Source organism: Ascaphus truei, chromosome 2, assembly GCF_040206685.1.
Source record: "Ascaphus truei isolate aAscTru1 chromosome 2, aAscTru1.hap1, whole genome shotgun sequence".
Lineage (NCBI taxonomy): Eukaryota > Metazoa > Chordata > Amphibia > Anura > Ascaphidae > Ascaphus > Ascaphus truei.
In genome coordinates, this window is record NC_134484.1 from 400,112,731 (window position 1) to 400,256,909 (window position 144,179).

Genomic DNA, 144,179 nt, shown 5'->3' on the forward strand with positions numbered 1-144,179 from the left:
TAGGAGTGTGCTGCTAAGGAGGGTGAACCAGCTGCGTGAATTCATGGCCGAACCAGCGCCATACCCCACAGTCACAAGTGATCTGAAGTTCATCAAGTCATTAGGCCACGATTTTAGTGGCTACGCGTGCTGTGAACAAAAGGCTGTACCTCTATAGGCAGGCCATAGAACGCGAGACCACGTTCTTGATTATGAAAATACAATTGAATTTTTTTTCCGCACGACGGCCGTATCAATTTACCTGTAGAAGTGTAGATTGTAGAACCAACAAACAAGTCAGAAAAGAGATTAAGTAAAAATTACATTTGGTTAACGTGTGTGAACGTGAATTGTTTTAACAACTTTAAAAATAAATATAATATCATGTTTTGAAGGCACTTACATGTAATCTATTAAATGTGCCACTGACATTAATTCACTTGGCCAATAGGAAGCCACACCGGATGACGTCACTACTTCATATTAGCCCCAGAGCGCGGGAGTTTTCAAAAGCAGCCATTATGTGATGCCAGCTACCTGACTAGATTGGTTACCGGTGCATATTATAGAGGTAAATATCTCCGGAAGCAGGGGGTCCCTGGAGCTGATTTTTTTTGGAACCCCTAATTAAACATACTCATATGCAGACACATAAATACACTGTCATGGCTCCTCTGCACAAATGTGTGTGCTGCTTAGCTACCTTCACTTTGGCTGCGAACATAGTGCAGGCGACGGCGTGCGGCATGAACAAATGCTTGTAAGTGCACCAGTCTGGCCATGCTGTGTGTTATACGACGCACGCGGCAAGATTTTGAGCAGACAAAAAAATTGATTTTTCGCACGTCACGGCCGCATCATGTGAGAGTTTCCAACAATGAAGGCGAACCAGCCTGGTGATGTCATGACCACTCCTCCCCGTCACCTGAGTGAACTGAGTCAACAAATCGTCAGGCCCGCTCGCCTACTTGCGCTCTGTCGCACACGCACTATGGCTGCAGCCTTAGTGTCCCATTTACAATCTTGTCACAACCCTCTTTGGGGCACATAGGGACAGATTATATGAAGTCCCTAAGTTCTCCCCCATGTGATCTGCCCACAATAAGAGCTACGCCGAGACAACTGCACAGAGAGAGCTGTATCTCCCTGCACAGCTAATACAGGCGATCGCACTGTTTTTACAGAGTATTGTAACTGGGGTTCTCTGGAGAAGAACCGCACTAATTTGAGGTCCGAGGACCCCCTGTTTCCTGAGATACAGGCCCTGGCATGAGGTTAAACCTGAGTAAGTGTTTTTTTTGGGGGTACAGGAGGTGGTTGAAGGGGGTAGTTGCCCCAGGATGGGTGGTTAGGCCTGTCGGGAAGGTTGCGGGCAGAGATAACCCCTTCACAACCATAGACGTGGTAACCGCTATAGTAATGAAGGGGTTAACGACTCCCGCTACCCACCTGAGAGACCTAACAACCCACCCTGGGGCAACCATGGTTTGCCACTATAGCAATGAATGGGCACTAACAATGAAAAAAAAGCACAGAATAAAATACATTACATTTCATGCAAAATAAATAATGGCAATACACCAATTTATTTGCACAGTGGTACATGCCCATATAATATAGCCATATTTGCCACTATGGCAATGAATGGGCAAGCTTAAAAAAAAAAGGCACAAAATAAAACACGACATTAAATAAAACAAGCATTTCACAATAAAGCCATCGATTGTGACTGTGGTAAACAAAACAAGGACAATGACCTATGGTGGCTGGAGGTGGGATACGGCAAACATGAGGGGTCAGATGGGGACTAGAGGATCTACACTGATCTCCTGAGTATGTTTTTTTGTGTGTTGTACTGTACTAAGTGTTGTTTGCAGATGCAGAATGTGTATGGAATTACTTTTGCTTTCTTTTAAAATCGCAGCCAGAATTTAGTATGCTATTCCAGCGTCAGGAGGAGGAGACCCCATTCATGACGGCCGCAACCTCCAGCCAAGAAGAGGGTCTTTAGAGGACATTAGGGGTGGGAAAGGGGGCAGTACTGGATATTAAGTTGGAAATAAGGGTGTTTTTATAAAACAATGTTTTTAATAAATATTTATTTTTCTGACAGACTGTTTGAAGAACTTATGACTCTAAACAAATAATTTGAAGCAAACAAAAGTATTCACAGATACTGTATTAACAAAAGTCAACATTCAACAACAAACAGTAAAAAGTACAGTGTAACAATTAAACAAATAAACAAATTTTGCAATTCAACGGGGAGGGAGGGTGAGTGAAGAGCTTCCCACATCAGCATTTTTTCCAGACAGTGATCGTTGCCTTTTCCTGTAAAGAGAAAAAACAAAACATCACTGTGACAGGCTGCCTTTTACCTAGGTCAGTAAGTACTCTCACACCACTTCTTTGAAACACAAAATGTCCTTTTATTTCCTGGACTGGGAATACTGGATACAATATATAGTCACACGGTAATGTAAATGTTACGTTGCCAGCATAGGGCTGTACAGCAGGTGTAAGATCTGGGGTTGAAAAGTACATTTCTGTGTCATCAGTATAGAGGTGATATTTGAAACCAAGAGATGTGATTAGGTCACCTAGAGAAAGTGTGTACAGAGAAAAGGTACCAGGACAGAGCCCTGGGATACCCACACAGAGAGATCGAAACAAAGACACATGCTGTTAGGGCGGTGGAAAAACCTGGAATTTCTACATTATTGCTTAACAATGGCAAAAAACAGTGTTTGCAAACATGATGTTGTGAATTCAAACATTACAGTAAATGCATTGATAATTTAGATGCCCCAATTTGCAATCAATGCATTTGTACACGATACTGACTACCGTGTTTTTTCCACTCTTGATGGTACTCCAAATAATGGCAATCAGATTCCTCCCTTAATCAACATCCTTCCCATGTTTACTGATGTAGCCAGGTCACCCCTTGTTGCCATGCGACCCCCATCACCTCCGTGGCCGTGATCAATGGCGGGTGCTGCTGGAGCCAAGCGGCAGACCCGACGGCCATTTTGGAGGGTGGGGGCGAGCAGGGAGCGCTCCGGTGCTCCGGAGGTCCCCTGCGGCTCCCGTGCAGGGCGCCGCCATGTTGTGCAAGTTTGCGCATGCGCAGTGAGTGCCGGCGGCCCAATGAGTTGTGCATGCGCAGTATAAGCGTGCGAACGCTAGCCTACCAGGGAAGGCTTTTGGAAAGGACTACAGGTCCCATGAGCCTCGGCAGCACCCCATGTGACGCCAGGGAGCCAATAGGGCGACAGGAGTTCCCTGCTTGCAGGGAATTGATACATTTCGCGCGCTTGAGAAGCGAGGCAGTCAGGACCAGGAAGAGTTAGGGATAGGAGGTGCGTGCAGGGGTCTGTGACCCGCTGCATTAGGCCAGCAGCCCCCTAGGCCCCAGATAGGTCCTGAGCCCCTGATAGCTTGTGGTGCTATACGGACAGGCCCTAGGTTAGGGACCCTGCCCCATTAGCTGTTTGCTAGTTATTGACACAGCGGATGCTGCGCTTCCCCCAAGAGGCTTGGGCTCAAGCCTGCACAAGTAAGAGAACTGGACTATCTTCAGGGTGGGATCGCCCCTGACAGATCACCATGCTGGTGGATCCTGGATGTCGTGCAGGAACTCGTCCGATCCTTTGAGAAGATCCTTTAAAGCCAGGTGCCGCCGCACCAGGCAGGTATCGTTATAAGTGCACCAACAAAGTACTCACACAAAGTGGCAGCGCTGACCACGGGACAAGGGGGTTATACTGTGGACACGGTGTGGGGGTACACGGTGGTGGGCACGGGGTATACACTCCTAAGTGGGAGTGACTGACACTTGAGACTTTGGTACAGTTATTGAGTTAATACTGCACCGACACACTTTATTCGAGCAAATACCCAGTATGTACCTGGCAGATACCTGGAATGCGCCGCTCCTCACCTCTGACAAGCCCCGTTGCGTTTGCCTTCCCAGCCTGGGTTCATGCCTGGCTGACGGGCGGCTGATCTGTTAAATGATAATGATTAGGATTTAATAGGCTGCAATGCTTCGCGTGTCTACCAGATGGCATAAATTCATGAATTGTAATGCAGTATATATATATATATACTGTGCAGTATTGCAGCTAGCGGGAATAAAATGCTTCAATCCCTGCTTGGAAAATACCTCAATGCACTCGGGCAGAAAACAGTCACAAACCTCAATACACCCGGGTATACCCGAATTCGTGGGACTAGCCAAGCTCGAATAAAGTGTGTCGCCAGTGTACATATGGTTAATGTGTTGTGTTATGTTGATGCTGCATATAGTAAATGGTTATACCTATACTCCAGTGTATGTGATTACTATAAGCGGGTCCTGTGTAGGGGACATTCTATACTCCTAGAATCCTGCACAGGTGGAGGCGCAGATCAAGAAACGTTTCAGAGAGCCCCCCAGGTTATCAGCAAGCGGAGGCTCAGGCCTCTTGTGAACCTGCAGGTATACGCACCAAACCCGTAACACATAGGGTCCCCCTCACATACTGCTGCGGCAGACTTTATTCTAACAAATCACCGGTTTGTCCCTGGCTTGTTCCTGGAATGCGACGCTGTTCACCTGGAGCATGCCACGTACCTTTTGCGTTCCCAGCCACGGGTCATGCCCGGCTGACGCGCGGTTGATGTGTTAATTGATAATGGTTCAGGATTTAATAGGCTGCAATGCTTCGCGTGTCCGCCAGATGGCATAAATTCATGAATTGTAATGCAGTATATATATAAATATATATACTGTATAACAACAAGCCCTATAACCCCTAACATACGTACTGTACACATACAGTACTGTATATGCACATCAATGATACTATGGGCCGGCGGGGGCGAGATGTGTTTGCAGCAGAGAGAGATCCACTGCTCTCTCTGCGCAAACATCGGCACATTTAAAATTATTTAAAATGCATTTTTATTCATAGTGTAGATGTGCAGGGGGTCTCCGGAGCTGAACCGCTTTGGTTTCAGGTCCCGGGACCCCCTGCTTCCCGAGATGCAGCCCCCTTTATGAGGTGCCGGTATCCCTCTGCATTTAAGGTCCCGATCACGTGACCGTGGCATGTAAACCAAGCAGAGGGATTCCGGCACCCCATAAAGGGGCCTGTATCTCGGGGAGCAGGGGTTCCCCGGACCTAAAACCACAGCGGTTCAGCTTCGGAGACCCTCTGCACATCTACAGTATGAATAAAACACATATATAAATAAAAACTTGTTCCTTACCTTTGCGGCTATGTGCTATGGTAACGAAGCAGCATTTCTGTATTTTTAATAATATTGTACAGTGAGCAGGGGGTTCCCTGAGCCAGAAATCAAAGCTCAGGGGACCCCCTGCACCTGCACAATATTATTAAAAATACAGAAATGCTGCTTCATTACCATAGCTGATAGCAGCTAAGGCAATGAAGGGGTTAACCCACCGTGCCCGCTTTATTGTGGGTAGCGGGGGTGGGTGAAGGGGGTATTTGGCCCTTGGTGTGAGTTTAGAACTTGCGGGGGGGTTGCGGGTGCACTTAACCCCTTCACGACCGTAGCAGTTAATACTGCTACGGTCATGAAGGGGTTAACCCCTCCCGCTACCACCCCGCAAGCCCTAAACAACCACCGTTGGGGCTAATACCCCCTTCACCCACCCCTGCTACCAACAATAAAAAAATTCACACACAGCAGCCGCCCAAAAAATAAATAAATAAATCTAAATAAATAAATGAATATAAATAAATACATTTAAAATACATTTTTATTCATAGTGTAGATGTGCAGGGGGTCTCCGGAGCTGAACCGCGTTGGTTTCAGGTCCGGGGACCCCCTGCTTCCCGAGATACAGCCCCCTTTATGAGGTGCCGGTATCCCTCTGCATTTAAAGGTGCCGATCACGTGACCGCGGCATGTAAACCAAGCAGAGGGATACCGGCACCCCCTAAAGGGGCCTGTATCTCGGGGAGCATGGGTCCCCGGACCTAAAACCACAGCGGTTCAGCTCCGGAGACCCTCTGCACATCTACAGTATGAATAAAACACATATATAAATAAACACTAGTTCCTTACCTTTGCGGCTATGTGCTATGGTAACGAAGCAGAATTTCTGTATTTTTAATAATATTGTACAGTGAGCAGGGGGTTCCCTGAGCCAGAAATTGAAGCTCAGGGGACCCCCTGCTCCTGCACAATATTATTCAAATACAGAAATGCTGCTTCATTACCATAGCTGATTGCCGCTAAGGCAATGAAGGGTTAAGGCAGAATAGCATGTTTATTGGGGACATTTGCCCCCAATAAACATTGCAATAAACAACATACTGTACAGTACACTACACCCCCTGTGTATTTAAAATAAATAAATAACAATAAATACATTAAATACATATTTTTAATGTGTCTGTTAAACCTCCCTGCCTTGACTGTAATCTATGTGAGGCCCCCTCCCCCTATTGTGTCTGTTACACAGATTACAGTCAAGGCAGGAACGTTTAAGCCTACCTCCCCCTAATGTGTCTATTGAATCTCCCTGGCCTGTGTTTCTGAGAGTGCAGTGTATGTAAATGTGGGGAGGGGGAGTGGGATCCCGTGTAAATATAATGCAGCGCCTCACTGCCAATGGCCCACCCCGTGAGGCCTAACCACACCCACACCCATTACCCACTACCCACCTGCCCATGACCCCTCCGCTGCTGCAAAACAGAGACAAAAATTAAAACATCCAAAGTAATGTCCGCTAACCCCTCAATCACCATAGCGGTTATTAACCGTTACAGTCATTAAGGGGTTAACCCACCCTCACCCACCACTCGGGACGCCTACATACCCTCTCACACTAAGCCCCCATCCCGTCAGGCCTAACTACCCTCACCCACTACCCACAAGGGAGGTCTACCCACATACCGTTGGGGAAACACCCCCCACCCCCAGTACCCACAATAAAAACAATACACAGGCCCACAATAAACATCATTATATGTATTAAATACATTACCCACTCCCTGTGCCCCCCCATAAATACAAGATTTATCCTTTTACAAACAGGGTTCATAACGCAGCCCACGCGAGTCACCGGTGGGCTGGCGGGGCACCTGACAGACCTACAGGGTACCAGCAGCCCTTTTCAAACAGGTTCTGGAGGCCTGCTGGTGGGTCCCGCCAGCACCATGGCCCCCAGGTGGTCTCCTTGGGTCACCATGGGCCATAATTGGGTCCCCATGGTAGGCCCGCGGATGTCTGGGAGCCCCGGGTCAGACCCACAGGTGTCTGCGGGGCCTCGGGTGGTTCCCACGGGGGTCTGGGGAACTCATGAGTACTCACTACGGGTCCGCGGTGCCCCCACAGAAGTGGGACCACACATCATCATCCCCGCACCTATGGGTTGGCGGTGCCCCCACAGATGTGAGGCCACCGCTTCATCCCCGCATGTGTCACCCGTGGAACCACCAGCCTGATACCCGTGGGATACCCGAGGAGACCCACAGGTGGTCTCCAGAGGTCCCACGCAGAACCCCAGAACAAACCCTGAATGTAAAAAAAATAAACCTGGCCTATACATTCAATACATACACCTCCCCCCTCCCCCCAACACCTACAGTACAATAATGTGCAAAATAACTATTATCCAGATATGGATAATAGCTTAATTGCCCATTATTAAAAACATTAACTAGCATATTCAAATAAATAAAGTTCTACTGACCTCATCAATAAGAAGTCTCCGTCGCCAGCGACATCCTTATCTTGCCCACAAAATACATAGCAAATACAAAGCCAATACATTGCAAGTACATTCAGATATCAATTAACCCCTTAAACACCTTATCAGATAATAACCGCAAAGGTATTAAGGGGTTAAGCCACACTGGCCCGATACCCACCCTTCACCCATGAATTTGTACAGTGGCTTCATCATGCAACTATATATACAGTATATATATATATATATACACAGAGAGATAGAGAGAGATATACAGTATATACACACACATGATGAACCAATATACAAATAAATGTAGAAGGGTTATCAAAACCATACTGTACTTCAAATAACACTTCTCCATACAGACACACTACAATAAAATCAATTTCCTTTAATAATCCTAACTAATCTTACAATCTAAATCATCAAATGCCAATGAAAAACCTCACATTCCAATCAATACATTGCATTTACATTGTATAAATGATGCATAAAATCTATGCACCATATACATTCTGCAAATGAATGTTAACAATATCATTGCAAGCAAAATACAAATACTTCCAAACAAGTAAACTATTTTAACCAATCAAGTAAACAAAAATCAATTAGCAATCATTATTTACATCCCTAAACAATTGACAGTCCATCCCGAACAATGAAACAATTAACTAATTCACGCTTGGAGCAGAACAATTTAGCATGTGAAAAAATATAAGTACCAACCAGAATACAAACTTTAAAACCAAGGCTAACCCTGAACACAAGCACACAATACAATATCAACAATTACATCTATCTAATTTTAAAATACTTTAAACAGACAATAAAGCATAACAGCATAGACAAATTAATTTAAAACACATCAAATCAAGCTTTTAAAACAACATCATTTCTTACCCTGTATGTATATATCTCTCTAGACATATATACATACATACAGAGAGTGGCAAGAAATGATATACCACAAAAATAAAAATACACATGTTAAAAAAGCTTTAAAAAAAATTAAGTTAAATAAAATAAATTTCTTTAGTTCACTTACCATTACTTGGCCCCACCGACTCCCGTTGCGCACCTTACTCACGAACCAATCCACCAGGCACAGGAACCCATAAAATAAAAAACTATAAAAAAATAAACATAAACACATGGTACGGTAGCCAATCAGAGCGTGGGAACTCCATCCCTACTCTGATTGGCTCTAGTATACCATGTGACAGAGGTTTGGGGGAGAAAGGATGTGACGTCAATGAAAACCTGTCACATGGTACGGTAGCCAATCAGAGCGTGGGAACTCCATCCCTACTCTGATTGGCTCTAGTACCATGTGACAGGTTTTCATTGACGTCACATCCTTTCTCCCCCAAGCCTCTGTCACATGGTATACTAGAGCCAGAGTAGGGATGGAGTTCCCACGCTCTGATTGGCTACTGTACCATGTGTGGACGGCCATGTTTCTTTTAATGACGTCATCTTAAAGGCAATTGAAGCAAAGCCATTCTGATTGGCTGTGCTTTCATTGCCTTTAAGTGACGTCATCATTTTTATTTTTATCGGCCAAAACACATGGTTTTCACGGCCCAATCAGGACCGTGGAAACCATGAGGAAAATGTGACGTCATAGGCCTTTAAAAGCCTATGTCGTCTCATTTTGAAGCCAGACGCCGCGGAGAAAGGACCTCCGGAGAAGAATAAAGACAAGGGCGTGGCCGAAGACGGGAAGAAGACCCCGCCCGGAAGAAGATAGAAGAAAGAAGAATACAGATGAAGATGGATTACAAATAGAAGACCGTGGATTGATTTGGATTTTTAGTTTAATGTTTATTTTTTTATGATTTTTTATTTTATGGGATCCTGTGCCTGGTGGATTGGTTCGTGAGTAAGGTGCCCAACGGGAGTCGGTGGGGCCAAGTAATGGTAAGTGAACTAAAGAAATGTATATTATTTAACTTGTTAATTTTTTTAAAAGCTTTTTTAACATGTGTATTTTTATTTTTGTGGTATATTATTTCTTGTCACTGTATGTATGTATGTATATATGTCTAGAGAGATATATACATACAGGGTAAGAAATTATGTTTTTTTAAAAGCTTGATTTGATGTGTTTTAAATTAATTTGTCTATGCTGCTATGCTTTATTGTGTGTTTAAAGTATTTTAAAATTAGATAGATGTAATTGTTGATATTGTATTGTGTGCTTGTGTTCAGGGTTAGCCTTGGTTTTAAAGTTTGTATTCTGGTTGGTACTTATATTTTTTCACATGCTAAATTGTTCTGCTCCAAGCGTGAATTAGTTAATTGTTTCATTGTTCGGGATGGACTGTCAATTGTTTAAGGATGTAAATAATGATTGCTAATTGATTTTTGTTTACTTGATTGGTTAAAATAGTTTACTTGTTTGGAAGTATTTGTATTTTGCTTGCAATGATATTGTTAACATTCATTTGCAGAATGTATATGGTGCATAGATTTTATGCATCATTTATACAATGTTAATGCAATGTATTGATTGGAATGTGAGGTTTTTCATTGGCATTTGATGATTTAGATTGTAAGATCAGTTAGGATTATTAAAGGAAATTCATTGTAATGTAGTGTGTCTGTATGGAGAAGTGTTATTTGTAGTACAGTATGGTTTTGATAATCCTTCTACATTTATTTGTATATTGGTTCATCATGTGTGTGTATATACTGTATATATATATATATATATATATATATATATATATATATATCTCTGTGTATATATATATATATATATATATATATATATATATATATATATACATACTGTATATATAGTTGCATGATGAAGCCACTGTACAAATTCATGGGTGAAGGGTGGGTATCGGGCCAGTGTGGCTTAACCCCTTAATTACCTTTACGGTTATTATCTGATAAGGTGTTTAAGGGGTTAATTGATATCTGAATGTACTTGCAATGTATTGGCTTTGTATTTGCTATGTATTTTGTGGGCAAGACAAGGATGTCGCTGGCGATGGAGACTTCAAATTGATGAGGTCAGTAGAACTTTATTTATTTGAATATGCTAGTTAATGTTTTTACTAATGGGCAATTAATCTATTATCCATATCTGGATAATAGTTATTTTGCACATTATTGTACTGTAGGTGTTGGGGGGGAGGGTGGAGGTGTATGTATTGAATGTATAGGCCAGGTTTATTTTTTTTACGTTCAGGGTTTGTTCCGTGGTTCTGCGTGGGACCTCTGGAGACCACCTGTGGGTCTCCTTGGGTATCCCACGGGTATCAGGCTGGTGGTTCCACGGGTGACACATGCGGGGATGAAGCGGTGGCCTCACATCTGTGGGGGCACCGCGGACCCGTAGTCTGCGGGGATGAAGCTGTGTGGTCCCACTTCTGTGAGGGCACCACCGACCCATAGGTGCGGGGATGATGATGTGTGGTCCCACTTCTGTGGGGGCACCGCAGACCCGTAGTGAGCACTCGTGAGTTCCCCAGACCCCCGTGAGAACCACCCGAGGCCCCGCAGACACCTGTGGGTCTGACCCGGGGCTCCCAGACATCCGCGGGCCTACCGTGGGGACCCAATTGTGGCCCACGGTGGCCCAAAGAGACAGCCTGGGGGCCATGGTGCTGGCGGGACCCACCAGCAGGCCTCCAGAACCTGTTTGAGAAGGGCTGCTGGTACCCTGTAGGTCTGTCAGGTGTCCCGCCAGCCCACCGGGGACTCGCGTGGGGCTGCGTTATGAACCCTGTTTGTAAAAGGATAAATCTTGTATTTATGGGGGGGCACAGTGGGGGGGTAATGTATTTAATAATATAATGATGTTTATTATGGTCCTGTGTATTGTTTTTATTGTGGGTACTGGGGGTGGGGGGGTTTCCCCAACGGTATGTTGGTAGGCCTCCCTTGTGGGTAGTGGGTGAGGGTAGTTAGGCCTGACGGGGTGGGGGGTTAGTGTGAGAGGGTATGTAGGCATCCCGAGTGGTGGGTGAGGGTGGGTTAACCCCTCAATGACTGTAGCGGTCACGTGATCGGGACCTTTAAATGCAGAGGGATACCGGCACCTCATAAAGGGGGCTGTATCTCGGGAAGCAGGGGGTCCCCGGACCTGAAACCAATGCGGTTCAGCTCCGGAGACCCCTTGCACATCTACACTATGAATAAAAATACATTTTAAATAATTTTAAAAGTGCCGATGTTTGCGCAGAGAGAGCAGCGGATCTCTCTCTGCTGCAAACACATCTCGCCCCCGCCGGCCCATAGTATCATTAATGTGCATATACAGTACTGTATGTGTACAGTACTGTATGTTAGGTGTTATAGGGGACGGGTTCAAAGACAACAGCTCGCAAACGCCGCCATGCGTTTTTACACGGCATTGCAGTATTGCAGACAGCGGGAATAAAATGCTTAAATCACAGCCGGGAAAATAACGCAATACACTCCAGGCGAAAACGATACAAAACCGCACATCAAAGGGATATTCTGAAATTCGCGGAACTAGCCGAGTTAGAATAAAGTTGGTCGCCACTGTACACTCTCTATGCGGTTGGGTGGGGAAATATCTGTTACACTTATTTGGTATATCCCTGTATATCAGGCCTGCCCAACGCGTAAAGTGAGAAGGGCCGAACTGCTCCAAGGAAAAAAAATTTGGGCCGCACGGGTTAAATCATCATTATTATCTCTCCTCCAGCACCTCTCATCATCATCCTCATATCTCCCCCAGAACCCCTCACTATCAACCTTTACGATACTCCCCATCTATCTCTCATACCCCCATCTCTCTCCCTCACCCACACAGTACCCCCCTCTACATCAAACACACAATACCACCTCCACATCCCCCCAGCCCATTCCATGTCAACAGCCCCCCCCCCCACAAGTCAGCATCCCCCCCATGTCTCTCTTCCCTCAATATAAGTCTCTCCCCCTCCCCTAAATCACACCCTCTCCCCCTCCTCTCAATATGACTCTCTCCCCCTCCCCTCAATATGACACTCTCCCCCTGCCCTCAATATGACACTCTCCCCCTCCCCTCAATATGACACTCTCCCCCTCCCCTCAATATGACACTCTCCCCCTCCCCTCAATATGACACTCTCTCCCCCTCCCCTCAATATGACACTCTCTCTCCCTCCCCTCAATATGACACTTCTCCCCCTCCCCTAAATCACACCCTCTCCCCCTCCACTCAATAGGACTCTCTCCCCCTCCCCTCAATATGACACTCTCCCCCTCCCCTCAATATGACACTCTCCCCTTCCCCTCAATATGACACTCTCCCCCTCCCCTCAATATGACACTCTCCCCCTCCCCTCAATATGACACTCTCCCCCTCCCCTCAATATGACACTCTCTCTCCCTCCCCTCAATATGACACTCTCTCTCCCTCCCCTCAATATGACACCCTCTCCCTCCCCTCAATATGACACTCTCTCCCTCCCCTCAATATGACACTCTCTCCCTCCCCTCAATATGACACTCTCCCCCTCCCCTAAATGACACGCTCTCCCCCTCCCCTCAATATGACACTCCCTCCCCCTCCTCTCAATATGACGCTCTTTCCCAATTCCCTCAATATGACACACTCTCCCCCTCCCCTCAATGACACACTCTCCCCCTCCCCTCAATATGACACACTCTCCCCTCCCCTCAATATGACACACTCTCCCCCTGCCCTCAATATGACACACTCTCCCCTCCCCTCAATATGACACAATCTCCCCTCAATATGACACACTCTCCCCCTCCCCTCAATATGACACACTCTCCCCCTCCCCTCAATATGACACTCTCCCCCTCCCCTCAATATGACCCACTGTCCCCCTCCCCTAAATCACACACTGTCCCCCTCCCCTAAATCACACCCTCTCCCCCTCTTCTCAATATGACTCTCTCGCCCTCCCCTCAATATGACACACTCTCCCCCTCCCCTCAATATGACACACTCCCCCTCTCCTCAATATGACACTCTCTCCCCCTCTCCTCAAAATGACACTCTCCCCTCCCCTCAATATGACACTCTCCCCCCCCCCTCAATATGACACACTCTCCGCCTCCCCTCAATATGACACACTCTCCCCCTCCCCTCAATATGACACACTCTCCCCCTCCCCTCAATATGACACACTCTCTGCCTCCCCTCAATATGACACACTCTCCCCCTCCCCTCAATATGACACACTCTCCCCCTTCCCTCAATATGACACACTCTCCCCCTCCCCTCATTATGACACACTCTCCCCCTCCCCTCAATATGACACACTCTCCCCCTCCCCTCAATATGACACACTCTCCCCCTCCCCTCAATATGACACTATCTCTTTCCTCAATATGACACACTCTCTCTCCCTCTCTTCAATATGACACTCTCCCCCTCCCCTAAATGACACTCTCCCCCTCCCCTCAATATGACACTCTCTCCCCCTCCTTTCAATATGACACTCTCCACCTCCTCTCAATATGACACTCTTTCCCCCTCTCCTCAATATGACACTCTCTCCCCCCCCTGCAACTCACATCATACCCTCCCCCTGCAACTCACATCACTCTCTCCCCCCCTGCACCTCACATTTCAGCAGCCCCCCCAATCACATGTCAGCAGCCCCCCCTCACATGCCAGCAGCCCCCCCCTCACATGTCAGCCGCCCACCCCCCCTCACATGTCAGCAGCCCACCCCCCCCTCACATGTCAGCAGCCCACCCCCCCTCACATGTCAGCAGCCCACCCCCCCCTCACATGTCAGCAGCCCACCCCCCTCACATGTCAGCAGCTCACCCCCCCTCACATGTCAGCAGCCCCCCCCCCCCCACCTCTGCACAAGCCCATTTTCAACACCCACCCCCCACCAGCCCGTTTTTCACACACACACACACACACACCATCCTCTCTCCCCGGTACTAAGCCCCGCCCCCGGCATGCTCTGACCTCCCCGGTATCCTGCTGTTGAAAAAAAAAATACTCACTGCATCCTCCTCATGCTGCTGCTGCCCCCGCGCACCCCAAAACCCGGGGGCGGGGAGGGGTGGAGGAGGAGGGGGGAGGATGAATCGCCGCCATTTTTTAAAACTTTTTTTTAAAATTTATTTAATTAATTAACTAAGTCATCGCGGGCCGCACAGAGAGGCCAGGCGGGCCGCATGTTGTGCAGGCCTGCTGTATACCTTTCCTTTCTAACAAGGAAGAGAGTGGAACCCAACAAAACCTAGACACCCCTGTTGAAAGACATGGTGTTAGACAACTATAAATCAGGCCCTGTGACATAGTCCCAGAATATTAGGCAGCTGTCTGTCCGATTTTAAGACAGAAAGTGGAAAAAAGAGAAAAAATTATCCGTTCCACAGTTCCACATTTGCTGAGACTGTGGGATAGAAACTCCAGGCCAGAGTTTAATGGTAAAAACACAAATGGCGAACAGAATCACCCAGGTCCCTACTGGCACGCACTCATGATGCACAAGTATAATTAACAAGGATGCATATCCATTAATTTCAACCAAAATTCCCACTACCCCAATGAGGGTATATCAACAGTAGCAGACAGACAGTCTGTATAAAAACAGAAAATAACAAAACTTTAATGTGACAAATAGTCACGCCGAAACTAGTGTAAGTATGTACAGGTGAGTTATAAAAGGAATAAAAATGATCCCCTGAGGGGAGGTGTATCAGGTGGAAAGTTAGTAGTGAAATCAATCAGCTTAGTAGCTGTATTGTAATAATCTGAGCCTCACTACAAATCATTCCATATATATAAGGTGGTGCGGTAATTACTAGTATAACCCTGCTAAGGTATATACCCTACAACTGAATACGCGTGATATATCGTAAGCTGCAGCCGCAGCAGATGTAAGTATTATAAAGAGTGTGGTGTGTAACAACATACATGCTGTATGTGCAGGCAATAGATAGTGGTGCAGTGATAAGCACCTATACGCCTAAGAATGCCTCTGTCAGATAATGCCCCAACACTCAACCCCAAAACTGATAATATCAGAAGGCTGCAGCTGCAACACCACAATGTCAGCAGTGTCTGGTATACGACCGTATCTTCAAGCAGAGTGAGGAAATCTCCCCCCACCACTGTCCTGAACACCGCCCCGCTCGCAGGCGCCACAACCGTGACGTCACTGCACCCCGACGCCGTTTCGTGTCCGTAGACACTTCTTCAGGGAGAGTAGCTGTCTGTACAGCAGGTGTAAGATCAGGGGTTGAAAAGTACATTTCTGTGTCATCAGCATAGAGGTGATATTTGAACCCAAGAGATGTGATTAGGTCACCTAGAGAGAGTGTGTACAGAGAAAAGGTCCCAGGACAGAGCCCTGGGATACCCCCACAGAGAGAACGAAACAAAGACACGTGGTTAGTGCGGAGGAAAAACCTGTAATTTCTACATTATTGCTTGCAACAAAGGCAAAAAACAGTATTTGCAAACATTATGTTGTGAATTCAAACATTACAGTAAATGCATTGATAATTTAGATGCCCCAATTTGCAATCTATGCATTTGTACACGATACTGACCACAGTGTTTTTTCCACTCTTGATGGTACTCCAAATAATGGGAATCAGATTCCTCCCTGAAACAACATCCTTCCCATGTTTACTTATTTGGTATATCCCTGTATACCTTTCCTTTCTAACAAGGAAGAGAGTGGAACCCAACAAAACCTAGAAACCCCTGTTGAAAGACATGGTGTTAGACAACTATAAATCAGGCCCTGTGACATAGTCCCATAATATTAGGCAGCTGTCTGTCCGATTTTATGACAGAAAGTGGAAAAAAGGGAAAAAATTATCCATTCCACAGTTTCACATTTGCTGAGACAGTGGGATAGAGTTAAATGGTGCTGGTTTCCCTCACTTGCTCTCCTAATTACTAGAACAGGTATTTAAAGCAGAGAGGGTTGCTATTTCAGTCTCTCTCCTAGAGCCTGGAGGCTGGGAGGAAAACTGCTGCTCCCTGGTATCCAGTTCAGGGTAGACGGCCCCCCCACATATCGCAGCATCTGAGGATTTAATGGGACGCTGTCCCCATCTCAAAGTTAAGGACTCAATGTTATCTCTGTGTGCTATTTTATGTTGGTAACTGGCTTAGCCAGCCAATATTGCAGATAGGGATATGCATGTGAGTTAGACTTCTGACTGGAGTAGATGTTATTTTTATGAGTTTGTTTTAACTTAAAGTGACAGTGTTTAAAAATGTGTAGTGTCACTAATAGAGAAATAAACTGTTGAGGGTTGAGTGCCCCTTGTGTGTGTACACGTGTTTGTCCCCCTTTTATACAAAACAAACCCTAGAAGACTGTGTCAGGAAGAGCCTGGGCAAGCGGTGGTGCTACATAAAGGGAGCAGTTTGCTACAGCCCATGAAGCACAATTTATAGTATATCTTGATGAATTAGTATAGCGGTGCGCAAACTGGGGGACGCAAGTGGCTGCAGAGGTCCTGGGCTTTTCCCTGAGGCATTTCAATGAAATGTCGGGGGACTGCGCGAAGCCTCTGCAACTTCTACTTACCGAGTTTCAGCCGGATTCGGGACGTGTGACCATGGCAATGCTGCATCAAATGAAGCCGCCGGTCACGTGACGCACACTACCCACGGCGTCATTTGATGCCATGCGAGGTAAGGGGAGCGCAGGAACGGAGGGAGCACGGCAGGGGGGCAGCAAAATAAATTTGTGCGCCCCTGAATTAGTACACTTTACAAATCCTCCACTCCTGTTAATTGTACAGGCAGTCCTCGTTTTACAACGCTTCGCTTTACAACGAATGGCTTATCCAACGCTATGCAATGCATACCTATATTCAGTTTTACATTGCCAAAACGGCTTATCCAACGCTCTTACGGCGCTTTGCAACGTTGTGTATGTGTGTATATATATGTACCCATTCACATAAACAACGTTGCAAAGCGTCGTAAGAGCGTATATATAATATTATACTATATAATATTATATTATACTATATAATATATTATTTATTATGTTATATTATATATATAATACAGTATATACACTATATAATTTATGTGTGTGCTGCATATCTTATTGACTGCATAAAATATTTGGTGTATTTTAGTGTTAAAAATGCCTTCAGGAACGGAACCTTTCATTTAAACAGTGTTCCCATGGGAAAATGTGTTTCGCTTTACAACGTTTCGCTTTACAACGTTTCGCTTTACAACGCCATTTTGAGTAACACATTGTGTCGGATAACGAGGACTGCCTGTATGTGTAACTTGAAAGTGAGTGGGTTTCACATTTACATTCGGATTGATCACGTCTTTCTGTAAAACACCTTAAGGCCGAAGCGCATGGCCCTGCGCCTGTCAGCCAAGCGATCTGTGGACTACAGATCCTCGTGATGGGGAGGCGTGTCAGAGGCATGGCCGATGATGTCATAGAGCGGGTTCGTCCTCATTGGGCGAACCGCTCACATGACCAGGCCGTCGCGAGACAAAGAAAAAAGCAACTGCGTTGATGCTCACGTGCGTGCACTGTGGACATGGCGCAAAGTTCACCTTTCCTGTCTTGCCTTTAAATTCTTTATGGGCAAGCTACCCAGCTACCTCAACAAGCTCCTCACCTCTACCACATGCAGCACCTATCACCTGAGATCTGACTCCAAAAGACTGTTCATGGTCCCAAGGCTCAACAAAGTATCCGTCCGCTCCTCCTTCTCTTACCCCAAAACTGGAACAACCTACCAGAGACCCTCACATCCACCCCCAGTTTAAGTTCTTTCAAATCTAAGGCGGTCTCACATTTTAATCTGGTCTGTAACTGTTTCATACGCTCATAATATGCCCATGCAACTTCACACGTGAAACATGCACTATGGCTGGAGGTGATTGGCAGCCGACAGGTTGGCGTGGTGGAGGCGTGGCATCACGTGAGCGGTTCCCCCTGATTGGCTGAACCACTCAAGTGATGTGGCTGTTGTGCTGCAAAAACAAATTAAATTGTGTTTAAAACAATTGTGCGCTTAGGTCGCACACTCTATGGCTTGCCTCATAGAGGGATGGCCTTTTGTTTGCGGGGTGCACAATGTCACGCAAGGTGGGCATTATAATTGCGGCCTAAATGAGAGGGGGGGGAGAGTGTGGACCTTCCAAGGACCTCCTAAGGACACAGTGACAACAAAATACCAGATAACAAAAATATAACATAAACCGGAATCAAGTGCAACAGTAAATTAAAATAATGTGCACTAAAATAGGAGAGTTAGTGTAAAAAAATCCAAATGGGGGGATACTGAGCAGAGCACCCCGCCTGCCACCCACTGGGAGGCAAACTCTGAAACCATCTGAGTGGACTCAGTGTACGTGTACTCTCCCCGGATACAGGAGTGCACCAGCGCCCGGAACATGGCCACCATGTTTGTTGGGACCTTCCTCTCCAAACAGTGCTTCCTGGTCTTATAAATGGCTAGCATAGCCAATGCCAGGCGCAGGTTGATGAGGAGATCCCTAGGCTCATTGTCCCGGAACATTGGGCACCCAAAAATAAAAAAGGTGAGAGGAAAAGTGCAGCCAGAACTGCAGGAGAAGGCCCCTCAAGGTGCATAAGAGTGGCTGCAGTCTGGCGCAGCTAAAATAAATATGGTACACGGACTCCCATTCACAGAGAAGGGGCAGGTGGTGGGGGAGTCCGTGAAGTGTGCCAAGTACTCTCCTGTGCTTAGTGTACCGTAGAGAACTCTCCAACTCAAATCCCTGGCAGGATGGGGAACCAACTCTGAAAAGAGTTCCCTCCACCGGGGCCTCTCGCCTTTGTTTGCAGGAAGTACCTGCCTTTAGATGGTATCAGAGTGGGCAACAAGGGCGAGGTAGTGCACTGCATGGAGCCCGAGAGAGTACAGGCCTTTCCTCTGCATGCCACATACACATGCCAGGGACATGTCCCCCAACCTGCTGAGGTAGGGGGCGAGAGAAGCCTGAGGGGGTTGCTGTGGCTTTGGTCCCACGCAAATATCCGGAGAGCTGGGGGTGATAGGTGGGCAGGGCTCTCCAGTCTGCAATAACCCCTCAATGAAGGTGCGTGAGTCGGGGTGGATGGCATCTTTAATCTCCTGGATCAGACGACGGGGGACGCGGGCAGAAGACAGACCGATACGGTGTTCGAGCACCTCTGCCCCTACCCAGTCCCGTCGTTCGTAGTCCAGGAGATCCCCGACTCTGGTCACCCGCTCCAGGATTAGTTGGCAGCAGATATAGGGTGAATCCAACATCTGAGCCCTCACTGCTGGGTTAAACAGCAGGGGTTTGGTGAGGAAACCAACCCCCACCGCTGCCTGTCCTTCCTGTTCCACGAACATGGTCAAGGGTCCTGGAGTTTTGGGCCCTGTGGTTGGCCCTTATATATTCCATGAGAGAGTGGAGAATGAGTGAGGCATCGTTCCACCTCTCGAGGGCCAACTGCACCTTCATGCTTCTCTGCCCATAGAGGGTACTTTCCAGGAACTAAGCTAGTTCCTGGGCAGTGATAACGGGGATCAAGGAGTCCACAACTCCACGGTGTCAGAGGACTCCTTCTCATTGAGCCCCAACTCCCTGGGCTCCTCTTGGCCTCCCCATCAGGAGTTTCCTCGTGCTCCCCTGCACCCTGTACAGTGCTTACACTGGGGGTAGGGTGTACACGGGGGGAGACAGCAACAACAACAACAGAGGGTGGCTGTATCAGGGTAGCCTTTTTCCTCTCTCTTTGCTCTTTAGGGAGAGGTCCAGAAGTCACTGCCTGAGCAGGGGCAGCAACCTCTCCTGTGGCCCCAGGGGGGACCTGAGCCCTCGAGGTCCCCACTGTGGTGGGCACAGCGGTACATGGTGTTTTGGCAGAGGGAGGAGCGGGTGCAGGAGCTGGGGTAGATCTTTTGTTCACATTGGGGCAGCTCCTGCAAGCGTGCCCCAGCTCCTTGCGCAAATAGCAGCTAACCCCCTCCGTGCCATAGTAGACGTGTACATGATGTCCTCGTAGGGCACCTCAAGACCCCTCCACAGACTGTGCTCCCTGGCAACAGCAGTTGCACCTGCCATCTGAAGGAGAGCACATGCCTCAGTGCCCTATCCCTGCAGCCCAATGGTACTTTTGTAATGTCTCCCAGGGCTTGCAGGTGGGGGCACATGAGGCAGTCTGGGAGGAAGGGGGGCACATTAGAAAGAATTATTCTAGTGTCCAACCCTTCCAGGGGTTCAATGGGGATGTAGGTCCCCACTACTGCCAATCCCCTGCACCAGGGTGTGAGTGATAGCCAGCCCTTCCCGTACATCTTGCTGGCTGCCACCACTGCAGAGAGACGCACTACATCTGCCATTGCTCTCACATAAGCCTCAATGCCCTGGCTAGTTGATATTGGGCACCTCACCCCATGTTTCCTGCTTAGGCATGGTGTGGCCCCAGCGTTGTTGCTGGGTTAATGCCTGCAGCTGCCACCTGCACCCACGATGTAACTGGGGCTGCCGGGATTAAGCCCTCAGCAGGAGCTGGTGGTGGTGCAGCCAGGGCACTGGCTGTACCAGGCTGAGGGCTGTGGCCATGGTTTGTGCTCCTAGGGACCTTAGGTCTTGGGGACCAGTGCCCGGGTGCAGCCCCGTTGACCTACTATCTCTCCTCCCTTTAGGCATGATATTAAAAAAGCCTCTTTGTCGGGGAGGATGTAGTTCCTAGGGAGAGAGGTGGAGAGAGGTGGAGAGAGGTGGAGAGAGGTGGAGAGAGGTGGAGAGAGGTGGAGAGAGGTGCTGTCCCTTTAAGAACAAATTAACTACCTCTCTGCTATGGGAGGAAAAAAGGCAGCTTTTAAATCACTGCAGTTTTTCTATTTCCTCTCTTATTAATTCCTCTCTCCCTAGCAAGGAGCGGCATCACAGTATTCTTTTCTTTAACAGAGCTCCCAAATCCAACTGAAAAAAACAAATCACCTTAAAATAAAAGTGAATAAGAAAACCAAGCAACCAGAGGTGAGGGAGGGAGAGAGGTTGAAGCTGCAGTTACCAGCCCAGCCAAAGTATAGCTGTGCTGGGTTGAATCACTGCAGCCTCTGGTTGAAAACAAAAAATAGTTTTTAAATACCAAAATAAACCCCAAACTCCCTACAAAACACACAGTGTATTCCCCTACATTTCCCAGACCGAAATATATAAAGAGAAATAATTTATAAAACAATAAACCCCATTTCCGATTTCAAACCCAATCTTTGGGAGCTCTTTTCACACTCTTCCTTAGGGGAGGGTTGGGGTTCCCCAGAATTTCCCAATCGAATTCTGGGGTTCCCTAATAAAAAAAAAAGTTGTAAAATAGTGCACTAAGCTATTGCTATCTAGGACATGCTCCTGCATATTTTGTGGACCCGTCTATAAATCTTTACTACTTGCTCAAAGGGATTGTATTCCTCTGCATTGGAGGTGCAATCCATGATAGCCAACTTGAAAACAACCATTTGTAAATAATGTATCAAACTAATTTACTTTGATAAGCAAATGTCACTAAGCTTAAATCAAAGATGTTGCTGCTTTTGCTTATATTTAATTATTAAAATGTTTTACCGGGAAGTAATACATTGAGAGTTACCTTCTCGTTTTCAAGTGTGTCCTGGGCACCGAGTTATAAAAATACATGGTAACATTAAAAGAACAGAGGTTATACAGTCAATTTACAGACATTTCATGGGCAGATAGTTGGAAAATTGGGTACAAGGGATAACGGGCTTGTGATTTTCCGATTGAAATAGAGCAGCTTTAACATCACCAAACTGCTCACTTAAAAGAAGTTTCACTTAAATTGTGCATGATCAACACACACACACACACAACTTTTTTTTATTTCACAAATGTGTCAGTCCCCCCCAGTCGTTTTAACCCCTTAAAACACGTCACTGCCCAGTTTGCTCCTTGGAGGGATTTCTCCTTTAACTGCCTTGTGTTTGTTTTTTTCTCCCTGGCAAGTTGGTCACTCTGCTAAATAATATGGAGCCACACGTGATAAACTTGTGATACACTGTTGCATCTGACAACTATGTCTCTCTTTCATGAAATATTCAAATCCAGCTCTTTAAAGTTACAAAGTGTGGACGATGGCAAATGCAGCCAGTCCTGTACTGAGTTGCTGCACACACAGACAGCCTGTTACTGGCGCAGCTCGGGACCCGCCCAGGGGCTGCTGCTGCTGCTGCTGCTGCTGTAACATTGCTCACTGCTCACTCTCACAGCTTGGAAGCGTGCACCAGCACGTTAACTTTGCAAGTATGGGCAAACTGCTGAAAATAACGCTGGTCGGGATCATTGTTGCCTTTATAGCAGACAGGGTAGTGCAGTTAAGGTACGTTTCGTTCTATTTAATGCTCACACACAAAAATGTTTATCCATAGCAAATATCATGTACTTTGGCAAGTGTGGGTTGATTAATTAGCGCTGTGTAGATGTGATGAGAGCTTCTTGCATGACATTGTACACAATCACACCTGGTTCGGATTATGGTTGCGTTGGCACTTTTTGTAAAGCTGTGTGTGCATTTCCCCCTGTTCCCTTCGTGCATGTGAACCTCTGTAGAAACGCCCCGGTCACCCCTCTCCTGCCAGACCCCGGACTGCACTGTGAGAAGTGAGGACATCTCTCGAGATCCCTAATTGCTGAGTACATTAAAGCTTGATTAAAAATGGCAGGCATGGAAAACCATTGCAAGTTAATAGTTTGTTTTTAATCCAGTTAAAGGAGAAGAGAGAGGATAGAGAGAGATATATTAATAGCTGCAGCTCCTATATCTCTCTTATAATGTGGCATGAAACGTTAACTAACTGCTTCTTTCTTAATACACTTAAAGTAAATGCTGCGGCTTTTTGCTCCTGTGAAATGTACTGAAAATAAATGTATATTAATTACACAATCAAATACAAAAAAAATGAGGTATCAATTGCCTTTGGCATAGAAGGGGTTATTGTTTCATAACTGAGATGTGTTCCTACGGAAAACATTTCGGCCCCAAGAGTAATAAAATCACACTGAAGAATGCAGCAAACTTTTTTTTAAGCACATTTGTTTTATGGAAAATCAATAATGTCATGGTGCAATATGGGTTATTACACTGTGATGTCCCATTACTTGCTGTTGATTTGAAAATGTTACTTCTTGAATGTTCATGGTCTCTAGTCCGGTCATTGCAGGAAATCAAATTTATACATATGTTTCTTTGGTGCTGAAACATAGATTATCTTTGTGTTGTTTTTAGTCTTGAGGGCTTTCAACATTAACGCACAATGCTGGGGGTTTTGGTTATATTGCCAAACCATTTTTAAGAGGAATTTATTTTTTTATGCTGTATATTGAACTTTTTTTTGTAAAGATGCAGCTTTATCAGCACACTTCAAATGGAAAGAAGCATTGTGTTGTGAGCTCAGTCGCACAAAATTATAGTATTGCAACACTGTTTTTCTACTTGTATCTTTCCCGGACTCTACCATTTTCGTAGCCACGTACCTTCCCCAAACCCCCCACCTCCCTGTGAACAAATGACCACCGGCGTTTAGATGCCGCTTACTTCGCCGCAGTGACACTCGCCGCTCAGGCTATACCCCAATACTAATGTTACCCCCTACTTTAAAAACCTTAACCCCTAACCACTAAAACCCCTAAAGTTAACCCCTTACCCATTAAAACCCCTACATTTAACCACAAACCCTAACCACTAAACCCCCTAAAGTTAACCCCTTACCCATTAAAACCCCTAAAGTGAGCCCTCTACCCTAACCACTAAACCCCCTAAAGTTAACCCCCTACAATAATGTAAGTTTTATCGGAAATACAGCCAGTGGAACAGGATACAGCAACGCTGTGGCTGCGGGAGGGGGTTCTTCTCTGGCTAAACGCCGGCGGAGACATGGTCACGGCAGGCGGCCGCGTCCAAATGTCCCATTCTGTTTCTGAGATACTAGTGAAGTTGCAGTGTTGCTGGCCCTCGAGGGAAAACAAAACGGGCATTACAATCTTGCGGGTTCTGCAAGCCAACATCATTCATCGCTGCTGCCTATTGGACAGATATTTAAATCCCAGTGCAAAACCAGGAAGTAATGGTAGTAACTTCACGGCTAAAAGACTGTTCATGGTCCCAAGGCTCACAAAGTATCCGGCTGCTTCTCCTCATACCGCGCACCCCAAAACTGGAACAATCTACCGGAGACTCTCTCAGCCACCACCAGTTTAATGTCTTTAAAAACCAAAGCTGTCTCACACTTTAATCTGGTCTGTAACTGTTACATAAGCCTATAATATATATTATCTCTAACTGTGCACGCAATGTCTTGTATATAATGTATTCCCTGTTCACTTATGTAACTGTATTTGTAACCATGTATTATTTGTCATTTAACTCTGTGCCAAGGACATACTTGAAAACGAGAGGTAACTCTCAATGTATTATTTCCTGGTAAAATATTTTATAAATAAATAAATATCTCCGGAACGGAGGAGTGCCAGGAGCTGAGAATAGCACGGTTCCCTGCATGTAAAACAAAAACGGGCCAAAACCGTGGGATTGCTTCTAAAACAAATCGTATAAACCATGGTTATCCCCATGGCACCTGCTGATGAGTGTTTTTTTCTTATTCATTGTTTTGTGAATTTTATCTTAAACCCTTTTTATATTGTTTGTTTATTAATTACTACAACAACGTTGAGGTTCCTCTATTTCTGTTGTGTATGTATATATTACGTGCATGCATGCATGAAATGCCCAGGGGGCTGCTACTACATAGGTGAGACAGCACAGGGCTAAACAAGAGAAGGAATCTGCCTCACACGCGGAACAAGAGACAGTCCTGTCGGCAAACATTTCTCTGGCTGGCCATAAGATGAACGATCTGGAGGTGGTCATACTCAAAGATAATCTTAGAACACCGAAAGAGGATGGTTCATGAATACAAATGTATGCAACTGTTCGGGACACTTTGCGGTGGGCTAAACCGAGACCGCAGTTTCATTAGTCGCTACCCTGACACGAGAACTCTTCCCATGAGGCCATGTCTATACATACTGCACTATATGTATGCACACACAGCTGTCTCTTACACATACTACAGTAATGTACAATGTAATTGTATCCCTATATACACCAATAGGGACCACATAGTGTCTACACACACTAATAGTAATGCAACACCTCTTACATTTCTACACCTACCGACACCATTGGTATACACTCACACTCCACAAACACAACTTTTGTAAAGTGCTACATACACTGTGGGCGCTTTATAAATTTATATTTACACATACATACACACACACACACACACACACACACACACTTACATCACTAGCATTCAGGGACCATTTAACACCTTGAGTCATAAATTGCATTCTGCACAGGGGGAGGGATAGGCTTCAGTCACAGATACATTCCAAGATGCACTGTTTTTAAGCAAAAACCTCTTTTGCTTTATCCATTGTAACACCGCCGGAAGAAGAGATCAGTGTATCTCGAAAGCTCGAACAAATAAAAGCATTTAAAAAAAAAAAATATATATATATATATATAATCATTTGATGGTGTTGTGAACATGTGGATGCCAGTCGAACTGTTCATGTGGAAACTAAGCTTTCTCATAAGGTTTTTGATGTTTGTAGACTTGATGTCCCTGTCTTTGTTTGTTTGCTGTTTCTGTTTTGCATTGCAGATTGCCGTGCCTCTTAAAGCTGCAGACCAAGCAATATTCTACATGTGTGTTTTTCTTTTAATAATTCAGTTCTGTGCTATGAGAATACTTGTAGCATTTTTTTTTCTTTTAAAAACTACTCTGAAATACGTTTTTAATGTATTATAATGTACAAGCATTTTTAGTTTCTATAGCAACCATTTACAAAGTCAAATCCCTTTCCTCTTCTGAAACAGGCTCTGCCACACACCTTTTTCAGTCTGCCCTCTCTCTAGCAATGAACCAATTGTATCTAGTGACTGCCTGGTCACATGATCTTACACACAGAATTTTGGTCCTCTTCTGCTGCACATTTAGTGAACTCCCAAGCTGAATTTTTGCTGATCGATCCCAGGAGAACGAATCGATCGGCAACTTAGCTAATTACTTATCATTTTGTGGATTGAATTGATACACATATTAAAGAGAAAAAAATAAAATAAAAAAAATGGCAACTAAGGCTACGCTTGTAGTGCCGGCGGCGTGACATTGACGTCAGGCTGCGGTCGCTGGAAAAATCAAATTGAGATTACTTCCAGCGATCGCGACCAAGCCGTCGTGACGCGGCAGCGTCAATGCATTTGTTTTGACGCGACGTCGCTGTCGCCAGCACTATAAGCGCAGCCTTAGGCCTTGGCCAGGCTTACCGCTGGCGTGCTGAGGCTCAGGGAAAGCGGGTGCTTTCCCTGGCTTTGCGGTTGCTTGCCCGGCGCGCCATCAGGGGCGGGCCAACTGCGTAACGGAGCTGGTTCGCCCTCATTGGGCGAACCGCTCACGTGACCGGCCTGTCGCGCCGGCAAGCGGGGGAATATTAAATTGCCCTAAGACCTACGCTTCCGTGCGCTTGCGTAGGCGAGCCCCTACTAAAGCCGCTCTAATTGCGACTGTAGTGGCTCAGTGCTGAGTGGGAGCGCGCGTCAGCACGCTTCAGCAAGCATGCGCTAAACATGGCCGAGGCCTTAGACTGCTGCTTTAATATACCAACAATAGGCATTCCATGAATGTGAAAGGGATTAATAGAGCTGATAACCTCACATCGTAGTCATGTTTACACAATATATCAACACTGGTTAACAAAAGGTTCTTATCCACATTTTGTTTGTATTTTATTTTTTGGTCAACATACTAATGGGCCTGTTTCCACTTGCTGTACCATAATTGGCACATTACAGCTGAGACTTCTGCTTGTATTACTTTTTTTTGTGCTGAAAAAAAAGTAAATTATGTAACTGCTGCAAATTGTGAGAGGAAAGTTGAAATTTGAGTTTGTTGGAGATTAAAAACAGCTGGTGGGAAACAAGTGGTGAGCCCTGATTCGTTGACCTTTTGGGGGGAAAAAAACAAAACAAAAAGTCCAGCTTTGCAGCACAATTACTTTTGCTATCATTATTCGCTGCCAGTGCAAGAAAATACATCATTCCTGGAGCGGTCACCTGACCAGAAATGCCTGAGGTCCCCGTGACACTGCTGCTGCTGCCAGACCTCGGCAGAGAAACTGTTAAACTACAGTATTTGTAAGTAAAGGTCTATAATATCTGGATACTCTCCCATACAACATATCCCCTGTCACGGTAGTGTCTTCTTGAATTATATATACTATACACCTCCATACATTGACCTTGGCCCCTTGCAGATGCACTTACAGAACACTCTCCTTCTGTCTCTGTACGTTCTTCCTACCAACCACTCAGATTGTAAACTCTTCAAGGAGCAGTGGCTCCTTTTTCCTAGTGTTACTTTTATGTGTCAAGCGCTTATTCCCATCATGTGTTTTTCTGCTGTGCAGCGCTATATAAATAAAACCACACATACATACTGTACGCATCTCACTTATTTCTGCGTGGTCATTAATATCAGGAATATCCTCGGGTGCGACTCCCCTTTCAAGGGTTACCAGTGTCTAAATGTTTAGTTCCACTGAATGTTTTTTTGATTACTGTACAGGTGTCTCTCTTTAACCCCGCTAGTTTTTCCCCTTGTTTATTAAAAAAATTTAAACTGTATCTTATTCCGATACAAAACAAAAATGAACCCAAAATCCCAGTGATGGCTGTGTATTCCACTTTAATTTAGTGATATTGGTACCTCAAATAACAACATCTGTGGAGATTTAAGTGTAACGGATTTTCTGGCCTAGCCTGACCCACCCAATCTCACATTGGCCCTTGTGGTCTAACCAGTCCCCATTACAGTGTGATGTCTGGTGGTGCACCTGTTGGCAACAGGACTCCTGAGTCTCCCGCATGATGTTGTGTGGGGATTGTCAACCCAGACAGGCAGCTGAGGTAGTGTGTGCGAGTCCTACCTATATCCAGTGCAGCGCCTCCACCTCATCAGGATCCCTGCGTCCGCATGGGGATGGTTCTGATGAGAAACTCCTCTGTGGTGCCATCATATGTAGAGTAAGTTCAGACTCACACATGAAGATGTCTTGAATCAAGGTTTCTTTATTGTGGCTTACGGTGCGGGCCAACTGCCCCATACAGTGAGTTATCTAGCCACACATCTTGCTGTGTTATCCTTTCAAAGGTACGCCCTCCCAATAGAGTGGGATCCCCTCTCCCCTCAGGGAGATCACCCCTGTGCCAGGTCCCTGGACACAGTATGGCGTTGGCAGCTTGATGCTGATTAATATAGCATGGGGCCACTAGTTACAGCACTAGTGGGCCTCTTTCTCCCAGGTCTCAACGCAGACCTGCTCCTTACTCCAACAACACTAACTTTGAGCAGTGCTGTGCCTTATATATCTCAGGAGGCAGGCACATCTCTGATGTCACTAACGGTGGACTCCGAGTATGTAGCCACTCCCATCCATACATAGGGCACCTCACCAGGGTGTGAGGGTAAACCTCCATGATTACTGCTGGCATCCCTGTAACTTACCAGGCTTACTGCCAGCAGGAGAGGAAACTGTAGACCATTTTACAGCATGGCTACATAAGATTACATTTTTTATTTTATTTTTTTATAAGACCCCTTGTAGTCTGCATGGAAAAACGGTTTGTCACTGCCTTGTTGAGTGGAGAACTTGGAATGCACAGGAGTTGCTGTGCAAATACTCTACTGCAGGCTTTTGGCCTTCTGACATCAAAATTAAAGCAGCTAAGAAAATAAATGTAGTAATCTGCTCTGAATGGCATCACATGGAGCAAATCATAATGGAGGAATTACACATGCCACTCTGTTAATTTATTTTTCTTTTGTGGTTGCCCTATGTGAAAGTGTAAGTTGTGTGGCGTTAACTTGATTCTCACATGCAGGGCTGCAGAAATACCCCTGCTGTGTCCTAGCCAATCAGCATTTCTGTTAGCCAAGCAAGTCTGTTTTGGCACAAATTGGTAAAATACACCTGTTTTGTTACTGATTCTGCACGTTTGTATATGTTTCTTTTTCTCCCTATATATTTTCTTCTCACCATCTTCCTTACCTCCAACACATGTCTTAATGCCAGCCCAGCATATAAGTATTATCTTTCCCACCCAATGCCTGGTGACCACCCCTCCATTACTAACACCTCCGACTATACTTCCCTCTCCCCTCCCCCTTTGGGTGGTACAATCTTGCACTCCGCGTTGGCCATTGTACATCTGGAGCGTCACTGAGGTCTCTTTCATCTACCTGCATCTGCTCTGTAGCAAGAGGACCCGGCCAGAATGGAGGAAGGAGGAAGGTTGCGTCTGTGCCACTCTAGAAATGCGATGGCAGTGCCGAGTTCTGCTAGGAGTGAGAGGATCTATGGACTCATCAGGGAGAAAATAGTACTCCCCCGTGGCTTCTTTCAATCCTGCTCCTATGCTTCCTCAGAATAGGCACAAGAAGAACCTACATGTATGCCAGGCCTGGGAGAAGTGTATATTGTTATTTAAGAAAATATGGCTGCTTTTAGCCTATTATATCTGTGGATCTGGTTGACAAATCTAGCAGAAGATGTGTGCAAACCTGTAGTCCTAGAGGTTTATATAAAGAGGGTTAGAAGTTTGCTTAAAGCTGCAGTTCAGTCAATATCCTGCATGTGTTTTTTTTAATAAATCAGTTCTGTAGTAAGAAAAAATACTTTTAGCATTTTCTGTTTTAAAAAAAACAACTTTTGAAAGACCAATTTTCTTGTATTCTATTTTAACAGCCATTTGCTAAGGCACTGCCCCTTCATGTCCTGTCACAAGCCCTGGCACACCCCTTTGTCAGCCCTGCCCTACCTCTTGCACATATCAGTGCAGGAGTGCTCATGAATATTCATGAGCTTCCACTGACTGACAGAAGCAGATGAAAAACATATCCCATATCTAAAGATGTCACCAAATTTCGCCGATCAATACATGGAGAACGAATTGACTGGCAGCTATAAAGTTCTTTAGGTAATTAGAGATTGCACACATGAAACTATTGAATTAAAAAAATAAATAAATAAAAGACTGAACTGCAACTTTAATGGGAACTTCTCCAACATTGTGCTTCCAAAGGTTAAAAAAAATAACAAAAATCTCTGTTGTAAGCCAGCGGTCCCCAACCTGTTTTACATTGTGCACCACCTACTGGAAAATATTTGTTCTGCAAACCCTTCATCTTATTGTCTCCTCATCAATCTATTGCTGACAAAACAGTTTGACCCCAGACTGTATAGAGTCCAGAACTGTACCTCGGTGTGTGTGCACAGCATGGGTGGGCTAGCGGTCATTGAATGTCGGAGCTTCCAATGTCGCGCCCACAATACCTTCCAAAGCATTGTGGGAAGCAACTTTGGAAGCTCCTGTTATTGACAGGTTGCACAGCTATGTTGTGTGTTCACACTGAAGTACAGCTACCACGGTATGGGCTGGGACCCGGGCGGACGGCTACACGGGCTTTCCCCACCAGCAGGGGAATCCTCCCGAGCCGGTCCCGGTCCCCCCTAGCTGCACAGCTCACTACACGCTGTGACGCGTCAGCCGCTAGGGGATACAAGAAAATTGTAATCCCTAGCTTCGAAGCGTCACGTGGTGTGGCTGTGAGCCAATGAGGAGGGGAGGCTTTGGGAGGAGGAGAGGCTTCGGGGAGCGGGGAGGAGTGTGGAGTGCCTGCCTCTGTCTGTGTGTGTGTATGAGTGCCTGCGTGTGTGTATGAGTGCCTGCGTGTGTATGAGTGTGTGTGTGTTGCTTGTGATTACTTCAATCAGCAGCTCCAGCCCGAGCCCATGGAGGGAGGGGGTGAGAGTAGCGGGTCCCTCCGCTCAAGCCACGCCCCCCCTCCCGCTCAAGCCTCCCACTCCCGCCCACCTCCCGCTCCGGCTCCCGCTCTCTACAGATCGCATATCGCGGTCTGTGTATGTCAGCGCACCGCCTGTCTGCAGTGCGGGAGCGCTGACGGAGGGAGCGGGGCCTTAGCCTAAGGTGCAGTTTCGGGCCTTGCTACAGTAAGTGTGCAGTCACTCCACAGGTTCAGGAACCCGGGTGTCTGTCATTACATTGTCCTCTCCTCCCCCCCTATCCACCCCCTCCCTGTTAAGAATCTGAGAATCAGATGGTTTATTTAGATATGTTTAGGTACATTTATTCAATAATACTTTTTGTTCTATTTTTATTTCAATGACCATTTTTTTTGTAGCAACTAATGCTATAGACATTGTTATTTAAAGACAGATCCAGCTCTGTAAGTGAGGGATAATTTCCCAGACAGCGTTTAACACCTTTCAGGAGAACAATAAAAAACAAACACAACATTCACGTCTCTCATTTCTTTAAGTGTGAAATGAGTGCTCCAAGCTTGCACTCGCAAGCAAAAGTAACATTCTTACCTCCATATAGTCTAACATTGTCCAAGAGCAGAAGAAAAATGAGACCATAACATGACCAAACATACATTAAGAGGGAAATTCATAACGCCTAGATGCGGGTTATCTGACATCTCACATTGAAGTCAACAGCAGTTAACGTTGGATAACGGTGCAATAATCCGTATGGGCGAGTAGTGACTCCCCCTCCATTTGAGTGAAGGTCATGAAGGAGAAACAAATAGCAATTAAATAAACGTAGTACAAGGGATGGAAAAATTCTGGGCGGGCGCCTAAAATGTCCCCCTCGGCGCCTGTGTTGTACGCAGCGATGACCGACTTGTCAATCACAGATGCCATCGGCAACAGCGCTCCCCAGACATATCAAAGCCGGATCTGGCGCGCTGAGCTTGTCGGAGCCGCCCTGCTCTTCATGCATAGTGGCAGGAAGAGGTGTGTGTGTGTGTGTGTGTGTGTGTGTCTGTCGGACATACGCACACTGACACAGTCACTGATGTGGGGTGGGGAGAGCATTTGTTATTAGAAAGCAGCTATAAGGTGCAAAAGATTAAGAGAAAAGTAGCAATAAAAAATGACCGATGTTCTTGGAAAAAAATAAATCTGACAGATCATCAGAAACAAGTTATGCGACATAGAGAACTACACATTTACATATTCTATTTTGTACAATCCAATATTTAGCTAACCCTTTCAGTGCCAGCTAACTGTCACATGGTTGCTTACTGGCTCCGGTTGAGTGGAAGGGGTGGGTCCTCCCCTTCGGGCAATTACCTCCTAGAAAACAAGCAAAAGGCCATGACATACAATGTATCATCTCCGCTTAGAACTTTACTTGTGTTTACAAGGAATTCACTTTTTCAGGTCAAACCGTCGACACTCCAAAAAATAGTACAGTAGATTTGCTAAGGAAGTATATTATAATTATAAATCCCTGGGGGTGTTTTGGCTGAGGGCTCATAACACCTACTATTTGCACACTGTGATGTTGCAAGAACATAAAGTTAGTTTACTTTTCAGACTGTTGGAATCCTTTAGTGCTTTCTTTGGTAAAAGAAGGGACACTTTGGAAATGTGAACAAATGCCTACAAATCATAATGGACAAGGTCAGCAAGCCCTAGTTTTAGGTTTGCTGTAGCATATCAATTGATTTGTCATTTGCTAAGAATCTGCTCCCTTGTCGTTTTTTACAGTTCTCTATGTATTTTCTAAAAACTGTAGGCGTTCCTTACATTTTACCTTACAAATTCAAAAGCAATGGTATTTTATTTGAAATGGTATTACACAAATGCAGTGTGCAAGATCATAAACCTGACCAGAAAAAGAAGGAATGAAATCCCTGCTTATAAAAGCATAAGATGCAAGTTGGGCATGAGTGTGCATCCTGTAAATAAGGGATCGATACAGGAAGGCTAATCATTGGTAATACCAAGGTTGTTCTGGTTTAAAAGAGGAGACTTGAGAGGTATTTGTGGAACAGTGAAAGTCAAGTGTGTGTTTGCTACAGTGTTTTTATTTTTTTAATCTGGGGATTATAATACTGTACTGTACAGTTTAGCCACAATGAAATTGTCATCCGTGCTAAAAATGCAGGTGTAACGGCTACAATTGATTAATGCACAAGTAAATTACAATTGATGATGCACAAGTAAATCACAGCACAAATTCATTTCTGCTTGAGTTGTACATTTGATTGATTTAAGTGACTTGCTGTACTAACAAATTCTTTACTTTTGCAGACATCGGCTCAACATTTCCAGAGAGATTGAGCCTCTAGAGCTTCCTCATTGTCAACTCATAAAAGGAATTGGTATGTATTTGGGAACACGTTTAATGGCAAAAACTTGAAATTCTGCAACTTTAAACAGAATTTAGTAGCAATAGAAATACCAAACTGTATATAATATTAAACACTTGCATACACCTAAGTAAGATTTTCAGCTCCTTATGGACATGGGAAGGAGTTAATGATGATGTGGGGTCTGTGAAGACCATGAAGTTGGATATGATTGTTGGGGAGGAGACACTGACTGTGAGCATAGTCAAGTTTGCCGAATTTAATATAAATTCTGTCTGTTCCTGGGGATCTACGCTACTGTACAAAGCTTTATCTCGGTGTAATGGAGTATACACGTTTTTATAATAAACTGAACCTTGGTATTTGTAAAACTGGCGTTCTCAACCTGTGATCCATAAACCACAATTGGCTCACAAGACGTGAGTGGTTATTTTGAAACATTTTCAAAAATTCACTTGAAGCTACTCTGCATTATATATCACTGCAGAAGGCTGATGTTTACTTTTCGATCAGGTATATTTGAGATGTATGTTTATGTACACACAAATATATAGATGGAGAGAGCTAAATGAGAAGTATGGTGGTCGTCCAAACAACAATTAACATTGAAGTGGGCCTTGATGTGGAAAAATGTGAGTAATCTTGTCGTAGAGCATTTTCTTTAATGGTTTTGCTATGCACTACAGTACGTTTTGATGATAGTGACAATGATAGCTTGGCAAGTCCTACTAGAGGATGTAGAAAACTGCATACCTCACCCGCGCATATTATATAACACTGTTATGAAATGCATTCAAACAGGACACTGAGGTCTGTAAATACGACTGCTCCTTGGCAGCAACAGCGTTCTAATCTTCTGCCACACCTGCAGGATGGGAGGGTAAAACCCGCAACATGAGGAGTAAATCTGTCCAGTGAAAATATGCTAAAAAAATAAATATAAAAGTACATGTGTCTGCTCTCTTTGGGCATTGGAAATGCATTTTCACTTGAGTCCAAAAATGTTCCTTTTGCATTGATGACCTTTTGTCATCCTGACATCGCACTGTACCAGATTTCATTTGCTGCGGTTTCCTTTCCCTGAAGGATATTGATATAAAAATGTAAAAAACATTTGGGAGACTCCTAAATATTTTAGATTGTAAGCTCTTTGGAGCAGAGACCTTTCTTCCTATTGTCTGTCTGTCCTAACTTACAAATATATGTACCTTTTTTTTTTTTTTGTCATATAGAATGTTTATTGTACTCCGCTACAGAATTTGTTGGTGCCATACAAATAAATGAATGTCTGTATTTGTAATATTCTAAAAGAGAGACTTTGGTATTGTACCAAACATAATATGATCCCTTAATTAAGCTCAAACTGAGAACCGACATGTATTATATGATCTGCTGTGTCTGTTGTTTTGGCTTATCTCAATTAGTCTTTTGTAGCTACATTTGATAATCCAATAAATATATCTTAAATTATTAAAATAAAACCTAGTGGTAATGCTAATCGTAACTACTAAGCATCAAAGTCCAAATGTGGGGCATACTGTATGTGTGGTATTGATGCTGTCTTGTGCTAATACACAGTGTTGTGTTTGTGTATAATGCCGTCTGTTGGAGAGGTGAGGGGAATCTGCCGTCAAGTTCAGTGATTGAGACTCAGAGGTATGTTGTGTAAGCCTTACCTCTGTTGCAAGTCCTCCAATCCTGTTGCGGTTCTCGACAGAGAAGTCCCAAGTAGCTGTATCAGTCCCGCGGTCCGTATGATAGTATGCGGGCGGCTTAGCACTTTCCAAAGCTCCCCGGTAACCCCCTCTCCTGGCGAGCATCCTGGATCATGAAGATGGCAACAAAATTGGAGAAAAAGTATCCGAAGCCAATGCAAATGAACCGGAAATCAGCAAAGACGAATCCAAGGAGAAAAATGCTTTTTATTGATTGCACAAATGTGAACAGGTTATACCATGTCCCCCCTCACTTGAGGCGTTTGCTTCACTAACCTCTTTAGTATGAGATGGTGGACCTAAGTGGTCAGCTAGACAAGGGGTGTGCAAACTGTTTTGCCTCTGCCTGCTCTTCCCCCCTCCCCCCTTCTGATTTAATTTAAATGCTTTAGGGAAGAACGCAGGGCGTCTGTAACCACTGCCCCCCCACCCACAAATAAAAAAAGTAACCGCCCTCCCTGAAGCACCCACCCTCACCATCCCCACTGCAACCAAACACACCTATAGTTGCAACCCCCACATGCCATGCAATGCCTTACTAGGTATTTGAGGGGTTAGTGGTTTAACTTTTTTTTTGTTTTGTTTAAGGAACCATATAATTACATTGTGAAATTCTGCAGAACCCCAAACCTCTCTAATAGCGCTTCTGAGATCAGATGTAGTGTAAGGAATCCCAAACCTCTCTAATAGCGTCTGAGATAAGATGCATTGTAAATTCTTTGGTATTTGGAACAATTTTCAAATGACCTAAACAATGGCAAGGAACCCTTTAGAGGTGCCCCTAGGCTAGGAGCCCCTGTTAAAAACACTGGGTTAGCTAGTCTAGTTTGTAAGAAGTGGTGGTTAAGGAGTTGCCGATGGCTAGCTTGTCACTTGGGTTATGAAAGGGTTATTAATATTATGTATGTTTTCAGTTATTTATTTTATAGGTTCTTGATGATGTTCCAACTCCAAGCATCAAATGAGATCATTTATTTTCGGTTTTGTTTTATAACAGGACCCTATGGTACAAAAAAGCGATGTTTGCATGTGTTTTTATTTTTATTGAATATGCAAATGTAACTATACTGGTTCTCCTGAATTTCCACCAAAAGGCATTTTAAAATGCAATAATTACCACATGGTTATCTGGGTGAATGTGGCATTAAGTCAGAAAAAAATATCCTGTGTTCCCATAATATCAGAATTTTAGTGAATCTGGCCGACAGCTTTATTTTGTGCTTTCCAAGAGGGCCACCATAAAACAAGATGGTTGTTGTACATGCGCAGTACTGCTTTATTGGGAAAGCTCCTGTTTTGTTGGTGTTTTAATAATTTGGTGCAATTTGCAACAACAAAAAAATCCAATGCCTAATTCCAGCATTGTGCATTTACAGATAAAAACTGGGGTTTGAACAAAATCTTTCATAGCAAGGCAAATCTACCTTTAACAAAAAAAAAAGTTGGAATAATCTAGCATACGGACATTTTGCATCAGCATTAAACAGTTGATTCTTAAATAAAGGTCATCAGGAGGTTATGAAATGAACCCACTAAATAGTTTTTCAATAATAACCTGACCTTGGTTCTCTACGTGTGTCAATGTTTGTTTTTTCAATTTTGCAATCATTCAGTAAGCTGTTTCAACATTACTTTAGAGATATACAATTGCAATTTTTTTTGTGTGTGTGTGTAATAAATTAGTTCTTCAGTATTAAGTGATACATTTTTTTATTTGGACTAACAATTTATGTCATAGGACAAGCTTTTGAGAGTTTTCCTCTCTTCCTCAGGTTAGCGATACTGATATACAAAGGTTTCTGTGACTTAGACAGGGATTGAGGGGGGGGGGGGTGGAAAGGAAGAATGAAGAACAGAGGGCACTGGAGGGGTGTTAAAACAGAGATTTATGAAGGTGAAAATTGGTGATGGGGGACTGTACACCACAGCAGCACAGAGGGGGAAGAGGATGCTGGGTGTGGGGGGAGGGAAGGTATAGGTTGGCACAATGGCAGGGAGGACCATTACAATAAATTCTGATAGTGTGTCAGAAACCCCATGTCTGCATTAAGTCCACTTATTTTGGTGTCAAAGAGTCTTATCATTCTGAGCTCAAATGTTTCCCGTTCTTGGGTGCGTTTGAACATTGTCCTGGAACTAGATTCCATATTCCTCTGTCTTCCCCTTTAGTTATGGGATTCATTTCTCCCTTCTTTAGTTGCCTGTCAGTTTCCCCTGTCCCAGCAGCAACGCTGTATGTAAAATGCAACATTATTGCAACATGTCGTTTACACAGCCTGTGTTGGTTGCCTGCAGCTCATATTCTCCTAGCTGAGAGTGGGCTATTCCTACCCCCCTGTCCTTGCTGACAGTTAGTATAGTCCCACTTCCTATCTAGTGTGACCCTTACTCCTCATTTCCTTTTGACCCTGGACTCTGAGTGAGTAACTGCCTGCTATCACCCCAGCAAGGCCTTTTTGTTTTACACTGTCTCATTATTGATACACTGCACAGCAGACAGAGAAGCCCTCTCTCCCCACACTCCATCTACAAGCACCTATCTCCCTGTGTTTTCCCTCAATAAAACCAAGAAAGAGAAAAGGACTTGTCTGTGCTTTGGAAGAGGTGAGACACGAGTTAAGCTACCTGGAGTCATTCATACACCATTCGTGACCCTGGCTTCAGGATAGTAAAACAAAGACCTGTGTTGGGGAATCACACAGCAGCTACTACTCAAAGACTTTGTGCTATACAGAATAGTCCCTGCACACAAGGCAGCAGCTTTGCAAACAGACTGTACACACAAACCTAACTGCCTTTTTCTCTGTCTGAGTCCACCCGCTGCTCAGCCCCACAGTGAGGAGCCAACGGACATCTGTAAGTACAGCTACCCCAACGCTGCACGCTGCAGGACACCGCTCGGCATCATCTGAGACAGACGCCCATCGCTGACAAGGTAAAAGACCGCACGCCACATGCACTGGCAAAGGCCTACACACACCTACAGCATGGCAGAACTCAGAGCCTCACCAGACATCATGCAGGAAAGCGATCTCTCAGACACAGAGACCGCTGCGCATCTGCAACAGGCGCAGGCAGGCGCAAGGCCTAAACGGGCAGTCACACTGACACAAAAGGCCCGCGAGAAATATGAGAATGACATTGAAGCGCACCGCGCTAAATTAGAGTTGGCCTGGGAAACCATCACACTTGGGATAGGCAATGTCGCCGGCACCGGTAACTATGTTCAACAGCTCGAGCAGGCAATAACCCAATTGAAGATAGACCACTCACGCTACCAAGCACTGTCACAGGCATATTTCACCTATCTAACAAGAGCTAACACGGAAGATAGCATACGAGAGCGCGACCTTCAAAAGGCGATTGACCTAGAACGTAATGGCATCGCGCAAACCGCCATCACGGAAGCCGAGAGTAGGAGAAAAGACCTTTTGCTGGAAACTGCATCGCAGCGCTCAAGCATATCCAGACACTCATCAAGGTCAGCAAGATCAGTGCAATCTAACGCGTCCAGCGCAAGCACAAACGCTACCAAGGCGCGAGCCGCCGCAGAGGCCGCACGTGCCAGGGCCGAATATAGTCGCAGAGAGGCAGCAGTAAGGGCAGAAAAAGCGCGCATAGAAGAGGAGGAGCAGAATGCCACTGCTACCGCTGCCGCTGCAAATAACGCCGCCGCTGCTACCGCTGCCGCCGCTGCCAATGCCGCCACTGCGCGTAGGAAAGCCGAATTTGATGCGGAACTAGAGGCGCTTAATCAAGAGAAGGAAGCCGCCGCCGCCATAGCCCAAGCTGAAGTCCTAGAAGCAGCCGCGCAACAGGATGGCGGGGAGCTACCGTACAGACGGATAGCCTCAGAGGATCCAGCCCAACGCACTGAAGACTACGTAAGGAGCCTCTTCAGTGTAAACACCAGCGCACCATCTCAACACGGAGGGAGCGACACCACAGACAACGAAGACTCGCTAGGACCACGAGGAGAAGACGCTGCTCTGTCAATGGCATACGCTGCCTGGGATAGCCACAGCCGCAACAGTGATCCACACGCCAGAGCGCACACGGATGCACCACAACAGGCTCGTAATCCAGGTACACCCACGCAGGAGAAAACAGCCCCTCACACTGGCCAGCAGCCATCACGCGTCCACGCCAAGGAAGAGGCGACCGCACAGACCGTCCCAGCAACTACCTCAGAACGGGGCAAACGCGCCGACGTCTCAGGTCTGACAGACATAGCCAAGTACATGATCCGGCGCGACTTGGTGCACGCAGGACTCATCAGCTTCGACGACCGCCCTGAGAACTACCGGACGTGGAAGTTCACGTTCAAAGACGCAATCGACAGCTTGGACTTCTCAGCAAGGGAAGAGCTCAACCTGTTAGTTAAGTTCTTGGGGAACGTATCCAGGGAGCAAGCGCAGAGACTTCGGACGGCAAACGCACATCAACCCCAAGTAGGTCTGGACCTAGTGTGGGAAAGGCTAGAAGAGACCTATGGCAGCCCTGAAGCAGTCGAGGATTCACTCTTCAAAAGAATCGAGAGCTTCCCCAAGATCACGAGTAAAGACTACTCGAAGTTACGAGATCTTGGAGACCTGCTGCAAGAACTGGAGTTCGCAAGGAAAGACCATTCCTTAATAGGTCTCAACGCCCTAGATTCAGCTCGTGGAGTGAGACCCATCCTGGAGAAGCTACCCTTCAACCTCCAAGAAAGGTGGCTTTCACAAGGTTCCAAATACAAAAGGGAGAAGCAGGTTGTCTTCCCCCCATTCTCATTCTTCGTGAGCTTCATCTGCGAAGCGGCAAAGACAAGAAACGACCCCAGCTTCGTCTTAGGGGCGCAAACCACATCCAGCGTTAGCCACCCGAGGAACGAAAGGTCAACAGCAAGGTGCAAGGACTCCAGAACACCCATCTCGGTCCACAGGACGGACGTGCCCCCTACGACCCACGCGAGTCCCAGCCAGACGGCCGACAGGGACAAAAAACCAAGGGACCTTAACAAAGAATGCCCTATCCACAAAAAGCCGCATCCACTTAACAAGTGCTTCGGATTCAGGATGAAACCCATAGAGGAGCGAAAGAACCTACTCAGGGAATGGGGAGCCTGTTTCAAATGTTGTGCTTCCACAACTCATTTATTCAAGGACTGCAAAGAAGCTATGAAATGCACAGAGTGCGATAGCGACAGGCACATAGCCGCTCTACACCCGGAAGCTATGAAGCCCAAAGCAAGCAAAGCCCCTAACCCTCCGACAAAGCAGGGCGGGGAGGAAGAAGTGGGAGACACCCCCCCCCCCGACGTCAGTAGCATCCAAATGCACAGAAGTATGCGGAGAAGGAGACGACGGTAGATCTTGCTCTAAAATATGTCTGGTAGCAGTGCACCCAGAGGGACAACCCCAAAGAGCCAAACGGATGTATGCAATCATCGACGACCAGAGCAACCGATCACTGGTCAGGTCAGAATTCTTTGATATGTTCGGCATACAAGACAGTACTTCTCCTTACACTCTCAGAACGTGCGCAGGGCGAATGGAAACTACAGGGAGAAGAGTGAATGGCTACACCATATGCTCAATAGACGGCAAAGTGAGCATGCCCCTTCCCACACTCATCGAGTGCAATCACATGGCGGAAGATAGGACTGAGATCCCCACGCCAGACGTGGCGCGACACCATCCCCATCTAAAAACCATTGCCGATCATATCCCACCACTAGACGAAGATGCCCAGATCCTGCTGCTACTTGGCAGAGACATCATGAGAGCACACAAGATCCGCGAACAGCGAAATGGGGACCACAACGGCCCAAGCGCCCAAAGGCTCGATCTAGGATGGGTGGTAGTTGGAGAAGTATGCATAGACAGGATACGAGGACCCGACAACGTAGGCGCCCTACAGACGAACTTGTTGGAGAACGGTCGTATATCCCACTTCAAACCTTGTCCGAACCACTTTCAGGTCCACGAGAAGCTCGAGACCAAAAGGAACTATGGAGACGCGCCTGTGGTAAGAAAATACCCCAATGACCTAGGGAGTACAGTGTTCCAGACAACAAAGGACGACGACAAACAGGCGCCATCAATGGAAGACAAAGAATTCTTGAGGTTAATGGATAAGGAGCTCTTCAAGGACGAATTGGGCAGTTGGGTGGCCCCACTACCTTTCCGCTCGCCAAGAAGACGCCTCCCAAACAACAGAGACCATGCTATGTCTAGGCTCGCTTCGCTCCGCCGTAACCTACAAAGGAAACCAGAGACCAAGGAACACTTTGTGGCCTTCATGCAAAAAATCTTCCACAGTGGCCATGCAGAGTCGGCGCCCCCACTGAAAGAAGGCGAAGAATGCTGGTACCTCCCGTCGTTTGGCGTCTACCACCCCCAGAAACCTGGCCAAATCCGAGTGGTATTCGACTCCAGCGCTCAGCATCAGGGAGTCTCCCTAAACGATGTTCTCCTCACCGGGCCGGATCTGACGAACAGTCTTCTGGGAGTGCTGATCCGCTTCCGCAAGGAACCTATCGCCGTAACCGCAGACATTCAACAGATGTTCCACTGCTTCCTTGTGCGAGAAGACAACCGTAACTACCTAAGATTCCTGTGGTACCAAGATGACGACATAGAAAAAGAAATCACGGAGTACCGCATGAAAGTACATGTCTTCGGGAACAGCCCATCACCTGCAGTGGCAGCCTACGGCCTCAGAAGAACGGCCCAAGACGGAGAAGTCGAGTTCTGGAAAGACGCCAGGAGCTTCGTCGAAAGAGACTTCTATGTGGACGACGGATTAAAATCAGTTCCCACCGAAGAAGAAGCCGTAGATCTACTCAAGAGGACACAAAAGATGTTAGCGAAGGCCAACCTAAGGTTGCACAAAATAGCTTCCAACAGTGCCACAGTGATGAAGGCGTTCCACGCAGATTATCAAGCACCAGATCTCAAGAATTTGGATCTGGGGACCGACACGCCTCCCATACAGCGGAGCCTGGGGATAAGCTGGAATCTTAAAACAGACACCTTTACGTTCCAGGTAGCCATCGAAGAAAAACCCTTCACACGTCGCGGAGTCCTGTCCACCGTTAACAGTCTCTACGACCCGCTAGGATTCGTGGCTCCTGTCACTATACAAGGGAAGTCTCTCCTCAGAGAAATGTCCTTCGAAAAACAGGAATGGGATACCCCACTACCTCCAGAAAAACGGAAAGAGTGGGAAACGTGGAAACACTCCTTGAAGGCCCTCGAGCAACTTCAAATCCCACGCCCCTATTCACCTATATCTCTCACCGCCGCACACAGCAAAGAGCTTTGCGTGTTCTCAGATGCCTCCACCAAAGCTATAGCAGCGGTGGCCTACCTAAAAACCACGGACGTGGATGGAAGTTGCCACATCAGGTTCATCCTTGGCAAAGCTAAGCTGGCGCCACAACCTGACCATACTATACCCAGACTCGAGCTGTGTGGTGCAGTGCTAGCAGTAGAACTGGCGGAGCTCATCGAGAATGAGATGGACAGCAAACCAGATGCCGTCAAACTCTACACAGATAGCAAGGTGGTACTGGGATACATCTACAATAAGAAAAGGAGATTCTACGTATACGTAGCTAACCGTGTAGAAAGAATCAGGAAGTCAACCCAACCAGAACAATGGCACCACGTGCCCACAGAGCAAAATCCCGCAGATCACGCCACCATATCAGTACCCGCATCTCAACTGCAGAATACGTCGTGGCTCACAGGACCAACGTTTCTTGTGCAGCCTGCGAAAACGCCACCAACCCCAGTTGGCGACTTTGAACTCGTGGATCCCGAGAAGGAAGCGAAGATGAAAGGGTCCGCAAAGTGGAAGTTCGGGTGACCCAGAACGGGGTCGTTAAGACTTTTTTGAGACCTATCACAGAGACTATCCTCCTAATGCCTAAATCGGACTATAACAAAGAAGAACTGGCTACCAGTTCTATGGACTCTGAGAGACATTGTGGTGCATCAAGCTAACCTAGAGCTGTGCATTCACCTACCTTACCGAGATGGCAAGGACTTCAGCTGGTGGTACCGGACGGTATCCCATCGTTATGTGGACATGAGTTTTGCATGTTACGTTGTATTGCACATATGTTCCACACATACCTAAAATAGTGGTATCTCCAGATACCAGACGGGGAGTGTCCTGGAACTAGATTCCATATTCCTCTGTCTTCCCCTTTAGTTATGGGATTCATTTCTCCCTTCTTTAGTTGCCTGTCAGTTTCCCCTGTCCCAGCAGCAACGCTGTATGTAAAATGCAACATTATTGCAACATGTCGTTTACACAGCCTGTGTTGGTTGCCTGCAGCTCATATTCTCCTAGCTGAGAGTGGGCTATTCCTACCCCCCTGTCCTTGCTGACAGTTAGTATAGTCCCACTTCCTATCTAGTGTGACCCTTACTCCTCATTTCCTTTTGACCCTGGACTCTGAGTGAGTAACTGCCTGCTATCACCCCAGCAAGGCCTTTTTGTTTTACACTGTCTCATTATTGATACACTGCACAGCAGACAGAGAAGCCCTTTCTCCCCACACTCCATCTACAAGCACCTATCTCCCTGTGTTTTCCCTCAATAAAACCAAGAAAGAGAAAAGGACTTGTCTGTGCTTTGGAAGAGGTGAGACACGAGTTAAGCTACCTGGAGTCATTCATACACCATTCGTGACCCTGGCTTCAGGATAAACATTCCATTGAGAATTTTGATTTTTAAATCATTTATGGAATGATCTGGCAGTGAGAAATTTCTCACTACCAGGTCCTTCCATAAATGATTTCAAAATCAAATTTCTCTATGGAATGTTCAAACGCACCGAAGAACGGGAAACATTTGAGCTCAGAATGATAAGACTCTTTGACACCAAAACAAGTGGACTTAATGCAGACATGGGGTTTCTCACACACTATCATAATTTGTTGTAATGGTCCTCCCTGCCATTGTGCCAACCTATACCTTCCCTCCCCCCACCCCCCAGCATCCTTTTCCCCCCTCTGTGCTGCTGTGGATGTATAGCCCCCCATCACCAATTCTCACCTTCCTAAATCTCTGTTTTAATACCCTTCCAGTGCCTTCCCCACCCCACCTCGTCTACATCTCTCAGTTCTACATTCTTCTTTTTTTTTTCCCTCTCCTTTTCCAATCCCTGTCTAAGTCACAGAAACCTTTGTATATCAGTATTGTTGACATGAGGAAAAGAGGAAAACTCTCGAAAGCTTGTCCTATGACATATAAATTATTAGTCCAAATAAAAAAGGTAATCGCAACTGGACTAACACGGCTATTTCTGTTTATGTATGTATGTATATATGTAAAAAAACAAGGTGGGAGCTGTGTGCACACCAAAATGTAAATACATGTATAAGTATACTTAACAGATCAGGTGCTTGCAGACGGACAGGAAACACCAACCGGTCCAAGGATAAATACAAAAAAGATCAAAACTGCAGCACGTGTGTGTGTGTGTGTGTGTGTGTGTGTGTATATACTATACACACACACCCACACCTTTCTCGAGCATGTTTATTAGCACTCCTTTTGATGAATATTCTCCCTTAAACAGAAGTAAAAGAGAAGTTTCAACAGTTAGTTTTAGGACCTGCAACATTTGGTTATTTCTTGACACAGCTGCAGGCTTATAACACTTTGGCCAAAGGGTTTAACTAAATGACCCGTATTCATGAGAATATTATTATTGAAGTATTTCATTATATGCTATTTACTATACTATATTGTCACATTGGATGTAGCATTAGGCTTTTCTGTCTGTTTTATTGTAATTATATATACCATCATAATTCACATTTATTTTTAATCACACACACTATTTAATATACATGTAAATTCACAAGCGCAGGTTCTATCAATTTAATAAACACTCATTCAGTCTATATAACCTGTCTGGTGTCCACCCTATTAAATCATTGTGTATAGCATCCATAAATGTATAGATTGCATATATATATATATATATGTATTTTGTATGATTGTTTTGATAATCTGGATCAGATAAAGTTTCATTGTATGAAGGGTTAATTATACTGACCCTATTATACACAATTATTGTTTTTTATAGTAATACATTTAACTAATACAGTATACCTCCCCTTGTTAATTGTAAATATGAGAAAATATAATAAATGTTCATATAACTATATGTATCATGCTATTATTTTAAGGTATGAATTAAAATAGTTCACTGTTTTTATGTAATTATACACCCTTTAAAGCTTTAATTGATTAGGAACCTTCACCTGTGATAGTTATGGAATACAGACAGGTGCCTGAGGTGTGTGTGTGTGTGTGTATATATGTGGATTCTGATTAGATTGTTCCCATATGGCCCTGAGGAAGTCGCTTTCTATGCGACAAAACGCATATGGCTGTTTTCATTGGTGCTCCAGCAGGCTTGTTATCTGATGCTGTGTGCCTAGCCATGCCCCTCTATTGCGGACTCAACCTGGGACTTTCAAATCAGCTGTTTGATGGCATTGTTTTTATACATCCGACGCTGGGTGAGGATCCCCGCGGAGTCTCCGGGGCTTCCTCCCCCGCCTCCTGTCTGCTAGACATCCGGATTGGACCCGATGGTCGTCCTCGCCCAGGGCAAGTGGACGTGAGGTGTTCCACCTGTTCCACAGCCCAGCAGCCAGTCCAACTTGTTGACAGGTTTTCAATACTGTGATGTTACTAAGAAACGGTTGTGTGTGCATTTTTAAGGTTACTCAAACCTAACTATTGTATTAAAACTGTAATACACTATGGGGCATGCACTTCTGTTTTTTTTGTCTTTTAGCTTTGGTTTTAAACTGGTTAACTCCACAGAAGCTGCTCAGACTCCAAATCCCACCTGGGCCATCCACCCTATCCTTTCCCAGATTACTGGGACTTTAGCAATGTTGATATGGGTGGCAGAAAGTTTGCAGGAGATGGAGACTGTGATCATTTGGAAAATTCTAATACCCCCTCCTCATCCCCTTTTATCTTCCATATACTGTATTTCGTTTTTCTTATTTATAATACCTGGGCTGTTGATTGCATAGTTACTTCATTATTAAATATTATTATTATTACATTTTTATGTCTGTCTTCCAGAGGTTGGATCTGAAGATATTGATATTCTTCCAAATGGACTGGCTTTTATTAGCTCTGTAAGTATTCACCAGGGTGTTATTTGATCAATGTTGTTCTATGACCCAACTGTGCTTCTGACTTGTCACTTGACAAACACATTTCACAAAGAAATGGTTGCATCACCAATGCATGCAGGGCCTATGAATATTCAGCCCTCCAGATAAGAAGCAGCCTTTGACATCTGATGAGTGAATTGCAGTGAGTTACCAAGTATGACCTATTGGACTTTTCATACAACATTCATCTTCTTATACTTTCTATGCCACTTATATGCAGCATGTTTATCAAATCCATATAATAATAAAGATTTGATTCAGTTAAGCTGTTGTGGCTTTGATAATCAAATAACATGAGTAAAAAATGTTTTTACAGTCACATTGGAAGGGAGGACATTTGATCCAAGTAAACATTTGTAATCTATTTTATTTTTTTACACGTTCTCTAACGTTTGCTTTTTCTTATTGATGTGGGTGTTGCCTCCGAAAGGTTCAAATGAAGATTAGTGCTTCGCACTAGGTCCCCCTTTCAAAATGAATAGGTGAAACACCGTGCAAAGTCTGATTTGTAACTTGCCTGCTTGACTAGGACCTTTCTCAAAATCAACCCTTACAGATTTTCTTAAATGTAATTATAACAGAAATGCGTTTTAAGTCATGCAAGGCGCCCAGGAGGTAAACAATGGCTGGCATGCTTATGAATTAATTCAATAAGGTGTGATTTACCATTATCAACCGACCAAATTAAATAATAATAGTAATTATTATTTCAACCCTATAGCCCCAGTTTCTAGACAGAGGCATAAAAGAGCAGCTAATCCTGTTCAGTTTACAATATGCCCTTTTTAACCAGGCTTTTCATTCTTTCTGCTTTTATTCTGGACTGTTGCCAAGAGCCATTCGCAATCGGTGGCGTCTACGGGTTGAATGGAAATCTTGGCCCCAACCCTACAGCTCACCTGTGCTAAATAAGAAGCTACTGTATAAACCTTTCGCGTTTTTGGAACAGAGATACTGTTGGCTGGGGCGGAGAAGATTGTGATCTATATTGTGCTTTTTAAAGGATCAATTCCCCTTGCTGAAATGTTTTCTTACCCCCTACTTTTTACAGGGAGCAGGGGGTACCCTAGAACGACATTAATTGCTGGGGATGATGTCGCTGGGTCCTTTCTTTCAGGGGGGGAAAATGGAGATTTAAATCTGTCACATGGCCCAATAGGAACACAAGGCATTATTCATCATGGCGTCCGATTGGCCGGCATGGTGCAGGGAATATATACCTCCATTAATTACTGGCGGCACAGCCCCCTGTAAGCATCTTCTGGGAGAGGGTTGCTGAAGCTGAAATTAACATGATTCAGCTCTGGAGACCCGATGCTGGAAACCAAGGGTTCATTTAACTTGAAATGGTCTTTAAAACTTGTCGCTAATACATGGAGAGAGCCTGCCAACCTATGGCCAACTGGATGGTCCTGCTCTGAAGCTTTAACATTGCCTTGCCCCATCCTTCATGTGTTTGTCAGATACTGCACAAGGATCCTAGAACTCTGCATGTTTTGACAGGGTGCTTTATAATGTACCGACTGTTCCAGGCAACACCAAATCGTCACTGCTCTATGATGAGCTTGACTTTCATTCCTCTGAAGTTTTATAATCCATATATAACACCCCTATCCCCTCCTAAGGGAGATCTGTGGTTACATGTGATGTTTTGGTGCTGTGGTGCTCACCTGCTGGTTCTCAAGAAGACTGAGTCCACGATAGTGTGGGGAGTAGGAAAACAGGACAGGTTTTCAGGATGGTGCAACGCCTCCATCCCGCATGGCTCTGCCAGGGGCAGGGATTCTTCCCCACAGGAACAACTTAGAATAAAGGTAGTCCCAGGCCAGGAACAGAGTAACCTTTTTATTGATGGACCAGCTCATACAATCAGCCTTCTCTTGCAAGAGAGGAGCATTCTCATAGTTCTTCAAATGTAATACCCCTCGCAGCTTGATTCTCTTTCCATGGTCAGAGCTCTGCTCGCAGGACCATTTTCCTGGACTAGGCCCCCAGGAGCTTTACCCCCTCACCCCCTGATGGGGTGAGGTAGAACATGCCTACTCCCTAAGGAGCAGTCTACACTGGGGAACTCCGGAACCACACTAAATTTTGGAGGGAGTCATCTTTTATACCAGGGATGTACCCACTGCTAAGCTCCAGTAACTGGGCAGCACCACTGAAGTGAGCGCCCCTCCCCCCCCCCCCCCCCCCCGGCACATGCTCCAACGGTTTCCAGACTAGCACCTGGAAGCTGCAACAAAATGACTTCCCAGTGGGGAGACTCTCATGCTCATGCTGCCCATGTGAGAGGAATTTAACCCTAACACTGCCTGCTCCTTGCCAGGACTTATAATGTTAGGGCCAAGAATATATAGCATGGGGCACATGGCTACACATACACAAGTTATTATTGCTGTACACAAGAATTACAAGGTGCAGCAGTGCCCCGTGAACAGCCTGTACCCCCACAGATATATGTAGCAAAATGCTGCAGCACAAGAGCTCTGACAGATCTAAAGTCTGCACACCATCCATATCCATGCAAGCAGGGAAATACAATAGGAACTTTTTTCCTCGTGTATTTACTGGTTGGGTGGGATATAAAGACTGTACCAGCTCTTTTATACTAGCAAACTGTGTCTTCCACGTGTGTGAAAGCTGATACAGACTGTGCACGCACATGACATGGGAAGTGTAAAAATGATCAGCAAATCTGCTACAATGTATGACAGGCAAAACTGTAATCATATTTTTGTGCCAATTGCTCTTTATTCAGCTTTTTTTACATTTATATAAACATTTTGTAGTTGCTATTACTTTCCTAGTTTAGCAATGCATTGCTGTACAATTACACATACAATTCAACACATTGCTATACATCTTAGATGTAGTAGTTACATTGTATTCCTTCTTTTTTTTTTTTTTCTCAGGGTTTGAAATATCCTGGTTTGATGAGCTTTGCACCTGGAAAACCTGGAGAAATATTTCTGTTGGACCTTAATGATGAAAACCTACATCCAATTTCATTGCGTTTCAGTAGGGGATTTCATCTGGCTTCGTTTAACCCTCATGGAATCAGCACATACATAGATGAAAAGGGTAGGTAAACCTTTACTACAGAAAGTATTAAGACTTACCGGTGACGTATGTAAAGGTGGATTCGTCCTTACTATTTGTTTGACTTAATATTGTGCTTCTTATCGTTAAAACAGATATTTCAACATAACTCGTTTGACAGCTGTGTGTAAATAAACTCATGAACAATGAAAAGAAAAATATAATATTGACACTTTCTGAATTGATCACTTCAAAGCTGCAGTTCAAGCTGCCGTTTAAAAAAAAATATATATATATATATATATAATAAATATATAATTATTCCCCCAATCAATACTGTATGTGCATCAATACAATCTGCACACTGACAAGTGATAAGCTAAGCTGCAGATCGATCTATTCTCCTGTAATCGCCTGTAATAGATTCCTTGCTCAGGGCTATTTAATTCAGTTCTTGCACAGCATGTTGGGCAATGTAGTTCCTAGGCAGGGCAGTAACTAGATACAATTGGTTCACTGCTAGAGAGAGGGTGGGCTCAAGAGCCAGAGCCTATCAGAAGGGGCTGTCACTTTGGAAATGCTTCCTACATTAGAAACATTAAAAATGTCTTTAAAATATATATTTTTTAATGCTACAAGTATTTTCTCATAGTACAGAACTGATTTATTTAAAAAAACACACATGTAGGATATTGCTTGAACTGCTGCTTTAACAGCCTGGTCCGTTACCCACTTTTATAGTGTTAAATTACAACACACACATACACACATACACACATACATACATACACAGGAATGAGTTATATAATTATTTATCATTTATAGTTCAATAAATTACATATGTACTGTACATCTTTAATGAGGGGGGGGGGGGGTAATTATCTGAACCGGTGGGTCTCCAGAAGTCGATCCATGGACCCCTGATGTCTGGAGACCCCCTAGTTCCAGATATATTATTCCTTTTTTCTGTGGGGGATATTATCGGTCTTATTTGATTGGGGGGGAGGGGGGAGGGCGGGGCAATAGAAAGCTTCGACATTGCAGATTTCTAACACAAATTCAAATATCTTGTACTGGGGAACCCTTGGACATCACATGGGACCGAGGTTCAGTCCTGGGAACCTCTCAGTTAAGATAAACTTTGGGAGTTGGTGGGATTCTGATTGCAGGTAATGTAGGCCTGGTTTATTATAGTACAATTATTCAAAAAATTATATATTTTTTTAAAGTATTCCCTATTCATAGTACTTTGCAATTTACTAGTGCATTTAAATGTGCAGCTCAACACACAACATACAACTGCACACACGTACCATTTGAGAATGGCAGATTATAATAACATTTCTTTGAATAGTAAAACAGAATGAATGAATATTTTGGGGGGCCTTGGGTGTATCCTCCTCTTCCTGTTCTTCTTCTGTGCTGTTATCTTCACTGTCAATTCCCTTATTACTTGTCTGCCTAATGAACCGCAGGAGTGACATTTTATGCACGTGAGTGTGCTAAATAATATGAGTACTGAATGTAAAAAGACAGGGAGGTCTTCTGGTTGCTATCGGAGATATTTAATGAGCTGGATAAGAGTAGCGATCTTGTTTCTCACAATGACTCACACATGACCCTTGAGGCTGGTGAAACTTCTTTAGTGGCACCTAGTAAAACAAATTTGGGACAAAATTCCTTCATGGAGACGAAAATGTGTAACGGAAGTGACATAAGGTGTGTAGACGAGCACGCGCGACCCTGCTGGCTAATCTCACAGCCGCATAACGCGGCCAGCGTCGCATGCGCTGAAGCGGCCAGCACCGTAAAACAGATAAGAATTAATACTGCAGCTCCATTTATATATTACGAACTCAAGGGAGGGGATAGGGGCTGGGGAAGGGAAGGGGACCCCTCGCTACTGCTAAATAATTGTGTGAGTGGCGGTGCTACAATCAGGGGTACACATAGGTAGGCAACAACAAGAAACAGATCCCCAAGGAGAGCACTCATACACTCTAGATCACAAGTACACAGGTAGATAAATGTGTGTGTGGATGAGGAGTGAATGATTTAAAACCCTTTATTAGGAGTAATAACTCAAATAGAATAAAATAGAACGCTGTAGAATCAAGGTATAATGATTCTATGTGAGCCAATATAACAGCGAATTGTTAAAAACCAGATCGGATGCAACCTTGCAGGTTGCTAATGTCTAGTCCTCACTGAGAAGAGGGTAGTACTGGTACAAGGCTGACAAAACACGCCCAGCGAAAACGTACGTCGGCATGTGACATCATCACGTCAGAGGGGCGGGACTAGTGCTCTGATCCTACCTTTCTGCGTTCATCTACCTGTGTTTATGTTTAGCACTTGACTTCTTCTGTGCAGGATATGTATCCTAATTAAACTGGCAGGTAGACTAACCATCTATACATGCCACAGGGAGTACATCTGGCGCAACATACATACTGTACTGTGCTTTTGTAAACTGTACCCCCAGTGCATACCCAGAGACAAAGTACATCTGGCGCAGCATACACACTGTATTGTGCTATTGTAACTGTACCCTCAGTGCATACCCAGAGACAAAGTACCTTGTCTATCTAGTGTCTCACTACTGTGGCAGGGTTCCACCTATATTGATAGTGGTGTTACTTATACACACCCAGTGGATATCCCTACTGACCTCAGTTATAAGTTAGGATCTACGTCTATCTAATACTGCCTTGGTCACTGTACCAGTACTACACTCTTCTCAGTGAGGACTAGACATTGGCAACCTGCAAGGTTGGATCCGATCTGGTTTTTAACAATTCGCTGTTATATTGGCTCACATAGAATCATTATACCTTGATTCTACAGCGTTCTATTTTATTCCATTTGAGTTATTACTCCTAATAAAGGGTTTGACATCATTGTCTCCTCATGCACACACACATTTATCTACCTGTGTACCTGTGATCTAGAGTGTATGAGTGCTCTCCTTGGGGATCTGTTTCTTGTTGTTGCCCATTTATATATTACACAAAAACAATTACATTGTATAACCAATGAAATAAATATGAACATATCTAAGAAAAAAAAAGCTACTAAATTAGACAAATATACTTCTCATGCAAACATTAGAAGCACTACATTCAATGCATTGTCCTCCCAAAAAAAATTCATCTAATTTTTTTGTTTTTCTTTTAAGGACTCTCCTTTTATTCTCTCAGCATTTGAGCTTGAAAGGTATTAAAAAAAACGGTATGTCTGCCCAGCACGCACGTTCTAAGTGAAACTTCTTTGTGTTTTGTCACTGATATTGTATTTTGATTTTGTTGTTTTTGATTGAATGAAAGACTTTGGAGAGTATAATTTGTCAGTGACAAAGCACATAGAAGTTAAACTTACAACGCGCGTGCACAACCCGTCTTTTTTATTTTTTATTGGTGGCACGCCTTACTAACCTCTCAAACTAATATTGGTGTTTTATAGTACTTTTCCATCTATTTTTATTGTTAACGTATTCTTAGCAATAACACCTGTTATCCTACCTACCCTTCTAATGATCGCCCTTGTTCCCTAATGCATCTAAACTTCTGGAACAAATTTCTTCTTTACGTATACTTTGCATTCTGAACTCCAGTAAGAATCAGGCTTCTGCACAGTATACTCTACAGAAACCGCACTTGCCAAGGTAGCTAATGACCTCTATATTGCAAAACCTCAAGCAAACCGCTCTGTTTTTATACTGATTTAATTCTCCGCCTTTGATAAATGTTACCACCCTCTTCTCCTTCACATTCTTCACACTCTTTGCATCCATGACATGGGCCTCTTCTGGTTCTTCTCCTACCTGTCACTGTTCCTTCAGTGTCTCTTATGCCAACTCTTATCAACCTCCCTGGAACTCTGTAGGTGTACCTCAAGGCTCAGTTTTAGGCCCCTTGCCCTTCTCTATATACCCTCTCACTTGGTGACCTCAACTCCGTTGGAATCATCTATCATCGCTGCACTGATCATACACAACTATCTTTTTCTACACCTACATGGTTAAGACAGAAATTTCTCTCATTCCATCCCAAACCAGGTCCCATTGTTCCCTACTCCATTACAGTCAATACCACTACTAGCTACTTACTCACTCAAGCACACTGCCTAGGGGTTACGTCATTTACCTGTTGCGCTTATTCCTATTGTTTGTAATTTATTTACCTTCTATTGTAATGTTGTAAAGCGCTGTGTATATTGTTGGAGCTCTCTAACTATAAAATTATACATACATTGTACTGCACCATTGCTTAAAATCCTGACATTTCTGATACTATTACAGGTGCTGTAGCTCAGGGGTGAGCAAACGTTCTACGCCGAAAGCCCCTTTTCAGCCATAATATTAGTCGGGGCCCCCCCACTACATAATGTCATCCAAATCACCTGAATTTTTTTTTTTATTGGTCGGTTTGCAATATGAATGTGAATACATATACGTAAAAAATACTTGCATATGTCAACATTTTGAACACAGTAAAATATGTTTCCCCCCCCCTAAAATAGTGTAGTAGCATAAGATAATACAGGCATACCCCGGTTTAAGGACACTCATTTTAAGTACACTCGTGAGTAAGGACATATCGCCCAATAGGCAAACGGCAGCTCGCGCATGCGCCTGTCAGCACGTCCTGAACAGCAATACCGGCTCCCCACCTGTACCGAAGCTGTGCACAAGCGGGGAGACTATAGAGCCTGTTACACATGTGTTATTTACATCAGTTATGCCCATATATGAAGATTGCAGTACAGTACATGCATCGATAAGTGGAAAAGGGTAGTGCTTCACTTTAATTACATTTTCGCTTTACATACATGCTCCGGTCCCATTGCGTACGTTAATGCGGGGTATGCCTATATTAACTGCAATTTTTTTTTCTCCGCTCCCTCCTTCCCTCCCTTCTGCTGGGGCACGCCCCTCTCTCGCCATCCTCCCCTGCCGCCATCCTGCTCTGCGCCACTCGGGTGGGCTGTCGTCATCTCCCACCACCCTGCTCCACTCCCGAGGTCCATCGCGACCCCCCCTAAAAAATCTTGCACCCTCCCATTTGCACACCCCTGCTGTAGCGTACAGATATCTGACTTAACTCCAGACATATATTAGCTAGTCATTTCTACCATTTGAGAATTTGTGCATTTTAGTATTGTGTTAATGCCAGATTTTTAGGATTTAATTGACCATTGTAGCTTTCATTCATTTAGGATGTTTAATACTACAGTTCTCATACAGTTCGAGAGGCCCCTCTTTGGAAATCTATAAAAACAGGCTCAAGACCAACCTGTTTAATTAGGCATTTAATTAATGAACCACAACCTGTTCGGCATTTAATAGTTACAGTACCGTCCCATCCTGTATTTTATCTTTCCTTGTGTTTGGTCTTGTTTATAACCTTAAAAGTTGTATTCTTATTCCCTTTTCCTGTTATTAGTATTATAAATTAGACCGATTTTATATTTACTGTTATATTGCATGGAATAACCCTCTTTCTTTTGGAAGTGGTTAAATCATTATCATATATCTGTATTAGGTTGTACTAAGGAAAACGAGGGTATACTGTAAAAAAAAATATATATATATATAGATTGGGTGCAAATTTACCTATGGTGAGTGAAATGCAGTCATGGTAAATGACTATGCACAGTTATATATAGTTGTGACCTCATTTCCTGCTCTTCCTTTGTAGATGACACTGTATACCTTTTTGTGGTAAATCATCCTAATTTCAAAAGCACTGTGGAGATATTTAAATTTGAAGATGAGGAAAATGTTCTTCTGCACCTGAAAACGATTAAACATGAGCTGCTACAAAGGTACAAAGAGGACTGTGTTTGTTCTTCAGACATAGAAACAGGCGTGATAAAAAATAGCCTCTTCGAGAACTGTTATGGTCTCCAAAATATCACTAGTTAATAATTCTTAGGAAGTTGTTGGCATAAGGGGCAATTATGGGAGCAGGTGTATTTTTATGTAATCCAACGTTTCAAGACAATTTGTCCTCTTTAAAATAAATAATATAATAATTGGTTACTAGGTTGGTGCTGCTCTGGCGCTCCATGAACAAAAAGCAATTTTGCCTCAATGTATCGAAATCAAAAGAGAACAGTTCCGTGCAACACATTGTGAAAAATATATATTAATATTTACATAAGATGGGTATATCTCAATTATAAAAAACACTTGTATCAAATCAAGATGTTGTTAACCCATAAACCGTGAGTGATAACAATATATCTTAGTCTGCTATATAATTAAATAGGTGATACACTTGATAACGTGTGATGTACAACCAGAGAGTCTGCTGCCAGTCAAGAAAGATGGCTCAACATCTTGTGGAACTGATAGAAAGAAACAAAAAACAGTGCACAACTCTCATGGTGTAGTAAATTATATTATATGAACAATGTGAAAAGGGAAAGTATTGCACGTACATCCAATAAAGTTACTTTATGCATTACATGTCGGGTACATGTTACCATACGGCACACAGCTGATCTCATCAAATGGCCAGCACAAAAACCCGCACCTAGATGTGTGGAGATGGACGTCCTGCACGTAAGGGAAGGCTCCATCCAGGATCTCGGTTTCTGGCCTCCGACAGTGCCGGTTGCTCCGTAGTGGATCAGCGTTTGTTATATGGCCATATATTAGTAGGGGAACTCCCACTCACCCGGCGTATAGCCAAATCTACCTCCTGTGTCTCCAAATGGCAGTCACTGACGTCACTGGTTTCGTCACTTGCAGAGCGACCAATCAGTGTAGTCAAGCAGGCTTGGATGTCGCTGACACGGATAGTAGAACAGTGGTAAACTGAGTCACTTAAAGTCAGATATAGACAGAAAAGGAATCCTACGCGTTTCGTAGAGGGACTCTATTTTCCTTGATGAAGTAGAGCGACGTCAGTGACTGCCGCATGGAGACACGGGAGGTAGATTCGGCTATATGCCGGATGAGTGGGAGTTCCCCAACTACTATACGGGCCATATAACAACGCTGATCCTCTACGGAGCAACTGGCACTATCGGAGTCCAGAAACCGAGATCCAGGAGGGAGCCTTCCCTTACGTGCTGGACGTCCATCTCCACAAATCTAGAAGCGGATTGTCGTGCTGGTCGTTTGATGAGTAGATCAGCTGTGTGCCATATGGTAACATGTACCTGACATGTAATGCTTAAAGTAACTTTATTGGATGTACGTGCAATACTTTTTGCACTTTTTGTTCACAGCTGCATTGAAAATCAACCACCCCAGTGTTCATCTGCGTTGCCCCAAAGGGCGGACAGCCTTTTGCACAGCCGAAGGGCAGCCCAAAGGGTGTGAGCCGTTTGCTGCCGTTCTGCTGCTGTTTGGTGGTGTTAAAGTGATGTTAAAGCTGCTCTATATCAGTCAGAAAATCACAAGCCCTTTATCCCTTGTACCCAATTTTCCAACTATCTGTCCATGAAATATTTGTGAATTGACTGTTAACCCTGTTCTTTTAATGTAACCATGTACAGTATTTGTAACCATGTATTTTTATAACTCTATGCCCAGCACATACTTGAAAACGAGAGGTAACTCTCAATGTATTACTTCCCGGTAAAACATTTTTATAAATAAATACTTGCCCTTTTCACATTGTTCATATAATATAATTTACTACACCATAAGAGTTGTGCGCGTTTTTTGGTTCTTTGCCTCAGTATGTTTTTTTTTATTATTATTATTGGATCCAGTGATCCTCTTGTATTCTTTCCTTGCTGTTTTATTTTTGATACAAAAATAAGACATGTAGAAAACTTGCAGTTAATTATTAGTGTTTTGATGCTCACACTCTCTGCAATTTTACAATCATGATCTCAAAAACACTGTGGGCGATTCTTACTAAGAGATGTTATTCCATAAGACACCTCTCACCCCCGGAAGACACTTGCCATCCATTCTCTTGAAATGCTTAATAAGTTGTCCATCGGTGGCTGAAGTTGACTTTATGGCGCAGTACATATGAGCCTGTATATGATCATCACTTTACCGCCAGCACTCAACTGGTGTAAAATGCTGTGCTGGTTTAATAGCATAAAACTATACCAAGTGCAACACATTTTGTGTTGGCTTTCTAATGAGGACTGCGGCAGCTTGTTAGGGAGACATTTGTTATAACTTAATTGAAGTTCTTGTGACTTCTGCTTATTTGCCTGTACCCTACTGTAGGTAGATTTCCACAAATGCAATAGCACCCTCTAGAAGTAAGAAGGTATCATGTCATTTTGCACTTAGCAGGCTATGACCTAATGAAAACCAGATCTAAGTTGGACCTGATTTTTATTGCAGTGTGAATGATGTTTTAGCGGTTGGACCTGAAAGCTTTTATGCCACCAATGATAATTACTTCACCGATTTCACCATGAGATTTGTGGAGATGTTCCTTGGACTAGGATGGTCAAATGTGGTTTATTACAGTCCAAATGAAGTGAAACAAGTAGCATCCGGATTTTATTTTGCAAATGGAATCAACATTTCACCTGACAACAAGTACAGTACTGCATATCTTGTTCATGCTTCTATAAGGTTCCTCATGTCAGTCACCACATTCTGTGTAAGGCCGTGATTATACCCAAAGCAGCGGAGCGTGCAACGCCGAAACAAATACCCGTTTTCCAATGAGCACGCACTAAGTGCGCGCGAACGAGGCGGCCAAGCGCGCAAATTTAGAGCCGATCTGTGAAATAGATTTTCAGGAGCAGCGGCCGCGTGACGGCCACGTCATGTGAGTGGTTCAGCCAATGAGGGCGAAGCACTCCCGTGACGTCATGGCCACGCCGCCGCATGCCATGCAGGTTTCATGCGTGTGCATCGCCCTGAGGAAGCTCGCCCGCCCGGCTGCCGCGGTATAATTAAAGCTTAAGACAAGACAGTCAGGAGACATTCATAAATAAGCAGGGCAGTAGTTTGTGGTGGGGTATCTTGTTATCTCCTATATTAAGATGGAGGAATGACTGGTATCAGTGACTTTAATGCCAAACTCTTTTTAACCCCTTTTGCTACATTGTACTGTGTTGCCCTATCTGGACATAAATTAATTAATGATTGATTAATCCACCAGTTAAACATGTATTTACTTAATTGACAGTACTCGTTCCTGGAATTGGCAATGCCCCTTTGATGTACTGTACTATATGTAATTAAATTACATTTGCACGGCATATCACACATTTTCTCTGTGTTTTACTCTCCCTCCTGCTCTATAACAACCTCCGTACTCCTCTTTAAACTTCTTCCTTGTCTGCTTTCATTACTTTCCTCGCTCTGTAATGTGCATTTGTGCTCTTTTACTTGTGCCCTCCAATGACCTGTCTTCATTAATTAGCTGTAGATAGCAGAGGAGGAAGCAGGGTCCAGAGTAGCAGCATTATGAAAAGCGTGCTCTTAATTATTTCTTGTGGCACTGACCCAGTGATCTTTCTTGACATGTAGATCAGGTGCATACAACCTCCTGGTCTCTATGAAAGAAAGTGAAATATTATCAAACTTTCTACACAACAGTGCGAGTCGTACCACAAACTGGTGGCAGTGAGGAACAGTAATACAAATCATAGGTAACTGGGATTATTCATTAAACTACACTTGGACTGATCAGGGCACTATCACATCGAAACAATAGCCATTTCTGTGCAATTGTACCCTGACTGGCACTAATGTAGTTTAATCAATAACCACCCCTGCCCCCCAATGTATCCATTATATAAAAGGCTTGGCTCTTATTAAAAAAGCTTTCAAGTTTCTTCCCTATGCGGGAAAGATTTGAGCCCCATGCATTTGAATGGAGCTGCTCTCTTCTCCAGCACTGGAAAGCCGCTTCCTGGCACTCTGAATGAGTAAATGACACAGGCCAAACTAAGTTTTTTGTTCAGCAGCTAGCTGTTCCAACCAGCAGAAATGTAATGTCATGATCAGGTCTGTATTCGAAGTCAAGTCTTCATAAACTGATGAAAAACATAGTTTTCAGTTGCCCATTTTTCGCCAAAATATTTTTTTAATTGATATGCTGCAAAAGGTGTGTTTTATTTTAAACATATGGGGTGTTTTGAAGACATGTGTTGATTGTTTTGATAAATAGTACATGTGTTTATGTACCTTTTTTTTAAAGGTATGTCTATATTGCTGATTTCTTAGCTCATACTATCCATGTCCTGGAAAAACAAGCAAACATGTCTCTATCTCCAGTAAAGGTAAGAAAAGTTTAATGTTCTGCACCAGGGGTGCGGAAACTGGGGGGCGCGGGCGGTTGCAGAGATTTTCTGTGGGGCGCGGGCGGTTGTAGAGGCATTAAAATTAAATGCCGGGGGATCGCGTGAGGACTCTGGAACCTCAACGTAACCTTGCTTCAGCTGGCGCCTGGAAGCGTCTCCATGGCAACACGGCATCAAATTACACCGCGGCGTGACATGACCACGTGTGTGAAGGGGTGGGGGGGGCGCGAGCACCAGGGACAAGAGGCAGAGGGGGCGCGAGAGCAAATGTTTGCGCACCCCTGTTGTAGACATCTGTAAAATGTGAAGTTCAGCGTTGTATTTATTTTTAATTCATACATATTGGTTAAGAAATAATTAATTTACTGTTTTAATACTATTAACATACTTATTACATACCTCAAAATATAACAACATATTGTACAAGTGAATTTCAGTATGTTCTTGGAGGGCACGCAAGCATTTTCTTTGTCTATTCACTAAAGTTCAATAATTGTTGCAATTTTTTTTCAGCCATCCGCTTCAATGCATGTTCATGATTACTAATGACTATTGCAATTATTGCATACTCTTAAGCTTCTATTAAATATACCTTGAAACCATCTTCTCCTCATTCAGGAACATTTAATCTCCAGTCATTTATCATTATAACCTTTTTTTTCCCGGTCATTGATGATGAGGTTTAATTTTTTTTTAAATGTTATGTAGTTGTGCATGTATTTTTGTATATCTTTATTTATATAGCGCCATCCCGGTATATAAAGCTTTACAATACACATGACACAATATCCTAACAATGGGAATATGCGCTTCAGACATAAAACAATAGGGAAAGGAGTCCCTGCCCCAAAGAGCTTACAATCTAAGTAATTCCATTTAAAAAAAAAGAATTGTTGGGCTTCCCCAAATGATTCAGTGGTAATGCTGTCCCTGTATTTCACACAATATCATAGTATATTTGCCTATGGCTTTCTGCACATATACATACCAGTAAAGGCCCAGAATCACAAAGTTGAGTGTTCTTGACAAAAAAAGTAGAATAATTCTGACTTCAAAGCGTTTACATTACATTGAATGTTACTGTACTGGATGTGGCAGCTGAATTTGGGAAAGTGAGTCTCCATGCGAGTTGCCCGTAAGAGGCCTGCGTGTGCTTTAGCCCAGATCCTGGGCTATTTGGTTTCTACTTTGGTGGGTGTTTAATTCTAGCTATTTGCATATTAATTTCATAGATCTTCAAAAATGCCGTTTTATACTATCCTTCCTTTCCACCAAGGTGCTGCAATTAGAGACACTTTTGGACAACCTGTTTGTTGACCAAAATACAGGGGATATTTGGACAGGATGCCATCCAAATGGTTGGAAAGTATTTGCTTACAGTTCTGAAGATCTTCCTGGATCAGAGGTTAGTGTGTAAAACAGCGATTTTGCCCAACAGAGATAACTGGACATAATGGAAGCAGCTGGAATGCTGATCTCAATAAAAACAGCTCGCAGATCTCCCCAATATACATGATAAAATAAGCTGACATTTCGGTCCACTGGGACCTGCATGAAAAGATACTCTGATTGAAGGTCCTGATAGACCCACTCATTGGCTTAATGTGTCATGTACTCTTTTCTGAATCTCCAGTGTGCTTGGCTATCTTTTTTTATTTTTTGGACTAGTAGTCACCGACCTAAATGGATACAATATGAGATGCTGCAATTGCAAAATGCTAATTAATCAGTTACCTACTGACCCTGGAAAAAGAGACAGACTGTACTTCATCATGATGCATTTGTCTTCTCTGAGAAATCCAGATACTGTAACAAGATGGTTATATGAGTCTGCAACAGGAACCCTACCAATGATATATGTAGTCAAAAGTTACCGTTGGCACTCCGGTAGGTGCTGCTAAGCTGGAGGTGCGTGTCCCATATGAATAATATAGCAATACGATACCGTTCCGCAGTCTGGTAATCAGGAGACAGCACTCAGTGGGTAGTTCATCAAAATAAGTGTATTCGTAATGAAGATAATACATCAAGAAACCCCCTTGCATCTCCCTGAGGAAGGTCCCATTTTGGAGGACCGAAACGTTGGGTTTCTTGATGTATTATTTTTATTATTAATACTCAGTCCTCAATAGCCTTTGACAAAGTCTCACGAGGAGACGAAACGCGTAAGGACGACGACGCAAGTGACTGTGGCGGTAGGGAGGGTTTGGCCCGGGGTTAACGGGGTTACCCCCCAAGGGCCCCCCTCTAACGTCGCCAGGGAGACAAGGGGTTAACTGGGCTGAGGCCCAGAAATGTGATTTTACCCTTGTTATAACCTGTGAATGTATTCTTCCCTGTTCCATTGTAATGTCTGGGTTAATCAGTACCTGCATAACACACACACTGGGTCATCAGGGGTTAATTGTGTAAGCCCAGTGGGCTAGTTAATGCGTTATCTGTGTATTCCCTTTGCCTCATGGGCCTGCAACTGTCTGTGTCAGCGTGTAAGTGGATTGCCTTGTATGGGTGGCCTCTTATGAGGAATAGCTGCAGGACAGGGATGTCTGGAACATGAGGGGAATATTTTAACCTGTCTTGCCTGCCAGCAAGGTATTCTGAGCCTTGGGGTACAGCCTCCGGGTCACCCCCCAAGTACACACATATTAAAAATATAACTTTGTCATAAGAGGGACATATATTTTGGATAAAGTGACTTTTTGCAGTTTTTGAAATACACAGGCAGAATGCTAATGGTGTGCTAATGTACAGGCAGAATGCCTGTCTTTGTAATGCGTAAGGAACCAAATGGTGCCTCATATGAGTATTCACGTGAGTATTCACTGGAAGTGTATATCAACAGAGAGGTGTGATACATCGCCCTGATCAATAGGTAACTGACCTAATTGGTTATGCGAAAAGCAAAAGCCCACTTCAAAAGGTTTTATTGATGGGGCCAGGGGGGGGCTACCCCCAACAGGATATCAAAAGTGAGTAACTTTATTAAATATAAGAATACTATGAGATGTCCTTGGCTGAACCGGCTAAGAATTACATAAGTGTATTGGCGAGAGTAAGCCGATCTTGGGAAGTCTAAACATTGAATATGTAACTGCTGCTAAATGCCAGATATTAATATCTCTATTAATGTTCATATTACAATGTAATGATGGGTCTCTCTACGAGCGTCAGGTGTCCCAGAATGCAGTAATATATCTCACCTGACTGTGTGTATTACGGAACGGAAGTTATGCAATGATTTGCAGTAAATATGAACTTTTGGTTGAGTCTGAGGAACCCCTGTGGTGATGAGCAGGAAAGGCTAGAATTTACAAACCTGATCATCAAAGACTATTGGGCTAATTGCTTATGCTTGGCCCAACGGACAAAAGGAATTAACCAGAGGAAGTGGAACTTTTCACACTGTCCACCCTGCTTCAAAGGGTTTGTTGATGGGGGGGCTACCCCAAGCTGGAAGTCCCAAAATGAGCTTCAAAAGCTTCCAAGGGACATTTGGTAGCCGTCTCGGCACCTAAGGTTACAGATAGAGGGACAAACGGTTTATAAACTGCTGTCCACCCATATATCCTTTGTCTTCGTTTGCTGAATGATTTCCTGATTGCTGGATGAAACTGCCAGTTCAGATGGGACTGTTTTCATTATTTTCATCTTTTACGTAAGTGTCTATATTTTGCCTGTTATTGTATAATCTATTGTGTTCACCTTTATCAAGGAATAAAATCACTTTATTATATCTTAAGTCTCGTCCCAGTTCAAACCCAGGTATATATATTTATATATATAGTTTTGGTGTACAATTACAGCCTGTCGCAAGCTCTCGTGACAGTGACATTACGTCACTACTGGTGGACCGGAAGCCGGTCGGTCTGATCCTCAGCTGTTCCTGTTTGCTGACGCACGGAGCGCATGCTGCTCTGACAGCACTTGGAATACGATCGCACAGGAAGCCTTTCCACCGGCGCAGCTTGAGGAGGACTGACTGGGTACCTACACCGGCGAGGGTACTTGTAATCTACTGGGATTTCCATAATACAGTGTGATATGTCATCACTACATGCCTGATTTTATACTACTTTTGTGAGTGAGCCTGATTCCCCCTATTTTTACCAATTAAAGTGAAACAGTATCACGCTATGGGCCGTGCGCTGTCTATTCTTTTTAAAAAAAATATATATATAAAAGCTCGGCTAACACGGTACCGGTACCACTATATATTATATATATATCATCTATTCATTTTTGATTATTAAAGCTCGGCTGACACAGTGATCTGTATTTGTGTGTGTGTGTGTGTGTGTGTGTGTGTGTGTGTGTGTGTGTGTATGTGTATGTGTATATATATATATATATATATATATATATATATATATATATATATATAATCAAAAAATAAATAGATGATACCGTTCTGTGGCTAACGAAATGCTTTTATTTGTGCGAGCTTTCGAGATACACTGATCTCTTCTTCCGGCGATGTTACAATGAATGAAGCAAGGATAACTTAAAAACAGTGTCTCTTGGAATGTTATCTGTGCTTCTCCTTCCCCCGGTGTGGATGTGTTTTATGGCTAGAGGTGTCAAAGGGTAACTGAAAGCAAGTGAAGAAAGAGTGTGTATGTGTATCAGTGTGAATAAAAATGAATGGAGAGCCCACAGTATAAACAGTGCTCTACACAAGGTGTGTGTGGAGTGAGAGGGATATAAATGGTGTGGGTGGGTGTGGAAATGTGAGAGTATGTAGCACAACTACAGTAGCGACATATCTTATTGCACTAAATACCGGCGGCATGCCGGGATCTGCCCCAGCTGCCGCCAGTAATGCACGCGCGCCGCCGCGTTTCCCCACTCACCCCCCCTCCTCCATCGCGCGCAATTTACACACACTTCCGGACCCCTGTACCCCATCTGCTCTGACACTCTGCTTCCCCGAACCCCCGCTTACCTTAATTTCATCTCCAGGGGTGTCGGGGAAGCCTGGGGAAGACGGGGAAGCCGGGCGCGCCTGTGACTGTGACGTCACAGTGCGCCGCCACGCGCCGCGGCTACCCGCTTCCCAGCCACATACAGCCAGCGGCTTTTGCTCGAATAAGAGCTGCCGCTGCTGTAAAAGTGTGTGTGGATACTATGTGGTCCCTATTGGTGTATATGGATGGAAAAATAAGGAGTATTAGTATGTGTGAGAGACAGCTGTGTGTGCATACATATAGCACAGTATGTACAGACATGGCCTTTAGCGCTCACGGGAAGAGAGTTCGCTAGTGTCAGTAATGACTCATAAAATTTCGATCTCTGTTTAGGCCACTGCTAAGTGTCCCGAACAGTTGCATAAATTTGTATTCATGCAACCGTCTCTCTTTCGGGGTTTTAAGATTACCTTTGAGTATGGCAACCCTCAGATCGTTCATCTTATGGCCAGAGTCAGAGAAATGTTCGCCAACAGGACTGTCTCTTGTTCCGCGTGTGATGCTGTGGCGATGCAGGTTCATTCTCTTGTTTAGCCCCTGTCCTGTCTCACCTATGTAGTAGCAGCCCCCTGGGCATTTCATGCACATGATGAGGTACACGACATTGCTGGAGGAACAGGTGAACCCTCCTCTGATTTTGTATTCCCGATTCTTGTGTGGTATTTGTATTGTGTCCGCTGTGTAGAGCATTGCGCAGGTTTTGCATCTTGGGTCCTGGCATGGTTTTGTCCCGCATTCAGTTGTACTGCTGAATACTTTACTCCTCACCATAATATTCTTGAGATTATGGGGTTGTCTGTATGATAATAAGGGTGCTTCAGGGAAGACCTGTTGCAGTCTTGTATCTTCCTGGAGGATGGGTTGTAGTTTCCTGGCGATCTTGCGTAGGTCTCCTAGGTGTGGGTTATATGTGACCACCAAAGGAACCCTGTCGCTTGTCTCCTTCTGTTTGTATTCAAGGAGATCACTTCTTGGTATTCTGGTGGCTTTGTGAATTTGCTGGTCTACAATTCTGTGGTTATATCCACGGTTTATAAAGTCTGATCTCAAGGCTTTAATCCGCTGGTCTCTGTCTGCTGTGTCGGAGCATATCCGGTTGTATCGTATGGCTTGACTGTAGATGGTTGCATGTTTGGTGTGTGTCGGGTGGAAGCTGTTGTCCCTCAAATAGCTGGCTCTGTCTGTAGGTTTGCGGTATACAGAAGTCTGTAGTTGGTTGTTCTTTATAGTAATGGTGGTGTCTAGAAAATGTACTTCATCCGGGGAATGGGTGAGTTTGAGGTTGATGGTGGGTGGAAAGTATTGAAGTTGTCATAGAACTGTAGGAGGTCCTGTTCGCCAGAGGTCCAAATCAGGAGGATGTCATCGATGTAGCGAAGGTATGTAAGGGGTTTCAAGTGACAGGTGGACAGAAAGTCACTTTCCAGTTTTGCGCAGAACAGATTGGCATACTGTGGCGCCATCCGAGTACCCATAGCGGTCCCGGTTGTCTGGAGGTATGTGTCATTTCCAAATGTGAAGTAGTTATGGGTCAGAATAAATTCAATGCATTTAGTCACTGTCTGCTAAACAAACGGAATGCCATTGGCCCCCTCCCTACAGGAACACTACTAGCAACTATGGATGTAGAGTCACTTTATACAAACATCCCCCACGAGGATGGGATTTCAGCCTGCAGATACTTTCTGGGATCGCAGGAGCCACTCACAGAGACAGTGACTAAATGCATTGAATTTATTCTGACCCATAACTACTTCACATTTGGAAATGACACATACCTCCAGACAACTGGGACCGCTATGGGTACTCGGATGGCGCCACAGTATGCCAATCTGTTCTGCGCAAAACTGGAAAGTGACTTTCTGTCCACCTGTCACTTGAAACCCCTTACATACCTTCGCTACATCGATGACATCCTCCTGATTTGGACCTCTGGCGAACAGGACCTCCTACAGTTCTATGACAACTTCAATACTTTCCACCCGACCATCAACCTCAAACTCACCCATTCCCCGGATGAAGTACATTTTCTAGACACCACCATTACTATAAAGAACAACCAACTACAGACTTCTGTATACCGCAAACCTACAGACAGAGCCAGCTATTTGAGGGACAACAGCTTCCACCCGACACACACCAAACATGCAACCATCTACAGTCAAGCCATACGATACAACCGGATATGCTCCGACACAGCAGACAGAGACCAGCGGATTAAAGCCTTGAGATCAGACTTTATAAACCGTGGATATAACCACAGAATTGTAGACCAGCAAATTCACAAAGCCACCAGAATACCAAGAAGTGATCTCCTTGAATACAAACAGAAGGAGACAAGCGACAGGGTTCCTTTGGTGGTCACATATAACCCACACCTAGGAGACCTACGCAAGATCGCCAGGAAACTACAACCCATCCTCCAGGAAGATACAAGACTGCAACAGGTCTTCCCTGAAGCACCCTTATTATCATACAGACAACCCCATAATCTCAAGAATATTATGGTGAGGAGTAAAGTATTCAGCAGTACAACTGAATGCGGGACAAAACCATGCCAGGACCCAAGATGCAAAACCTGCGCAATGCTCTACACAGCGGACACAATACAAATACCACACAAGAATCGGGAATACAAAATCAGAGGAGGGTTCACCTGTTCCTCCAGCAATGTCGTGTACCTCATCATGTGCATGAAATGCCCAGGGGACTGCTACTACATAGGTGAGACAGGACAGGGGCTAAACAAGAGAATGAACCTGCATCGCCACAGCATCACACGCGGAACAAGAGACAGTCCTGTTGGCGAACATTTCTCTGACTCTGGCCATAAGATGAACGATCTGAGGGTTGCCATACTCAAAGGTAATCTTAAAACCCCGAAAGAGAGACGGTTGCATGAATACAAATTTATGCAACTGTTCGGGACACTTAGCAGTGGCCTAAACAGAGATCGAAATTTTATGAGTCATTACTGACACTAGCGAACTCTCTTCCCATGAGCGCTAAAGGCCATGTCTGTACATACTGTGCTATATGTATGCACACACAGCTGTCTCTCACACATACTAATACTCCTTATTTTTCCATCCATATACACCAATAGGGACCACATAGTATCCACACACACTTTTAGTTGTGCTACATACTCTCACATTTCCACACCCACCCACACCATTTATATCCCTCTCACCACACACACCTTGTGTAGAGCACTGTTTATACTGTGGGCTCTCCATTCATTTTTATTCACACTGATACACATACACACTCTTTCTTCACTTGCTTTCAGTTACCCTTTGACACCTCTAGCCATAAAACACATCCACACCGGGGGAAGGAGAAGCACAGATAACATTCCAAGAGACACTGTTTTTAAGTTATCCTTGCTTCATTCATTGTAACATCGCCGGAAGAAGAGATCAGTGTATCTCGAAAGCTCGCACAAATAAAAGCATTTCGTTAGCCACAGAACGGTATCATCTATTTATTTTTTGATTATTGAAGCTCGGCTAACACGGTACTGATACCTCTACATGTATGTGTATGTGTATGTATATATATATATATATATATATATATATATATATATATATATATATATATATATATATATATATATATATATATATATATATATACATATATATATATACATATAGACAGATCACCGTGTCAGCCGAGCTTTAATAATAAAAAATGAATAGATGATACTGTTCTGTGGCTAACGAAATGCTTTTATTTGTGCGAGCTTTCAAGATACACTGATCCCTTCTTCCGGTGATGGTACATTGAATAATGATGACAAGATAACTTTGTCTTAAATTAATTCTACTCGCCACTGCATTGTCCTGTTAAGGGGAGGTATGTTTCTTTTTGTCTCATATTATATTTTCATACACTTTATGGTTTTATATGGGATTATATATAATGTATTTTCTATTTGTTAATTAAATGATATTTTTATGACTGTGGACTCTTGCGTGTGTTGTATTGTTGTATATCTTTTTGGTTGTGTGTGTGTGTGTGTGTGTGTATGTATGTGTGTGTATATGTGTATGTATGTATATATATATATTTATATGTATATTTTGTTTTTATTCATTAGTAGGGTTCCTGTGCAGACTATAACCATCTTGCCCTAAAACAGGACAGCCATTCAGATACACACACCAGAGGACAGACGCACCAGTCCTCACCTCTTTTGTCTGCGATTTCCTCTTATGCTTGACTCCACGCCCCAGGCACATGCTCCTTATATTGCCTTCTTATTGGTTGCTGCTGGGTAAGGCACCCAATATAGATGGAGGAAACTGCCCGGCCCCCGGCCAACTATTCTGCTTTCTACCTGCTGTGGGAGAACTTGGAAATCCCGCGGCACTTTTTTTTTATTTTTTATTATTACTTACATTGTTTTGTTAGGTGTCCAGTATGTTACATTTTTATTGAGCATTTTTTTACATACGAAATATGAATTAACAAAACACATAACAGATAAAGGGGGGGTCGGGAAGGGGGGAGGGGTAGCATTTGTACAAATATAGCATTGTACACAACAATTTAATTACCACATGTATCACTCTGTTCCAAATATTCTAATCTATATATGGGGATATACGTGCATGGCGAAACCAAGGGGCCCAAATCTCAGAAAATTGCAAGGTAGAGCCGTTCAGATAGACTGAGAGTTTTTCCATATAAACTATATGCCAAATTTTATTTATTTGGTTTAAGGATGGGGGGGCAGGTTGTTTCCAATTTTTGGCAATTGTACACCGTGTAGCATTTAACATTTGGGCTACTACTCTAGCTTTTTTTCGGGGAATATTGGCCATTGGCTTGCCTAGCAATATATATACTGGGTCATGTGGGACAGTGATTTCTAGGATCTTGTGTATTAAGGTGAACACTTCCGTCCATGTTTGTTGGATTTTGGGACATGACCAGAATATATGCAGAATATTCCCCACTTCACCACAACCATGCCAGCACAGAGGGGAGACCCCTGGGAGAAAAGAGTGCAGCCTGGCAGGAGTCATATACCATCTGAATGTTAACTTGTAAATATTCTCTTTTATTACAACGCACGATGAATTTTTGGAGGCAGCTTCCCAGATGTCTTTCCAGGTATCGAGATCTATACAGACGCTAAGATCTTTTTCCCAGGATACCATATATTTATCGGGGGTTTGGTTACTCTTGATAGAGGATAGACTTTGATATATTCTGGAGATAATGCCCTTTGTGTGGGGCTGGTGTAGACACCAGTCCTCAAACAGAGTTAAAGCATGGGGTTGACTTGATTTGTAGACTGGATATAATGCCTAACCTGGAGAAATCAGAAAAAAATCGGAAGAGGGGATATCATGATTCGTTTGTAGAGAAGCGAATGGGGGGACTTTCCCTTGAACGAGAATATCTTTGACTCTCGTGAGTCCTTTTTGAACCCAGGTATGGGAGAGCGGGTTTTCTGTGTAAAAAGGAAGGGAGGGGTCCGAGAATAGGGGTTGCATGATGGAAGGGGTACCGGTTAGTTGAAACTTGGATTTGAGGGAGTCCCAGATGTTACAGGCAAAGGATATCACCGGGTTCTTGAAACTCTCGGGTGGTCTAGACTTTTTGTTAAGCTAGAGAAGATTTTTTATTCTGCATGGAGAACAAAACAAATCCTCTATCTCGACCCACCTCCTTTCAGTTGGGTTTGAATGCCAGCTAACAAGTTGCCCAAATTGAGCTGCTCTATAGTAGTTTTGTAAGTTTGGAAGAGCTAAGCCTCCTTCTGATTTGGACTTATAAAGAATATCTTTGCGAACTCTAGGTCGCCTGTTTTGAAAGACAAACTTCAAAATTTTCTTCTGAATATTATTTAAATCTTTCTGACAGATTTTAACCGGGAGAGTTTGAAAGAGATAGAGGAGTCGAGGTAAAATATTCATTTTAATAGTGGTTTTTCTCCCAAACCAAGATATTATATATGGGTTCCAAGTGGCTAAGTCCTTGACTATCTGGTCAAAGAAGGGTTTAAAATTTGCGTTGGATAAAGTTGAATAATTTTTTGTTAGTTGAACCCCTAGATATTTAATATGGTTCACATTCCATTTAAAGTCAAAATTTAGTTGGAGTAATTTTACTAATTCTTTAGGGAGGTTTAAACTAAGGGCCATGGATTTGGAATGATTAATTTTATAACCTGAAAGTGAGCCGAATTCTGATAGAACGTGAAAAAGATTAGGGAGGGATGTGAGAGGTTTTGAAAGCGTCAATAGTATATCGTCCGCAAAAAGAGCTATTTTGAATTCTTCCTGACCAACAGAAATACCCGCAATATTGGGGTTCATCCTTATCTGGCATGCTAATGGTTCTATGGCTAAGGCCTCGGCCATGTTCCCTCCTGCTCAGCACTGAGCCCCTACAGCCGCAATTTGAGCGGCTTTAGTAGGGGCTCACCTACGCTTCCGGAAGCGCGCAGAAGCGTAGGTCTTAGGGGAATTTAAAATTCCCTCGCTTGCTGGCGCAACAGGCCGGCCCAATGAGGGCGAACCAGCTCCGTGAAATCACTGGCCCGCCCCCAGCCAGTGACGTGCCCGCCCCGACAACCCTGCCTAGTTCCATTTAAAATTGAAAAGGGGGCAGACAGAGAGCTGTTCGTCCTCACAGTGGCCGTTGGTGTGGAGTATAGTGTGTTTATACTATTTAAAATTTTGGCTGTGAATCCCATCTGCGAAAGTGAAGCTGACATAAACTGCCAATCTAATCGATCGAGCGCTTTTTCTGCGTCTAAAGAGAGTAATAGAGATGGGCACTTTGTAAGATTTGCTACGTGTATTAGATTCACTGTCCTCCTTGTGTTGTCAAGGGCTTGTCTGCCCAGGACAAATCCCACCTGGTCCGGATGAACCAATTTAGGGAGGATACTATTTAATCTGTTGGCCAGGATCTTTGCGTATAGTTTTAAGTCTGTATTTAACAGCGAAATAGGTCTGTAGCTAGAACACAACAGAGGATCTTTCCCCTCTTTGGGGATTACCACTATGGTAGCTTGGAGCATATCTCTAGGAGGGGGAAGGCCTTGTTGCATCTCATTGAATACTTTGGTAAGAAATGGGAGGAGAGTTGTGGAATATTTCTTGTAATAAAGATTAGAAAATCCATCCGGACCAGGGGCCTTCCCAATTTTCAGGGATTTTATTGCTTCCATAATTTCCAGGGGCTCTATAGTTTTTTCAAGGTTTGTGATGTCATTTGGGTCTAGAGTGGGGAGTCGGGATTCTGCTAGATAATTCCGAATCTTTATTGCTCTTTTCTCTTTAGCCGAGTCTCCCACTGGGCCTGGTAGGTGGGGTTGTGAGATACTGAACCATTTTTAGTGTAGATGTTGTGACTTTTAGCTTTAGCTTTTTTTTGCTTTAATCTACGTGCCAACATTTTATCTGCTTATTGCTTTTTTCATAGTATTTCTGTTGAGTCCATCTTATAGCTCTTTCTGCGTTTGAGACTAACGAGGTTTAGTTCGCCCCTCACTGAAATTATTTGCCTGTAAATTTTCCGGGAGGGGTTTGACTTGTGAATAAATTCTAGCTCTGATAATTTTTGTGTTAGTATTTCAATTTGTTTTTTCTTTTTTTTTCCGAGAAGCCAGGGCAATCCGTTTGCCTCTTATCACTGATTTGTGGGCTTCCCAAAGGGTAAAAGAGGAAACCTCTGGGGTATTGTTTATTTCAAAATATTTGGCCAGATCTTTTTCTATTAGTTGGAGATTTTGTGGGTTCAATAGAAGGGATTCATTCAAGCACCACAACCTTGTTATATTTTTGGGAGTGAGGCCTACTAGTCTGGTTATAAGTGTAGAGTGGTCTGACCAAGCAGAGGGGGCGATTACTGCTGCGGAGATATTATCACTAATTTGTTGGTCTTTTAGGATATAGTCAATTCGAGAGTAGCTATTATGGGGGTGAGAAAAAAAGGAAAAATCCTTTACTTTATTTACTAATCTCCAGGAGTCTACCAACAGCAGCTACTTGGTCATAGATATGAGACCCTGAGTAGAGGGAGCTATTTTTTGTGGTGGTGGGAGACTTGGGGATTTATCTAAATTTGGGTCCATAATTGCATTTAAGTCTCCTGCTAAAATTAAAAGGCCTTTCTGGACGGAAAGGATTAAACTTTTTGAAGTGAAACTTCCTTAGTGGCACCTCATTCGAACTGGGGCAAAAATGAATTGTGGAGACAGAAATGAAACGGATGTGACGTCAGTGCTGGCAGTTGAGGCCGGGCTGTGTTCTGGCTCAGCCCGACCCCAACACTGACATCACACCCGCTCCACAAATCAGATGCGGCGGCGGCGGCGGCCGCCATTCCCCCTGCACATCCGCTGCCAAGCCGCGCATGCTCAGTAATCATGGGGACTGGAGGAAAGCCACGCATGCGCAGAAGCGGTTGGCAGCGGCGCCGTTCCCCGCCCGCTGCCACGGCTGTTGACATGTGTCCCCGTCTGCTGCCCGGGACAGCAGAGACCGCCCGACCGGGACAGCCCCCCACCCACCCTTTCCTTACCCGAATGGGACAGCCCCCCACCCACCCTTTCCTTACCCGAATGGGACAGCCCCCCACCCACCCTTTCCTTACCCGAATGGGACAGCCCCCCACCCACCCTTTCCTTACCCGAATGGGACCTCCCTCCCAGCCCACACATGGGCCCGCCTAACTTCCACTACCGCTGCCATGCCGCGCATGCGCAGAAGCGGCTGGCAGCGGCGCCATTCAGCCCTCCAGTGACGCGGGCGTTTGCGGGCCCCCCAGGAAGCGGTGGTACAAAAACCCGGGCGCAACCCGCGCGGCACCCCCCGGACCCCCCACACACTGATGGACCCCCCCGGACCCCCCACACACTGACGGACCCCCCCACACACTGACTGACCCCCCACACACTGACTGACCCCCCCCGGACCCCCCACACACTGACAGACCCCCCCAGACCCCCACACACACTGACTGACCCCCCCAGACCCCCACACACACTGACTGACCCCCCCAGACCCCCACACACACTGACTGACCCCCCCAGACCCCCACACACACTGACTGACCCCCCCAGACCCCCACACACTGACTGACCCCCCCAGACCCCCACACATACTGACTGACCACCCCAGACCCCCACACACACTGACTGACCCCCCAGAGACCCACACACACTGACTGACCCCCCCAGACCCCCACACACACTGACTGACCCCCCCACACACTTACTGACCCCCCCAGACCTCCAAACACACTGACTGACTACCCCAGACCCCCACACACACTGACTGACCCCCCCAGACCCCCACACACACTGACTGACCCCCCCAGACCCCCACACACACTGACTGACCACCCCAGACCCCCCCACACACTGACTGACCACCCCAGACCCCCACACACACTGACTGAACCCCCCAGACCCCCACACACACTGACTGAACCCCCCAGACCCCCACACACACTGACTGAACCCCCCAGACCCCCACACACACTGACAGACCCCCACACACACTGCCTGACCCCCCCAGTCCCCCACACACACTGCCTGACCCCCCCAGACCCCCACACACACTGCCTGACGCCCCCAGACCCCCACACACACTGACCCCCCAGAGCCCCACACACACTGACTGACCCCCCCAGACCCTCACACACTGACCCCCCCAGACCCCCACACACACTCACAGTCACACGCACACTCAGTCACACACACTCATTCACACTCACACGTACACTCAGTCACACGTACACTCAGTCACACGCACACTCAGTCACACTCACAGTCAGACGCACTCACAGTCAGACGCACACACAGTCAAACGCGCACGCTCAGTCACACGCACACTCAGTCACACGCACACTCAGTCACACGCACACTCAGTCACACGCACACTCAGTCACACGCACACTCAGTCACACGCACACTCAGTCACACGCACACTCAGTCACACGCACACTCTCAGTCACACGCACACTCTCAGTCACACGCACACTCTCAGTCACACGCACACTCTCAGTCACACGCACACTCTCAGTCACACGCACACTCTCAGTCACACGCACACTCTCAGTCACAAGCACACTATCAGTCACAAGCACACTATCAGTCACACGCACACTATCAGTCACACGCACACTATCAGTCACACGCACACTCTCACGCACACGCACACTCTCACGCACACGCACACTCTCAGTCACACACACACTCTCAGTCACACGCACACTGTCACACGCGGAATTCACACTGCCTGACCCCCCCAGACACTGACCCCCCCAGAGCCCCACACACACTGACTGACCCCCCCAGGCCCCCACACACTGACCCCCCCAGACCCCCCCACACAGTCACACTCACACGCACACTCAGTCACACGTACACTCACAGTCAGACGCACACTCAGTCACACTCACAGTCAGACGCACACGCAGTCACACGCACAGTCAAACGCACACGCTCAGTCACACGCACACGCTCAGTCACACGCACTCTCAGTCACACGCACTCTCAGTCACACGCACACTCTCAGTCACACGCACACTCTCAGTCACACGCACACTCAGTCACACGCACACTCTCAGTCACACGCACACTCTCAGTCACACGCACACTCTCAGTCACACGCACACTCTCAGTCACACGCACACTGTCACATGCGGAATTCACACTTAGTGCAAATAGCTAATACAGGGGATGTGTGCCGAGCACGCGCATTCTAAGTCAAATTTATTTGCGTTTTGTCATTGAGATTGTATTTTGATTTTTAATTAAAACATCACCAACACCAACACAAATACAATTTCTGTGACAAAAGTCAAAGAAGTTTCACTTACTATGCGCGTGCACAGCACACACAGCTTTTTTTTTAGTTCTTGGAAGAAAGATTCTTGATTGTCGTTAGGGGCGTAAGTGTTGACTATTGTTATATCGGTAGAGTCCAGTGACCCGGTAATAATTAGAATTCTTCCCCTGCGGCACCTTTTAATCTTCACAACACCCTTGGATGCCACTGAAACCGCGGTTGAGAAACAGTAATCTATTTACTACTGATAAATTATATTTTCCTTGAAATTGTGTGTTTTAATTCACAACTTAATACTCTAGAACCTCTGTTCTGCTTCCTGTACCTAGTAGAGAAGGACAAATAATTTGCTCTACTCTGTATTCGTCACAAATATGGCCTTTATAACAACAACAAAAATATATATTTGTTGACATTCGAAAAAAGTCACCACTAGTTAGTCTAAAAAATAATTTAAAAAAATGTATTTGAACATTTCAACATTTTAACCCCCCCAAACAAATGCACACAATTCCAAATTCTGACACATTCGCCCATCTCTAGTCCCAAGAATAAAATTGGGACTGGTTCGGGCATTTTTGTACCAACAGAATGTGCCGGGATCAGGTTGGTCACTAGATCACCAGAAGTTCCTGGTCTCCTTCCTGAGTTGCTATATAGTTTTATATTGTGAAAAGAATAACCCGTTTGCATAATAAACCATTAATAAAAGTGAATCATTGCCGGGTTCCTCTCCCCTGTGCCCCCGCCAGTGCGGAGGAACAGCCGACCTGTTACATATGCTGTGGTCTTGTCCACGGATCTCTCCACTGTGGGAGGCGATTAGACATTAGATACAGAGACTGTTCGATCTCACCATTCCCCCAGACCCGTGGTTGTTCCTCCTGAACAGGCCATTGACGGGCCTTTCCAAAACAAATGACAAACTAATTGCCCATTTCGCAATTGCAACGCGGTGCGAGATCGCAGCATTATGGAAACAATCTGATATTCCAACCATCCCAAAGATTCGGAATCGAATTTGGTTCATTTGCCAGATGGAAAAATTAACGAGTTTAGTTAATGATACTGGTGACAATTTTCTAAAAGTCTGGACGCCTTGGCTGGCACAGACAGATATCCCGGGGATTGAGAGGTCCTCAATATGGCTCTGATAACAGTAGGTGCGTTCTCCTTGTGAGGGGCTTACAGGAAGTATTCTATTCACCCAGGACCCCTTATAGTAACATTATAACATAAGTAATAAGAGAGACGACTCAGCTTGCAAACATCTGTGATGCTTGGCACGGAGCCACGTGTCGCACCTACTACCAACGCACTCCCCCTACCTCACCCCCAACCTACCCCTTTCCCCTCCCCATCCCGCTTCAACCTTCCTTTTTTTTTTTTCTCTGTGAGTATGTATTGTCTCCCCTTTTAAGTTGAGTTATATGTGTCTGTTTGTCCATTTAAGTAGAGTCGGCTTGGACTATATAGTCCACACCAAAGTACCCGGAAGACCGGGTCCCGAAGCACAGCAGGGCCTCGTTGTTACTTATATAATTCTTAAAATATTGTTTGCATACAAGACAAAAGTATTCTGTAATGTATTTTATGCTGTCTTGATTCAATAAAATTTAAGTTATAAAAAAAAAAAAAAAAAGTGAATCATACCAGAAAATCTTATACGTGGAAGCCAAGTAATGTCTTGTGAACTGAAATAATAACATGGCTGCAGGCAGGTCCTTTTGGATTACGGATTGAGATTATTTCTGGGTTTCCATAGTCTTCACTGAGAGAACAAATTATCATCAATTTTAGCAAACATAAAATGTACCAAGTCCTCTAATTTAACTAAAGCATAAAAATGCCAATCAATAGATATGCAGATATTTTGGTGCATTTGGAACTTTAGAGCAGACCTTGCCCACTATGGTCCTACTCTGGCTATTCTCCTGTTGTATATACTGTATGAAGACATTTTATTGTTTCTACCAAGTTCATATGGTAAAACTAATAAATAGAAAACCACTGCAGAGATTTGTTAAGACTTGTTTTATCAGGACAGCAAGAGATCCCCAACATATCACGCCTCACAAAATCTTTCTTCTGTCATAGGTAATCCGTGTACAGAACATTCTTTCCGATGATCCTGTGGTGACCCAAGTATACGTCAACAACGGCTCTGTGATCCAGGGATCTTCTATTGCTATTCTCTATGAGGGGAGACTTCTTGTGGGTACAGTGTTCCACAAAGCTTTGTACTGTGAGCTGGATTAGCTGCGTACACCGTATACAACAACTAGCCTGCTATAAGTGTTGTCAACTAAAAAGCTAACACTGAATTCCTCTTCTGTGATGTGTCCAAAGGATGATTGTGACTTTGCACTTTCTGGCAAGCAAAAGTGACCAAATATGATAAATATTACACAATTTTCAGACTTGCAGTAATCATTGCACTTGTTGACCTTCAGATAGTGGCACATGTTTTGTGTTCTTGGCATGTATACACCACCTTAATACAGCATAATACAGTATGTTCTTTCTTTCTTTGTGATCTGTTACAAAACAAGAGGGAAAGTGTCTCAACTACTTCTTGGTAACAATCTTTAAACCTAATTTCTTTAATTTGTTTTTAATCATGATGAAAGCAGCTGTGTTCCTTATTTGTAGGCAAGTTACGTAGGAGTGCTCAACTCCAGTCCTCAAGCCCCCCGACAGGTCAGTTTTTCAGTATATCCCTGCTTCAGCACATTGAGCAAACTGTGCTGAAGCAGGGACTGATTGAACAATCAAAGACTCAGTCTTCAACTGAACCTCTGATTGAGCCATCTGTGCTGAAGCTGGGATATCTGCAAACCAGACCTGTTTACATAACTACTTGAGAACTGGAGTTGAGCGCCTGTGACCTAGTCTATAGTTTCATGAATGTGACTAATAAAGATGGCAATTAGGCGGTAGAGCCCGCTGAAATGATCTGGCAGAAGTATTGCTATCCATCCCTTTGTTGCAGCCTGCCAGCTAAACCTAAACTTCGTCTTTTTGGTGTAACGGATAATACTGTGCCACTCACAATCAAAATGACCATTTTCAGAGGCCCTTTCATTACTGAGTGCAGCATTTGTCATCGTTTTCAAAATTGTCACAAAGCAGCCCCTCATTCCAAGCCAATGCTACATGCTATGTTAAAACATGAGCCATTGCAAAATATCAACTGTTTTTTTTTTCTATGTAAAATTCAGGACTTTTCTGGGTTGAAATGAGTCCAGAATGTACTGATTTTTTTTTTTCTGTGAAGTGAATCAGAGTGTTTAGAACCATCTTGAATTAAATATGTTCTTTTCTATTAAATTAGTTTTTTTTATTGCATTACACTTGCATGAAGTCCGAGTGACTATTCGTTTTGTTTTTGAAGTGGACAGTTCTAGAATGCACTCAGTAAATGGGACCTGTTTATTTTCTCTATTGCTAACACAACCTGCAGCAATGTTACTAATTTGGGTAAAACAAGTAATTTTGTGTCCCAGCAGCAATAACGCGTAACGGCAATCTGCCAGTCGGTTAATATATATATATATTTTCACGCGCACGCATATCTGCCTTGCAAAAAGCCATTTGCCCAGGATCAACACTCCCCTGTCACCCAGTAAGCATCTTTTTATTGCACTGGATGTTCCGTGAGAGATGCTGGGGGGAATACACGTGTTTTAAGGAAGATGACAGCAGTGGGAAATTCAGTGCTTCTCTCTGTGTCCTGCAATGTCTTAAGGCCGCGATTCTAGTTGCTGCGCGCGAATGGAGCCCATGATGTCATGCTCGTCTGTCACTTCCTCGAAACAAGCACGGAGGCGGGAGGCGAGGCGGACGCTTCACCAGGCTGGTTCGACCTCATTGGTTAAAACGCTCACGGGAAGCGGCCGTCGCGCGAAAAAAACAAATTCACTTGTATTTTCAAAAACTGGTCGCTCTGCATCACTCGCGCCCGCTATGGGCGGCCTCATTGAGGAACACCCATCTGTACTCGCGCACGCAGCCATTATAATCGCAGCCTAATGCAGCGTTGGCAACCTCCTGCTACTGTCTTCATCGAGATGAGTCAGACTACAGTGTTGTACTGTGGGACGCGGGGGGGGGGTAATGGCACAATCATAAAAGGACACAAAGGGAGGAGGGGCACAATGACGAAGGACACAAGGGAGGGCACAGCGCCAATGATGTAAATATTGAGAAGTGGCAGAGAGGGAGAATAGGGCCGACATGCAGATTATTAAACCAGTTTACACAATGCAACTGCAGCTCCACTGAAAACAATAGTACCGTGGTCTCCAACGCACGCAATATTTCCCACTGTATCTCTTGTGTTAATGTAGATAATGCCTGACATCTGTAGACGGAAAGAACCCTTTCCTCTCCCCCCCCCCCTTCTAGTTTCTACAGTGGGCTCCTAAAATATAAATCTCCTTTGCAAGGCTGATATATATATAGATATATATATATATATATATCTATATATATATCTATATATATATAATTCAGTTTTGCCATCACTTCATTTTTTCAGGTGATCTGCAAAACGCATGGCCAAACAGTGAAGGAAAATTGTAAAAACAATCCTTTTTTACTTATCTGCTATAAATTCAGTGCCTCATTTTGCTTAATAAAATGATGAAAATTAGTTATCTTGTACTTATTTTCTTGCTATAGCTGATGTGGCCTATATTTTTATGCACATGATATTCTTTAGACCTGAATTTATGGTGACACAGATTTAACCAAGATGAAGCCATCATGCACACAACAGATTACAATCGGAATAACAGACTGCGGATCTTGGGAATACTACAAGGATTTCCGTTGAGGATTCAGATCCAGAAACACTATTTGGAAAATAAAAAATATTTGAAATATACTGCATGTTTTAATGAAGGATTAATGTCAAATGAACACTACTAACTTCTATGAGCATATTTTGTATGAGTTTAGCCAGAGCAATGGAGTGTATAGTGCCAATATATGCATGGGATATATTTGCACGTGAGGACTAGTGAACTGATAGGTAACCAAGATCTGTTGTTAAAAGGTCAAATTCACATGAATCTGATGTTTTGAGTCACAGATAATTTTTGGTACTAGGATCACTGCCCTGTATCTGTTTTGTTAATCATAAAGATGGGCAAGGAGAGCAAAGTCTTCGGGAACATACACTAAGTTCGGATGTAGGTTATGCATCGTCATAATGTGTTACTGCCATTCAAGTGAATGGCAGATAATATCGTTTGCGGTGAGATAACCCGTATGCCTTATGGTATAATGGGAAATATACAGTAGGTCTTGATGCTTTTGTTCTGGGACATACTGTACCAGCAATGCTTAAGGACAAAGAAACAAAGCCAGTTTCACTGGCATTGAGCTTTTGCTCTGTGATAATCCTGGACATTAAAATCCACAATCAGAAAGGGCAGCTTTGGAGATTCATGGTATCTATTTCAGTGATTTATATCTCAACTGATTGAACTAAACACAATGTGTTAGTTAACCGTTTATATTAATGTGATTGTGGCTTTTAAACTTTGGTTGTGTGTTTTTTTTCTTGGGTAGTATGATATGGGAAGGGAATGTTGGTATCTTTTGCGAATTAATGAAAAAGTAGTCACATTTTTTTAAATTAAAACAAAGGTCGTGAAAAAATTCTAAATAGATTTTAAATAAATAGACATAACAATATTTTATTGTATACTATTTTTTTTATATATTCCCTGTTGGGCTTTGCTTTAAGATATATTAACATTTAAGTTTCTTATTCTTCAACTCCCTCTATTCCCCCCCTTTTTTTTTATTGTTGAGCAGTGCTTTCTTTCCTCTTCCCTCCTTTTTTGGACTGTAATGTGTCTTTCTAGGAAGCACAACTTTGGTTAAGGATAACGGGACATAATATTAACAAAATATGCTTGCAAATTGATGCGTTTGGTTCATACATTATGGAGTATGAAATTCTCACATTCGTCACACAACCTCCTGTTTCTCAAAGCTATATTTGCAACATGTGTACCATTGACCTTCAGTCTTTGAAATCCATCTTAAAATCTATCATTTCTGCATGCTCACCTTCCCGTTACCCAAACAGCCTTGTCACATTTTACAACTCTGTCCTTGCTGCCTCCACTAGACAAGTATGCACCTCCTACTGTATATGCCGACAATCATGACGCTGCAACCCTTAAACTTAACTAAACACACACGCACTTTCTACGCTTCTGCACTCGTTCCACTGAACACCTCTGGAGGAAGTTGCACTGTGTTGCCGATTTCCACCAATTCAAATTACTCCTGTTTAACTCTGTTCTTTTTCTTGCCCACAAAACTAGTTTATTAGAGAGGCAAACATGCACAAATCGAACCTCTGATTCTGTTTCTGTCCCACATCTTCAGCCTCCTACAGCATGTTCCACTACCCCACAAGAATTTGCTGATAAATTCAAGGGCAAGGTGGAAGCTATCCATCTTGCTCTTGAAATAATCCACTGTTCCTTCAACACTTCATCTTTCTAATCTCAAGGATATTTCTCCATTCTGATTCTTCTTGACTTCTCTATCAATACTGTTGACCTCCCTTTTGTCCTGCACATTCTTCACTCTCGTCATCCAAGGTACTGCCCTCTCCTAGATTTTCCTCATGCCTCTCACCTCCTTTTCTACCTCCTATGGATGTCTGCTGGTCAACCACAAGGCTCTGTTTTAGGTCCCGTACTCTTCTCCCCATATACAGTTGTGTGAAAAAGAAAGTACACCCTCTTTGAATTCTATGGTTTTACATATCAGGACATAATAACAATCATCTGTTCCTTAGCCGGTCTAAAAAATAAGGTAAATACAACCTCAGATGAACAACAACACATAACATATTACACCAAGTCATGATTTATTTAACAAAAATAAAGCCAAAAATGAGAAGCGGTGTGTGAAAAACTAAGTACACCCTTACTGCTTCCATAGGAATTAAGATGCTAAGTAGCAGACAGGTGCTGTTAATCAAATGCCCTTGATTAATTGATCATCAGCAAGTGTGACCACCTCTATAAAAGCCGAAGTTTTAGCAGTTTACTGGTCTGGATCATTCAGGTTTGTGTTAACACAATGCCAAGGAGGAAAGACATCAGCAAAGATCTTAGAGAAGCAATTGTTGCAGCCCATCAATCTGGGAAGGGTTATAAGGCCATTTCTAAACAATTTGAAGTCCATCATTCTACAATGAGAAAGATTATTCAAAAGTGGAAAACATTCAAGACAGTTGCCAATCTTCCCAGGAGTGGACATCCCAGCAAATTCACCCCAAGGTCAGACCGTGCAATGTTCAGAGAAATTGCACAAAAAAAAACGAGTTACATCTCAGACTCTACAGGCCTCAGTTAGCATGTTAGATGTTAAAGTTCATGACAGTACAATTAGAAAAAGACTGAACAAGTATGATTTGTTTGGAAGGGTTGCCAGGAGAAAGCCTCTTCTCTCTAAAACGAACATGGCAGCACGGCTTAGGTTTGCAAAGTTGCATCTGAACAAACCACAAGACTTCTGGAACAATGTCCTTTGGACAGACGAGACCAAAATGGAGATGTTTGGCCATAATGCACAGCGCCACATTTGGCGAAAACCAAACACAGCTTATCAGCACAAACACCTCATACCAACTGTCAAGCACGGTGGTGGAGGGGTGATGATTTGGGCTTGTTTTGCAGCCACAGGACCTGGGAACCTTGCAGTCATTGAGTCGACCATGAACTCTTCTGTATTTCAAAGTATTCTAGTGTCAAATGTGAGGCCATCTGTCCGACAGCTAAAGCTTGGCCAAAATTGGGTCATGCAACAGGACATTGATCCCAAGCACACCAGCAAATCTACAACAAAATGGCTGAAAAAGAAAAGAATCAAAGGTGTTACAATGGCCCAGTCAAAGTCCAGACCTCAACCCGATTGAAATGCTGTGGTGGTACCTTTTAAGAGAGCTGTGCATAAACAAATGCCTGCAAACCTCAATGAACTGAAGCAACGTTGTAAAGAAGAGTAGGCCAAAATTCCTCCACAACGATGTGAGAGACTGATAAAATCATACAGAAAACGATTACTTCAAGTTATTGCTGCTGAAGGTGGTTCTACAAGCTTTTGAATCATAAGGTGTACTTAGTTTTTCACACATGGCTTCTCCATTTTGGCTTTATTTTTGTTAAATTATGACACAGTGTAATATATCATGTGTTGTTGTTCGTCTGAGGTTGTATTTACCTCATTTTAAGACCTGCTAAGGAACAGTTGATTGTTATTATGTCCTGATATGTAAAACCATAGAATTCAAAGAGGGTGCACTTTGCACAACTGTACGTGTTCACTGGTTGACCTTGTTAACTCTCTTTTCTTCAGCTATCATCTCTGTGATGAGGACACAACTATCTGCATCTGATGACCGTACACCTGCATGTCCGTCATAAATCACGCATTGCATATCAACAATACCTGACTGTATGGCCCTTCACTACCTGAAGCTTAGTATGTCCAAGACAAAGCCCCTTGCAAACCTGATCCCCTTGGTCTCTTCTCCATTACAGTCAATAACATTACTCTCCACCGAGTCTCGCAAGTGTTGCCTAAGGATTATACTCAAATCCTCTCTGCCCTCATTAATGCTTTTACTAAATGTTAGTGTTTCTTTCTCCTTGATATGGCAAAGATACATCCCTTCCTCTGTTCGTATAGGGTTTAAACAGTAATGGATGCCCTCCTCTCCTGTATTGATTGCAACAACATTATTTTATCTTGGCTCCCTGCCTCACACCTCCCCTCCTTACAATCTATTAAAAATGCTGCTACTAGTATCATCTCACACGTCTTAAACCATTTTTGCTCAGCTGTCGCCGTGTCTATGGTATGAAACTCTCTTCCACTTAATATTCGTCAAGCACCTTCACTTTACATTTTTTTTTTATGTTTTTTTTTCGTGATGTTAAACTAACTTAACGTTATGTTACGGCTAATGGTATACAGTATATTCAGACGTCTATAACAATCTCAAGTCATGTCTGCTCCCATAAAGAGCATTGAATGAACTATGTCAGGCCTTTAATGAGAATGATATGCAAATGAGGCATTATAACATCACATATGTACTAAGTTTGTTATTGTTAACGCGAGGTCTTAATATTGTTAGGTCATACCTAAATTTGGCTTTACTCGCATGCAGACCCTAATGTTCCTGCTGTGAGGGTCCTGCACTATGAGATCCCAAGAGGAGTCCTTGTGATTTCAGTCAATGGCAAAGAATTTTTCCTGGCTGTGTGCGCCTTTTGCCGATGCTTGGGAGCAGAATAAAAAAGTGGAATCTACTCCCGATGTTCACACCCGGGAGGATGGGAGAAAACACAATAAGATATCTCCCAAAGAGGAACAAGCCACGGAAGTTGCTCTGGCTGAGATATTCGTGGAAGCAACGGATAGTGGAAGGGATTAATAGCCTCAATGGGTTAACCGGGTCACTCTGGTATTGCTCTTCCCTGACCAGTGATGTCACCATATTTATATATGGTCTTACCACACTTCTATTATCAGCTGGTGCCGGTTTTGGAAGTATGGTTAGAACTTCCACTCCCCCTTTTGAATCAGTATAACAACTGAAATCGTCCGCAGTCACTACTTTTCAGAAAGTAGTCTCACAATAAGACTATTTTTTTTTTTTTGCAGAAATCTGGACACAACATTTCCGGGGGTGAACCCCTTTCTTATGTGCATAGTGTACAACAAACAAGTGAATGCATTAATAAACATTTATACCCTCAGTACCAATGCTTTGCCTGTTTCATTTTCGTGCCATATTTTAATAGGATGACATTATTTACAACTCGGCTGTGCAGTCTTTTATCAGCTTAAAATTAGAAGAATGACTTATCTATTTAAAAATATCATTATAAATTCTCATATAATTATAGAGATCTTATTTTTCAATGTTGTTATTATTTAATCATAACTTTATACATACTTATGGCATCAAATTAGATTTCAGTAAGTTATACTATTAACCATTAAATCATCCATATAAACAAGTGCAAAAAGAAAGGCACTTCAAAACATCTGTTAACATTTATCTCGGTTACATTGTTGCATTTTTGGGGAAATTAAATATTGATAGTACATGTAAGTTGCTTTTGCAATGCATCTTATATTTAACATAATTCTATACTTAATGTTGCATTGTAATATAAAACTTGGTTAAATCAATGACTAAAAGTATTCTTCATCTGGAATTGATCCAAGATTTTTACTAACATTTTGATTAAAGTATCTGGCATTAGTCCATGGTACTGGAACCAGATGTAGAGCTCTTGTCCACTTTTGGTAGCACCAAATGAACTTTCTAAGGGGTGACAGCATATTTCCCTTCTCTAACTGCCTTTGCTATACCCCATGTGCCCCCTCACAGGCTTTTTATCAATTCATACTCTTGTCCTGCTCTGATTTCTCCCCCCCCCCTCACCCCCCATTTTTGCACCATCTGTGTGGCCTGCTCTATCCTGTTCTCAAAATCATCCTAAACAAAAATCCAATGTAAAAAAGAAAAAGGCTTGGTTACAATATCCATGGCAACATTGTTTCTTATTGTAATTTGTTTGTTTGCTAGGATATACACCTCAGTGAGGCGCTGTTTTAATCGAGCATTTGTAGCAAGTTTTTATTTTTAAAGTTTTTATGCTAAGTATATTGTAACCAAGCCTTTTTTTTTTTTTTTTTACATTTGATTTTCGTTTATGTAGACTGGAATGCAATATATTTAAGGCCAATTTGATTTTTAATATGGGCCGGTGTATATATTTTCTCAGATCGCACTTATCCCATGCAGGCATATTCTCCACCTGTCATGAGTTCAGGACTGTTTATCCTTCTCAGGTGTTGGTCAAAATTCTCCCGTGCTGGTTCGGCGTGGGCCAGGTGCGATCTGGGTATTTAAATTCACCATTTCTGTCTGAACCTTCACTCTTTGACAATGCGCCAGAATCGGCGTGGAGCGCGTTAGAGGGCTAATAACGTTTTTCTGTGCAATGGGCAACTGGCAGTCCAGGTCTGTATTTCACCGGCAGTGCACCGCCATTACCTACTTTTCTTCCGTGATCCATTCCGCTAGGAGTACGCCAAACCACCCCTTGTGGACCGTTATCGAAGTGAGTAAAACCTATTATTCATACTGCAGCTGAAGTAATTTCCAGAGACACAAGCCACATGCTTTGCTTGCACTATGATTTATAGTGACAACTATGTTTGCAGACTTATGAACTATGTCTATCATTGCTTGGACTGAATTGTCAATCACAGATGCTCAAACAACTCATTGACTCAGGAAGTCTTCAAAGATTAAGATCATCACTGCGGTCTTTGTCTCTCCTAAGGTTTAAAGGTACTCACTCCGCTGGATATTATTCCCTTGCAAACTGACAAAGGTTGGGACACTTGAGTTTTGATACAGTTATTTCGTTCACAGTAATTTTCAATGATTAATTACATTCCAAATATATGCAGACCACATACCTAGAAGCATTGCTGTTGAGGTTACTCCAATATTCCGACAGTGTTATTGTGTGTTCAGTGGTTGCTCGGGTGGGTCTAATGCATTTCTATATACCAAGACTGTGAAAACATCCATATATGGACAGTTCTAATGATATAACGAATAATGTATTATATTATATATCCAAACAAAAATATTTTTTTATCCAACAGACTGGACTGCCTGAGTAGTATATTCTTTATATCTACTTTGATTGGCACTGTCCTATTTTTTTTTATTTATATAAAAAGATTAATTATATTTTAAATTGTATAATAGAATGAATAGCTTACACAATTGTGGCATACTTCAACATGAGCACAACTGATAATGGTGCAACGTCATCGTCTACGCATTCAACAATGCAGATAATAAGAATAGAATGAGAAAAGCAGAATGTGTGTTTGATGGGCCGGGGGGGATCCTGTGTGATGAACCGGCAGATTTAGCTACTCATTTTTATCACCTTGTAAAACTCCTCATACTGTATACACGGCTCTGGTCGGATGTGACTACCATAGAGAATTACCCTAGAGTGAAGAGAATACCGAGAGGACTGCAAATCAAAAAATTCCCCACCTTTGGTTTTCAGAGTCAAGAATTTGAGGAGAACTGGAGAAATATTCTCGATAAATGCTCATATACAGTAGACTAATGGGGTTGATTGTGTAGGCCAAGATGCAACAAAAAACCTTATTGAAAAGGGATATCAAAATCACTGCAATCAAAGCTATATAAGTTTGAGGCAATGGAGACGTTTGTGGGGAAGGATGCAAACGTCTCAAGGAACATCAGCAATTTACAAAAAAACATCATCGCTAAAAAGCAGTCCAAATTTGAGAGGGACAAAATGGACTACGAACGCAACCAAATTTATATTTGGCAAAAACCTGTTACGACACCATCTAAAGGATTCCATCAGACACCAACAAGGCAACAACAGGTGAACAGATCTTTTTCTCAAACCCCCTAGACATCAATTCTTTAAAAAAAGACAGGGGGATACATCAAGCTTTGATTCGGATGCCTCAGGCTCTGTGAAGGACATGCCATGTGTTCTGTATTCAACGGAAGCAGAGACACACAAAGGCTTAGAAGCAACGATCACCGAGAAGTGGACAAATCATCACAAAATAGACAGATGACCAGAGAATATATTCATACACCTCAAATATCTCTGAGCCAAAAAAACTCAGAAGGACCAGGCGCTCCCAGAAGGGAAAACTAATTTGGAGGGACAAGCAAACGACAGACGAACTCCTGAGCCCATATGTTTATATTTCTTTGTACAGTACATATAATTCTTAATTAGAACACAGAACCTCTGTTATTGGAGATCTTACCTGATAAGCAACCAAACAGCTGATCATATCGCCACACCACCCGCTCCACCAAGACATCAGCAGAAAAGCAGACATTTCACACCCCCTTCCAGGTGCCTTCTACGTGGTGGAGGAGGTAAAACAGGTGCCGGAGCCTCCACATCTGAGGCTTCAGAGGTGTGCTGTCTTTCCCTTTTTTCCTCAGCAATCCTCCCAGAACCCTCTTGCTACCCCATATCCCAGGAGTCCCTGCTGGACTCCCCTACCTCTACCCTTATTTGGGCCCATCTATGCCTTCTTTCCTCCCCTACACGTCCACACCCTCCCCCACATCTACACTTCCCACACCTCAAGTCCCCTCACACACTTTCATGCCTACTCACACTTCTTCCTTCCATGTCACTCACTTCCCCAAACACACACACATAAAACAGTGATTGAAAATAAACATTTTTATCAAACGACACGCTACACAAAAACTTTCACACTGACAAGACAATAACATTTGAAAGGAAAATATAGGAATAGAAGACTACTCGCTCATAAATCGCTCCAAGTACACACTTGCACAAATACCTTCAAGTACTGGCACACGCTGTGAAAAATGGCTGCTTTATGATGCTTTCTCTCGTTAGATGAAAAAACTTGCTTGCAAAGCAAACAAAAAAACAAACTACATGGATTGGCTGTTAAAAGGAGCTATTTGGTATTTCTTTAAGGCGCGGTTTGGAAAATGTGATTTGTAATAGAAAATAAGGGTTTTTCACACATTTCATACAGCGACTTCTGTACATGACAAACCACGCAACTGACAACTTCGGAGCTACGACAATAGACCCCATTGACTTTTAATGTTTGGGGATTTTTTTGAAAAATGTGACGTTCTTGGCAATGTACTGTACGCATGATTTGCACAACTGCGTGAAAAAAATGCACATCTCTAAACTACTTCTCACATATTCCTTAATAGCAACTCTAGGAACTAGAAATGCAGGAGATTTGCTCCTTGCTCAGAGATAGACTATTAACCAGTTCTCTGTTGACTTTGAATGAATTACGTCTAATACTAAGGTACCTGGTGATCTCTGAATATATTCTGCAATGCCTCTACATGTACAGTGAGTATACCTATACTCTTCATTTACCTGACATCTTGGTCTGCTTACCCACAACTAGGGGTGCCCGGTGGCTTCTCCAAAAATACTGGACTCAATGGTGAAAGGTGCGTAAGGTCACTATGTCCAGGGAGGAAAATACCGGACACATGTCCAGTATTACAGTACCTCTCATTTTTTACTGGACAGAGTATCCAAATACAGGACAGTCCGGTTCAATACTGGACACCTGGCAACCCTACCCACAACTGGCATTGAAGGGTTCAAATGTTATGAATGAAAGATAAAATACCCTGATTTCTTTAAAAGTACAAACGGCTCCTCTATCACCAGACCCAAAAGACTAATTTTCAGTCTTTAAGAATTTACACAGCCTGCCATTTATACCATAATCAGGACAGGCTTTTTTTTCCCCTGCCAGTTATCTGGCAGCATTTGCAGTCAGACTACACCTAAAAGCCTACATCCAGTTTTGTTCATTTGTATTTGATGTTAAAGTTTTCTTCTTGTGATCTTAGTTTCCTGGGTTATTATCCAGAATATTTTTATGTTCATGTGTGTTAAAAGTACATTTTTAAACAGCTCAAGGGGTACATTTGGAGTGCAGTCTTAGGGAAACACCTCCTTTCTCTCCCTGTTATACCAGTTTCCTGCTAGCACCCAACCCTCCGTACCTGTATTATTTTCCACAAATTAGCTGAGCGTGATCATTTAACCCATCCCGGGGCCTCGTATATCTGCCTGATATTAATATAATAACGTTAAATTAATAATGTTAAAAACAAACAAGGAGAGGGGATACGGAAGCTATCAAATATTTCCTTCGTAAGGAAGATGCATTTGTTTCTTGGACTAAGAGCCCAAATCAGAATTACATGCTGAATAATTTATTCTATATATCAGCAGCCAAAAAAGTGATGAAAAAACTAAAGGCATTTGCATAATTGTATTTACATAGAATTTTATTTCTATAGTGCCAAGTGTATACCGCACTCTACAAAATGACAGTAAAAAAACAAACCAATGGGATAAGAGCACCAATTAAATGACAAGAAAAGGCAAAGGGAGATGCCGCCCTGAAGAGTTTAGGGCTAGATTCACAAAATTCAACCAAATCAGGACTCGTAACAAGGTTTCTTAAGACAAGAAGTGCAACACGTGGGAGGTTCTTTTTTCAATAAAGCCCTTGTCTTGTGCTGAAACATACCTGGCTTCCCCCTTTTTTCCATCTAACCGTGGATTACGAGTGAGTGCCCTGTTTTTTCCTTCACATCTTACTGCTATCAACCTTCCGACGGTGGCACCCGGGGGAGGGGGAGTGGGGGAAGACTTCCGAAGACCAATGTGGCCAGAACATTTTTTCTATACTTAAGACAAGAGCAGACGTTATGTTCTTGAGTTAACGTGGTATCCTCCAAGCTAATTAAAAGCAAACACAATGGGCAAACTACATCTCATTCGCATACGTTTAACATCACGTTATTGTAGCATAACATTGTGTTGTGTTACATACACAATCCCCAACACAAGTCAAGAACAGAAGCCACATTTATGGAAATATGGTCGGGGTTATTGAGTCATACAAAAGCCAGATACAACAGAGACATGAGTAATCAATGCCCTTAACGCTTAGGATAATAGTACTAGGGAAGGGTATGTCTTCAAACTATTTTTGACAGGTGCCCTGCCCCTTTTTAGCTGAACCACACCCCTGTACACACCTCTTCTGGATTCAGTAACATCCCCTTTCAGTAATACCACACCAATATCTTATATTTATTTGATATGATATATTTTTATTATTTTTTTAGTTTGGTGCGTACTGTTGACGTCTAGACAAGGGTGGATACACCAAATTTATGAATGAGGACATGGCCAGGCATGAATGTCTGTGCATGTTTATTTCATTGTGTGCAAGACAAAATAAAATACAAGAGTAGAACATAATCAAAATGTTTATTTTAGGGAAACAAATACAAAAGATTAAATAAATGAGGGGGGATGTTCACGAGACCTTTTCTTCAGCAGCCTTAGAGGGGAATAAGTAACATAATGCTCTCTATAACTGAAAAGATAACACCGTGATAACTTTCTCTTTCAATAAAATTCTGTGCTTCATTGTTTAGTGCATTGAAACGTGTTTTTTTTTAATGTTTTGATTAAAAGCTATAGATCTTATAGTCTTTGTACCATTTGTACTGAGTGCCACATCTCCTGGCGTTCTGTCTTTTTTAAAGAGTTTGCCACCCTATTGTAAATATTCATGTAACCCCCCTCCCCTTGCAAGGGATGCAGCTATGTATGCACGCTGCCCCCTGGATGGCTTCTCTCTGCAGTGTGACAATGAGTTACTCAATGCTGGACATACCCTCAGGCCAATAACGGTGACTCAGGAAGAGTAGGGACTAAGGAGAGTTTTTAAGAATCCCTGGCAGAGCACGAGGGGGAGATCTGCCACAACTTCGGGCTGGTCCTGAGAACCGGGCATCAGGCAGGACTGCTCAGCAAAACTGGGTGACAAGGTTACAGACAGGCCATTAGCGGAGTAGCAGCCTATCGGACCAAGAGAGGCATGAGTAACTACAGAGGGGATCCTCATCACTGAAAAATGGTACCAAAATATTTTTCAAGATATAGGCCTGCTACAGTTAAACACTTTCTATAAGAGCTCCAATGGTGTGCCGGCGCCCACATACGGGCCCCCTATAACACAGGATCAGGTGGAATTAGGAAGAGACAGTGGTACACACTTGGGCAGCGACTTATGTGAAATGTACTGTGCCTATTAGTGATTGATTCTCCCGTTTGGGCATTCATTCATTCATATTTTTTTCCCTCTCTCTCTCTCTCTCTCTCTCACCGCATACACTCAGACTAGGCAATAAAGATCTTAACACTTGTCACTTTGTGCTCTTTCAATATCTTGCACTAGTACATAATTATGTGCATTGAAATTTAGAGTATTACACACCTCCTTGTGATTTGAGTGTTTGGGGTAGTAGACTATTTAGTTACTTGCTAATAGTAATCTCTATTACACTTCTATTTACCCAGTGGGTTTCAGCAGCACTTTTGTTCTCTATGGCTCACGTACAGGGGACCCATGCCATGTTTTAAATTTTCTGTACTATTTTTTATTCCTTTTGTGACATCCTAATAATTTTTGTATATGATACTTTGGTAAACCTGAGTGCTACACAGTGGGCTTCTTTTTCTTGTTTCTCAGATATATCTATATATATATAATATATATATATTATATATATATAGATATATCGAGAGAGAGGTTTTGCTGTAGATACTCTTCTGTTATTCAAAGCCCTGTGTTGTTTCCCATTTGTCTGACCTTCAGCTAAGTGCTCAGTTTGTGGAATAGCACTGGTCATTATGGGGAGTAGAACTTGGGCCCCCACCGTAGCATATACAGGTAAATCTCAGGGAGATAAAGAGGTGTTGCTGAGATATCAATTGGTGTGATAAACACAATACCTTCCCCTAAATGATAAATGCGGTCAGACAAAGGCATGGTTAACGGAAGAAAAGCAGGTAATGGCGGTGCACTGCCGATGAAATACAGACCTGGACTGCTGGTTTCTGGTTGCACAGAAACGTTTTATTGGCACATGTAATCAGCGAGGAGAACCCCTCTAACACGTTTATGTGCAGCCTTTGATTACCTTTATTGAAAACTAATTACCTAAGCTGCCAATCAATTTGTTCTCCTGTGACCGTTCAGCAGAGATCCTGCTTCTCACGGTTCACTAAATGTCTGCCTTTCAATTTCAATCAATCCTTCAGTCAGTGTAACTCAGCAGCTACAATGTATTCTTATATTACTAAGGATGTCTTCTCTCTACCCCCTTTGTATCTACAGTAGAGGCAACTCTTATTCTAACAAAAACCAGTGGCAATTCCCCAAAAGACCCAGGTACACCCAGGTACATTCTGAATACATGCCTTAAACTTTCCTTAAACTAGCCCCAGCATTTCTGCATTGATTAATGGCCTATCAGATTAACAGCGGGGGTCCCTGGCAGTCCCATTTAAACTGAATGAGACTGCCAGGGATCCCTGCTGTGTTAATCCTATGGGTCGTTAGTCAATGCAGAAATGCCTTAAACGTGCCTCAAACTAGCCCAGAACATACCCAGCACATACCCAGCACATACCCAGCACATACCCAGAATGTAACCCGGCTAGTTTACAGCAAATGTTAGAATAAACGTTGCCTCTACTGTAAAGCCCTCTCCCGCCTTAAACCTTTCTCACTGACTGCCCCGCACCTCTGGAATGCCCTTCCCCTCAGTACCCGACTAGCACCCTCTCTATCCACCTTTAAGACCTACCTTAAGACACACTTGCTTAAAGAAGCATATGAGTAGCACCGTAGATATTACTAGACACATGATACATAAAGCTTGGCCCCCTGCAGAAGCACTTACCAATATGCCCTCCTACTGTCTCTGTACATTCTTCCTACCTACCAATTAGATTGTAAGCTCCTCGGAGAAGGGACTCCACTTCCTAAATGTTACGTTTGTCTGAAGCACTTATTCCCATGACCTGTTATTTATATTTATTTATTTTTTGTTATTTATATGATTACCACGTGTATTACTTCTGTTAAGCGCTATGTACATTAATGGCGCTATACAAATAAAAATGTACAATACAATACAAGGTAACATTGCCTATTGTTACAGTTTGCAGCTCAAACTTCTGGGAATATTGGCAACAAATGATCACAAACAGGAAAGTGTTACAAAGATCTTGCACTGCTGGGGAGGTGGGCTAAAGCCGGCTATATGAATCAAAGAATGCTCATTATATTAAAACTCATAGAAAAATGGCATTAAGAGATTTTTTTAAAATATCTACTTTAATACTACAGAACTGATTTATTTAAAAAAAAAAAAGTAGGATATTGCTTGGAGTGCTCTTTTAATAGGCTGTAAAAGTAGTCATTTGAAATGTAGTTAATAAAGAACAGTTAACAGAAAAATAAATAATCCACGAAACAAATGACATTACAATTATCTCACAGAAAAACGTGAACCTTTTTTTAGTATGACTTTTTATTGCATTCATTTCCTAACAGTAATTGTACTCGTGGGCGAGACGTTTATTTACATAGACAAGTGGGATTTTATCACAGGCAAGTAGAGCAGTAAATTGATAACAAGATGGCTGGACTGTAAATGCTACATAAAATCGGTCAAAATGAGGAGAATTCATTTAGCAATATAAATAACGTCACAATAACCGGCACAGAAAGAGTTAACGGGTTAACATGAGACTATTGCTTCTTCCATGCAAATGAATGGACATTAAACTATACCTAACAAGACTTCCAAGAAACACGCTAACTGCACAAATGTCAATTAAAAAAATGAAATAAAAACACCACTCTGCAAATAAGAGGAGGTGATCATTTAAATAAGAATCTTATGAACCTCAAAGTTACATGTAGCTTTCTGTTGCCAGCAGAATGTGTTGTAACTCACAGTAGTAGTACATAGTAAAGCAGTTTTCTGCCTTCAGTTATAAGGGGTTTTGAGTTTGTTTCCTATAGCAGGGATGCTCAACTCCAGTCTCAAAGCCCCCCACAATCACAGTCAGGTTTTCAAAATATCCCTGCTTCAGCAGTAGTGGCTCAATTAGTCCCTGCCTCAGCACATGTGGCTCAATCAGAGGCCCAGCTGCAGCAAGGACTGAAGCAGGGAAATTACAGCATCTTGTATGTTGAATGATTTTAAACATAAATCTGCCATGCTGCTGATACATTCTGAATTTTGGCATATTTTTCAATCTCTATTTCCTGAGACTATTACAAGTATAGTATTTATAATCAGTATAACACAAATGTTTTAAGTGAAACGTTTGAAAGAATACATTGTTACCATTGCCCAGATCCAACTCCCAAATGAATCCCTGTCACAGGAATCTCTGTAAATTTAGTCACAATTGTATTTTTAGTTTACAATGACTGAATAAGACTGAAAGATGTGTTTTTTATTTTTAATGCGGTTAAATATCATGAGAAGAGTTGGTATTATGGACTAAATAATACATTTCAAATAGTAATCACTAATTCCGAGAGCACTTTAGCTCTTTTCTAAAATGTTATAGGATTCAACATGTGTCAATTTCAGTGGGTCTAGTTCTTATGATGAATTAAAAATATTTCAAATACAGTATATCAGCAGTCACTAACCACACATGCAGGAAAGCCATACCGGACACAAAGGGTACTTTCTCTGCATACAGTGCACAGAGATACGTATAGGGCTATACAGAAAGTGCATTACCTGCCATATTCATTAGGTGGGGGAAACTCCGTCCCCAGTTGTAAATCCTGACATGAAAGCATACAGGAAACCTCCTTATATAGTGGTGCTGACTGAAACACTTGGGGGCCTATGCAGAGACGTCCGAATACATGCCGTTCGGCATGTATTCGGCAGAATTAGCTTCCTGTATTCAGAGAGGCGTCCTGTAGTGGCGAATTTTGTATTATTCGCCAGGAGATTTTCAAAGCGGCATGATTCCGCCAAAGTGTTGGCGAGAAGTGGTTTTTTGAACAAGATCGCCATGTTGATATTGTCGCCATATGCAGGAAAGGAGAATGTGAGATTCTCGCCATGTCTGGTGTAATTGTCTGCGCTGAACTCGGCAATAGTGAGCGCCAGGAAAAAACGGCAGTAGCCGTCCCGATCCATGGCAACTGCTTTCTGTTGCTGTCACACACGATTCAGCAGCTGACGTCACCAAAGTACGTCTGCTATGTTTTATCCCTGTCCCCTGCAGTAATGCCACGAATGCAAGTATGAAGAAGTGGAACGAAGGGCCAATTAGATCTTATTGCTACTCTTCTTCATGCTGCATTCATGCCCCCCCTCACCCTTCCCACTCCCTCCCACAAAGGGCATCTCCTGTTCGGTAGGAGAAGCTATCACATTGCCAGCGTCACTCACCCCCTTTCCTCCCTGACTCCGTTGCGTGAAGGGCATCTACTTAAGTTTTGTTTAAGTTTAAGTTCATGTGCACCACTTCTCCTCACAGTACTAACGCGCGCAACGGACATACTTATACTTTGCACAATTTCGTATGACCGGTAATACTACACGGTCTGTCGCTGACTGTGTTTGACTGTAGATAATAGAAAAAGTGAAAGTCTAACCACTCCGATATTTAAACTGTATCAGAAGCGTGTACGTGCTTGTACCACTTTCACACACAGAAGCGCGCCGTTTCTCTGCTATGTAAATACGATGAAGCCGTCCGTCACACGCTCTGACAGGAATCTGCTGTTTACTTAACAAATTGCCCACCCACTTGAAATCACGTCTCGCGAGACTCGCGAGCGCTACTTGAAACCAGACTGAATGAAATTATAGCCAAATGCAAGTACATCCGTCAGTAATGGCGACATTAGCTGTCGCCATTACTACTGCACCGACACACTTTATTCGAGCAAATACCCAGTATGTACCTGGCAGATACCTGGAATGCGCCGCTCCTCACCTCTGACAAGCCCCGTTGCGTTTGCCTTCCCAGCCTGGGTTCATGCCTGGCTGACGGGCGGCTGATCTGTTAAATGATAATGATTAGGATTTAATAGGCTGCAATGCTTCGCGTGTCTACCAGATGGCATAAATTCATGAATTGTAATGCAGTATATATATATATATACTGTGCAGTATTGCAGCCAGTGGGAATAAAATGCTTCAATCCCTGCCTGGAAAATAACCCAATGCACTCGGGCAGAAAACAGTCACAAACCTCAATACACCCGGGTATACCCGAATTCGTGGGACTAGCCGAGCTCGAATAAAGTGTGTCGCCAGTGTATACATTGAGACTTTATAACCAATGTGACGTTTCTGCATAAGGTGCTATAAATACGCCAACATTTTGAAGTTTTTAAACAATGGAGATTTTTTTGCCCGATCGTCTCTGCATAGGCCCCTTGGTATTTACATTTCTACAATCCGGACACCCATAACACATTAGCACTCGCCCCCTCTAATTTCAACTTCAATGCATACATAAAAACAGTATGTTTTAAATCCGTTCAACTTAATGCAAAGCTTGTGCCATCTTCTCAGCAATTTTACACTAAGGGTATACAGTATGAAAACAGTCAAACAAGTCAGGAGAGCTAACATTGTCTCATTTGTAAGGCTATAAAACAATATTTAAACATCATTCTTCAAGACACCTCTCTGCACAAAACAGGATCTCTGTTAACCCTTATTCTGCCAGAATGAGCTGCAGCACATTGAGTCTCAAACAGCCAAGAGGTTAACACAGGGGTGGCCAACTCCAGTCATCAAGGGCTACCAACAGGTCAGGTGTTCGGGCTATCTCTGTTTCAGCAGTCAGTGGAAGACTGAACTACTGATTGAGCTACCAGTACTTAAACAGGGATATCATGAAAACCTGACCTGTTGGTAGCCCTTGAGGACTGGATTTGGCTATTCCTGGGTTAACATGAATGCTTTTAATACATGTTATACCAAAACCTATGCATTTTAGAACTGATATTAGATGTAAAATGAGTCCTTCCTTAGGATGAAAAAGGACATGTTTCTCGGAAAATAACCACAGCTACAGGGAAGTTATTTGGTTAGATCATTATATAGATGTGGGGGGAAATCAGCATACAGTAAGAAGTTGTCTTAATCTGTATCCATGTCACTAAGGTACCCAGGCATTCAAGGTAATGACCACAAAGGTGAAAACAGCTGCTCTAGCAGTATATCTTAAATCAATAAAAATACAATTGCTAACCTTAGAGCAGCAGTGCCACATACTGTACTATGGAACTTGTACTTCAGCTTGTGAAAAACAGGCAAAGGCGGAGTTATTTTCCCAAACACAAGAAATGCTCCCTCACAGTGGACCAAATACCAGCATGAAACACTCACATGATAAAATCCCTAATAACCAGGCGGAGAGAAGGCAGGACAAGCTGAGGTTCATTGCTCAACTGCACTGCTTTAGTTACAGTGACCAATCAGAATGTAAGGATCACAGGCTGTCACTTTAACTGGATCCCATCATGGTCACAAGCATATACTGAATCTGTCTTTGCTTAAATGTTCCATTCGCCCGCAATTCATGAGTCCAGTTGACATTTTTATTTCAAATGCACACATTTATTTATTTTTGTCCTTGAGGCTCTCATTTGGGATAGAGGAGCCTAGTAACAGGGTGACATATAGGCTGATCGTTCATTTGCCTGCCTCACTTCCATGCATTCTGAGTGCAGATGATACAATTAAACTGAAGCATCAAAGTTACAATAGCCAAATGTTCTCGAGTTGTACGAGGAGCTAGTATGTGGCCCAGCTGTATTAAATACAAAAGGACAGCATAATATTTGTTCTGCTTATAACTTCTGGTAATTTAGCATTATAGAATAATTTCAATATTACCAGTCAAGTCACTACTGTAAGAGAAATATGTGTGCAATAACACTGCAATGTAAAGGACGCTAATAAAATAAACATTACAGCAAATGCAAAAAGCAAAATAATAATTATTTCATACTTTTCCTAGCAGCAGGAATGCAAAATCAAGTTCTGAGACAATAGTCCCCTTGAACACTATAAATAGAAGGGCAGCTAGACTTTCACCGATAACTATATACATATACGGTACAGAGAATTACAGAGGATGTAAACACAATTTAACTTAAAACTGTCTATGTAATATTTGTAATGTTGCATCTAAAATTGTATGTACATATCCAGTTACTTTAAAACAGAGATGTGATCCAGTTATTAATAGTAGTACAATATGGCACCATACAAATAAAGCATGGCTCTATAATGGACTCCTTCAGTGATATGGGGTCCTGCATGGTAATGTGCTGTAGGACCCTCCAGCATTGAAGAGGTAAACTGAGCCATGAGCATTTTCAGATTAGTGAAGGACTGGCTGGTTGCAAGCAGCACGGAAAGACCCGGACAGCAATGTTCTTTAAAAGTGGTGGGATACCTCTTTCTCAATTCCAAGAACAAAAATATAACCTTGTACAAAGTACAAAGGACCTCCATGCTTCTGCTCGGGGAACAAATGGAAGTGTTTAAATAAATCTGAAGGAACAAAATGCTGCAATTTTCATTAAAATACATCTAACACTAATGGATGGAAAGGAAGTGTTTCTGTTAATCCAGCGGTGCGCAAACTGGGGGGAGCGCCCCCCCCCCCCATGAGAATTTCTTGGGGGGCGTGGTGGTCACAGAGGCCCCGCACTCTTCCCCGTGAGGCCTCTGTAACTCCATTACCCGTTCTCTGCCGGGTCTTCGGCGAAGCGGCACCATGGTAACGCGGCGTCAAATGACACAGTGGGGTCATGTGACGTGTCGCCGTGGCAACGTGCGTCAAATGAGGTGGCGGGGTGACGTGACCTCACATGACCCGCGGCGTCATTTGACGCCGAGTCCTTGGAGAGGGGGGTGCGAACGCTGCGGCTGTCGGGCAGGGTGGCGCAGCTCAAGAAGTTTGCGCACCCTTGTGTTAATCCATAAAATAAAAAAGAAGTGCACCTTTGTAGTACTTCAGCAGTCACATTTCTTTTGATTTTGCATGCGTTCATTTCGTTAAATACATGTATTTTGCACTCTCATATTACATCATTGGATTCACACTTACATATCACAATTTGCACAATTAGTGCAGCTGCAAACTTGTATTTTATGGTTGTAATTATCATTGTTCCACTAGCAAGTGATAAGATGATACAGTAACATAGCCGTCTTAAAGCAGCAATCCTGTTTTTTTTTAGCATTAAAGGATTGAAGCAGTAGGTCTCCAGAGCTGAACTGCATTAAATCCAGCTCCGGGAACCCCCTGCTTCCAAAGATACGTAGCGCATTAGGGGTTGCTGGTAGCAGGTCCAGCTGGGCCTATCAAAATAGTGGATTTAAATCTCTCGCGTCATGTGAGCCAATAGGATGCTGTGACATCATCCCTTGTGGCTCCCAATTGGCCTGTATGACCAGGAGCTTTAAAACTGCAGAGCTTCTACCAGTACCCTCTACGGATGTAAGTATCATGTGGATCAGGAGGCCCCCAAAGCTGAAATGAACACTGTTCAACTCCAGGGACCCCCTGCTTTCCACCTATTAAAGAAAACATGATGTGCTGCTCTAAGTCCTGAACTACATTTATCGTGTGGAAAATTTCAGTAATTTCTCATTTCATTTCCTAAACAGGATTTAAAAATTCTCAAATATCTATAAATACCCACATACTCTCACTCCATTTAATGACTATAAAAGTGGTTAGTACAGAATAAGTAATGGGCACATACAGTACATGTAACCCCCTACCCCCCCAAAAAAAATAATAATTCACAATTGTATTTATCGGTGAACTCATTTGAAATGGTCACAAAACAAATGTTCACTCTACAGCAATCATTTTGATGCAAATGTTTGTACAGATGTAGCAGGCTTCATTACTCCCGCTTATAACACAACATATCTCTTTATAACGCACAAGAACACACGGTTTCCATAGGATTCAATGGCAGTGATAACACAGAATATCCCACCATAACGTGGCAGCGGAAGCAAAACATTCAAGAACATTTGCTTTTCTTATCCCTCTTGTGGGGTTATAATGTATCAATATATCACATGAATCAAAATAGTGCATATTCTTCATCTGATGATGGACACTTGAAATAAAAATATAGGAGAAGCTATTTTTATGGTGATACCCTGCAGTGAGATGACCATATTATTAGAATCCAGCACTATAGTGGTCAGATGTGCCTTTGATCTCTGCAACATGAGAGTCAGCAGCAGTTACAGGAACCCCAGAGGAAAGTGTCTGTCGTGATAATGAAAAACGCAGATTTTAAGTGGGCTGGATGGACATGGTAGAAAGGCATTGTGTCCCATTCAAATAGTACGCTGTTGTTATCCTCCAATACAATGCAACCCAATTCATGCAACGCATTTTCTTTCTTTGTGGTTCCATAGTTTCCCAATATGAGCATAAATCACAGTATATATATATATATGTGTCTACAAGTGAAGACATAGTTGGTTATTTACAGTATAAACATAGTATATGTCATAGTGTACTCCTCCTATTCTGTAGGTGCCTTCCACACATTGCTTTGCAATCAACTACTTTCTCTCCTCCATTTCTTAGTATATGAGTTTTAACACTTCTTTACCACCAGGAATACTGTTTTGTTTTTATGTCACTTGAACAATAGTAACATTGCTTAAATCCCTAAATAACAAGGAAAAAACATTTAAGCACTTCTGAGTATTTACCACTTGTTTTCCACACGCAATCATAGCAAACGGCTTTTAAATCAATGATTTGTAAGAGCGCTGAACATGTCTGTGTCTGTGAATACTTGAAATTGTATTGTCTATTTACTTAGCATGTGGATAATCACGATGTACAGTGCAGCCGACAGCTTTCCGGGGATCCAGGATTTGAGGGGTCCTGGGTTGTTCAGCTGGGTGGAGGTTCTACACACCCCCTCTCGTCAGCTCTATGAGTCCCCCCTCTCTTTTACACACTCCCACCTATCCACATCCGTCTCTCACTCTACCTTTCATTCTCTTTCTCCCCCCCTCTTTCCCCCCTCACCCTGTTTTCCTTCCCCCTCTCTCTCTCATTCTTTCCCACACCGGCCCTCTCCCCTCCTCATTCCCACCCTCATTTGTCCTCAACTTCACTCCCCCCCCCCTCTCCCACTTCTCTCTTTCACTCCCCAGCTCTCTCTTCCACACCCTCTCTATCTCACTCTCCCTCTGCTTCTTTTTCACTCTTACCCCCTCTCTCCCTTTTTCCCCCTCTGCTCTCTGCCTCCCCCCCCCCCAGGCTCTACCTGAGGAGCTGGGTCCATCTGGGCCCTACCCAGAGCCGGAGGGGGACCCACCAAGGCAGCCGATACAGGAAGTTATCCCAACTTCAGGCAGGGCCTAACTTCCAGTTTGGGACTCCGAGGCAGGCTCCCCCCTGCCGCTGTGCCTCAGACAGATGTCCTGCTGTCTCCTCCTGTCGGCGGGCCTGATGATGTAAATCTATATAAACTGCAGACAGATAAAATATGGTTTCTACTGTTACAGAAAATTGCAAACTGGTCCTGCCTGTTTACCAAGATCATCATTTGATAATGTAACTACAATTATCATTGATTTCACTTAGAGGTGGAAAAAACACAGTTGACAGGAAGCAACTATTTCGGTTTCAATTAATATACCTCCTCTGAAATTGTGTTTAATCAAATTCTCCTTACCTTTACAAGGACTGAAATATACTTTGAAGAAGAGTCAAATGTTACATACATTAAGGGATAAGCATTCTGTTATGTGTAACAATTGGGTTGAAAAATAAGACGTTTAAAAAAAATCTCTATAGCTGGTTCTCACGCCTTTTCACAAGGTCTTGAGACGTTCAGCTTTTCTGGATAACCAATGAACATGTCATTCTTATTAGTGCATTCACATGCTTACATGTATATTGGTTATTTCTGAAACCTATTATAAGATTGTGTGTTCATTATGACAGATTTGAGGGGCCCTGAAAGATAATAGGATATTGCAAGGTGGAATTTTGTTCATCCAGGGGCATGTACACAGCCCAAATTACACTAATATTAGCCTACAATGTTTTTATCAATACCAGCTGTAAGAAAAACAATGCTTAGAATAGGGTGAAACAAATTACTAACAATACATTGCATGTTTCTTCGGTTTTGCCAAGTAAGTCAAAAAGGGCTGCTGGTACAATGTAACATTGCATGAAAAAGCTAAGGATATATACAATGTTTCACAAAGGAATGTTATCAATTTCAAAATTAACTCATTGAAAATCATTGTGGCAAACACAAACTGGAGAGGATAGCCTATAACTGCAATAAAACATTTCAGCAATGTACATGTAATTGTAAATTATGAAGTAAATATAAATGTCCCTATTTGATCCATGCCAGTATTGTAACACTTAAGTGCAGTAATTGGAGCATTACAATGTACAGCAGTAGTGCTTATGTATGTTTCTATCACGTGGATGTCGTCATCCCATTTGTAATGAACCCGCGATCACTATTCTTTAGTGTTTTCAACTTCGGTGGATGCGTTTTCCCTCTTTGCTTTTAGTTGCAGTTGCTCTTGTTCCTTCTTTCTAAGCCTTTCTTTTTGCTTCTCAATTTTTCCTTGCGCTTTTCGGACTTTCTCCACTGTCAATTTCATATCTTTCATTTTTTTTTTAATGGTCGCTCTGTCCTGGGTATTCACACCAAGCGCCTATGGAGAAGCAAAATGAGTTGATTTTCTATGTAGATTATCCCAGACATTAACTTGTGCAGTGTCTGAGCTGTGTATCAGCCTGCTGCTACATAGACAAATGACCCTCAAACAACCCCCAAATGACCCTCACTCTGCATTGCCCCTTTGCAAGTGGCAAATAAAGTGCATAATGCAGGAGGATACTGTAACTACTGTAGCATTACACAAGAAAGCTGGAAGGCCATTTATAGTATCCAAACATGTATATTTGGAATAGGTTGAAGCAAAGTTGAATATTTCTGTCCCATCAGTGCTTGGGTTAGTAAAATATAAATGTTCAATGAATAACAAAGAAGTAGGGAAGCCTACTGAAGGTGTAAAAGATTGTGTGTCCTACTCACCTGAGTGACCCATCTCCTTTACTGTCTTATTTAAAAATGGGCAATAGCATAAGGTAAGTGCTCAGCCCTCTTACTGATGAGAGGAGAGAGAGAGAGAGAGAGAGAGAGAGAGACATGCGTGCGCATCCCACTGGACCAGTGCATGCAGCAGCGACCAGGACCTGACAGTGCAGAGGGAAGCAGGCAGACAGAAGCTACTACAGAGAGAGATTAGGGAGCCCAGCTGTGCAGGAATTACACCAGGTTGGAGTGGGTGAGCTAACCCACAAAGGATATAAACTGCAGTTATATTGCCATCACAGTTTGATCTTTGTGAAGTACCAGGCCTGCAACACACACACAGTTTATGAGCTCCAACGATTGTGCTAGCACACCAGGATCTACAGGCCAGTACCCCATGATTGGGAGGCGGGTCAGAGATAAAAGTTATTATTTGTTTGCGCAGCGCTGGGTAGTTCTGAGGTGGTAGTAATTGTGTTTTGTATTATATATGTTCCTTTTATTTATAAAACTGATACGTAAACTGCTGTGGTGTCCCCCTTATTACTGATACCACTCAAGAGTGAGGTGTTGCTATAGTAAACGGATTCAGGCCCCCACCTCATATACTGAGGTAAGGCCAAATAAAGAGGGGTTACACTCTTAAAGAGGACTAGTTTACATTTAGAAATATGAGATTAAGTGATTTGGAATATGCAAAGCAGTAGTTTGTATATGGATCATTTTTAATTTATGAAAAACAACTAATATATATTGATTAGGACACATGTTAAATCAGATGGTGTTCTCAAGCATATGTAAACATCTGAAAATGACCACCAGAGGATTACTTGACCATATGTTCAGGACTGACAAATACTGTTATATTCATGGCTTTCATGCTCAAATCTCTTCTAATTTTCCCAGCCCAAAATTAAATAAGGATATAAAACTACCAGAACTATATTTTGATTATTGCTTAGGATAAGCAACAGACTACATACTAGTGTAATGTAGAGAGAGAACAATAATGTCCAAGGTCAGTGCTGTAGAGCCTACGTGAGACGGTATATTCTGTTACAATAGTAATAATCCAAATCTTGATAGTAGATCATGCACAGAATATTATTACAGACACTACCAGAGGCCGGTTCATGAATGATATACTCCGCAACAGCCTCCACTTAGGGGTACAAGGTACTAAGTGCTGGGGGAAGTGTGGGGAAACCCACAATGTCCCTACAATGTACAATGTCTCTTTGATAAAGTGCTATTTGCACAAAACACGTCATAGGCTTTGTGTCCCGTTTACTGCTCAATGCTGCGATCCCAATAAATTATTTTTTTAAACCCTTTTTGCTGTCTTTGCCCGTTCCTACAGTGCACTGCTTTCCTCCTCACCTGGGCAGATATTTCTCTACATACTATTGTATACGTTTACTGAAATATTCTATATTTTCTGTAACAAAAATGTAAAAATATCAACCACTGATATTCCCCAACAACACTGACTGTCACGTAACTTAACTGCATAATTTATGTTGCATACTTTTAGGGTCTGTAGTGTGTATTAATATGGTGATCTTCTATTACCTTAAACTTCGTTCCATCCAACTGAAGTAGTTGTTCACCATTAATATTTTGGGCAGAGAATTCTGAAACATATTGGTCCAGGTTCAGGCTCACTAACCAGTGGGTAACTTGCTGCGTGTTCCATTCGAGAATCTTACGATTTTGCCATTGGTTGTGTTTGGGAGATTGCCCATCATCAAGAATCTGAAACAAAAATATTCATAATGTTTTACAGGCCATCATAAAAGCTATATAAATATACTGTATAAAATAGAAGAAAGCAGTGAGAGGAATCCATGTCAGTTCATTAAAACTGATGTGCAATATTTTACTACAGATGATGTAAAAACATAATTTTATCCTCTGGATTACAAAAGCACCACGTATCGAGAGGACACGTCACAAACCTTAATCCACAGGGATTCAGTAACACCAATAGTGCTCAATTGTTTAGGATTACCATATATATATACATAGATATTAATACAATACATATCTTAATACATGCCCTTAAATAAGTATGTCAGTGCTATCCAGATTGATTTAGTAACATAATTATTTTAAGGATAGCCCAGTGGGGTTACTGGGGGGCATCTTGACCCACCCACTCTACTACCCCCTGGGCTTTGATTGGTTGCGTATGGGTATTGAGGTAGAATACCTGCCGCTTAGTTGCAAGGCAGAGATTTTTGCAGGCTTTTGGAGGGCACGTTTAAATGGGGATCTTACTGTATGTTGGGGTCCTCAGCATTTTGGAGATGGTACGGAAATGGAACCAGTCCAAATATTGATTGAACTAAATCCACAACATGAAAATCACAACAGTAGATAATATCCACAATAATCTGAATGTGAAAAAAAGCTTCTGAGATTTTCAAAAGAATGCAAAAAAAAAGTGCATAGTTCCATATATTAAATTCAAGGTTGGATACACCACATGGACTGTCAAATTTTCTATTTGATATGGTCTTATGATCATTATTTATATATATATATATATATATATATATATATATATATATATATATATATATATAGATATACATATATATCTATATATATATATTTAATCAATGGTACCTTTTTTGATGTCTATAAGTTATATCCCTGTTAATATGGTCCTATGGGTGGCATATGTGCTGTTCATGGCACCTATATAGAGGCCTTCAGGTTTGATATGTATACTAGTGGGACAAGAATTTAGACATTTGTCTTATTTATACATTTCAATTATCGCATTTTTTTGTTGTTTTAAAAAAAAAAATCCAGAATCATTGCTTTTTAAATACTTGTATAAATCTTCTCAAGGCAAGAGTCTTAGATTGATACATTTATATGAACGTTCAGATGGATGCATTGCATGTACTGTTATATTTTAATTTGATGTGGTCTTGTGACCAATGGGTGTATTATGCAAAGCACTCATATAGATGTCTCTAGTTCTCTTCTTTAATATTTCATATTCAATATATAACCCCTGCTCCTTTATAAGTTGAATATTTTTGATGGAGTCCAGTTTTTATCTTATTTCATTCTTCTGCGCAGCGACACAAATGATATACTCAGACTCGTATGATAATTCCCTTTAGTCTTTAGGAAGGCTATGGGCTGTGTACAGTATATGGACATTTCAATACAAATTGATATAGATTGGGGTTCTTTTCTAAGGTAATTGTTATTGGTCATTTGCCATCCTTTATATACAGTATGTTCATATTTACATAACTTTTTGTATACTTCTTGTGCTGTGTGGGATTTGGGTGTGTTTATTGGCGTTTTTAAATATTTTAAATATTTCTTTAGGTGCAACATCATCGGGCTATTCTTTTCTAGTTAACCCTTGAATTGATCACACACAGTTTACCTATGTTCTTCCCAGGGGTCTATTCTATCTGACTCAGGTTGCTTTAAATGCTGACTGACTATTAGGTGTAATACATGTGCTCACAATTATTAGAAGCCCCATGATGACTTGTGCAGAAAGTGCTGAAGGAGTTCCAGTCCAGGCTTTGGCTGGAACCCGCACTTATCTGGCTGCTATGGACATTTTGGTTACTGGCAGCCTGCTATATTGGCTGCACCTGTTCCAGGGCTTAAACAGCAGCTAGTGACTTCCAGCCCCGGCCTGAGCATTGTATATGTTTCCCTGTGTTCCTGGCCACCTTGGGTTCTAGTTACTGAGTCTTCCTTGTTTGTGAGCATTCCCTGTTCTGGAGGCTAGCCTGTTGCTGAGCCTTCCTTGTTTGTGAGCCTTCCCTGTTCTGGAGGCTAGCCTGTTGCTGAGTCTTCCTTGTTTGTGAGCATTCCCTGTTCTGGAGGCTAGCCTGCTGCTGAGTCTTCCTTGTTTGTGAGCATTCCCTGTTCTGGGGCCTAGCCTGTTGCTGTTGCTAGCCTGTTCATTTGGAATCCATGTTGCTGACCCCGGACCGTGACCCCGACCTCGCTGCCTGCCTTGACCTTTTGCCTGTTGCCTGGACTTTGCACCACTGCCGCCAGCCCTGACGTCCTGCCTGCTTACCGACTGTGGACCTCTGTCTTTTTCATGTGTTGAATACATCATTTTATTGCATCTTGGATTTCCAGCACATCTCATTATTCAGCTGTGCACCGCCATTTACCTGTTCTTACAGTATATCTTTGAAGATGGTACAAGTTGTCTGTACTGACTCACCCTGTTAAGGACAGTGCATCTTTACCATATATAGATTATGTATTTTACAATATATATACTATATATATTATTATCATCAGCAGCCATTGTCGATCCACTGCTGGATCGAGGCCTACCCAGTGATCTTCCGGATACTGCAGTTGCAACCCTCTCTTCTCCACGTTGCTCCACCATATTTTCTGATTTCATCTTATCATCTTACTTTTGGTCTTTTCATTTCCCATGGAGTCCAGTCGAGTACCACCTTTGCCCAACGATTGTCATGTTAATTTCTTCAATCTTGTGATGATGTCAGAGACTATTGTTTGCTCTCAAACTCATTCATTGTTTTTCCTGTCTCTTCAGGTAATACCCAGCGTACTTCTCTCCATACTTTTTGAGTTGTCTGAAGCTTCTGAATTGTCTTCGCATTTAGGGTCCAAGTTTCACATCCACATGGGAACACAGGCATAATACACAGGTTGAAAACAAAGATGGGCTATGTCCAGGGTCTACTACAGCCAATTAATTAGTATCTATAAAAATATTGTAAGTAATTGAAAGTAGACTGACTGGTCTGTACATCTTGAGGCCTTATTTGTCTCCTTTCTTGTGGATGAGGATTACTATGGCATTTCTCCATTGTTCTGGAATTCTCCTGTTCTTCAAGCAGTGTGTCCAGAGTTTTGCAAGGATTTTCTCTACTTCAACAGCTTCTTTCAAGATTTCAGTTGTACAGTAATAACATCTTCTCTGGGGGTGGCTTCCCATTCATCACATATTTTATTGCCTTTGCCGCTTCTTCTGGGAGGACGAATGGTGCATCATTGGTGGTTTCTTCTCACGCTTGCTTTGCTGGATTTTGCCCTGTGTTATCTGTGTTCAATTTCATTTAGAAGTCCTCACCTTCTTTAGGATCAGTGCACAGTCTTTTATAGTTCACATTATCTTGTTTCAGTAGTTTTCTGGAGTTTCTTGATGTTGATTGTTTTGTCTTCCTTTTAATCAGTTTTCTTATTTCCATCTTCGCATTTAGCTGTAATATACAGCCAACAATCGGTGATCACTCCTTGTGTCAAAACAGTTAAGGACTGTGCTGTCTTCAATCATGTCTTTCTTGATAGCTAAGATATAGTCAATTTCATTCTTTATTCCATTGGGTCCATTTTCTATTTTAATTCTTCTTGACAATCTGTTGCGGCAATGTTGAGGCATTTACTGTGAGACTGCCCCAGAATTTCCCAGGCAAGAGTTCTAATACTCGTGGCTGCATCTGTACCAATCTGTCCCCATGTTTATTACTGTTGCTGTAACCATACTAACCAATTGATGCTTCATCCTTCTGCTGGGCACCAATCTTTGCATTCAAAGCTCCACTAATTACCTTGAGGTGACGATTTCCTTTGTTGTTAAGTTGGTTGATTTGATGATAGAAGTCTTACACTTCATTTTCTGTGTGACTTGAAATTGGGGCATATAGTACACTTGAATTATTTGAAGCCTATATCTTTTTGTCAACTGAATGACTATTCATGCTGCTCTTTCCGATTTTTCAAATTCCACTACTATATGTTGTTTCTCCCTCTCTTGTTGACGATGAAGCCCACTCCACTGGTTCTTCCATTTTCTGTACTCTATAATATAATATTTATTGGTTTAGGGAAGTACCTTTTGGTCCTATTGGACCTCAGGAAACGGGCGTGAGGATAGGGTCTTTACCCTGAATTGTTGCCCCCTATTGTTCCTCTTCTCTCTCCCCCCCCCCTGCACCCACATTCCTCTTGTGGTTTCCCTTGTCTAAACCCCCTTCCCCTGTGGTGTTCCCCTGCACCGTTTTATTTAGGGTCATGTTTTGTGCTTTTTTTTCCACTCACATGTTTGACATTGTTCCATTTTTCTATATCTTGTGCTTCTACAATTCAATCTTCTATTTGGCATATCCCCACGTTTGGTATTTCTCAAGTCAGTGAGTGCTGGAACATCCTATTGTGTTTCTGTTTATAATTGTGGAGGAATTAGGGTCCTCCTTGTTCCCTTGGCACCCTGCATTTAGTCTCTAACATTTATTTGAGTGCTGTCTATCCCATCTGTTTTTATAATATGTGTAACAGAGTATGTCCCATAGTACCTCTCTTTCCCCATAGTATGTCTGTTATGTATATAGCTGCAGGCAGTAACAGGTTGATCCTTTGATGGACAGGAGTGTGGTGATGACTCATGGCCTTTGTGCAGCCTATCAGGATAGGTACAGTCCATGGGCCCACCCCTGCTTCCCGTGGAAGAGGTAGAGCTGCAATTTAGTCAGTCCTGCTTTGGAGTTTGGAGTAAGCAGATGGGATGTGTCTCTCCCATTGCGAGGATGAGCGGGCCCACCCTCAGGCGTAGGCCTGAGGGACCATCTGACTCAACATCCCAAACTATCGGGGTGGCACCATCCAGATAGGGCTGGAACCTGGAAAGGCACCGCTGTATGTAAAGCTGATGCAGTGGCTGCTACTCAATAAAGTCCCTTGTTCACTCCCCTCCTGTCTGAGTATCAGTCATTAGGCAGGAGGGATAAAGTATGCAGTGAATGGGACTGACATCCATACACCATGGAGCCCATCAAAGCTGGATGCGCACAGTACCAGCTCAGAAAAAGAAGATCAAAAGCCTGTCCTGGTCTCAATGTAATGCAGATCGCTCCCAGTCTCCTGAACCAACAAGTAAAGCACCACAGATCATGTAGCAGCATGTAGATCTCCCAGGTAGGGAAGGTGGGGGGTGGGACAGTGTTACATATGTATCGGCTTTTCAGCTCAATGAAGCCTTCATATTTTGTTTGCAGTGCTGCTTTCCTGGAGAGGGTCTGGCAGTTATATTTAGCCAGATTGAGATTTGGATGACAGCCTTTGTTTAACCTTGGGGGATTCATTGCACGTTGTACCTTCATGCCTTCTTCTTGAACGCTGTCAAGACAGATATAAGCCGGCCTCCAGATAATGAGGGCGTTGCTTTTTGGTGTATTCCATATTTGGGAGGGTTAAGGCCTTACTTGCCATGCCAGCCTCATTTGTATGTTGGCAAGTACCTTTACCCCTTTAGCTGGGTAAGTTGTTCAAGCTTTCATAGTACGGTTCAACCTACCAGCATAACTATACATCTTCTTGAACACCCATATACACTGTATTGCCACTTTGAGGTGTCTGATTAAGACTTTGCCAGTGGTGGGTAATAGGCAGGATGGAGTCTTCAGTTCTCAATATGCGATTTAATAGGGTAGGAGAGTTGCTTTGAGGTTGCAACTGATGCTATTCCGCACTTGGTGTGATGCTTTGGTCTTAAACAAAACCGCCATGGCTTGTTTTTGCTGGAATTATCGGGGTAGTATTATTATCATTATTCTTATTGTTGCATGTATATGCCAACGATTAGTAATAGCTGGTAACGATTGGTTGAGTTAGGAGCTGTGGCTTCGCTAACCTAACGTAGAATATGTAGGAAAGAGGGTAAGAGTCCAACCTGTGTGGAGGAAACCTGTGATTTAACACTAAAATAGAGGATAGAAAGGTAGGATCCCTCCACAAAGGACTGTAACTGGCCAGCAAATGTATACCTGCATCGGTGGGCAGGCCAGGGAGGGTTTTGCATAGCACCGGCATAGGGCACTATTTGACAAAGACAAGAGCCCTGTAGGAAAGGGCAGCACAGTGTGGCACGTAAGTCTTTGCCTTGGGAAAAAGAGGGGAGGACACACAGTGCTAACTGACAAATCTTTTCACAAGTGTCCTGCTGGAGGATGCACCGGCACTGGCAGAAAAGCCATTAAGCTCTTAAGTGCAGGGCGGTGGGAGGAGCAGAGCAGAGTAAGGCAGGAGGGAAGAAAGCAGAAATGCTCGATGGGACACCGGGGGATCGGCATGATAAGGGAATGGCCATGGATGGAAGTGAGGGAAACACTGCAATGGTGTTGGAGTGAAAAGGCCGGGGCAGGTATAGCAGGCAGCATGCTGAACCAAGGAAGCATACAGTAAGGCAATATGGTCAAAAAAAGTGTTCCATATAAACCAGACTTGGGGAGAGCAAAGCAAATGATCTTGAGCTGACGCATGGTATACTGTGGCAAGCATAACAAATGAGGCTGATTTATAAAAATACTGAAATACTGGGGCTTCAGAGATAGCTTAGGTCAGGGGTGGCCAACCTGACTGGGAGTTGGAGCCAGAATTTTCTGCCTCATTGTCAAAGGGCCACAAGAAAGAAAAGAAATTCAAATGAATACCTGTATAAACTAACACAGAGCTGTCAGGAACAGCGTTCTCTGCGCTCCCCACACAGAGCACTCTCTTCTCACAGGGAGCCCCTGGACACACAACTCAACCCTACCTTACCGGTCTCCGCGGCTCCCCGCCCCTGCCGCCGTCGCGGGATCACTCCCCTCGGCGATTCCTCTGCTCAGCGCCGGGCGCACCCACGTCCTCCCACGCGCACACCTGCACCCTCCTCTGGCGCGGTACACGCGCGTACACGCGTTACGGAGCACGCTCATTCTGCACACTCTTCTTCCTTTCCCCCGGACCTCAGGCTCCGCCTCCGCAAGGGCATACTCGGGTTACCAACAAGACTCACCTGGCTTGTTATGCCTGCACCAATCTGCAGTGTCTCCCTGTAGCTCATCCTGTCCCGCCTCCGTTCCTAATTGGATCTCCCTGCTTTATCTAGCTCCTCTCTGCTCTCAGTCTTTGCTCGACATAGTCTCTGCATGGAAGTACTCCTGGACTCTCTTAGTGTTTTCTCAGGTTCTGACGCGGTTTGTACGACTACCACACCTGGCTCTCGATCTCGGCACTCCTTGGACAACGCACACTCTGGTTACCCCTTGAACACGGCTTGGACTACAACCTACCTCCACTCTCCTCTCCCTGACCTCGGCAAGGCATTCTTCACTCTATCTCTTCAACTGGTATCGGCAAGTATTGTCTACATTTCTACACCTGGCCTGGCAACACTTTATACCACACTCCGGACACGCTCCCTTTGCTGTGGGTGCGTGTATTACCACTTCCCCCTTCAGCTCACGGGACGGGTCTGGTCTGTGGGCAGCACCGGCGTAACAAGAGTATAACCTGGCCGTGTTAGTGTATAGTGCCTTCATTTTATGCTTCGTGTCAGTATGTAGTGCATTCAGGTTATACTCTGCATCAGTGTGTAGTGCCGTCTGGCTACATACTCTTTGTCAGTGTGCAGTGCCATATAATCTTTATAACCTGACAGAGTACGAGGGGGAGGGGGACACACACATGGGGAGATGGGTAAGAGAGCGGGTGACATGGGAAGATGGGGGACAAACGGGGATTGGCGTAGTTGGGCGGAACGGGGGGACAAGCGGATACAAAGAAAAACATATGGAAAATGATACTTGTAAAACCAATGTGCTTTTTGTGCATCCTGATATATTGTACCAAAATACCACACAAGGGAGACATTAAAATAGTTAGGAGGTTGTATAGTAAGCAGCTCACCTCATCATCTATCATATCCAAGCTCTGGTCACGTAGCATCAAAGAAAGGGGAGAAAAGAGTATTTTAGATAACAGATAACTGGGCATTTCTAAAAAATAATAAGGCAAATAAGATGAAAAGTTATTGAGCAAAGTTAATGGGAGTCATGAATTAGTCAATTACAATTCTATTCACTCCATTGCATGTTGTTTTATTAAATATTTTTTTCAGCTAAATCCCCATTCAAATGTATATCACAAAATAGTCCAGATTTACCAAATCTGGTGCAAAGTGCTTTAGATCCGTCTCTCTGTTTTGCAAAGCATTTACTGCACCCTGACTATATGTGACTTCATGGGAAAATGTGAAAGAAAGTGTTATTATAATTATAAATAGTATTGTAACAATAAGATACGATTCTGCAATGTACTGTATGTAATAGGTAATACATGCTAGTCCATGTATGATATTTTAACTTGATCTCAAGTGAGGAAATAAGTAACATTTAGCTTAGCTTTAGTAAGCGTTGCACAGCAATGTGTCGCAATCACTACAGTGCTTAATATGTAAAATCAATGCTTTACATATTAATGTTCATTGTTACTCACTGTATGAAAGATACATAGAGCCAGGGTTTGAATATAACCATACAATCATACAAATTTATTTTAGATTTGATCTGAATTTCTATACAGTACAAAACATGGCATGTACAGTACAAAACATGTTCAAAGTGACAACATATAACCTTCCCCTTACTTCTCTTTTAGCAATAATCCTTTTGATATGTGAATAATGTGTTTTTAGTGCTCTCTTGTTTACCGGAATGTGTATTTCCTGCTTCTCACGTGCCACTGTTTCACTAATGTACTGTGTGCCCTCCGCCTCCATATTTATGAGTAAAATGTAACACAATCGGGGGAAGAAAAATGTAGAGATAATTAATTTCTTAACCAAAATGCCTGGAACTCAATACTAATGTACAGAAATGCATTTAAAACTGTTAGGATCCTACCTCGTCTGATGACAGCACTAAAGAATGGGAATGCTCTGCTATCTTCGGTTCTGCAACAAGGCCACTCATGTCTGCTGAACTTGTACTGCTGGGGCTGAAGTCATCACTCAGTGGGAAGTTCTACAAACAGAATTCCAACATACCTGCATCACCATCTATTTGCATAAAAGACCATATAGGCTGAGATAGCACGCTTCATTTAGAACAGGAGTGGCCAACTCCAGTTCTGAAAGGCCAGGTCAGGTTTTAAGGACACCCCTGCTTCAGCACAGGTGGCTCAGTCAAAATGAGACAAGGAGCCAAGACTCACTTATAATTTTATTACCTTTACACAAACATCTGCACTTATATATTATCTTTTGTTGATTTTCTCCCATGCTCTCCCCTGGATTGTGAGAAGAATTTGAGCCACTAATTGAACACCTGTGCTGAAGCAGGGATATCCTTAAAACCTGACCTGTTGATGGTCCTTCAGGACTGGAGTTGGCCACTCCTGTGATAGACAGTCAGCACGTACTATAAGAATTGGTCCCTTTTTTTTGTAACTCACTATGTTTCAGGTTAAGCTGTTATTTGACCAAGAGATGATTACGGTATGTAAATGAACATTGAGACAAATTGGGGGGATTGCCATAGCTCCGATGACTAGTATCGGAGCTTGATCAGCGTTAACTGCCAGTGACTTGAATGGCAGTTACCGCTAACCGTGGTCCGTTATCAGAGCTTTTTTAACCCCCCTTCCCATAGTTCGTTCAACAGCTGTCACGTTGCATCTGAACAAGAGACCGGTGTGCTCACCAAAGCTCATGCACTGTACACACATATAATCTGGTGCACTAAAAGCCTTACAAAGAATCTTGTTTTCCCCAGGATCTACACAAACTGTGTTCATCCAAGCCTGGCAATTGATGCAATAATAATAAATATACTAATGAGCCCAAAAAATTGCCCATGTAATAGATCTATTTGACAGCTTCAGACAGATAAGAAGTAAAGTGCTACAACTGCAATGCAAAGACGGAGCACATGATGTGTGGACAGGTATGAATGCTGGGGAAGACAAACCATACATTTGACTGCATACTTCTATATGTTTAACAGGTTTAAACGCTGTTGGGATTTACTTAACCACGTCATTGCGGAAGGGGCTTCCACCAATGAAGGCGTTAAAGTAGTTAGTAAATATTTTCCTAAGTGGTGTTACTCCATAAGACACCTGCAGCTCATTCACCACAATAAGCCAGAAGGTGCCTTATGGACTAGCATTATTTCATAAACATTGCCCTAAATATCTTGTTAAAATATGGATTTGAAAATTGTAAATAAAGCAAATCCCATAAAACTAATAAAAATACAATTCTTACCTGCAGTAAGGGGTCACCAGGATCAGGACTATCCGAGTAGGCCCCTGGTTCAGCAGATATTTAAATCCAGGTCACAGCAACATTCCTCCTATTTATAGGTTTCCCCCAAAACGCTGGTATAAGGGAGTTGAGTATTTGCTGAACCAGGCCATGCACATAGATTTCTGTTATTGATTAGCAAGTCATTTAACTAGTAGATGCCACAAATGCAAACAGAACCACAGCATGTATGTAATCTCTTGAGTGTTTGGGTTATGTAGAGAAATTAAGTTTTTTTTTTTTACATAATTCCAACTTTCATTCAAACAATAATATTATTTTTTTCTTTTGTGCTGTCCGTTGGTCATGAATTAAAGGCCCTAGCTCAGAGAGACCTAAGAGAAAGTTACGCTATCAATTTTGTGCTGTAGCAGTTATCACAGTTTACTCTTCCTCCAACTTGGGGTTTATTAGTAAGGTAAAAGGGAGAAGAACCAGAAAAACAAAAGACAGATGCAGCATGTGACATTGTCCCCTCCAGATAACACAACATATTTAGTTAAAACACAGAATATCACAGAGCTTCCATAGGGTTCAATGGCAGTGTTGGTACAGAATATCACCACATATCCCTCCATAACTCACCAGAGGGAGCAATGAAACCTGTTACATCTGTATTATACATACCTGATTACAGATGTTTCATTACAAACACAGCTGCTTATTAGAACTATGTACACTAAGCTCAACAATTTGTAATATTGTAATTATAGCACAATGTAAACAGTAATTAACTAGAATAAAATAATTCATAGGGGGCTCATTATTTCACATTTGCGTACCATTGAGACTACATTAATGACATGCAGTACTCGTGAGCAAAGCCATTCTAATATCTCACTAGAACTGCACTTGGTATGAGCCAAAATATTTACAATGCCCAAATTCTTATTGTTGTAACTTTCAGATCTTCACCCTTTTTTATTTTGTAGATTATAAAATGCAGAAAATGACCGACCAAAATCACTGCATTTACAATGTGCAGTACAAAAAATGCATTTGCATCTTAGAAATGTTATATTTTCGAAGTGTCACATTTTTTGTGTGTTTGCATACAGTGCAATTGCAAAGGGTCTTTGCTTATTTTGTCAGGCAAATTAGGAATATTTCCCGAGCAGAAAAGTGTATCACAGCTAAAAATCATCCAAATGATCACAACAACATATTCAGATATAGATAGAAACAAAATACCATACCAAACGATTTGAAAAGCGATATGCTGGTGGCCACAAAAAGAAACGCTGTCAGAAAGAAAACAGCACACAGGTGAAATGGGTTAGACAGGGAATGCAGGTTATGAAAGTGTGAGACAAACGTAACAGTGAAAGACAAGTGCATCAATGAAAGACAAGTGGAGATCTTAGTCATTTCAGGCCAAAGAAAAGGAGATGCATGTACAATAGAGAAGTCACAACTTTTTAACGAGCCAGATACATCTATGGTCATAATATGTCCTGGGCTAAAAATGAAACATAGTGTTTCTTTACTTTATGAGATTAATAAAGACTGTGATACTACTGTAGTTCTCTGAGCAGTGAAGCACTCAACCCTCCTTTGATGCCTGGGTATGGAACCTTCCTTTTAACGCCTCCTCCTTGCGTGTGTACTGTATGCTGTAGTTGCTGTGAACTGTATGTGGGGGAGAAGATAACCTGGGGAGAACTTTTTTTTTTTTAAATCAGAAGCCACTGTAGCTTTGGGAGAAATTGGCCAACCCGGGATTGAAACAGGGGACTTTCTCCTTTGGATTTGGTTGAAAATGTACTCCAAATTTCCCGCTGTCTCTGATATTTTGTTTTTCCCTACCAGGGCACATTTAATAAGTCATTTCAGATAACTCCTTGTGCAACAATTACCAGTTCTATGCTATTGCTGTCCATACCAAATGACTACAAATCACTGGTGTAATAAAGATCCAGGCTGATGTTTTGTTCATAACGCTATTTTCTTACACTCCCTGGTGGGAATGCTAAACCTAAACTACATAACTGAGTTGCCAAGTGTGCATGCTTTATTATTGCATCATGTGTGTTTGCAAACTGCTACCATTCCAACGTTTCTTATTTTTATAATTGGTTTATATATTGAATGCTTTTCACTTCCTTTATGCCAGTAGCAAGGTTTCCCCCCTTTCAATTTAAAGGTTACAATATTGTGTTATATCGTATGCTCAATAACTGTCACATAAAATTTAAATATTTGTTCACGTTGATATTCAATTGACCTAATAAAACAATGGAGTATATTCTATTGCTAATAACAACCTCGCAAATGTCTCCCGTGCTTACAGCAGGTTTACAAAGCATTGCAGGGCCAGAGATTACTACTGCAGGACACGGGGGGACCACACCAGCTGTATACAAACTACAGTGAAGGTTAACTATGTCCGTGGAAAAAGCAAACGATTTACAATTTTGCAACTGATATAACTGGCCTTTTCAGTTGGAAATAGTCACAGATACTGTTGTTTCTTCTGATGAAATGAATATATATATATATATGTAGAGGTATCAGTACCGTGTTAGCCGAGCTTCAATAATCAAAAAATAAATAGATGATACCGTTCTGTGGCTAACGAAATGCTTTTATTTGTGCGAGCTTTCGAGATACACTGATCTCTTCTTCCGGCGATGTTACAATGAATGAAGCAAGGATTACTTAAAAACAGTGTCTCTTGGAATGTTATCTGTGCTGGTCCTTCCCCCGGTGTGGATGAGATTTGACACCCTTTGACACCTCCAGCCATAAATCTCATCCACACCGGGGGAAGGACCAGCACAGATAACATTCCAAGAGACACTGTTTTTAAGTTTACCTTTTGCTTCATTCATTTTAACATCGCCGGAAGAAGAGATCAGTGTATCTCGAAAGCTCGCACAAATAAAAGCATTTCGTTAGCCACAGAACGGTATCATCTATTTATTTTTTGATTATATATATATATATCTTATCATCAACTATATGTTGTAAAAAAATCCTTTTGTTTGAAGGCCTTATCATGTACATCAGGGGTGGCCAACTTCTGTTGTCAAGTGCCACTAACAGGTCAGGTTTTAAGGATATCCCTGCTTCAGCACAGGTGGCTGTATATGTCAGTCAATGACTGAGCCACTGATTGAGCCACCTGTGCTGCAGCTGGGATATCCTTAAAACCTGACCTGTTGGCCCTTGAGGATTTGGAGTTGGAAAAGCCCTGATGTACATGCTCCCATTAGTATGTACAATGATATTGTCTTGTGCTGGTCTCTGGAAAGGTTTCTGTGTCTGTCTAGCATCCTTTGAAAAGCATAGACAAGAGGCTGTCAGCTGTTTGAATCAAGTGAATGTCAACTGCACTGGAATTGTAGGGTTGCCAGGTGTCCAGTATCGAACTGGACTCTCCTGTATTTAGACACTCTGCCCAGTAACAAATTAGAGGTACTGTAATACTAGACATGTATGCATATACCAGTATTACCTGTCTGGACATGTGACCTGACCGGCTTGGGGGGCCGCGGGATTTGCCTGAGCAGGGAGAGAGCAGGGCTGTTACTAGGGGGCTGGGCAGCTTCCTCCATCCTGATTGCCTGCTGCTGGGTAAAGCAAGCAATCAGGAGGAGGCATCAAGAGCCTGGAGGTGGGGTCAAGGAGAGGAGGAAACAGCATGGAGCGGTGAGAGGTGCATGTGTGTGTGTCCCGAGCACATCGCACCTTTCACCATTGTGTCCAGTATTGTTGGAGAAGCCACCTGGCAACCCTAACTGGGAAAGCTGTATCAGCTGTGCTACTATGGTACCAAAAGCATCTTTCATTACATTCCCATTTATTTCTGTCTTAAGAGAATACCAGGCATGAAAAAAAGGAATAGTAACGCTACTTTTATTCCCTAAGAATTAATATAATATGGGACTCATTTAAGGGCATCTACATAAACTGGACAGTAAAAAACAAAATGTATATTGTCACGCTTAACTCTCTTGCTGCTATCGAGACCGACAATACATTGCAAACCACTCAACAATAAAGGGTTCTGCTCTATGTGAAATGTTTTTCTAGCTATTTAAGACTACAAGATTAATAATAATATAATTTATTGGTGCATTTAAAATGTTACCTACCACTCTTTAACACTAAAAACAGCATACTGTATCAAATTAAACATATATATATATATATATATATATATATACACATACACACTTATTAGAAATAAAAAATAAAAGGCAAGAAATAGTAATTTACAGAAAAGTATTTTATTGAATTGCAGGAGGATTTGGAGCTTTGAACAGGCTGAGTGAAAATACAATGTTGCTAGAAGACACATTATGACCCTTTCACCTGAAAGGACTGGAAGATGTGTTCTAGCGGGGAACATGACTTATGGAATAACACTGCTTAGCAAATACAGATGTAGCAGGCGGTCTTGCATGTGCCAGCGGGTGCAGTTATGCATTAGCCCTGCCCCTTTTTCACTCGTGTCTAATGCAAAGACAATAGTGCCTGCTGCCGCTGGCGGGTTGGGTGTGTCCCGCGATAGCGGGAACAATAATGTCTGCTACATCTGTATGTACATTAGTTTCAGCTTCTATAGCAAGCCACCATCACCACGATTATGGAAAATACATAGATATCTTGTTACAATTTGGATTCACTCTCCTGACGTCTTGTTTAACCCAGGTTGATATTTTCTTACTTTACACAATTACAAGATTTTACAACTTTCACAGCAGTCGGGGTTTGGAAAACTGCTGTGCAACCCAGGTGCAAACTCCATCCAATATCAAAGTAAATTATACTATTTACTCGTAAACAAAACAAATGTACAGTGCAAATATCATTCTTTCACAATTGGTACATTTAAAAATCCCAGGATTGCTCTACCTTTGCCCCCTTTTTAACTGGACTGAGGTTTTCAGATGATCGATCAGTAGAGATGGCAGGAGAAGGAAGGTTGCTGGAAGAATTCGAGCCCTTGTCGCTATCTCCAAGCCACGGGTGTGATGAACAAGGAATGGCTGATGAGATCTCCCCTAATGATGTGCTACTAGCTGTGCTTTCTATTGTGTCTCTGGAAGTCCTGTTTCACAGAAGGGAGTTACAGCCTGCATTAGATTATAGATGCAAGTAACACATCATGGTATAATAATAGTAGTGATTATATTGGCCCTTTAGTCAAGTACTCATATGTCAACAGCAATGATTTGAAATGTTGTATGTTTAATATTAAAGCATTCAGGTTATTATATTCTTAAATACCTTCTAGAAACAATATCTATCTACACTGGCGACACACTTTATTCGAGCTTGGCTAGTCCCACGAATTCGGGTATACCCGGGTGTATTGAGGTTTGTGACTGTTTTCTGCCCGAGTGCATTGGGTTATTTTCCAGGCAGGGATTGAAGCATTTATTCCCCCTGGCTGCAATACTGCACAGTATATATATATATACTGCATTACAATTCATGAATTTATGCCATCTGGTAGACAAACGAAGCATTGCAGCCTATTAAATCCTAATCATTATCATTTAACAGATCAGCCGCCCGTCAGCCAGGCATGAACCCAGGCTGGGAAGGCAAACGCAACGGGGCTTGTCAGAGGTGAGGAGCGGCGCATTCCAGGTATCTGCCAGGTACATACTGGGTATTTGCTCGAATAAAGTGTGTCGGTGCAGTATATGTCCAAAAAAAAGCAGGCACACCAAATGGTACAATAAAATAACTCTTGGAAAAAGGCTCCGTCGAGAAGCCAAAACGTTGAGCTAGTAAAGACACCTTTATTATACCATTTGGTGCGCCTGCTTTTTTTGACCCTTCTACATAGTACAGTTTAATATGTTAGCAGAAACACCCGCTCCAATATTTTGGATTATTACTGTTATTGTGTTCCCTGATGCCTTTACTATGTATGTACTGTATGTATGTATATATATATATCTTTTTTTCTAGAAGATTTTAAGAGTATTTTATATATATATATATATATATATATATATATATATATATATATATATATATATAAAGCATATCAGGATAAAGTATTGCTGCTTTAGATTCAAATAGCATAGCAATAGCCTTCCTGTGTGTGACTTCAGTACAGGGGTTTATGCAGCCTTTGGGAGTTCTAAGGATGAAACCTGAGGTTCTTTCTAATGTTGGTCTATAGCTGGACAATCTTAGTGGCTTCAGATATAGGCTATTTTTACTTCTGGCATAGAAAGTTACCTTACAACTGTGGGGCTGGGTGGTATTTTATGACATAGAACCATTAAGTAAGTAAGGGTCATTATCTATCTTGCTTTTCACATTCTAAGAGTATAAACAAGAAAATAAAGATAATTGTAGGTAATCTAAATAATGTACATCCAAATACTGTATGCCAGAGAAAGATATTATGCACTGTGAAGTTAAAGCTGACATTAGCATTGCTGCACATGTATTACACTTAACTTAATATCACAACAGTTCCAATTAGTAAATATCTTAGTCACACTCCAAATTTTCTCTTTCTACCACTATAGACATATTGGCAATTACACATCCTTCCTATTGAAGAAAGAAAGCATGTAATGATGAGAGGCACTGGTATCCCTGATATTGTGACAGGCTGTCATACAGTGTAATGTAATAAGCTGTAACCTTATGTCCCCTATTCAATATGCTGTGAAGCAGCTACCCAGTGACAGTGAAGAGTGCAGCTACATTCAAATGGGACAAAAATCTTCTCCAGCATTGGGAAGTGGTATTGCAGCATATTGAGTAAGGGCCAAAATCGTGTAAAATCTGTGATATGTTTTGATGTAATCCGCAAGCATTAATATTAATTGATATGATTTAAAAATATATTTTTTCATACAATGCAATACGTTGAGATATAAGTGACCCAGATCAAAGTTGTGTTTATTTCCATATACTGCCACTATTGTTTGTTGGGAAAACAAGTCATAGGGACTAGAGGCTACCAGAAAAGGGTCGGATGAATTGGTTCTAATGGTGACATTTTTTCAGGTTCAATATATTAAATTATCTGAATAACATTAAAGTTTTCTATTAATTTGTCCTCTTATGTATATGCTTACAAAATAACAGATTTTAGAAACACTTCTCTCCTACGATAAAGGATCGTACAACTTAAGAAATGTTGATAGAATTTTCAATGGCTCATCATTTATTAGAAGCCTTTTCTACTTATTTCTCAGTTTATCTAAAACATTATCTATTAGAGATGGGCAGATGAAGAGGTCATTATATCTATATTTTGTATCTGAAAGCCTATATCCGTTGACGTGCTTGGTATGTGGTTGGTCAATGTCAATACACCGAGGTCTGGGAAATCTTGCAACTGGATCAATATGTGCCATGTTCTTTATTCATACCTGCTACTAGATGATAACCTATTGACTTCTTCCTGCATCTCACTGGATCTCCCTCCTACCAGAGCCCTATAAGAGCAGTGTGAAATTCATGATCAGTGTTGGACATCCTTATTATTATACAGGTATTTTGAACTGTATCCATTTTGTTCACCCTAAAATCTTACCTGAGGTCATCAAGATTTTCTTTTAACGCTCCTGCATGCCCTACACTAGGGCTCTCTGCCCTTGGTGAATGAGAACTTTTGGCACCATCTATGATACATTTGCATATAAAAAAGACATAGATTAGCATTCATTTAACATGTTGGTAACACTATTAGGATTATAAGTGTAGTGATGTATTAAGTGTATGTTGAGAAAGTTGCCAGCTTGTAAACAGCGGACCATATTTACTAAGCAGTGCTATTTTATAAGAACCCTTCCCGAGCTAGAGGATGTCTTCCAGAGCCAGGAGATGTCTTACGGAAAGCAAAGTGTAGTAAATATGGCACAGAGTGTTTATATTGTACATAAAATAATTATCTATTAAGTATTTTTGCTCTATCAGGAAAAGGTACATTGATTGTTATAATTAATGTTTTTGAAAATAGGTATTTTAATTATTATTATTGAATGATGCAGTTAATTTATTGCTGTATACACAGTGGGGGTTATTAATTAAAATGCCTTTGTGCCAATAGGGGCACTATCGCACGGAAACTCCCATTTAATTCAATGGGAGCTGCCATGAAATTGTGTCCTGATCGGCACTATCACATTTTATTGACTAACCCCCAATAGATTTTATATTTGAAATACTGAAATGCAATATAATTTTACCATTCTACACAGATGCTGCTTTTTTGTAACACATTTTAATTTACATTAAACTGTAATCATATGGAAGATAATATACAGTAAGTGTAAGTAGTTAAATACAAATTTGCTAACTTATTGATTCACAAAAAAAATGGTCAACTTTTTGTTTTTTCATTGTTTTATTTTCCTAGCTGACTCTTCTGTTGTCTACAACAAATACAAATGCCGTTTGTGGGTACATTTGCAGGTCTCAGACAGGTCTGCAACCCTATCTTTCCCAATTATCTCTTAGCATACAATGCTTTCACTGCAGCCAGGGATTCTGGGAAATGACATGCAAATGAGCACGCGCAGTAAGTCACTCTTTACTTTTTATCCATTTTAGCATGGACTTAAGCTTATGCCTCCCATATTACACAGCTTTTCGGCGCAGCCTGGGTTTAGGAAGTGCACAGCCAGTAAACCTACTCTCTGACCTGTTGGGTCTCCTCAATGCGAGGTTGGTTGCTGGCTGTGTAATATGAAGCTGGTACGTTGGCATAAAGAGACATTAAAAAAGTTATGGTGGGTAAAAAAAGTGACAAAACCCTCCACCGTACAGCAAATAAAAATACTACTTGTGGTGCATTTGCACGTCTCAGACAAGTCTGCAACACATTTTTCCCTGTTACCGCTTAACCAACAATGCTTCCTCTGTTGTGGAATCTTTTTACTCTGTCCCCTTCCGTAATACGACTTCTTTATCCTCTTCCACAATCTCTCTTCTCTGTGCTTCCCCAAGCTCACATCTCATCTTTCCTCAATGTGTATTCTCAGTTCCTTTCCCTTAAATTGTTCTTTAGTCACCTTCATCAGTCTTCTCTCCTCAATTATCTCCCTTACAGTATGTCCCTTATTCAATACGTTGTGAAGCCATTTACTCTCTGCCGGCGTATACTCCGCTCTGTTTAACAATGAAACATAGAATGTGACAGCAGGTAAGAACCGCTTGGCCCCAGAGTCTGCCCATTTCCTATCTGCGGTAAAACCTCAGACCCTTTCGTATTTAGAATAGCCTTATGTCTATCCAAAGTATGCTTGAATTCCCTTACTATATTAGCCACTGCCACGTCTGCTGAGAGGTTATTCCACAAATCCGCCACCTTTCCTTGGAAGAGATACTTCCTCACATGTCCCCGTAGCCTGACACCCTCCAGTTTCAGAGAATGGCCTCCTGTTCTAACACTTGTATTTCTCTGCAATATGCTTTCCCTCTGTACTTTGCTGATACCCTACTGTACATGTATTTATAAGGTGTAGGGAAAAGGCAGCTTCACAAAATATTTAAAAAAAGGGCCCTAAACGTATCTGCCCACCGCCCTCATGCATATCCCTGCACTCTAATTACAGGTTCATTTTTAAGATGATGTATTTAAAATATGATTAGGTGTCCATAAAAATAAGACATTCTTTACCCAATAAAGTATAAGGACATTAAGAATATTGGGACCTAGTATATGAGGAGTGTAAAGTATTTGTGTCTTAGAATACTGTATCTGAGAGCAAATGGAAATAACATTTTAGTCATTTATTTTCAGTCAATTCATTTTCAGCCAGAGGGGCTTATTCTATTAGCTCCGAAGTTGCCATTGCCAATCCCGGAGGAAGGAAATATGAGAAAAACCCCATTCTGTATTGCAAATCGCTTCTTCTAAACCGCGCTTATAAAAAGTGGCAAACCGCACGGTTTAACAGCCAATCCGCCCGGATTTTACTTGCTTTAGAAGAGGAATGACCTGAGGTGGTGCTCACTCCGTCCCCAGTCTGACTTATGGGTTGTGGTCACTCAGCCAAACCCATATTCCAGGCTCTGGATGTAACTCGCAGTACCAATCTCGCCACCCTTTAGGTGGTGTTAAAAAAAACGTGAGTTTTTAGAAGGGGTTTGCATAACAGAGCTACGAGAATTGCAGTTGTGGGAAACAAATTCAAGTTTGAGGCTTTTTGACAAACTGATCAGATTGTCAGAGCAAGAGTGAAATCGCTTCTAAAAATGCCATTTACACATGAATTGAACATGCGATAATGGCTTACAGAAAGCAAAGTGTGCCAATCAGCTTTTAAAGGGCACTGTAGAAGCGGTTTGTCCCACTTCGGAGCTACCACAATAGGCTAGAATTCGCTGAGCTATCCCGAGGGACCCTAAAACCTACCATATGTTATGGATTAAAGTTGAAATCCTCCCAAAATATAAAACTGAAACAGTTTATTTTCTTTCTGTACTCTAAAGAGGTTTGATGTTTTGGATTTACTCAAAAGCCTCTATAGGTGTGTATTTGTATGGCAATAGCCTTTTTACACTTACTGTGAGGAGTTGTTTAAGTAAATAATATTAATGTTCTGTTTGGGTACCACATGTATATAATATTTGTCACATTGTTTACTTATATTTTCCAATAGGTCCATTCTATTTGAAACTGTCATAAAACTGTGGAGGTTTACATAACACTATCAAATATCTACATTTCTGGTATGTTTCCCTATTTTGCCCTCCTATTGAAGATCCAGATAAGCACCCTGTCAAAGTTTACAAAATAAATAAAAAGAGCTGTATTTTATCATGCTGGGTAAGGACAAAAAAAGTTTAGTTAGATGTCAAAAAGATCATAAAGGTATCTTCATAATCTGTCCCTGGTAGGAATACACACGCTCCAAATATACTTGTTAAGTCGACTAGCAGTGTTTTGTTTTTTTTAGTGATTATCACTAAAACAAAAACCCACTGCTAGTCAACTTAACAAGTTGTTCCCCCCACCGTTATCCTGCAATTCTCCTGTCAGGGGAAGAGCAAAGAGAAGACCAAGTACATTGTAGGTACAGGTTCTACTCAACACAGTGCTAGAGCCAAGCAAGTGCCCCCCATGGTTTCAGCCTTCCAAGTGTTAACAAACGCAAAATACAAAGGGCAACTCAGGCTCAGTAATAATAATAATAACATGTTCTTGTATAGCGCTGCTAGTTTTTTACGCAGCGCTTTACAGAGACATTTTGCAGGCACAGGTCCCTGCCCCGTGGAGCTTACAATCTATGTTTTTGGTGCCTGAGGCACAGGGAGATAAAGTGCCTTGCCCAAAGTCACAAGGAGCCGACACCGGGAATTTAACCCTGCTTTACTCACTGAGCCACTCTCTCTCCAATCAATAGAAAATATTATAGATGATCATGATGCATGCATGAAAAGTCATAATCAGCGTGAAGAGGGCAGGCACTGCAATACTGCACTAAAGATCAAAGGATAAAACATAAATCTTGAATTAATTGCTATTTAAAATAAACTTATAGCATACAATTGGGGTAACCTGGTTATGCTGGTACACTGAATTGTTCTATGAATCAAGGTATAGAGAGTTCAAGTCCTGGGTTCAGTCTAATGGATGTATGGTGCAATCTTCTTCAAGAGGTGTTCCCAAACCTGTGATCTGACCATACAATGAGACAAGCGGTGCAGAAGAGCACACAAAACACCACAATAGTTTAGTACCCTTCATTCAATATGAATATACAGATGAGTAAAAAAAATTATATTAAAAAACCCAGCAAAATGTGACAGGTTATAGAAGACTTCAATGTATGAAAGTTTTACGTTTTCCACCATAATTGCTGCTGACCCGCTGGTTCCACCATAATTGCTGCTGACCCGCTGGTTCCACCATAATTGCTGCTGACCCGCTGGTTCTTTTATTTGTTATTTCCACTCAATCTACAGTCTAATATCCCTTACTTTTAGTGTTTTTTGTTTTTTATTTCCATCTATTGATGTGATTGGAGCGTGTGTATATATATAGAACAGCGGTTTTACTCATTTAAAAAAAAGGAACCCTTCCAACACCCATCCCAGCACTAATTACACTTATAATAATTCCTTTAACTGCAAAGGAAGGGAGGCTAGATTCCCCACCACACACAGGGATCAGGTCCCCTCACACAGATACCACACCGCCCATGTACGATTTCCTAAATCACCATATAATCCTAGAAAACCATCCCCAAGACAAGCCAGGACAAAGTGGATAGGAACTTTGCTCATGAGGGGGCTATTCCGAAACCTTTCTCCCACAAAACCCCAGTCTTTTTCAGGGAATCTTCCTAAAACACCCTTCTAATGGGGAGGGCGGAAGGGAGATACCATGTACAGGGCAACCCAATAGCATACAACAGCAGTGCAAACCGAAAAAGATTCATCAGGTCAGAAGAGGAGATGGGAAACATAAAAACAAAACACAGGAGTGGGTCGGAATAACTGTTTTTAATCTTTCACATTTATTCAGCAGAATTTCACAGCTGTAGTACTTGGGTAATTATGAAGCAAACCATTTGTAGTACTTTCTCTCTTTAGATACTATTGGGAGCTTCGACGCGCTGTAAGCAGTGTGCCCAAATTCAAAGCCTACGCTGTTTATTCAGCGGGGATATTAAGTGCTAATGATCAGGCTTTAAGAGGGTATAGTCCGCATTTGCCATAAATAGCTAGAAGTTACAGGAGCTCATGGCAGCAAAACGCACCTCCCTAGACTAGGATGTGGATGACAAAGTGACGTCACCCATACAGTACTTCAATAGTATCTAAAGAGAGAAAATACTACGAATGGTTTGCTTTATACTTACCTAAGTACTACAGCTGTGAAATTCTGCTCAATAAACAGAACTCATGCAGGCTGAACCTGTGCACTTAACTGCTGTATATTTCAAGGGATAGCAGCATTACCTACCTTATCTGCTAACACTAGAACAGGAGGAGTACACATAGCTTTTAAACCTGCACTATTTAGTACTCCGATTCTATCATACGTATTACATCATTGTGGCCCCTAAAACAGGTCTAACTATTAAAGTACATCAGGCTACATCTCACCAGTGCATAATCCTTACTGGAGTTCAGATATATCAGGTGTTTCATGGGGCATTTAGGCCCCTGTTAGTGCCACTTACAAAGTATCCTTATGCACTACTATCTGATATTACTACTAACAATTTATAGCCACTATTTACTATTTTAGTACATTCCAAGTCATATACTGTGGCCTTTATGGACGTACTCTGGACTAGTTTTAATTAATGTTGTAAATATAGTTGTGTGAATCTATTGCATCTCTAATTCACCGTTGTTTATTTTAATTAGCAATTAATTTAAGATTAGTTTTAACTCAGCCACTATCCTTTGATCCTGAGTGCAATATTGCAGTTCTTGCCTTCTTCTCTTTGATTTCAAGTGTTTAGGCACATTTTAAACAATGAATATAAGATACTTCTAGACATCTATTTATTTTCCAGCCCTCAGCCATTCCGTTTTAACTGTATAACAACGACACTGCCATTTCGGTTCTAGCACAGCTGGCACGTTTAAAAATCATTAACTATCACTAACTATTTACTATCAAGTAAACTGCTCTCCCAATGTAGACTTCTCAAAGAGTACAGTGAGCACCAGAAGAGCCTATGGCTAAAGATCCATGTCAGAGAATGTCGTTCCAATTAAAAGATGGTGCACATCTATTGTCACCGCTATGTAGAGTAGCTCCTTAGTATTTGTAAATAATTCCATCAGTATTTCTGACTTATTTAAAATATTATGCCCATGTAATCTTCTTCATTGACATAATTAACTTCTGTGCAAACTAAATATAATTTTCAGATACATATTTTTAACATTTTAATAAAAGCACTATATACTGTATCTACTAGATTGCACTCTATTACTACCCAACTACTATTGCTCCTTATTGCATCTACAGTACAATGCAAACTTAGTCTGCTTTCTCAGCATTTGAAAAGATTAGGTTTTAATAGGTAGAAATGAGGAGACAAAAGGGTGCACTCTAAACCAAATGTGGCAATGTTGTAAGTGTTAATTGGTACAGAGACCTTGAGATGTAAGTAGTGAAGTTAGGACCAACAAATGTTGGAATTGGAACTAAATTCCGAGGTGTGGAATGAACCCTGCAATAACCCTGTGATGATAAAGGGAGCCTGGTAAATCTGTATCACTGGCACTTTTCATATATTCAGCAAATGTTTTATACCCTTATGTATTTTTATATATTTTCTATATTTCTTCTTTTTAACAAAAATATATCTTGTTATGAGACTCTTGCGCTTGTTTTTTTTTATTCTCTTTAATAGGTAGAAGCAGATATGTAGATGTGCAATATGGTTTTGTGATGCTTGTATGTAAGCTTCAGAAATATTACAATTTATCATAATAGTTTGCACAAAAAGCATCAATAATGTTGTATAGAAAATGATAAGAGGGTAGCAACGAGGTTAAATCCAATCAGACTCATGTTAGGTATTGATACATGTTATTTTTTATTGCCAGAAAATAGCTGTGAACTACGCTCTCATTAACCTTTTGTATCACTTAAAGTATGTTTTTTCACCTAAACCAGTGTTGAATGAGGCCCAAACCCCTGTGCATTAATACATATGATGTGATCTTTTCACAGCCGAATACACAGATCACGATTGCAAGGTGACCACAATGCTTTGCTAGATAAAAATCATGAAAACTGCATAGCTTTTGCAATATGTCACCTCTTCTGTTTAATGTCCCCATGATACTGAATCCACAATACCAGGGGTGGCCAACTCCAGTCCTCAAGGACCACCAAAAGGTCACGTTTAAAGAATATCCCACTTCAGCACAGGTGGCTCAATCAGGCGCAGCCTGGCAGTGGTGCTGGGTGGAAATTGCAACAGCAGATTCAGCCACAGAGGGCGCCTGCATGGCAGCTCCTCCATTTAGAACTGGTTCATGTAGGATAGTCTGTGATGATTAGTCTTTGTGTATTCTGTGTTTGTGTCTGTGCAGGTCAGTGTCTGTGTGTCTGTGCAGGTCAGTGTCTGTGTGTCTGTGCAGGTCAGTGTCTGTGTGTCTGTGCAGATCAGTGTCTGTGCAGGTCTGTGCAGGTCAGTATCTGTGTGTCTGTGCAGGTCAGTATCTGTGTGTCTGTGCAGGTCAGTGTCTGTGTGTCTGTGCAGGTCAGTGTCTGTGTGTCTGTGCAGATCAGTGTCTGTGCAGGTCTGTGCAGGTCAGTATCTGTGTGTCTGTGCAGGTCAGTGTCTGTGTGTCTGTGCAGGTCAGTGTCTGTGTGTCTGTGCAGGTCAGTGTCTGTGTGTCTGTGCAGATCAGTGTCTGTGCAGGTCTGTGCAGGTCAGTATCTGTGTGTCTGTGCAGGTCAGTGTCTGTGTGTCTGTGCAGGTCAGTGTCTGTGTGTCTGTGCAGGTCAGTATCTGTGTGTCTGTGCAGGTCAGTGTCTGTGTGTCTGTGCAGGTCAGTGTCTGTGTGTCTGTGCAGATCAGTGTCTGTGCAGGTCAGTGTCTGTGTGTCTGTGCATGTCAGTGTCTGTGTGTCTGTGCAGGTCAGTGTCTGTGTGTCTGTGCAGGTTAGTATCTGTGCGTCTGTGCAGGTCAGTATCTGTGTGTCTGTGCAGATCAGTGTCTGTGCAGGTCTGTGCATGTCAGTGTCTGTGTGTCTGTGCAGGTCAGTGTCTGTGTGTCTGTGCAGGTCAGTATCTGTGTGTCTGTGCAGGTCAGTGTCTGTGTAGGTCAGTGGCTGTGTGTGTGTTGTGCAGGTCAGGGTTTGTGTGTATGTGAGAGTGTTGTGCAGATCAGTGTGTCTTGTGCAGGTGTGTGTGTGTGTGTGTGGTGTGTGCTGTGCCTGTCAATCCGTGTCTCTGCCTGTCAGTGTTTTTTTTTATATTGATTTTATTCGTTTTAGTTAACGCATTGTGTGTGTGTGTGTGTATGTGGAAAGTGTGTGGTTGTTTACTTGTATTGTGGATGTATCAGGTGTTGGTCCTTGTGTTTATGGTGCCTTTATAAAGATATAGCCATTACTGTGTGATAACGGTGCAATAATGTTGGCTACAGATGTTTGTGTGGGGGCCAGTGGTCCCCTGATATCAGGAATGATAGGATTCACTTGCCCCCAAGTAAAAATGGAGAATGGAGGAGGGACGGTAGAGAGAATGAAGGAGGGGAGGGAGAGAGAGAGAATGACCGGGGGAGGGGAGAGATGGGGGATATAATGGGAGAGAGAGAGCGAGAGAGAGAGAGCGAGAGAGAGAGAACGAGAGAGAGAACGAGAGCAAGAGAGAGAGAATGAGAACGAGACAGAGAACGAGAGCGAGAGAGAACGAGAGAGTGAGAGAGAACGAGAGCGAGAGTGAACGAGAGCGAGAGAGAACGAGAGCGAGAGAGAACGAGAGAGAACGAGAGCGAGAGAGAGCGAGAGAGAACGAGAGAGAAAGAGAACGAGAGAGAAACAGAACGAGAGAGAGAGAACGAGAGAGAGAGAGAGAACGTTACCATCCAGAAGAGACAGCACACAGTTGTTAATAATCAAAAAACTGTATTAAAGACACAACACAAAAATCGACGTTTTGATCCCACAGAGGGATCTTCTTCCCTCTTTTTGTTTTTTTTTGTGCAGTGCTACCAAACCCATGAGAGACTTTATACCTTCTCCCCATATACATGTTTATGAAACTAGCACCCAGAACTTGTGGCTGGGATCCTGAAGGGTCTATGGGCAGCCAATACGCTTAATATTGAACATTTGTCCACATCACTTTGACACCAATTTCTGTGGGACATGGAAGATTTTGCGGATGTTTAAAAAAAAAAATTATAATATCTCTGCGACACTAGGGTATACTGAAGGTAAGATAGCAAAAATAAGATATACGGAGTCCGTGGATGCAGTATTCGGACCAGACAAACCGTCTGATGTATATAATGACTTAATTAAACTTAAAAAAAGATAAATATATTTTTACTAACATGCTGTGACACTTTCACATTATTATAAGGACAAACTATTACCTTATGGATTCAGGATCAAAAACCAGCCCACTATAGGCAGGAGTGTTCCTGACAAAGGTGGATAGCTATATTAAACAAATGCTCTTTTGACTTAACAATACTTGTTATTGAACAATCTAGCAAGGAACTCATTCGAATTAAAAAGAAGATTGAAGCAGTACAAGACAAGCACGGTCATTTATTTGAAGCTGATACAGATACAAACTGGACGGACAAACTGCAGACTGCAGTGGAGGTGCATCGTGCTAGTGTGATTAAATATAAAAGAGATACATTAAAACAGGTAACGGCAGATTATAAAGAACATTGTGTGTATAAATGGCTGCTGGGGAGAATGACATCACACAAGGATGGCCAGGATATCGAAGAAACTATTCACATTCAAGGAAAGCGGCGGTTGGAGGGACCAACTACAACACGAGTGACACAGATTCGTCCGATTCCCAAGATATTAGCTTTGCTGAGCCTTTTTTAGGAAAACGCCCGGCAGGACAACAGAAACCTCCATTGCCCGACAGCGACAAAGGGGAAAGACCAGGGGGGGCGGGAGGAAACTCAAGGTTCCTGCCAAGGCAACAAAACCAGAGGAGCCAAGGGGGCGGAGCAAAGAATCTGTGATCTTCCATATTTTAACATACAGCCTGACGCAGGCTGAACGAAGTGTCCTTAACACAGGCCTATCATATGTCCCCACCAATTCACAAAACCCATTTGACTGGGAGGTCGACCTATATAAACTGAACAGACAACTGTGTCTAAAGGACTTTTTCAGTAGACCCAGAGAAGATACTGGTAGTACTCATGATACTGTGGATTGTGGAAAGATATTTAAAGCTAACAGTACTTTTGATCCACAGGTTACTAACCACAGCATATCAACTTTTATGGGTCTCATAGAGAAAGAGACTAAAGGAGATATCAGCAAGCATAATACTAGTTTTAATAACATCACCGAGGAAGAATGGCAGGCAATCACATACCTTAAACAGAATAAGGAAATCATCATCAGGGCTGCGGATAAGGATACTCTGACTACAGGGCAGAAATAATGACCCAACTTAACAATCAGGACCATTATAAAAAGCTTAATTCAGATCCCTCCATAATTTACAAACGCGAGATTGACTCCGTCATTTCATGGGGGGTGAACAACCATTGGATTTCTGAGGATACAGCCCGGTTTCTTACTTAGGATCATCCAGTCATGCCGATTTTGTATACTCTACCGAAGGTCCATAAATCACTGACCAAACCACCGGGGAGACCAAAAATTTCAGCTAGGGGATCGTTCTGTCATCCCCTCTCCCAATTGGTAGACTTTTATCTCTAGCTGTTTATGAAGAAACTGGAATAAGAACAATGAATTTAACCAACGTGATACTGGTTTCTTTAGACGTATCTAGTCTGTATACTAGTACAGCGGTGTGCAAACGGGGGGACGGGAGATTTGTCTGGGGGGCCGGGCGGTTGCAGAGGTCCTGCATTCCTCCCCAAGGCATTTAAATTAATGCTGGGGGATCGAGTGAGGCCTCTGAAACAACAAAACTTACCATGATTCAGATGCGTCTCCATGGCAATGCGGCATTGGGGTCATGTGACATGACATCACCAGCGTCAAATGATGCTGCGGGTCACGTGACATGACGTCATGTGACCAGGCAGCGTCATTTGACGCTACTGCAAGGTAGGACAGGGGGCGCGAGACCGAGGGAGGCCTGGCAGCGGGGCACAGCTTCAAAAGTTTGCTCTCCCCTGTATTAGTATACCACATCAGGAGGGGATGGAAGCCATAAGACACAAGTTCAGTGGATTTACCGATCACAAAGGACCACCCCCAGACTTTATTCTACTCCTTATTGAGATTATTTTGCATAACAATTTCTTTAGATTCGAACGATCCTTTTATCTTCAACTAATGGGAACGGCAATGGGGTCTAATATGGCCCCATCATATGCAAACCTTTTTATGGATGTGTATGAACAAACTCACCTCCTGAATGATGCCCCCTATGTGGAATGTATTCAACACTATACTCGCTACATAGACGATATATTCATGATCTGGGATGGAGGGGAACAAAAACGTAAGGAGTTTGTGTTACACATAAATGGAATTCATCTACTATTCGCTTTACTTCATGTCACAGTCAAACTGAAATGACATTTTTGGACACATTACATTCAAGACGGTATGCTCGGCGCTAGAATCTTTAATAAACCAACAGACAAGAATACGCTACTGGATACAAGGAGTCACCATCCACAGCCATTAAAGAGAAGCCTGTCCTACTCTCAGATGTTGATAATATGTAGGATTACTAGTAATCCTTTGGATGTGGAGGAAGCACTAATAAAAATGGCCGACTGGTTCAGGGACAGGGGCTATGATGAAGGAGAAATCACCCTGGCTTTGGATAAGGCAAGATTACCTACCAGAGAAGACCTACTGGAACAGGATGTGAGAACAAAGGGAGATAACAGATTTCATGTTATTACTACATATACCAGGCATCAAACCTCATTCAGAATAGTGTATAGAACAACTGGCACATTTTGACAAATGACAAAAAAAAATGTGTGAAACACTTTGAAAATCCCCCGCTCTTCTGTTATAGGAGGGGGCCGAGTCTGGGAGATCTACTGACACAAGCAGATCCTGTGGACAAATACGCAGGAATATCGACTTGGCTAACAAAAACTATAGGTGTAGAAGGTATAAAGTCTCTCATGGGTTTGGTACCACTGCACACACCCCTGAAGAAGATCCCTCTGTGGGATCGAAAAGTCGATTTTTGTATTGTTCTTTAATACAGATTTTTTGATGATCAAATACTGTGTGCTGTCTCTGCTGTGCCGTTCTTCCGTATGGTAACGTATTCTTTGCATTATTCTATGGGACTAGCACCAGGCCATTCTAACGATTACCGGAGTGCTGGTTTTCTTGTTTACCATATGTATATATAATTGTGAGTATCTGGTGTGCCTCTTTAATGTGCTTTTGTGTGTGTATGGACCTTTCTTGTTGTATAATGTATGGCATGCACGTGTGTATGGTGTGCATGCATTTGTGTATGGTGTGTGTATGTTGCATGCATCTGGTGTGTGCGTGCGTCTGTGTATGTTGCATGTACCTGGTGTGCGTCTGTGTATGTGTGTGTGTGGGCCGCCTGATTCTTGGACCGGTTAGTGGTGGTCACCCCCCCCCGGGCCACAATTTGCCAGCCAGACCCTGGGCTTAGTCAACAATGCAAACCTGACCTGTTGGTAGCGCTTGAGGCCACCCCTGCACTACACTATATAACTATTACTACTGTGCCTGAGAAGGATTGAACCCACAGTTGTGACTAGGACTTTAAAAGTATGATACCTTCATCTTGACAGGCATCCTTGATGGTAGTGTGATGAGAAAGAGAGGATATGGGCATGTCTCCCATGGCAAAATGGGACACAGCCCCTCCTGAGTGCTGCTCATCTTCCTCTTGGTTTTCAGCTACGTTGTCAAATGAGAAGGCAGAACTGCTACCCACTGGGGACAAGGAAGATGCACCAGAATCTGATGCTGGTGAGCAGGTTTGCATGGACAGGGAAAGTGGTGATTTTGCAATGTGCATTGGACTATCGTAACTGTCTGAAAGCTGTTGATATAAGAGATTATAAAGTATGTTATACCATTAGGTAGCAACTTATATGTGCATCTGCTTTTAAGGAATGGTCACTTGATGTAGATTTTTTTTATGTTATTGACAATGCAGGAGCACTGCTTCAAGTCTGACACTGATGCACTGTGCTGGTGTCAAATGACTCACTATTGCAGAAATAAATATGAAACTGTGACATTTTATGGGCAAGATAATAGTAATGTAATAATATGTTAAGCAATCAACCACAATGTATAGTTTCAGTCATCTGCTGTTCTATGAATAGGATCTCAAATTAGGAAATACAGATCTATGTCATACTCTGTTGCACCTACAGATTGGTTGAATACTTTATTTCTGGGGTGTTCAACTCCAGTCTCTAAGTCCCCCCGCCCACCCTCCCTCCTCCCACCTCCAATAGGTCTGTTTCTCGGGATATCCCAGCTTCAGCACAGATGGCTCAACCAGAGGCTCAGTCAAAGCCACCTGTGCTCAAGCAGGAACTGATTGAGTCACCTGTCCTGAAGAAGGGATATCCTGAAACCCTGACTAGTTGAGGAGGGTGGGGGTTTGTTGAGGAATGGAGTTGAGCACCCCATCCTTTATTTCACAAATGAATACATAAAAAACAAACACAGCAATATTATGACCAATTGCTGGAGAGTTGCAACCAAAGATACTGAACAATCATGTATGTTCTAAAACATAAATGGCTGAACACAATGGAAAATATGAAGACACACAATGATACACACCCCACAGGATAGTAGTAGCATAGTAGCACTAGTAGATATGCAGGGATGGATTTACCTTTCTTTCAATACTGTCTTCTCCATCAGTGGAACTGATACTGTCACATAATCTTGTTCTAGAAGGCCTTTGACGTTTGCTCTTCACAATGAGCTGCGCCCGAGTTTTCAGGGCTTTGGAATCCAATCTTTCTGTTTCAGGAACGGCTTCATTAAAATCTGCAAGGGAAACGGCTATTTATCAAACAGAATCACAAGCCAATTAAATAGCAGCAACATATTTCCAACTGCAGTCTTTCCCCTACTATTCTACTTTTGCATTACAGTAAAAACCTATATTTCAACAACTACATATAAAAATACTAGTATCGATGGGAAAAATATGAATTAAATGTTTGCTTTTCCCATTATTTATTGTTTTCAAAATATTGACAGATAATTGAAATTACAAATGCAATTACTCTAAAATGTGATCTGTATATATTGTTACCAATGATTCTATAGAACTATTGGGTGTTATGCTTCATCATAAACAGTAAAAATTGCATTTTGTGTCAAAAAAATATCACTTTATCAAGTACGTTATTAATTTTTTTTCCCTGCCTGAAAACGGAGGCACCCCTGGCAGGAATGGGGTTTAATGCCTGTGCTGTACACATTTAATGAATGTGTACATATTTCAATTTACACTGGCGACACACTTTATTCGAGCTCGGCTAGTCCCACGAATACGGGTATACCCGGGTGTATTGAGGTTTGTGACTGTTTTCTGCCCGAGTGCATTGAGGTATTTTCCAGGCAGGGATTGAAGCATTTTATTCCCGCTGGCTGCAATACTGCACAGTATATATATATACACTGCATTACAATTCATGAATTTATGCCATCTGGTAGACACGCGAAGCATTGCAGCCTATTAAATCCTAATCATTATCATTTAACAGATCAGCCGCCCATCAGCCAGGCATGAACCCAGGCTGGGAAGGCAAACGCAACGGGGCTTGTCAGAGGTGAGGAGCGGCGCATTCCAGGTATCTGCCAGGTACATACCGGGTATTTGCTCGAATAAAGTGTGTCGGTGCAGTACAGCCAGCAGTAACAGGGGTCACATTGAAATGTCACCTCTTACTCACACACGGGGATGCCCTATGGCTGTGAATATGCATATGTAACCTTTGTTACATACAGAAAATCGCAATTGAAAAATGAGAGCCGTATGTATCAAATGGATAAAATAATAGGCATTTCTCCAACCCAGTTTTGAATTTGCATCACTGTGTGCCAATGTATCAATGCGCTTAGCTCCAGTTGCACAAGTGATTAATTAGGTAAGTGGTTATAGGCGGAGCTGAGGTAAATTAATCACAATTGGTGCTTCTAACTGATGCCATTTTTCTTTCTCTTGGTGTCAAATACTGCACCGACACACTTTATTCGAGCAAATACCCAGTATGTACCTGGCAGATACCTGGAATGCGCCGCTCCTCACCTCTGACAAGCCCCGTTGCGTTTGCCTTCCCAGCCTGGGTTCATGCCTGGCTGACGGGAGGCTGATCTGTTAAATGATAATGATTAGGATTTAATAGGCTGCAATGCTTCGCGTGTCTACCAGATGGCATAAATTCATGAATTGTAATGCAGTATATATATATATATATACTGTGCAGTATTGCAGCCAGCGGGAATAAAATGCTTCAATCCCTGCCTGGAAAATAACCCAATGCACTCGGGCTGAAAACAGTCACAAACCTCAATACACCCGGGTATACCCGAATTCGTGGGACTAGCCGAGCTCGAATAAAGTGTGTCGCCAGTGTACATCCACGAAATTTAGGTTGCGTTAACCTCTGCTCCAAAGAGATCTATGTCACATGTAAGAAGCAATATTAACAAGCTGATGCAAATTAAACTTTCTGCTCTGGATTTCAGAGCCCATTGCATCATCTTAATACATTTGCAATAAAAAAAAATGTAAAGTGAAATATCAGAATGGTACAACTCTTTGTCTGCTGATTGTGCTTTTCCCTCATTTACTCTCAAAATTGAACATTTCTTACATTTTCACAATTGAAACGGTATTTGAACTTACCTAAAACATGATCAGGATCTCCCCCTTTCACGGCTCCTTCTGAAAATGTGTACAAAATTAGTAGTTAATGGTGTTAGTAAATATTACTATATCATAATATGGTAATATATTAATATAATGTAGCTGTTAAACTTACAGCATTTTCCGAAACAAATTCTGTGTGGTACATGTATCAGTTATTGCAAACTGGAGCACTGATCCCAAAACAGGTAGAACTTGCAAGTCATTTTTGTGCAATAGTGGCGTAAAAATCTACACTGTGTGTATCAAAGAAAAAAATCCTATTGAAATCAACAAGATTACTTTTCTTTAATACATAAAGCGCAATCCCCCCCCCCAATTTGCACCCCTTTTACCTTGATACATATATCCCTTTTAAATGTGTTATTTTGCATCAATGTATAAAAGGAGACTATATATTGAGACCATATTGGAAATTTGTTTGGGCATCAAAATTTGAGTGCTAATAAGTAGTACAAACCTGCAGAAACTGTGCGCCGGATTTGGTGGCTTAATACGTATGACGCATAGTTTGTTGTTTGAAATTAATTTTGATGCATTGCATGATTTTGATTGATACATTCTAAATGAGAACAGATTGATGTGTATTTTGGATTTATTTATAACTAGTGTTAGTAAATATAGATCAGTAGTGTAATATCATTTCTACTAGACATACTGCAAAAATAATAAATTTTCTTCATCGATAATCAGAGGTGCGCAAACTTTTCAGTCTACGCCCCCTGCCTGCTCTCCCCCCCTGCTCGCGCCCCCCTCCTTACCTAGTCTCCGACGTCAATTGACGCCGTGGGGTCACGTGACGTCATTTGACGCTGCGTTTCCAGGGTGAAGCGTCGCTGGAGACAAGGTCAGGGACGTACAGAGGCCTCGTGGGATCCCCCGACATTTAATTTAAATGCCTTGGGGAAGAACGTGGGACCTCTGTAAGCACCGCGCCCCCTAGTTAGCGCACTCCTGATCTATATCATAAAACACCCGTGCAGCGTCAAACTGGTAAATCTTGCCTTACCTGAACCAGGGTCCCATGACGTCCGGGGACCTCCCTGGCTCCTTAGACATTTGTATTTTATTGTGCCGGTTTTGACAACAACAAAAAACTACAAACATGGCTTCAGGGGCCCCCAGTAGAAAGCCGCAATGCCATGCACTTTTCTATTGGCTGTTGGGCTGAGCCCTGACTCCACAGACTTCGGTTCAGGTAAGATCAAAAAATAAAAAAACAAGTGCAGAATGCTGTTTTAAAGAAGAAAAACATTCAATATCCTACATGTGTGTTTTAAATAGAAATAAATCAGTTCTGTCGTATTAGATAATACTTACTGCATTTTTTTAAAATTCAACTCTTAATGCCATTTTTAATGCGTTTTAATATACTCAGCATCCTGTGATTTCTATACCAGGATTTAGCCCACCCCTCCAGCAGTGCAACATCTTTGTAACACTTTCCTGTTTGTATGTAAACTGTAACAATAGATAATGTCACCTTGGTATTGTAAGAATAAATTGTTGCTTCTGAGTTACACTGGCTGAAGGATTGATTGAAACTGAAAGGCGGCCATTTAGTGAACCCTGGGAAGCAGGATCTTTGCTGATGGATCACGAGAGAACGCATGAATTAGCAGCTTAGGTAATTAGTTTTCATTAAAGGTAATCAAAGATGGTATATATTAAAACAAATATATATATATATATATTTGTTTTCTAAGTGCTGCTTGGATTGCCAGTTTAAACCATCTTTGCCCCAATTTTGCATCCGAGAGACTTTGATACATCAGCCCCCTAGGAGTTGGGAGAAGAGATATTAATACTATGATGTCAAGTAATAAAATACATGTATGTGCCTATGCAGTTTGAGTTGACATTAACTTCTGGTCTTAAGAGATCGGCAACAAATGTTTGAAATAATAATAACATGCCTCATACATGTGCTGTTGGCGCACATGGTGCAGACTAGTGTCTCAGGATTACACCACTTTACCTTTATACATATACCGTAACGCAGGGGTGCACAAACTTTCCCCCCTGCATGCTGTCCCCGCTGCTCGCGCCCACTCCCCCCCCCTTACCTTAGCTCCGGCGTCATGTGATGTCACATTGCAATGGTAACGTAACATCACTTGACCCTGCGGCGTCATTTGACGCTGCGTTGCCATGACGATGTGTCACTGGCAGCCAAGGTAAAGCAAGTTACAGAGGCCTCGCGCGGTCCCCCAGCATTTCACTTAAATGCATTGGAGAAGCGCTGGGCCTCTGTAACCGCTGCGCCCCCCTGGAATATTTCACGCCCCCAGCCCCCCCTGTACGCGCACCCCTGCCCTAAAGGTTCTGTGAAATACTAACTTGTATTCATACATTTTGCCTTCTACACCTGCTAATGGTCGCCATGTATTGATCACTAAATGTAACCAGTTAATCTACCCACTAATACCGATGAGGATTTTCCTAATTGAAAAGCAACCTAATTAGTTTTCATAAGAATTTTAAATGTATGAAATCATTGGAAACCCACATAATTTCATACAAATTGCACATTTTTAACTGAGTGCAAGCACCTGCACACAGATCATTCTCAATCCCCACGCAAACCATGCGCCAGCAGCATTCAGCCTTCCACTTTCCATAGTGTTGCATCCCATATCATATCGCCAGCAAGTACATAAGGTGTTGCACAAATAAAAGTATTTCGTCAGCCACAGAACGGTATTGTCTATTCGTTTTTTATTTTAGAGATGTAATATATTTAAATATAAAATTGCATGTATAATGTGTATATCTATTTTTGTGTGTATTTAATTGTATATATGAGTATACGGGAAAAAATGTAAATATACATTTTAAACAACTTTTAAACAAATGTAGACCAATTTTATATGACCAAAAAAGATTTAACCAATAAAGGTTCAAATTAACCTGATACTGTAGTAGGGTGGAGAGTATATCAATATAAATGTTTTTATTATTTATACAAACACCTATTTGGTACATTATAGCTTTTTCTTTGGTGTTAATGTCGAGATTTCTGTGTAGTAGCAGAACCCAGAAATATTATTCACTGCTATGGGTTACAGCCACAAAGCTCCGCTAGCGACTTAACGAGAGGTTAACTTCAGTTAGGTACTAACGGGGATCTTCAAAGATCGTTACATACTGTCTTAATGCTAAGACAGCCTGGAGTTAACCTCAACAGACGTTAGTGCTAATGTTTTGCAAAAGAGTGTGGACCACTTCAACGCATATATACAGCAGTTAAATGGCATGTTATTTTAGGTTATGGTTATACTGTACCTGGCATTAAGAAAAATGTAAATTAATCTATTAATTGCAGTTTAATTTTGCTACTAATAAGTACAATTTGATGTTACTACTTTATACAACGTCCAAGATGTTTCAAAGCCTTCAGATGCCAGTGCGTCCGTAAATGGATATTTGCACTTTATCCACTTTATTTTTTGTCTATAATTGTCTTTCATAGATTTATCCTTTGGGTAGCACCACCTCTCCATGCGATATTTGGTTAGTAACATCAAAAACTAAAATTGGAATAGCTAGGAACTTTGAGCAATTACTTTCTGTAGTATAACAGTTCAGTATATATGAGTGTGGCATTAAAGTGCTCCTAAGCACACATTTTGTATGGGTGTGATGGTACCATCTACTGTATCTATCCATCGTCGGTATTCATGCTCAAACTGGGCGGAGATTTCCTGGATTGGGGCATGGCATTTACAGCGGACCCGCTCTCTTCTCCAAAGCATTTAAATGAAATGCTGGGGGGGGGGGGGGGGGGTGCGGGCGCGAGGTCTCTATAAGTCTCTCTTACGTGGTCTCAGCCACCTCTTTGGTGACACGTCGCCATGACAACGCAGCATTAGATGGCAACACGACATCACATGATATTGTGATGTCGCCATGCGACAGAGCTGGTAAGAAGGGGGGAGGGGGGGAGAGCAGACAGGGGGGGAGAGCAGACAGGGGGACACA

At 42.7% G+C, this 144,179-nt stretch overlaps 2 protein-coding genes across 8 annotated transcripts in view; one reads left to right on the forward strand and one right to left on the reverse strand.

Moving 5' to 3' along the window:
• Positions 1 to 22,767: 22,767 nt before the first annotated feature.
• On the forward strand, positions 22,768 to 80,572 carry LOC142487647 (serum paraoxonase/arylesterase 2-like). The gene is made up of 9 exons (XM_075587301.1): positions 22,768 to 22,998; positions 33,870 to 33,940; positions 46,753 to 46,808; positions 49,760 to 49,928; positions 55,586 to 55,712; positions 58,210 to 58,410; positions 60,026 to 60,107; positions 61,405 to 61,533; positions 78,016 to 80,572. The coding sequence occupies exons 1-9, from the start codon at positions 22,925 to 22,927 to the stop codon at positions 78,175 to 78,177; spliced, it is 1,071 nt and encodes a 356-aa protein (XP_075443416.1). The 5' UTR covers positions 22,768 to 22,924; the 3' UTR covers positions 78,178 to 80,572.
• A 22,182-nt stretch (positions 80,573 to 102,754) lies between these two features.
• PPP1R9A (protein phosphatase 1 regulatory subunit 9A) overlaps positions 102,755 to 144,179 on the reverse strand; it is a 255,370-nt gene continuing 213,945 nt past the window's right edge. For 2 of the 7 annotated variants that reach the window (XM_075587302.1, XM_075587304.1), the window contains exons 12-22: positions 140,178 to 140,216; positions 138,150 to 138,307; positions 137,069 to 137,336; positions 124,206 to 124,293; positions 124,042 to 124,107; positions 121,547 to 121,742; positions 117,883 to 117,927; positions 115,284 to 115,403; positions 114,289 to 114,312; positions 106,159 to 106,341; positions 102,755 to 104,203 (exon numbers count right to left, since the gene is read on the reverse strand). In XM_075587302.1, coding sequence (XP_075443417.1) covers positions 104,003 to 104,203; positions 106,159 to 106,341; positions 114,289 to 114,312; positions 115,284 to 115,403; positions 117,883 to 117,927; positions 121,547 to 121,742; positions 124,042 to 124,107; positions 124,206 to 124,293; positions 137,069 to 137,336; positions 138,150 to 138,307; positions 140,178 to 140,216 — 1,388 coding nt within the window. In that variant the 3' untranslated portion in view covers positions 102,755 to 104,002. Of the gene's footprint in view, positions 104,204 to 106,158; positions 106,342 to 114,288; positions 114,313 to 115,283; positions 115,404 to 117,882; positions 117,928 to 120,886; positions 121,768 to 124,041; positions 124,108 to 124,205; positions 124,294 to 137,068; positions 137,337 to 138,149; positions 138,308 to 140,177; positions 140,217 to 144,179 lie in introns of those variants that run through there. The other 5 variants (XM_075587306.1, XM_075587305.1, XM_075587308.1 and 2 more) reach the window with 5 other exon arrangements.

Excerpts from the sequence above, each read along its gene's own strand:
- LOC142487647 (XM_075587301.1), top strand. The coding sequence starts at position 22,925 with ATGGGCAAACTGCTGAAAATAACGCTGGTCGGGATCATTGTTGCCTTT. Across the intron at positions 22,999-33,869 it reads GACAGGGTAGTGCAGTTAAG|ACATCGGCTCAACATTTCCA; the intron begins GTACGTTTCGTT and ends TTACTTTTGCAG. Across the intron at positions 58,411-60,025 it reads AACATTTCACCTGACAACAA|GTATGTCTATATTGCTGATT; the intron begins GTACAGTACTGC and ends TTTTTTTTAAAG.